This window comes from Lepus europaeus, chromosome 18 (assembly GCF_033115175.1).
Source record: "Lepus europaeus isolate LE1 chromosome 18, mLepTim1.pri, whole genome shotgun sequence".
Lineage (NCBI taxonomy): Eukaryota > Metazoa > Chordata > Mammalia > Lagomorpha > Leporidae > Lepus > Lepus europaeus.
In genome coordinates, this window is record NC_084844.1 from 72,057,233 (window position 1) to 72,201,411 (window position 144,179).

Sequence of the window (144,179 nt, forward strand, 5' to 3'; positions counted from 1 at the left end):
GAACTGGCATTCTGACTTGGGATTCTGGCATTGCAGATAGCAGCTTAGCTCCCTGTCCACACACAGCTCCAATATTCTTCTCACATGCCAATGTTCCTACTCCAAAACCAATTAAAATCTGCCTTGAAGTTTGTGGGCATCACATCTGTTTTACTTTTTATTTTAATCACTGCACAGCACATCATATGATGACTTTATACTTTCCAAAGTTCATTTAATCATTTTATTTAGCTGAAAAGCAGACACTAACAGAGAGAAAGTTAGACATAGATCTTCCATCCACTGGTCTACTTACCTAATGCCAGCCAAACCTGAGGCAGGGTAAGGCCAAGCAAGAAACCCAGGTCAATCCAGGTCTCACCTGTGGGTAGCAGGGACCTAAATATTGTTGTCATCATCTGCTGCTTCTTAGAATGCACATTGACAGAAAGGTGAAGTCAAAAGAAGGTCAGGAACTGAAATTCAGACACATCAACATTGGATCAGGCATCCAAAGTGGCATCTTATCTGGTGGACCAAAGATGTGCCCTTTACACATTTTTCCTTGATTCATTTTATATTTTGTACTACTATACTAATTTTATCCATATGTATCATTATTGATATTGCATTCCCATAAAATTCTAATATTCAGTGAAAATGGTATACTATTCAGAAAAAATCAAATTTTCTAGGTTATACAAAATTTAACAAAATTTGATTTGTCATTTTCTATTTCCAGAAATGTACTTATTCATAATAATATCACTTGTATATTGACTATAGCTTTTAAGATATTTAGCTATAAATACAGGGTTTTACATTTTATAGTACTATTAATATGAGCAATGGATCTGTCAGTGGCATTAGTCTCTGCTCATTGATTCAACTTCTATAGTCACACACCACACCAGCCTTGGTGGAATCTTTTTTAAAAAGTTGTTCATGTATATCAGAACCTCTGAACATGAGCTGCAAACTGGAGCTTTATTTGTATTCAAAATGAAAATATTATTTCTAAAGACTTTTATTACTTGTATCTACACAAAGTCAAATTCTATACTATTAATCCTAACACTGTGTCTTAAAATTCTATTAGGTCCTAGGAAATTTTTTTAAAAAATAAAAGGAAGAAATTTCCTTAAATACATGTCTATCAAATCATCCTATGTTAGCAAGTTTCTTTATGTTGGATTCAATTCACAGGTAACAATATCTTGGTTATAATATACTTTCTAAAATATACTTAAACATAATACCTGAATATTTTCAAGGAAATCAAATCATTACAAAGGAATAGTTAGGTATAAGGTTGAATGTTATATTCAGATCAAGAAGCCTACACAAAAATTTAATTTGGGGGCTGATACTGTGGTGTAGGCTAAGCCTCCATCTGTGGCACCCGCATCCCATATGGGTGACAGTTCATGTCCCAGCTGCTCCTATTCCAATCCAGCTTTCTGCCACGGCCTGAGAAAGCAGTGGAAGATGACCCAAGTGCTTGGACCCCTGCACCCACATAGGAGACGCAGAAGAAGCTCTTGGCTCCTGGCTTTGGATCGGCCCAGCTCCAGTTATTGTGCCATTTGAAGACCTTTCTCTCTGTCTCTCCTTCTGTCTGTGATTCTGTCTCTCAAATAAATAAATAAACCTAAAAAACTAATTCTTCAATTTGATGATGAAATAATATATTTGCACTACAAAAGGAGGTTATTCACTGAGAAAAATATCTTAGCAATGTAAACTAAATTTTCTAGGAACTTGCTTTTCATATAAACTATGAAAGATAAAATACTAAAATGTAATTATATTAATCTGTGTGGTCCCAAATCTTTAGATGACTTTGTGCTTTTATTTTTCTTCTTTTCTAGACAAGTTAGATAGATTGTACTTGATTAATCACCCTCCAGATGTTCTTACAAAAGAGTTCCTCTTGGGAGAAAGCTATAGGCATAAAATTAAAGAATACATGCAATTTCCTTTTTGAAGTTTGAGTTAGGATGCTAAGTTTTATAGTGAAGAATTGGTTTATTATTCTGTAGGAGGATCTTGGATGCCTTGAAATAGCAGTAGTTAATAAGCACAAGCCAGGCCCTCTTGTTTATTTCTTTCTAAAAAATTTGTATTTAAAAAGCAGAGTTACAAAGACTAAGGGATATATACATACATATATTTACATATACATACATATACACAAACGCACATGTGAGCAAAGAGAGAGCAAGAATCTTCCATTTGCAGGTTCATTCCACAAATGGACACAAAGATCAGGACTGTTCTAGGCTGAAGTCAGGAACCCAAAATTCCATTTGGGTCTCCCGTGTGTGGCAGGGGATCAAGTACTTGGGCCATCTTGTACTGCCTTGACAGTTGCATTAGCAGAGAGCTAGATTGGAAGTGGGCCACCTGGAACAGAAACTGGTGCTCATATGGGAGGCTGGCATTGTAAGTGGTGGCTTAACCTGCTGCACTACAATGCTGGACCCAAATCTAGGACCTCTTAAAGCAAATAATTTAAGAAATAGAGCAAGCAAGCTCTATCTTTCCTTTTTCTCTCTCCCTCATCCCACTTGCTGCTAACCTAGCTTTGCTGCTTAAAGTTGGAAAAATGTAACTTGTGACTGTACACTGGAAGTGGTTTTAATTGCACTACCTATAAAATATGATGAAATCTTTTATAATACAGCTGGCCATTGGCCCAGATATTTCTTGACTTCCATGAAATGCACACCATGAAACCAGTAAGTATACCAAACTTCCTCAGTAAGTATCCTCTGTCTTACCTCCAGCATAACCCTGATTCTATGTCAGTTCTCACTGGAACAAGGTTAGGCTGATTCATGGTGGAGAAAATATTATTTTAACTTTAAATTCCACTGATTATTTCCTACATTAATCCAAATCACATTTTTCCGATGTGATGTAACAATTAAAGGCAGGTGTGATTCTAAATGTAAATGAAAGGAATGAATAACACCATAGTTGAACTTGAGTGTTATTACAGGATTTACCTGTTTCAAAATAACTTATCTACTTACACATTTATCTTGATATATGCAACACCAAACAAAAATAATTTTGAATTCTATTTTCCAACATTCTTTCTTCTCCACCTCCAACTAAACTGCTTTCCTGTGTATTCATTTTCTATAATTAAAATAGCAAATATCTACAGACTTGGTGTGTTAGAACAGCATTAATTTACATTCTGATATTCTGTATGTCAGAAGTCTATCAGGCTAAAATGCAGGGCATATTCCATTCTGGAGGCTCCATAAGTCCATTCATTTTTTGCTCACTGGGTCTTTGGCAGAATTCATTCTCTTGTGGTAGGACCAAAGTCCTTGTTTTCTCTCGGCTATAAGTGGAGTCTGTCCCCAGCTTCTAGAGAGCACTGCATTCCATGGATCATGGGCCTCTGTATTCAAAGGAAGCAACAGAGAATTACAGAATCCTGCCACATATCCCAGGCCAATCCTTCTGCGTGCCTGTTCTCTGTTTACAAGTCAAATGTTTGATCAGATCCACATGGGTAATGCAAGATTATTTCTCTATTTCAAGGTTATATCCTCAATCTAATTCACAATTTAAAATTTCCTTTTGGAAAGATAATGATTTAGTCCCAGGTTTTTAGGGTTAGGGAAAGGGGCCATTGCTTGGGTTTTCAGTGCTGTATCCTCAAATACAGGTCTGATTTTCCTCACCGGGGTTTTTGAAACTTTTCACTTTTGTTCTTTTCAGTGCTCTCTGTATTGTAAGGGTCTCTTCCTGCAAAGTGGACAATTTACTAAGTCAATAGGCAGGAGCTGATATTCTTTCCACCAGGAAGCAGTTATTCATTGTCTCACAAATGGCCCCTTCTGTAGGAAATGCATCAACCCTAATTACAGGCAATCTCAGACTACAATGTAACAAGTGGACATTGCACAAACTGTGGTGAAATCATGCAATCAAAATTGCACACAGCAGGATCCTTCAGTAGACATTAATTTGTACAACATATTTCAGTATCTCTGAATTCAGGACTACTCAAACTCCCTAGTTTTCCAGGCCTGAAGTTTCTAAGGCAAGAGAAGAGACACTGGAATTTTTTCTTCCTCTGAATGGTGCAGCAATGTGCAGCTTGGGCATATCGGAAAATGACTTGAAGTATTTGGTAGATGGTGTTGGTGCAATCAAATGAACACTTAGGGTTCAAAGTCTGAGGGGCTTCAAGGTGGAGTCAACAAAATGTGGAGATGAAAATAGGGTGTCCCCAGAGGCAGATTCTCTACCTCTGACATATGCAATGGTTCTGTTTTCAAGATATTTATTTTTTTAAGATTTATTTTTATTTACTTGAAAGAGTTACACAGAGAGAGAATGACAGGCAGAGAGAGAGAGAGAGAGAGAGAGAGAGAGAGAGAGGTCTTCCATCTACTGGTTCATTCCCCAATTGGCCGCTTGGGCCAGTGCTGCGCTGAACCGAAGCAAGGAGCCAGAAGATTTTTCAAGGTCTCCCACAGGGGTGTAGGGGCCCAAAGACTTGGGCCATCTTCCACTGCTTTCCCAGGTCATAGCAGAGAGCTGGATCAGAAGTGGAGCTGCCAGGACATGAACTGGTGCCCATATAGGATGCTGGCACTGCAGGTGGTGGCTTTACCTGTTACATCATCACGCCAGCCCCCAGGGTATTTCTTAAAATCAGACACCCAGTTGCAAGTCACTGACTTTAAGTGCTTTAGAACTACTTTGCAGTTTTGCTCCAGAAATTCAAATTTTCTTCTGACCTTTCAGAAATTCTTTCCTCAATTGCTTATGGCTATGCTGCATGTCATCTGCCCTCTCCTCATTCAGGTAGCTGCCCACCTGCTCTATGCTGTGGGCACAGGCAGAGTCTGCAGCCAGCCAACCAGTGGAAAGGGTGTGTGAGGCACTGGCCACTGAGCTGGTGGGGTCATGAGTGATTTGCTTCCCAACAATGAGAATCTGCATCAGTGGCATGTGCTCCCAATCACCAGCAGCAGTGTGATCCACCAGCCTTGCCCAGAGGAATTCCCAGTCACCTGATTTAGTGATGCCCTGGTCCTCACCACCCCTCTCCACTCATGCCTTGCCCTGGGTTAGGGGCCTGTGCTGCATGAGGGGGTCTACCCAAAAGGCTTAGGGTCAGTTCTGAACAAGAGTGTTGTAGACAACAAGCCCAGTCTGTGGGAGGGAGACAACTAGTTCCTATACTTCGACTCACAGCCAGCTTACAAAAAGGATGTAGGTATAACTTGCTTTCTAATGAAGATAAAATTGGGAAGGCATTTTGCTTAGCAGTTAAGATGTCATTTTAGGGGGACATTGCTGTAGTTTAGTAGGTTAAGCCTCCACCTGCAGCACTGGCACACATATGGGTGTCAGTTCATGTCCTGACTGCTCCTCTTCTGATCCAGCTATTTGCTTAAGACCTGGAAAAGTAGTGGAAGATGACACAAGGGTTTGGGTGCCTGCATCCATATGGGAGACCTGAAAAAAGCTCCTGGCTCCTGGCATTGGATTGGCCCAGTTCTGGCCATTGCTGCCATTTGGAGAATAAACCATAGGATGGAAGACCTCTCTCTCTCTCTTTGCCTCCTAAATAAAGGAATAAAACTTTTTTTAAAAAAGATGCCATTTGGGAACACAGTGTCCCATGTTTGAGTACTTGGGTCTACATCTTGGCTTTGGATGCTTACTCCACCCTCCTGCCAGCACAGACACTGAGAGGCAGTGCTCACTGCTCAGCTAGTAGGATTCCCCACTCATGTGGGAGCCTTGCATTGAGTTCCAGCTCCTAGCTTTAGGCTGACTCAGATCTACACTGTTGGTGTTTGAGAAGAGAACCAACAAATGGGAGCTCTGCTGCTGTCTCTCCCTCTCAAATAATTTTTTGAATGTTTTTCTCATTGTAAAACAAGACAACATTGAAAACAAGAATATTGAAAGTTTCAAGAAAATCTACTATTCTATCACACAATTAACATTATGGGCATTTACTTCTACACATTAAATGATGGTCAGTATAAATTATTGCCCTACACTTTTTATAGACTCTATATTCAAAGCATATCCTCAAACTAATTCAATTAATTTCAAGGATTTATTAAATGCTAGACTACATTAAATTCATGGATGAATTTTATCAAGCAATTGTCTAATGTAAATGATTACCATATGTTTGCTCTCTTGGGAATCATTGTGAATATTTTGGCATCAATATAATTTTGTCTAAATTTTCTTTATGAAAAAATATCTGGATAGATAAATTGAATTGTATTTCATGGTTTTGTTACCTAATGAAAATTGCCTTAATTGAGGTTTATAATTATTTATTAACACTAATGTTATGTGTTTATCAAATACAGTTATATTAAGATACATTTGGGGTTGGCGCTGTGACATAGTGGGTAAAGCTGCAGCCTGGCAGTGCCAGCATCCCAAATGGATGCCGGTTCAAGTCTTGGCTGCTCCATTTCTGAGTCAGCTCTCTGCTATGTGCTGGGAAAGCAGTGGAAGATGGCCCAAGTCCATGGGCCCCGGAACCCACACAGGGGACTCACAAGAAGCTCCTAGCTCCTGGCTTTGGTTCGGCACAGCTCTAGTCATTGCGGCCAGTCAGGGAATGAACCAGCAGATGGAAGATCTCTCTCTCTCTTTCCACCTTTTCTTCTCTCTCTGTGTAACTCTGACATTCAAATAAATAAATAAATCTTTTAAAAAAGATACATTTGTTTGCAAACAATATGTAACAGCAATACAACTGCTTAAATTTTCTCATACAACTAGCTTAATTTGGGGGCCTGAATTATGGCTGATTGGTTCTGTAGTATAATGATATCTTTGAACCCAACTATTTTCTCCTTCTATATGAATTTCAGTGTTGTATGTTACTAGAATTCTTAAAAAAAATCACATAACTTTTTAGGCATCATCTAAACATCACAATCTCCAAAGAGCAAAAATTACTACAAACTATGATCTGTTTGGATAATGCTACAATTTTATTGTAGCTTTAAATGGAGCACACACACACACACACCATACACACATTCACAAATGCACATACACAATCAGCAAGTCTCCAATGCATTTACCAAAGTGCATCAATGTACTAGTTTAAGATTACTGCCAGAGAATAGTCCCTTTCTTTAAATACCAATTTACCCTAGTGATTTAGTTTTGACCAAAAATGATACAGTTTAGTTACTCTTTTGAAAAAGATGCAGGTGCCATCACAAAGCACAAATGAGTGAATAAGTTGCACTATCTAGGGAATTAGATAAGAAATGGCTCACTCATCAAATTAAACAGAATTGAATCTAGTTTGAGTAAGTATGTCAAGCAAAATATGAAGTTTTAAAAAAGGAATAGATATAATTTCAAATAAATTATGAGTTGTATCTAAATGTGGACACTACAACATTAAGCATAAAATCACAGATATTTAAATACCTTTAGTTAGGAAAGTGCAAATACATAATAACAATAATTGCTAACATTTATTTTATGCCAGGTGATATTTCCAGCATTTTTTGTTTCCAGAAAAATGGAGATAGCTCCTGTTATCTTAATTTTAAGGACAATGGAACTGAGGCATGAAGAGGTAAGTAACTGGTTTGCCCAAGGATATATAATCATGAAGTGGCATAGCCTTAGACTTGGCATGATCTGAATGAAAGCCATTTTTTTTTTTTTACAATTCAATGTTTGGTCTATTTCATATACCCACTAAAGGGATTTACTATCAAATGATACTTTCTGATAAACTCTATGGAAATTGCAGATGAGTATTGCTCCAAACCAAATACTTGGGGCCAGCATTATGGCGTTGCAGGTAAAGCCATCATCTTTAAATTTAGCAAAGATATGCTTGTTATATGAGTGTACTTTGTGTAATTCTTCTTGTCAGTGTATACACTTTAGAAATTGATTACAGGGGCCAGAGCTGTGGCACAGCAGGCTAAAGCCCCAGCCTGTGGTGCTGGCATCCCATATGGGTGCTGGTTCAAGTCCTGATTGCTCCACTTCTGATATGGCTCCCTGCTAATGCACCTGGGAAAGCATCAGAGGATGGCTCATGTCCTTGGTCCCCTGAACCCACGTGGGAGACCTGAAAGAAGCTCCTGGCTCCTGGCTTCAGATCATCTCAGCTCTGGTTGTTGAAGCCAATTGGGAAGTGAACCAGTGGATGGAAGACCTTTCTCTCTATCTCTGCCTCTCTATGTAACTCTTTCTTTCAAATAAATAAAAATGAATCTTTAAAAAAAGAAATTTATTACATTAGACAACACATATAAACTTGTATTTTAGAAAGCTTGTCCTTTAGAAAAATTTTAGACCTACAGAGCTAAAAAAAATGTGGTACAAATGTGAACTTTTGAATAAAAAATATTTTTCATGAATGCATAGTGTTACAAAACACAATAATACATCACTGAGAACCAAAAATAAATTGGACTATCTCATTCTGTGATTTGAAATTTAGGGACAAAACATCCTTTACTTTTCTTGCAAAGAATGTAAATAGTGTTGTGATATCAAATTCATTCTAAGTTTAGATACCCCATGGGCAAGTTTGATTTAATGAAAACAAATCTGTTGGATCATTTACCTCATAGATTCTGCTACCTTTAAAATAACATATCTGTAATAATACATTAAGAAGAAAACATATTTATGCTTAAAAATACAAGTTCAACTATTACAAACTGTTCAGCAAAATTTAAAATTGTATGTTTTTAACATTCTAAAATGGAACATTTTCCTTTGCTTTCCAAAAAATGTGATACATTTTAACATCTTGAGAATAAGAACTGAGAGTGTATAAAGTGAAATATATTTTAAGGAAAAAATTTAAAATGTTCATTTTTAAAGCAACAAAAACAGCTTTCACTTCTTGGTTTGCATTTTAAATTTGTATACACACACACACACATTTTTTGCCATCCTGACTGGTTACTGCAAATTACCACATACCAGAATCAATTGCTTCCCAACCATTTACAATTTCTTCACTTCAAAGAAAAATACTTGACTGTGTCTCTTGAGGAAACAAGTAAATATAATACTTTGGCATCATTTTTACAAAACTGAAATCTGTAAGAACACAGAAACCACTGCAGAAATATTCTCTAAGAATGTACTCATGCATATTGTTCTTACAATGGATTCAAGCCCATGTCATATGAGAGCAACTCCTTGCTCAATATTCACAATATTCACATTCTTCTAAATATCCCTTTAACATAATGACCATAGTTGGACAACAATTTATGTATGCTGACTTTCCTAGTCTTCTTGTTTTTTTGGGACAGAGTATCTTTTTTGAATTTAGGCTGACAAGTGATACAACCCCCTCCACAAAGTAAGATGCCTAAACATTAGAGCACTGCTCCTGACACCAGCTCACTTGTTCCTCTATATGGGGTTTATGAATGACTTACATGAATGGAAATATTGGAAAGAGTAAATGAGCTACCAAACCACTCCCCCTCTTTTTCTGTATTTAGGATTCTTCTAGGATGCCTACAAGAGAACATGAGTCCTTGTCTGCCCTCTTTCATACTGTAAATTTAGCAAAAAAAAAACAAAACAAAACAAACAAACAAACAAAAACTGTGCTCTGTAAGTGGCTCGGTAAGGATGCAAGGTAATGTACTAGGGGCAATGGAAGGGAGTCTTTGTTGCTAAGCACCAAGACTAACAACTCTGTGGGCTAGGAAGCTTACATTTTGACTTCCTTCCATGTCTAGCTTGAATTATTCAGAATACAAAGAAAGTAGGAATGTAAGTTATGAACACACTTCACTGTCACAAGTTTTATGATACTCATCAGTTTGTAATCAGGAATGACTTAAAATTTAACCCAAAATACCACAGTAAACTATGGTGGATTCATCAACATCTACACTTATAATTAACATCCACATCTCTAATTTTATCTCTCTATGAATGATCTGACAATAATTATTATCTGGGATAATAATTTTCATAATGCACCAAAAAAGTGAACTTTGAAACCCTTGGGAATTGGATAAGATAAATATGTCTGTATTTGATGAGCCCAGGCTGAGAAAGAACTTGTAGGTGCAATACCAGTCACAATACCTACCAAAAAGTTAAATACCTTGGAACAAATTTAATTAAGAATGTGAAAGATCTCCACAATGAAAATTACAAAACATTAAAGGAAGAAATAGAATAACGCAAAAAAGTGGGAAAATATTTCATGTTTGTGCACAGGAAAATCAATATCAAAATGTTCATACTACCCAAAACGATTTATAGATTCAATGAGATCTCAATCAAAACTCCAAGAACATTCTTCTCAGATCTAGAAAAAAGAATGCTAAAATTTGTATAGGAACACAAGAGACCCCCGCCCCAAATAGCTAAAGTAATGTTAAACAAGAAAAAATTGGAGGTATCAGAATACCAGATTTCAAGACACACTACAGGGCAGTTACCTATGAAACAGCCTGGGACTGGAACCAATGTATACCAATGAAACAAAATATAAACCAAAGAAATTAATCCATGCAGGTACAATCAACATCTTTGACAAACGAGCTAAAATCAATCCCTGGAGAAAGGACAGTCTCTTCAACAAAGAGTGTTGGGAAAATTGGATCTCTATATGATATGCAGACGTATGTAGCAAGACCTGTACTTACACCCCATACAAAAATCAATTCACAACTGATCATGAATCTAAATCTATGACCTGATCCTCTCTCAAGATGGTGGAATAGGCAGGAAGCAAACTTAGTCCGGGGGGAGAGAAAGTTTAATATAAGTGGAGATACTGCAGGGTCAAGGAAGAGTAGGGGATGAAACAGCAGAGGAAACTCTTCCAGAACTAGTGATTCACAGTGGACCTGCGTGGAGAGCGTGGGAGCCCAAGTTTGGGACACCAGCGGCAGACTCAACGCACCAGCGCTGGAACGCGAGGTGAGCCGAACCTCCATAGCCCGAGATACCAGCGGGCAAGCGGAAAGAGGAGGCTAGAGGGAACGAGGCTTGAAACTCCGTGGGGAAAAGTTCACCAGGCTAACTAGAAGAGAGAGAGAAAAAAAAACAAAAAAAGTGACTGATACGGACACAAGTTCCTCTCTCTCCGCTCACCTCTCACAGGCGAGCAAGACAGAGCAGGCGCCATTTTGGACATACGTCATAAGCAGGGCGACCTCAGGTCTGCACCAGCCCTGAGCCTAGCAGAAAAACCTGACTCTGTGGGGAGGGGTGAAATAACAGGAGATTAGCATCTAACTTGGCAACCCAGTGGGAGACTGCAGGAGAATTGGAGCCCACACTGAGGGCAGCAGAGATTCCCTGTGTGGCCCTTGGGAAAGAGCTTCCAATCTCTGGCTCCTGTGGGTATATCATTTGCCTGCTAACTACCTCCAATTACCTGCAGCTGTGCGGAATTACTTCCCTTTTGAATCAAAAAAAAAGAAAGAGAGATTTACCACACCTAACCTGGGAGTGTCATCCTTGACACACCCTCAACCCTGAGGAACCAAACACAGCTCTCAGTCCACACTCATCTCAAGCCTCTAAGGCTCCACTGAAAGCAGACAGTCCACTTAATATAGAGCCATAGTGTAAAAAGAAAAAACATCACAGTAAAGAATCCAAATATCTCCAACATGCCAAACAACAAACGCAAAAACCAAGCTAACAAGAACAAGGAAGAAACTATGGCGCCCCCAAATGAAAAAGACACCCCAACTCAAGATTATGAAGATGATGAGATCGAAGAAATGCAAGAAGCAGATCTCAAAAAATTGATAAGAACATTAAGAAGTTCTCAAAAACAAATTCTTGAACTACAGAAATCCTTCATGGACAAGATAGAAAATCTCTCTCGTGAAAGTGAAATATTAAGGAGGAATCAAAATGAAATGAAACAACTAGTGGAACAAGAAACTCTGATAGTGACGAGAAATCATAATGAAATGAAGAGTTCAATAGATCAAATGACAAACACACTAGAGAGCCTTAAAAACAGAATGGGCAAAGCAGAAGAGAGAATATCAGACTTAGAAGACAGAGAACAGGAAAGGAAACAGGCAAACCAAAGAAAAGAAGAAGAAATTAGAAATCTAAAAAATATTGTCGGGAATCTACAGGATACTATTAAAAAACCCAACATTCGGGTTCTAGGAGTTCCTGAAGGCATGGAGAGGGAGAAAGGATTAGAAGGCATTTTCAGTGAGATACTAGCAGAAAATTTCCCAGGTTTGGAGAAGGACAGAGGCATCTTAGTACAGGAAGCTTATAGAACCCCTAATAAACATGACCAAAAGAGATCCTCACCACGACATGTTGTAATCAAACTCACCACAGTGAAACATAAAGAAAAGATCCTAAAAGGTGCAAGAGAGAAACGTCAGATCACTCTTAGAGGATCTCCAATTAGACTCACAGCAGACTTCTCATCAGAAACCCTACAAGCTAGAAGGGAATGGCGAGACATAGCCCAGGTACTAAGAGAGAAAAACTGCCAGCCCAGAATACTATATCCTGCAAAGCTCTCATTTGTGAATGAAGGTGAAATTAAGACTTTTCATAGCAAACAGAAACTGAAAGAATTTGTTGCCACTCATCCTGCCCTGCAAAAGATGCTTAAAGATGTGTTACACACAGAAACACAGAAACATGGTCACCAATATGAAAGAAGGTAAAGGAAGGAAACCTCACAGCAAAAGATCACAGGAAGCTCAATTTCTCTTTGACATAGAATTAAACTCTGATGCTCTGTTAAAGCAATGTGTTAAAGTAATCTATTATGTTCTCTTGATGTCTGTTAAATTCTAATTGTTCAAAAACAGCTGAATTTTTATTAAGAGCTATGGGTTATTTAAATATGTGCTTTTTTCAAAAATTTGAATAATCACCTTGTAACAATGATCAAATTTGGTCTATGTTATGTCATGATTTTAAGAAATCTTATTTCAATCAGATATTTTGGATTTTGAGCCTTCTTGGCATTCTTGACAGGCATTCAAAAAATCAAAGTTTCAAACAATCTGGTCTCTAAAATTTCCAGTAAATCCTGGACTTTGGTTTTTCCAGCTTGGGCCCAACTGAAAAAATCGAAGGACCTATGTCTCTCATCTTATAGAGACACCAACTAATCAGTCTATTTGGAGTATATTAGAAGTACTGTCAAGATGTGATGTGGTACCAGACTTTAAGTTTCTATAATGGAAAATGCTATTAATACAAATGTTTGAGAATTAAAAAGTCTAATGATCTTGTGTTACTAGACATGATAGTTATCTTAATGAGAAAGCCCCAGAGGCTTAAAGGGTTAAATACTTGTAAAATCCTACAGGTGCTTTCAAAAATACTGTGAAGTAAGCAAGCGCCTCTTGTTGGTTGATGAGTTTATAATTTTAAACATGGCGACTTAAAGTCTTTTGTCATCCACAGTTATATATGATCTGCTGCTCATAAAACTAAAGCGTTGTTGGTTCTGTGTTTAGCTGTCCTCCTATAGGTTCCTATGGACTTTTTCCAGCCACTTCTATTGTATTCAGTACTTTGGGATGGCTCTGTAAACAGATGAAGCCAATAATGTATTAACAGTACCAACTGAGAGAAAGTATGGTTAACTGAGGTTACTAAAAAGAAAAAGCAATTCAAATCAATTGGCAATCTACAAAAAGAGTTAAAGATTTTAAAAGCTATTATTAAAATTGATATATTGGTCTATTATGCTATATTATATGTGTGTACATATTGTATGTCCACATGGGGAAATTTTATTAAGAGTTTTATTTTAAATGGCTTATAGATAAGATTGTCCATAAATTTAAGCTGCTAAAATCAATCAAAGATACATTTTAATTTGTGTGACCTGAATCTGTGTATCATATGTTTTAGACTTGTTGGTAGAAAGAAACTAAAAACATTTTATATGGTTATGCTTAAGTTTACTGGCTAAACAAACTACACCATGTTAGATATTTAAGAGGTGTTTTCAAATACATGATTCTTAAAATTTATAGAAGGCATTGGACCTTCTGGTAAATGTTTTCTTAAGTTGTTATCTAATGGTTGAAACAGTTTGCTAAGTATTCATGTGATATTGCTATTGTCAGCAAGCGATCTAGGACTTGCTCCCTCATTTCTCTATTCTAAGCCCAACTTGTTCTTTCATTTCTCTATTCTCTTCAAGGTAGGAAACTAATTCTATTATGAAGGAATCTGTAGGATGCACAATTTAATCTTTAGACCTTATAAAAGAGATGGCTAACATTTTTCTGCAATAGCATAGCCAAAATAAGAACTCAAATAATAATCTCATAGCTAGATTCACTTCGCCATCAGCGAAGTATACAGTAAGTAGAAAAAACCTCCCTTTCAGACCAAAGGGAAAGAAAGTTTTAAAGTGAGAATATAATTTTCCTCATGGGCATTGTCTACCTTAGAAAAACTACTACAGAACATGCCTGTGACTATAGACTTGTAGTTCAGGCCACCGAAGATTAGAGATGGGAAACGGGCACTCCCTTGACTTGCATCCTCTGGTCTGCTTTAACACAAACCAGGAGGAAAAGAAGGCTCGGCATCAGAAGCAATGGGTGGCAGGCCTATTAATGGCTGATCTGTACAGTGATCTGCCCTCAAGGAGACCCAACAGGCCAGTCCACTGCAGTGGCTTTCAATGTGGTAAGCCTGGGCTTCAGCAGAAGTCAGCTTGTGAAGAGCCCTGGCAGCTCTGCCAAGAGTTGGATCACTGGAAATGGACCTGCCCTGGAGTCGAAGGATGCCCAGGTCAGAGCCACAGATCTTATTGGCTCTAAGCTGAAAAGCCCTTCACTCAGCCCAACTTCCAAAGTGACCACTGCAGCTGAGGGGATGGTCAAGTAGGGTCAGCAACATTGCAGGCAGAACTGTAAATTTCTTGATAGAGATGCCCCCTGCCTTGACCTGGCCAGCTCTCCTCCCAGGCCAGCCAAGTAATGAAAGTCAACAGAGTGCCTTCCCCTAGGAGGTTCACACCTCCCTTAGGATATACCCCATGTGAAGAGATAGATAGGTCTGGGCCTCTTAACTTACAAGGCCTAAAGCCCACCAGATTATTATCAAGCCCCTTCTATCAGGTTCTATTTGCCTCTCAATCAGAAAACTTAATTGTAGCTTAGACAGCACCTTTCTTAGCTCCTCTAATAATGACTCTGTCCTTTGTTCTAGGCCCTGTCTAGTGCACTTGGGCCTCATTCCTTTGTAATCATAACCTCTACTCTACCACCAATGGCTCTACTCCCAACATGTGTGTACTGATGGTCCTCTTCCCCACTTAATGCTGTATAATTGTTCAAACCTGGTAAATGCCACTCTTAGGATCATTGGTTACTATCCTCACTCTGTCTTTTATGACCTTGTCTAAATATGATCAGAGTCGGCAAACTTGGAAGGCTTCCATAGCCTTGGCAACTCATGACGACAGCCTAGGATGGTTACTGGCGCCATAAACTAGAGTGTCAATTTGTTGGGTCAACAACAGGAGCCACTGTGCACTTGCTCTTCATGTGGGATCTCTGTCCTTAATGTGCTGTACATTGTGATTTAATGCTATAACTAGTACTCAAACAGTATGTTTCACTTTGTGTTTCTATGTGGGTGCAAACTGTTGAAATCTTTATACTAAATTGATCTTCTGTATATAAAGAGAATTGAAAATGAATCTTGATGCAAATGGAAGGGGAGAGGGAGCGGGAGGGGGGAGGGTTGCGGGTGGGAGGGAAGTTATGGGGGGGGGGGAAGCCATTGTAATCCATAAGCTGTACACTGGAAATTTATATTCATTAAATAAAAGTTAAAAAAAATAAATCTATGACCTAATTAAACAAATTACTAGAGGAAAACATTGGGAAAACTCTGCAAGACATTGGCATAGGAAAGACTTCTTGGAAAAGACCTCAGAAGCACAGGCAATGAAAGCAGATATAGACAAAGGGATTACATCAAACTAGGAAGCTTTTTTGCTGCAAAGGAAACACTCAGCAGAGTGAAGAGTGGTATAAAATATTTGCAAACTATATAACTGATAAAGGGTTAATATGTGATGATTAAAGATTTCAAGAGACTCAACTGCAACAAAATAATGCAGTTAAGAAATGGGCAAAGGACATGAACAGAATTTTTTTTTTTGACAGGTAGAGTGGATAGTGAGAGAGAGAGAGACAGAGAGAAATATCTTCCTTTTTGCCGTTGGTTCACCCTCCAATGGCCGCTGCGGCCGGTGCATAGTGCTGATCCGAAGCCAGGAGCCAGGTGCTTCTCCTGGTCTCCCATGCGGGTACAGGGCCCAAGCACTTGGGCCATCCTCCACTGCCTTCCCGGGCCATAGCAGAGAGTTGGCCTGGAAGAGGGGCAACTGGGATAGAATCCGGTGCCTCAACTGGGACTAGAACCCGGTGTGCCGGCACTGCAGGCTGAGGATTAGCCTGTTAAGCCATGGCGCCGGCCCATGAACAGAAATTTTTCAAAGGATGCAATCAATACAAATGGCCTATAGACACATGAAAATATGCTAAGGGTAATGAGGGTAATGAGATGACTGGGTAAAATATCATGACCGGGGCATCCCATGTGGGAGCCGGTTCGAATCCCAGCTGCTCTGCTTCCGATCCAGCTCTCTGCTATGCCCTGGGAAAGCAGTGGAAGATGCCCAAGCCCTTGGACCCCTGCACCCGCATGGGGGACAGGGAAGCAGCTCCTGGCTCCTGGTTTCATATCTGTGCAGCTCTGGCCATTGCAGCCAACTGGGGAGTGAAGCAGCAGATGGAAGCCTTCTCTCTCTCGCTCTCTCGCTCTCTATCGCTCTCGCTCTCGCTCTCTCGCTCTCTAACTCTGCCTTTCAAACAATCTTTTTTTTTTAAATGTCATTGCTAACAGCAAGAAACACACAGGAAATATTAAAAAGACGAAAGACAGACTAGAAAACACGTATCTACAAGAGAAATGGACCAAGAGGATTAACCACGCAATATCTTTAAACAACGTTGAAAGGAACATCACAGAAACTTCCCACAAGAGAAATCGTTCCGGATGTGAAGAAACAAAGACCAGAAGTCGATGATCCGCAGTTGGCGGGGACTCACCTGGAGCGGCTTCTGCAGCTCATGGCGAACTCTGGAGGTCCCGAGAGCCCCGAGGAACACGGAGGCCACAGCGACCCCACCGGCCTCAGACCCCAAACCCGGCCTGCACTCCCGTCGCCTGGCAACAACCTCCACACGCCCACTGTGCCAGCGAGCGTGCTGATTGGCTACGGCTTTTGTGACACCCCTCACGCCCATTGGCTTTGCAGCTGTCCAATCAGGGGCCCTGGTGGTGGTGGCAGACAACTTCATCATCTCGCGAGATCCCTGTGTCCTAGTCGCGTCCAGACTACAGCGGGAAGAGCGTCCCTGCGGTGGCTTGGCCTTCTCCTCTCTGAGAAGAGGAAGCCCCGGACCTCGGGAGCGGGAAGTGGTGAGTGTGTGGGGCCAGGTTTCCCAGAAGGGGCCGTGGGCGGATGGATCCTGTCAGAACCAGCTACAGAGGGACCTGGACTTCCCCCACGTGAGCTCTTCCATCAGCGGACCCCACCGCTGAGGGCTGGGGCGGCTCCGGACATGGGCGACAGGCCCCGTCCCTGCTCCAGCGACCTCGGCTCCCTCCAGAGCCTCCCTCCCTCTGTGTGCGCGCAGTCCGCCTCTCCCCAGGTTGTGTGGAGAGGACGGAGGGAGATCGGGGATCGTGGACTGCGCTGTGGCCTTTTGTTGAAGTGAGGCCGGCTCCAGCCTTCAGGCCCTATTTGCCTGTCTTACCAGTTAGCTAAACGTGGGCTGGAACGCGTGCAATGTACTGCACACTGCTTTCCATTAGGTTCTCTAGTTATAGTAAATTCTCATTCTTCTTAGAAATTATGTAACATTTCACTAAGAATCACCTTTATAATCAAGGAAGGCCAAACACCCATATGGGTGCTCCAATCCACTGCACCCACGTGGAAGACACGGAGGAAGCTCCTCATTCCTGGCTTCGGATCGGCATAGCTCCAGCTGTTGCGGTCATCTGGGGCGTGAACCAGCGGATGGAAGACCTCTCTGACTGTATCTCTCTCTCTGTAACTCTTTCAAATAAGTAAAATAAATCTTAAAAAAAATATGTTGTTGATGCTAATTTGGCAACATTTCCCAAACACCAGAATTGTAAGCTCAAATTGCAGTGGAGTGGGTTCAAAGCCTGGGGCACAGTGTGCCCAGCCTGCTCTTTTTCCCTGGCGTCTTGCTAGGAAGGGGCTTGCTGTAGCCCCACACCTCCAGGGCGCATGGCCTTCGGGCCATGTGCTCTGGGCATCCTGGCCTAGATGCTCTTCCACGTGGCTGGTTCCTGGTGCTTGGTATGAACCCCTAATTACCTCTTTCTACTGAATAAAAGCTTAAAATGTACCATGCTGCCTCGTTTATCTGTGCCGGTATTTAGAATTTTTCTCTAAATATTAGGCAAGAACCCTCTTGGGCTTATTAATATTGGGGATTTAGTAATAAGCCCGTGGTAAAATTGTAAGGCACCCCAAATTCTGGTAGTACATGTGGCACCCCGGCTAGCATGTCTATGGAACTTTAAGGGGCCACATTTTAGTGTGAATTTTAGGGGGTCTTGTCCGATATCATATGGCAACCACGAAGGGATATAAAATATGTAATTTTTAAGGGATTTACAATTTTTAAGAAGGGACTAAGAATTTCTAAAACTAGGCAGCATGGTTGTGGTGAACTTACTGTGGCTTCTGACTCTATCTCTCTGCCTGCATCCTCTGTCTCCTCCATCTTGGTTGGTGCTTTCCTGCACGGCTCCAAAGCACCCGCCCTGGTGTGTTGCTTTCACGAACTTTGCTGGGGGAGGGGTGCGTCTTTTTCTCCTGCCCTGGTGCTGGTTGCGGGGCAGGTGGTCAAATGCCAGGCCTTTGGCCCCACGTTGCCCCAGGCTCAGCACCAGATCCAGGCGCCATATGCAGCTTTTCTGCGCTGGGGTCTCAAGGGTGGTTTCTGTGGAGCCCCCAGGGGGGCTTTGCCAGCCCAGTGGGGGCAAGCGCGATTTGCCCCAGCCCTTTAGAACATGGCCGACCCACGTGGCTTTCCCGCGCTGGGACTCCAAATGCAGTGACCTGCGGCAGCTCGGCGGGAATGCGTGTGGTTCGCGCTGGGCTCCTGGGGCTGCGCCCTACGTGGTGGTAGCATCCCAAGAGTGGGGGCTGCCCACCGCAGCTCATGGGAGCATGTGCAGCCCGCTGCAGCTCGCTCGGAGCAGGCACGGGTTCAGACTGGGTTCTCTGGGGTCCTGCCCACAGACGGCGACCCGCCGCAGCTCAGGGGAGCGAGCTCAGCCTGCTGCAGCTCCTTTGGAGCAGGCACGAGTTCAGGCCAGGTTCTCTGGGGCTGAGCCTGCCTGCAGGCCTCAGGCGACCTGCAGCCTGTGGGAGCGCAGGACCCCTGCCGAGCTCCATAAGGCCAATTTGGCCAGCAGCGGCTCGGCAGAGGCGCAAACTAGCTGTTTTGCTGGTAGTTTCAAGAAGGAAAGACGCTGATTGAGTTTCTTTGGCAGTTTTGGCTTTAAGGAATTTTTTTTCTTTCTCTTGTTCTTTGGTGATGTTGTTAGTGAAAGAGAGATTAGTGTGTTTCAAAGACAATTTACCTGCTTTCTAGGGCTAAGTCTTAACTAGTGTCAGTGGCTAAAAAGTTTGAAACTTCTCAGTCCAGGGCGGTAACAAGTAAGCTTTCAAATGCTAATTTCAAGTTGATGAATTGCTTTGGTTGCTTAAAAACGTGTGGTTCAGATGCTAATTTCAAACTGGAGAATTGATTTTGGTTGCTTAGAAACGTGTTGGCGTCAGGGAGGAGGAGTTTTAAACCTGGCTGATGCCCTACTTCCTGACAAAGTTTGGGAGTTCCGCCCCAATATGGCGGCCCACTATAGGAACTTCCGCCCTCACAGGAAGAAGGGCAATAGACTCCACCCCAAGATGGCGGCCCCCATGGCCCACCACGTGCTATATGCCTGGTTAATAGAGCCGTATCTTTTAAGCCATTTTATTATGATTTATAGTGTATTATACATATGATATATATATATATATATATGTATGTGTGTGTGTGCTGTATGCTTGGTTAATAGAGCCATATCTTTTAATCCATTTTATTATAGGATTTATAGTGGATGTATATATATATATATATGATATATATATATTCCGCATAAGTATGGGATGTATATATATGTGTGTGTCTGTGGCATGCCTGGTTAATAAATATTGTATTATATAATATATCTATAACATAGGTATATACATATATATATATGACATGCCCGGTTAATACAAATCATGATTTATACTGTATTGTATATATATTATATATATATATATATGTATATACAGTATGGGTGTGATATGTGTGCTAAGTCGTTTTTATTACATGATTTGTAGTGTATTTTATATGTATATATATGGCATATACATGCTACATGCATAGTTAATATAGTTACTACATGTATTCTATATTATATTTTGATTTATATTGTGTTGTGCATATATATGTGTAGTATGTATATACACATACTATTATAATTTATTGTATATGATATATGTGTATACAGCATAAGTGTAGTGTGTATCGGTAAATATATATTACATACATAGTTAATACAGTTAAATAATATTTATATTATGTTTTATACATATAGTATATGTATGACATATGTGTGGTATATATATATATATATATATACACTACATGCCTGGTTAGGTGTGGAGTGTATATGTATATACACATGCTACAATGGTTGGTTAATATTTATATTTAAATCATTATTGTGATTTATATTGTATATATATATATATATAGTACATATACAGCATAGGTGTAGTGGGTATAGGTATATACACAGGCTACTATGCTTGGTGGATGAAAATATATATTTTAAATCATGTTATGATTTAAATTGTAATAACTATAATATATAATACATATAGTAGAGGTGGAGTATCTAAAAATATGATTTATATTATATTGTGTGTATGTACATAGTATATATATCATGTGTAGTGTGTATACATATACACATGCTACATTCCTGGTTAATAATGATATGTAGTTCAAATTATGTATATATGTATATATATATATATATATATATATAATGTATATACACATGCTACATGCCTGGTCAATAGAGACATATTTCATATAATATTAGTAAGATTTACATTGTATTTTATATATATATAGTATATGCATAGTCTATGTGTGGGTATGTATGTACATAAATATATATACTACATGTAGTTAATAATATAGCTAGTTAATATTGCTATGTATTCTAGATCATATTATGATTTATATTGTGTTTTGCATATATATATAGCATGTGTAGTTTTGCATATATATATATAGCATGTTGCATGCCTGGTTAATAGAGCTATGCATTTCAAATCGTGATTTATATAGCACATGTGTAGGGTGTATCTGTGTATGTACATGCTATAATATAACTGCTGTATATGTATATAACCTACACATAACATGTATGTGTATGTTATATATATATATATCACTATAATTATATAACAACATTAAGTCATGTTATTATTCACTTCTTTTTGTTATTTTCATTCCTGAAGCAAAATTAGCATACTTAGCTCGTTTGTTATTTTCGTCCTCAGACGGTTATGCTCCTCGTTTGTTATTTTCGCTCTGAGGCGGTATTAGCATGGATAGGCGTTTGTTATTTTCGTCCTCAGACGGTTATCTTCCTCGTTTGTTATTTTCGCTCTGAGGCGGTACTAGCATGGATAGGCGTTTTGTTATTTTCGTCCTCAGACGGTTATCTTCCTCGTTTGTTTTTTTCGCTCTGAGGCGGTATTAGCATGGATAGGTGTTTGTTATTTTCGTCCTCAGACGGTTACCCTCCTTCGTTTGTTATTTCGCTCTGAGGCGGTATTAGCATGAATAGGCGTTTGTTATTTTCGTCCTCAGACGGTTATCTTCCTCGTTTGTTTTTTTCGCTCTGAGGCGGTATTAGCATGGATAGGCGTTTGTTATTTTCGTCCTCAGACGGTTATGCTCCTCGTTTGTTATTTTCGCTCTGAGGCGGTATTAGCATGGATAGGCGTTTGTTATTTTCGTCCTCAGACGGTTATCTTCCTCGTTTGTTATTTTCGCTCTGAGGCGGAACTAGCATGGATAGGCGTTTGTTATTTTCGTCCTCAGACGGTTATCTTCCTCGTTTGTTATTTTCGCTCTGAGGTGGTATTAGCATGGATAGGCGTTTGTTATTTTCGTCCTCAGACGGTTATGCTCCTCGTTTGTTATTTTCGCTCTGAGGCGGTATTAGCATGGATAGGCGTTTGTTATTTTCGTCCTCAGACGGTTATCCTCCTTCGTTTTTTTATTTTCGCTCTGAGGCGGTATTAGCATGGATAGGCGTTTGTTATTTTCGTCCTCAGACGGTTACCCTCCTTCGTTTGTTATTTTCGCTCTGAGGCGGTATTAGCATGGTTTGGCGTTTGTTATTTTCGTCCTCAGATGGTTATCTTCCTCGTTTGTTATTTTCGCTCTGAGGTGGTATTAGCATGGATAGGCGTTTGTTATTTTCGTCCTCAGACGGTTACTCTCCTCGTTTGTTATTTTCGCTCTGAGGCGGTATTAGCATGGATAGGCGTTTGTTATTTTCGTCCTCAGACGGTTATCTTCCTCGTTTGTTATTTTCGCTCTGAGGCGGAACTAGCATGGATAGGCGTTTGTTATTTTCGTCCTCAGACAGTTATCTTCCTTGTTTGTTATTTTCGCTCTGAGGTGGTATTAGCATGGATAGGCATTTGTTATTTTCGTCCTCAGACGGTTATGCTCCTCGTTTGTTATTTTCGCTCTGAGGCGGTATTAGCATGGATAGGCGTTTGTTATTTTCGTCCTCAGACGGTTATCCTCCTTCGTTTTTTTATTTTCGCTCTGAGGCGGTATTAGCATGGATAGGCGTTTGTTATTTTCGTCCTCAGACGGTTACTCTCCTCGTTTGTTATTTTCGCTCTGAGGCGGTACTAGCATGGATAGGCGTTTGTTATTTTCGTCCTCAGACGGTTATCTTCCTCGTTTGTTATTTTCGCTCTGAGGTGGTATTAGCATGGATAGGCGTTTGTTATTTTCGTCCTCAGACGTTATCCTCCTTCGTTTTTTTATTTTCGCTCTGAGGCAGTATTAGCATGGTTAGGCGTTTGTTATTTTCGTCCTCAGACGGTTATGCCCCTCGTTTGTTATTTTCGCTCTGAGGCGGTATTAGCATGGATAGGCGTTTGTTATTTTCGTCCTCAGACGGTTATCCTCCTTCGTTTTTTTATTTTCGCTCTGAGGCAGTATTAGCATGGTTAGGCGTTTGTTATTTTCGTCCTCAGACGGTTATCTTCCTTGTTTGTTATTTTCGCTCTGAGGCGGTATTAGCATGGATAGGCGTTTGTTATTTTCGTCCTCAGACGGTTATCCTCCTTCGTTTTTTTATTTTCGTTCTGAGGCGGTATTAGCATGGTTTGGCGTTTGTTATTTTTGCTTCAGGACGCCTTTTTTTAACCTGTTTTTTTCTTTTTTTAATTTTTTTGTTTCTGAGCAAGGATTATAACAGTCTGAAATGACATTCTCAGACTGAGTGGTTTATATATCCTTGGTATGATTTATACACTAGACCCCATAACAGGCATAGCAGCACTAAAATGTCAGATCACTGGTTAAAGTAAATGATCAAAAATAAAAATAGGCCAAAGCTTAGCCCTATTTACCTTTTATCTCCCCAGGTTACAAAGTAGTTTAACTATAGGCAGCTCTACATGTGCTCATTTGGAGACTCCCTAGAAGATCTACACTTAATAATTGGGAGTCCCTTCAACTAAATCTGATTAAGAAATTATAGCTAATACAATATATCCATGTAAAATACTTAAAAATAATTAAGCTCGTAAAGAGCTGTGTCTGTTTTTATTTTCTCAGGTCCTGTAAAGTGGTATAGCTCTGCATGCACTCTTATGGAGTTACTTCGAAGGGTACAGTTTAAAATTTGCTATAAAATTACAAATCCCCTTGGGCTAGATGGTAATGTTAACATCTTAAGTTTTAAGGCAATCATATAGGTGGGATTAAGTGTTAGAGTGATCATGTCAATAGGATTAAGTGTTTATTATTAATAATAATAAATTTAAAAGGAATAAATGCTCCAACATGGGAAGGAGTCCATACAGCAGACTCATAGAATGGCAATCGCCTTAAGTACCACTCAGTGACTTCAAGATCAGCCCTAAAGGCATTCTGGTCTGGCTGGAAAGCCCACAAGAGAATTTCAGGTGTGGAATGCCAGGAGACTTGTGCAGAAGGTCTGTACGTGGAGAACCTCCTTGGGTGAGATCCCAGTGGAGAAGAGTGGCCATTGAAAGATAAACTTTTTTCTGGAGGGAGGAGAAAACTTTCATTTGCTTATGACCTTGTCTGAATACTGATGGAGTTTGCGGAACTCAGAAGGCTTCCATGTCCTAGGCAGCTCATGTCAAGAACCTTGGGTGATCACTGATGTCACACATAAGAATGTTAATTGTTAAATTAACAACAGGAGTCACTGTGTACTAACTTCCCATGTAGGATCTCTGTTCTCAAAAAAACTACAGTATTAACTTTAATGACAAAACTTAATTCCAAAGGTTTACTTTGCTCTATTGTGTGATAGTATGCATCGTAAGTTCTAGTCATGTCTAAGTGTCAGACTCCATTAACTGTGTTTTTAGGTATTTAAGGTTTAGTAAGTGCCTCAAATGTAAAATCTTACATATGTGTTTCTCTGTAAAATTACTATCTAATATGTTTTAACATAGGGTCAGATATTTAAAGGTAGTTGAGGAGATTTCTGAGAATGGCAAAGTTCTATGGACTTCGGATTCCAAGATTTGGATTCCAGGCTTCTGTGTATAGCTTTAAAGATGCCCTGATACAGTACATACTGAAAAGGGTAGCTACAAAAGTTGTTCCAGAGAACTAAGGAGCTTCTAAATAAAAGCTCCAGTATTGGGAATTGCTGATGACAGGATTCTATGGAACTTGGATTCTAGGATTTGGATTCCGAACCTTTGTATACAGCTTTAAAAAGGCCCTGATGCAGACTCTGTACTGAAAAGGGTAGCTACAAGAGTTATGGATTCCAGGATCTGGATTCTAAGCCTTGTGTTTGCTTAAAAGCCTCTGAAACAGACACTGTGCTGGACAGGGGAGCTGCAAAGGTGTTCCAAGGAATCAAGGAGTTTTTAACAAAAACTCCAACATTAGAAATTCCTGAGCAAGCCATTCATATGAAGATCCTCTTCAGATCAGTTTCAGCTTAAATAAAAGGGACCTGACCAGGTGCTAGTGAACATGACTACTTCTGTAAAATTAGAACTAAACTTCTACCTCTTAAGTCTTCACAGGTGTATACAAAAGACATTCCTGACTATTCCTATAAGCCAATCAAAAACCTTAGAACTCGACTTCTGGGAGTAACTGACTATGCAGGGACACAGACCTTGGCAATGATTGAGACTGCTCCAACCCACAGAGCAAATTTGTTAGTTAGGATAGACAGAGACTTACAGACACTGGATAGGCAGGGACTGTACTACACCCCTCATGAACAGGAAGCAATCACAGAAGAAATGAGTTGACGGCAATCAACTCCCCTTAGGACTAAGGGGATGGAGTCTCTGAGGGGGGAATGAAGTAGGCAGGTGAACTCTAGTAGGCCAGACCTACGAGATGGGACCCTGGAAAATCCAGATGCCGAATGGTTTACTGATGGCAGCAGCTATATGAAGGAAGGAGTTAGAAAGGCAGACTATGCCATAGTGGATTTTACTCAGACATTAGAAGCCCAAGCACTACCACACAATACTTCAGCCCAAAAGGCGGAGCTTATTGCATTGACTAAGACTTTACAACTGGGAAAAGGTCAGCAAGTTAATATAAATAGATAGATAGGTAGATTCCAGATATGCTTTCCTTGTGCTACATGCACACACAGCCATCTGGAAAGAGAGGGGCTTACTGACCCCTGTTAAATATGGAAAAGAGATACTGGCTCTACTTCAGGCAGTACTGGAGCTTTTAGAGGTGGCTGTCATCCACTGCAAGGGACATCAGAAGGGAGATAATTATGTTAACCAGGGAAATGCATGAGCAGATAGAACAGCTATGCAGGAAAATTTGGAAAGGGCCCTTATACCTCAATCTGTGGAAGTCATTAAGGAACTGCACTATATGGAGCCGGAGTTGAATGGGCCCAACAGCAAGGCTATACTAAAAATGCAAATGGATGGTGGATGCTAAATCATAATTATGCTACCAATGGTCACTCAATGGAAAATTATAAAGTAGATACACAACTCTACCCACTTGGGAAGAGATACCTTAGTACAATTGGTCTCCCGAGCTTTTGGAGGAAAGGGACTAAATACAGTCATAAAGGAAATGACTCTCTCTTGGCCACTGTGTTTACAGAATAACCCTCCCCATGTAAGGCCACCTCCCCTGTTGACTCCTGTGCAGAGGAAGGGAACAGACAGGTGTAGATTGGCAGGTTGATTTTACCAATATGCTCCCAATTAGTAATTATAGGTACCTCCTAGTCTTTATTGTTACTCTTACAGGATGGATGGAGGCCTTTTCAACCCGAATGGAGAAAGCACACAAGGTGCTTAAAGCCATGTTAAAAGACATCGTGCCATGCTTTGGACTCCCACGGTCACTCCAGAGTTACAATGGAACCCGGCAACTTCTGAAAATAATGATGACCATGCAGGAGACAGTGAGAATGGCGGTGACTGAAGGAGATCCAGCTCGTGAAGTGAACTCATTAGATGAGATAGGCAGAGACTCCCAGACCGAGAACAGGCAGGGTCTGCGCCCCTAATCAGCAGGAAGTAGCTACAGAAGATGGAGACTCAACGCCCATCAACATCCCCTTAAGATTAAGGTCTGGAGTCTCTGAGGGGGGAATGAAGTAGGCAGGCATACAGGTTGGATTTGTGAACTGGAAGACCACGCCCCTGTGTGACCTCATGCTCCTACCTGATGCCTTGGCCACGCCCTTGTGTGGCTTCATTCCCCTACCTGGCCTTACCGGGGTGCCCACCAGCCAATCAGGTTAATTGACCACTCCCCTTTGGAGTGGGTTAAAAGCCTGGGGCACAGTGTGCCCAGCCTGCTCTTTTTCCCTGGCGTCTTGCTAGGAAGGGGCTTGCTGTAGCCCCACACCTCCAGGGCGCATGGCCTTCGGGCCATGTGCTCTGGGCATCCTGGCCTAGATGCTCTTCCACGTGGCTGGTTCCTGGTGCTTGGTATGAACCCCTAATTACCTCTTTCTACTGAATAAAAGCTTAAAATGTACCATGCTGCCTCGTTTATCTGTGCCGGTATTTAGAATTTTTCTCTAAATATTAGGCAAGAACCCTCTTGGGCTTATTAATATTGGGGATTTAGTAATAAGCCCGTGGTAAAATTGTAAGGCACCCCAAATTCTGGTAGTACATGTGGCACCCCGGCTAGCATGTCTATGGAACTTTAAGGGGCCACATTTTAGTGTGAATTTTAGGGGGTCTTGTCCGATATCAAGGGCTCTAGGTATAGACTTATAAAACAAAATCTTGAAATCTGGTGCCTCTTTTTTTAGACAAAAGACTAGGGAAAAAATGATATCAGTTGTATATGGGGAAGATAAGTACTTTTAGGGGAACTAAATGATGGCTTCTGTGCTCCTATGGAAGGTGGGAGTGTCAGAAATATGGCATTGATCACATATTTCCCTTTCTAAAACATCTTCCCTACAGGTCCAGAAACTGCTCAGGTGTGGATGTAGGTGGTTGAGCAACAGGCAGTCCTGCCTTCTTGATTCCCCATAAAGATACAGGTACAGTTCATTTTCATGTTTGCAGTGCTTAAGAGTTTCAGGGCATACAGTGCATGATCTTGATTTTGAATGTTTTCTGTGTTTCTGCTTAATGTCATGTGAAAAGTTTTTGAAGTTCCCTTTTTATTTGGTGTTAACATTTCAGCCACTTAAATCGGGTTTGCTGTTATTTCTACACGAAAGCTTCATTACCAAGTGTAATACATTCAGAACACTTTCCCCAGGCCTTTTGTTTCCTGCTAACATCTTGGGTCCTGTAAAATCTTTTGGGTTCTAGACTCTGGGTGTGTAAATTCTGTTAGCTCTGAACTGTTCTTTGTGAAATGTCAATCATATCTGCTAGGTGCAATGCCAAGGAAATATTCTTAGAGTAGAAAAATGCTCTTCTCATTTGCTATTGTCCTTCTGGATGGGATGGAGGGTGGATGACTGGAGCTGCAGGAACCATTTTGTACCATGAGGGGATATTATGGATAAGGCAACAAGGCAAATGAGCCTCTCCTGGAATGAATATCTTTGAATCCTTAAATGTGAGAGAAGTGTTAAGCTACAGGTGGTTTTATTTTTTTAGACATTATTTATTTAAAAGGCAGAGTTATAGAGAAAGAAAAGTCAGAGAGAGGTATCCTCCATCTGCTGGTTCACTCCTCAAATAGCTGCAGCCACTAGGACTTAGGCTGAAACCGTGAGCTAGCAGCTTCATCCAGGCCTCCCACCTGGGTGCAGGGACCTGAGTACTTGGATTCTGCACTGCTTTCCCAGGTGTATTAGCAGGGAGCTCCAGCAGAAGTGGAGCAGCCAAGACTAGAACTGGCACCCTATGGGATGCCAGTCATAGGCTGTGATTTAACCCACTATACCACAATGCTGGCCCCTAAGCTACACTTTTAAATATTTACTTTGTGTGCCACTCATAGCTGGAATAAACTATAATACACGTGAGTCATTTCATTTCTTTGATACTGACAATAACCCTCTAAACAAGCACTGTGATACTCTCCATGGGCAGGTGAGAAAGTGGAGCCATAGAATCTAAACACCTTTCTCAGGGCCACACAGCTGAGTGGGAAAACTGAGGTTCCTGCACTCCTTTTTAGGCACTACAGTACCTTCCTCAAATGGAAGATGAATCAAACAGAAGAAATCCTGGTGGCTTTGTCCTCAGTTAGGACACCTCATACTAAGACAAAATTGTGAGTCCAACTCTTTAGTGGCCCATTAGGTGACCGTGGATAGTTTAGTTTAAAATCCTTCTCCCAGACATCTTGTAGAGAGTACATGGTGTTTTCACTGGGATGTTTTTAGTTCAGGTCACTAAGAGCCCATCTCCAACCAGCTTGAACAATGAGGAGAGCCAGACACAGTGGTCCTGGGCTTGATAAATTCAATGGCTGAGTGACGTCAGTGAGAACACGGGTTCTTTTCACCTCTGCTCTGTGACTCACAGCACTACCATTATCTGAAGTTGATTCTCTTTGTGGCAAAAGGAATTAGGCTTGGAGCAAGCAATTGAGATTATCCACACTCTTATTTATGGGTAATAGAAAGAGAATGGAATTCCTTGTCTTTCTTTAAAAACTGAGGTGGGGGTGTGCTTGGCCCTGTGGTTAAGACGGCTCTTGAGAAACTTTCATCCCAAATTAAAGTGCCTGGTACAAGTCTTGGCACACTTGCAATTCCAACTTCCTGCTAATGTGCAACCTGGGAGGCACAGGTGATGGCTTATGTAGTTGGGTCCCTGCCAACCATGTGGGGAGACCAAATTGAGTTCTCTGATCCCACCCTCAGTGTGGCGCAGCCCTAAATATTTCAGGCCTTTGGAGAGTGAAATGGCAGATAGAAGATCTCTTTCTGTGTCTCAAATAAATAAACATATAAATATGTAAATAAATAAATAATATCAAAGTAGAGGGTGTTATGGTACAGTGGGTTAAGCTGCCACTTGGAATGCCCACAGCCAATATTGGAGGACCTAAAATCAGGTCCCACCTCTGCTTCCAGTTGAGCTTCTTGCTAATGCACCTGGGAAGCAATGGTGATAACCTAAGTGTGTGAACTCCTGACATCCATGTCGGGGAACAGGACGGAGTTCCTAGCTTCAGCCTGGCCCAGCCCTGGCTTTGCAGACATTTGGGGAGTGAGCCAGTGATTGGAAGTGCTCTTTAATACATAAATCTTTTAAAACTCTAGGTAGGATTTTCTCACCAATCACCTCCTGTCCAACAGCAAAGTTTGGAGGTATCATCAGAGGTATCATCTGAAGTGGGACATTAATAGACAAATGACCATCAAGGCCAGGGGAGTGGGTGCAGACAGCACTGTAATGTTTTAAGAGGAATACTCCCTCTGGACCAACTACTCAGAGATCTTTCCTGCAACCCTCCCTCCCTGCCCCAAGACACTGCTTTCAGAGCTGTCTGTGGCAACAGAGAAGAGGTGATCTGGAGAGTGGTCACTGAGGAGAGAGGAAGGGCGGGGAACCCCAGGGTCCCCTTTCTCCTGGTCTGGAGCCCCTTCTCCTATGTCACAGCTCTGCAGCAGAGCATGCCTGTCACCTCCCTCAGCCTGTGACACAATCTATTAGCATTGCCCATGGTTACGTTAGACTTGGGGACCACAGTGTGCTGTCCACTATGTCAACTTGAACTTCTAGGTTGGGGCTGGCACTGTGGAGTCATGGATAAAGCCACTGCCTGCAGTGCCGGCATCCCATATGGGTGCCAGTTCTAGTCCTGGCTGTTCCACTTGCAATCCAGCTTTCTGCTATGGCCTGGGAAAGCAGTAGAAGATGGTCTAAGTCCTTGGGCCCCTGGACCCGTGTGGGAAGACCCAGAGGAAGCTTCTGACTCCTGGCTTCAGATTGGCACAGCTCCAGCCCTTGTGACCAATTGGGGAGTGAAAGAGCAGATGGAAGGCCTTTCCTTCTCCCTCTCTCCCTCTCCCTCTCCCTGCCTTTCCTTCTCTCTCTGTGTAACTCTTTAAAAGAAATAAATAAATCTTAAAAAAAACTAGTTTTTCCATGAAGGTGACACCTGAGTGTGTCCCTCCCAGGCAGCAAGGTTGGGAAGAGCTTGTCAGCTAGAAAGACCAGGGAGGTGAGACCAGAGAGCTGCTAGCTGGTGAGAGCCTTATGACCTGACCTGTGTTTGGGAGGGGGGTGTAGCCTGTCCCCATTCCCTCCATCTGAGTGGGCACTGTTCCCCCAGCACAGTTCTAGAGGAAGTTGCTGTGTTTAGCTCCTGGCCCAATCACTGCTGTGTGGAAGGATTCACCAATTAAGCCTCTGCAGTGTGTATGGGAAGGGTTATGGGAAGGGCTTTGCTGTCCCCATTAAAGTGCAGTAATGGAGAAACTGTCCCCAGGCACTGCCAGGTGAGCTCCACACCAGCTCTGCCCTCTCCCAGGGATTCAGCCTCCCAAGATGCACCACATCCATAGGCCCCTCCAACTCTTCCTTTCTGTGGGGAGAGGGTGGGTGGCAGATGGCTGCAGGCCCTGCCTGTTGTCTAAGGGGAAGTAATGGCAGAGGACCAAAAGGACCATTCCCAGGAACACCAGGGTTCTGTGCCTGTTCCTATTACTATGCTACTCAGGCAGTTTTCTTCTGGTTCCATTTGTGAACCATGTGTCTGTCATTTAGAGACTGGGAGTCTGTATCAGCTTCATAACACTTTGCCCAGGGCTCACTGGTTCAGGTGCTCTGCATTCTCCCACAGCCTCCATGCTGCCCCAGGGAGTCCTGCCCACATTATTTTGATAAGTACATCTCTAAAGCCATTTAAAGTAATTTGTGTTTAGAAATGAAACGAGGTCATCATTACTGGCTGACTAGATGGCTATTTAAATGACTAACTTTACCTTGACTTAATTACTGATCTCCCAGTTGGAAGTTAATACATAATTATTTTAAGTTTTTTTTTTAAAGATTATTTTATTTGAAAGGCAGAGTTACAGAGAAGCAGAGAGAAAGAGACAGGTCTTCCATCCACTAGCTCACTTCCTAAATGGTCACAATGGTCAGAGCTGGGCTGATCCAAAGCTAGGAGCCAAGAGCTTTTCCCAGGCCTCCCATTTGGGTGCAGTGGCCCATGGTCTTGGACCATCCTCTACTGCCTTCCTAGGCCTCAGCAGAGAGCTGGATTGGAAGCAGAGCAGCTGGGTCTCAAACCATTACCTACATGAGATGGTGGCACTGCTGGCCTTACTTACCCTCTATGTCACAGTACCAGTCCCAATATGTAATTTTTAAACCAACACTATCTATTAAACTCTAAAACACCGCTGCCTGTGTTCTACATAAAACTCCCTTAAGTGGCCTCTCCACACTACTACTTTACCATGGCATCCCTGATACCAGCATTTCTTGCACCTGAATTAGCATTTCTCCTGAATAAGTAACTGTGCACCTGTATTGCAAGAGGTCTTTTAAGTGCACAAGAATGTTTTTTAAAGATTTATTTATTTGAAAGTCACAGTTACAAAGAGATTTCCATTTGCTGATTCAGTCCCCAAATGGCCAAGCTGAAGCCAGGAGCTTCTTCTGAGTTTCCCACATGGTATAGGGGCCCAAGCATTTGGACCATCTTCCACTGCTTTCCCAGGCACATTAACAGGGAGCTGGATCAAAAGTGGAGCCAGGACTCAAACTGCTACCCATATAGGATGCTGGCACTGCAAAAGGTGGCTTAACCCTCAAGAATTTATTTTGAATGACCATCTTTGTGACACAGCAGGGTAAGCTGCCACATGTGAGGCCAACATCCCTTATTTGAGTGCGAGTTGCAGTCCTGGATGTTTTGCTTCCTACTAATGCTCCTGGCAGAAGAGCTCCTACCACCCCTGTGGGAGACTCATATGGACTTCTGGTTCCCATCTTCAGCCTGGGCCAGTCCTGGCTCTTGTGGTCATTTTGGGAGAACCGGAAAATGAAAGATCTATATCTCCCCTTTCCACCCCCCTATAACTGTCTTTCATAAAAATAAACAAAGTTAATTTTCCACCTGTGGCATTGGCATCCCACATGGGTACCAGTTCTAGTCCCAGCTGCCCCTCTTCCATTCCAGTTCTCTGCTATGGCCTGGAAAAGCAATAGAAAACGGCCCAAGTGCTTGGGCCCTAGCACCCACATGAGAAACTGGGAAGAAGCACCTGGCTCCTGGCTTTGGTTCAGCACAGCTCCAGCTGTTGCGGCCATCTGGGGAGTGAAACAGCAGAAGGAAGACCTTTCTCTCTGTCTCTCTCTCACTCTTTGTAACTCTACCTCTTAAATAAATAAAAATTAAAAATAAATGGATTTTCTTTAAAAATTTTTTTTGAAATCCATGTACCATTTTTGTATAATAGACATTTTCCATGAACTTTTTGAAGACCGTTCACATGCATAGATTTCAAAATTTGTTGCATAAAATAAGATTATCTTTTAATTCCATTTTCCACAAACTTTTGAAACTCTCTCATATTTGCTTTTATTTCTATTTTTCTATAAACAGTATATATATTTGATTTTATTTCTTGCAAAACATGGATTGCATTTCCTTCCTCATGCTTTCATTCCAGTTTTAGTTTCCTCTTTTCTGCACTCGTAATCTGTCTTGCAATTTCTTCTCATCTCAGTCTATCCTATGTGAGGTTATCAGATCAGACTCCTTGGAGAACAGTTTTCATCCTGTTACTCTCTTGTACAAAAGTGGTTAAAAAAATATCATCATACTTAAGAATGAGGTATGCCTCCTAAGTAGTGGTTTATCCTGCTGCACCACAGTGCTCATCCCTGACATTTTATTTGCTATTTCCCTGGCATTTTGAATTGTTTTACCTAAATTCATTTGTTGGAGCCAGTGTTGTGATGCATTAGGATAATCTGTTGCCAATGATGTTGGCACACCATATGGGCACTTATTTACAGCTCAGCTGTTCTACTTCCCATCCAGTTCTCTGCAGTGCATCTGAGAAGCAGCAGACAACCCAATTTCTTGAGTCCCTGCCACCATGAGGGAGACTTGGATGGAGTTCCAGATCCGAGCTTTGATCTGACCCAGTCCCAGCCATTGTGACCATTTGGTGAGTGAATCTGCAGATGGGAGATCTCTCCCTCTCCCTCCCTGTCTCTCTTTCTTTATAACTCTGTTTTCCAAATAAATAAACAAATCTTTTTAACATATTTGTTTTTCAACCTTTTTTCTCCCTACCTTCTAGCATACTCCTTTGGTACTGCTGCTCTCTGTGGACTCATCCTCCTCAGCCTCTGACTAGAGCACAGCCACTCTCCAGTGCTGACATCCTCTGACACACATTTCACTCTGCTGTTCTCTCTAAACTGTAGACTCTGCTTGGGCAACCCAACTAACTCTCATGCATAGAACACACACCTGAGGACTCCAGAGCCTTAGACTTCAGGTCTGAACTAACTTTCATTTTCAGATGACTGGTGAAAAAACAAGTCTGGAAGCCAGGGTGTAGCCTTGTGGTTTAGATGCCTGTATCCCACATTGGAGTTTCTGGGTTTGATTCCCAGTTCCAGCCCCTGACTCCAACTCCCTGGAAATGCAAACCCTGAGAGCTAGCAAGTGATGGCTCAGATGATGGGGTTCCCTGCTCCTGGGCCAGCCCTGGTCACTGTGGACATTTGAGCAGTGAACTAGAGGGTGAATACCACTTCTCTGACTACTTGTTTGTCTCTTTGCATCTCCAATTAAAAAACAAAACAAAAAAGGATGTCTATATCTTTCATTAAAATAAATTCCTCAATGGCTAAAAATAGTTTCATTGTTAAAGTTAGCAAAAAATAATGCTTCTTGGTTGTAAATGATATTAGAATAATTTACAACTGTAAATCAGACTTCCATAGTGGATAAGGAAGAGAAAGATGAGAGCAATAATTTTTACTTCTGGCTTTGGTGCTTCTTTGTCATGTAACCTTGGAAAATTCATTTAAACTCCGGGAGCCCAAGTTGAGTGTCTTTAAAATTGCAGGCTCATCTAGTTGAGGCAAGTGGCATAAAGCTGAGACCCTTCCTTGTTTCTGTACCGAAAGAGCTAAGTGACATTAGCAAGTCATTGTACCCATCTGGTTCTTCCTCCACTGTGAAATAAGATTGTCTTTATATTTACAGGATTTATTCTACACAGTACTAGGTTGTGGTAAGGTTTGCATGACTGTCAGGTCTTCTACAACTCTACTGTATTATTAGCAGTTGACACTGAAGATGAAATGCTAAACAACATAGAACTGCTAGGACTGGGGCCCCCACTGTGGCAATGTAGTTAACACCCTGGCCTGAACTGCTAGCATCCCATATGAGTGCCGGTTCAAGACCTGGCTGCTCCACTTCCAATCCAGCTCTCTGCTATGGCCTGGGAAAGCAGTAGAAGATGGTCCAAGTCCTTGGGCCCTGCACCTGCATGGGAGACCAGGAGGAAGCACCCAGCTCCTGGCTTTGGATTGGCATAGCGCCGGCCATAGCAGCCATTTGGTGGGTGAACCAATGGAAGGAAGATCTTTCTCTCTGTCTCTCTCACTGTCTACCTCTGCCTGTCAAAAAAAAAAAAAGAATCAATATAGTTATTAAAATTCTTAATTATAATCACTGAGTATTGGTAATTACTTTTTAAAAAGATTTTATGTTAATTTGGCAGGTAGAGTTAGAGAAAGAGAAAGGTCTTCCTTCCATTGGTTCACTCCCCAAATGGCCACAATGGCTGGAGCTGCACTGATCCAAAGCCAGAAGCCAGGTGCTTCTTCCTGGTCTCCCATGCGGATGCAGGGGCCCAAGCACTTGGGCCATCCTCCACTGCCCTCCTAGGCCACAGCAGAGAGCTGGACCAGAATAGGAGCAACCAGGACTAGAACCTGGCACCCATATGGGATGCCAGCACTGCAGGTAGAGGATTAACCTGTGTATCGCAGTCCCCACCTCAGTAGTGTAATTACTGATAGTATACTCCTAGTATTGTATATTTTAGTTTACACAATACTTAAATTAGATAAAAATATAGGTAGTGATAGTTATTGCTTCTCTTACTTTTACTGGATTGGATCATAGCACATGTCAATAAACCTTATTTTTTTAAAGGTTTATTTTTTAAGGAGTTACAGAGAGACATACATCAAGAGATATTCCATCTGCTGGTTTACTCCCAAGTGCCTGCAAAAAGCTAGAGCTGGGCTGATCCAAAGCCAGGAGCTTCTTTCAGGTCTCCCACATGGATTCAGGAGCCAAGTATTTGGGCCATCTTCTGCTTTCCAAGGCACATTAGCAGGGAGCTAGATTAGAAGCGGAGCAGCTAGGACATGCACCAGTACCCATATGGGATGCCAGCACTGCAGGTGGTGACTTTACCCAATATGCCATGGCACCAGCTTCAGCCTTTTCAATTTAATACTTAGAGATTCTGCACTGTTCAACATCCTGGCTTTGGCTTGGCCCAGCCTCCACTGTCGTGGACATTTTGGGAGTGAACCAGAGGTTGAAAGATCTCTCTTCTTCTGCCTCTCTGCCTTTCAAATAAATGAGTCTTTGAAATATATACATATATGGGTCCCACACTGTAGCACAGTGGGTAAAGCCACTGCCATATAGGCACTGATTCAAGTCCTGGCTGATCCACTTCAATCCAGCTCCCTGCTAATGTGCCTGGGAAAGCATCAGAGGACTGCCCAAGTGCTTGAGCCCCTGCATTCCTGTGGGAGACCTGAAAGAAGCTCCTGGCTCCTGGCTTTGGATCGGCTCAGCTCAGGCCATTGTGATCATTTGGGGAGTGAACCAATAGATGGAAGGTCTGTCTCTACACCCTCTCTGTAACTCTGCCTTTCAAATAAATGTTATAAAAATGAGGGAGAAAAGTGCACTTCTGTTGCTTTCCTCATTACCTAAAGTAACATAATCAAAATCTGTTAGGCAAGTGAAGGCAAATGAATAAGGGAAATTCTGAGATGTATGTTGACCACGAAGAGAACAGTTTCCATGTATGTCTTCTGGAAGCCCATGTGAGTTGGAACCAAAGAAAAGAGGACAAAAAGGGGGAGGCCCATATTCCCCATTTGTCTTCTTCCTTCATTGGTGCAGTGGAGAGTTGAGTAATGTAACATTGGTGTTTGTCTCCATACAGTTCACTTCTATTTAGTTGTTTCTCAATCCTCAAAAAGGGATTTAGGTCAATGTTCTATTCTCATCAAAGACCCTGTTGTTTAATAAAAGATTCTGTTAGTAATTTTTACCCTGGGTAAAATTTTTTACCCTGGGTGGGTCTAAGGATGTGCTGTGACTTAGGTTTAGAAAAGAGCATCTTCCTTGCCACCCTCTTCTCAGCTCTGGGGCTGTCAGTTCTCCCTGCACAGACACAGTAATGCACACTTCTTCTCTACTACAAAGATCTTCCCCTTATGTTGGTCATAATTCTAGTTATCAACATCAAATCAGCTCACACCTGGACTGTAAGTATTCAATGACATTATTTATCAAAATAAATGTATTCAAATATTCAAAGACCACTTCAAAGTTTAACTGCCTTCAAGAGTTTTTGGCACTTGTAATAGACACTGTGGTTTTCTACACACAAGCACTCACTATTTTATATACCATTTAACAATTCAAACATCATTTCAGGTTCAGCAATACACAAGAATAGCATGCATGAAATGGAGTCACAAGAACTTTAGTACTCTTCTACATAGTAAACATGTTACGTTAGTTGGGACTCAAAACCACTATGTGGTAACATGAACTGATTTAATGAAAGATATACAGCTAGGTAGTTAAGGCCACAGAATCCCAGACCTATTGATTTTAAATGAGTTTAGATCAACAGCATTCCATTGCATTATCTTTTATCTCACAGTCCTGCTTTTTCAGCAAGACCCACCCCACTCAGACCACATATTTCCTGCCTGTGTCTGTACAGTGGTGGAAGCTGTTCTGATACAAGCATCTCCTGGACAGTCACCAGCTTCCTGACTCACTACCTAGCTTGGAATCAATAGTTCTGAGGGAACTGAATTGAATGTCAGTCTCTTTGGCAGTCACAGACTTCTGCCTTAGGAAACAGAACATGTCCTCTACTCTGGGGCTCCCTTTTTCTCATCAACCATGGTGTCTGTGGTTTTTTTCTTTTTTCTTTTTTGACAGGCAGAGTGGACAGTGATAGAGACAGAGAGAAAGGTCTTCCGTTTGCCGTTGGTTCACCCTCCAATGGCCGCTGTGGTAGCGCGCTGTGGCCTGCGCACTGCGCTGTTCCAATGGCAGGAGCCAGGTGCTTCTCCTGGTCTCCCATGGGGTGCAGGGCCCAAGCACTTGGGCCATCCTCCACTGCACTCCCTGGCCACAGCAGAGAGCTGGCCTGGAAGAGGGGCAACCGGGACAGGATCGGTGCCCCGACCGGGACTAGAACCTGGTGTGCTGGTGCCGCAAGGCGGAGGATTAGCCTGTTGAGCCACGGCGCCGGCCGATCTATGGTTTTTCACTCAAGCCCTAGTAGAACTCTGATTCCAAAAAACAGGGATAAGTGTTCTACCTGGGGCTGGTGCTGTGGCATAGCAAGTTACACTGATGCCTACAGCACTAGCATCCCATATGGATGCCAGTTTGAGTCCCAGCTACTCCAGTTCTTACCCACTCCCTGCTGGGAAAAGCAGCATAAGATGGCCCAAGTGCTTGGTCCTCTGCCCCTACATGGGAGACCTGGAGGAAGCTCCTGGCTTCAGCCTGACCCAGCCCTGACCACTGTGGCCATTTAGGGAGTGAACTAGCAGATGGAAGACCTCTCTCTGCAACTCTGCCTTTCAAATAAGTAAAACATCATGTTGTACACCCTTTTCCAGGCAGTTGTACAGCTGGGGGTTGTAGCTTCTTGTATATTTTGGATAATAAGAGTTTTGGTTTGAAAGCATGCTCATCTGGAACAAAGATCACTCATTATCCTTCGTTAGAGAAGGGAGCTCTGCTCTTTGAAAGTGAAAATCAGAAGCTGTAACATGTGATGAGCTCCACCTGCCAGGTCTGGGGATACTTAGTTGAAAGCCAGGACACCAGGAAAGGAAGCTTTTCAGATTCCCTGGCCCTTGCTTTAGTCTTATATCTTTACTTCCTGTGTTGCTTCTTGGTGCCAAGGGTGTACACTTTATGCTGAAATGAGGAATTTGGTCTTACCTCTTTGGGGGTTTTTTCTATGAAGACTGTATATGTTTACCGTGGTTTTAAGGATAGCTTCTGGGGTGGGTGGATTTTTCAGAAGTTTTCACAAGCCAGCCAAAAGCCTATATTTTCTTCACAGAATTCAGTTTTTAAAAAAGCCTTCAATACAGCCAGAATATCTGTAGGAAGGGAAAAGTAGAAAAAAAAGCATGTGAAATATGAAGAACCGAATGATCAAATAATCCCTTGTGCTTTTCTAGTACTAGGATTAGCTATTTTCTAGTTTTTACTCAATCCTGGGGTCCTGAGGATTTAGCTCTTTAAAGACAAAGATGCCAGTAGGCAAAATACTTAAGTTGGTGCCATACTACTAAAACATAAATACTTCAGTTTGTTTTTAATGCCAAAATGTATTTGTAGGAGAGGCACAAATTGTCAGGGAACTAAGTCTCTTGCAAACACTGCCTGCAATGAAAAGCATCCTCAGCCTCCACCAAGAGCAGTGCCATTGCAGAGCTGAAGGGTGATTTATCTTCCCCACCTGGGGTGAATATGCTGAGAAATAAAGGGAGATAAACAGGCCTTCTAGGTTAAGTCTCATTCCCCTTGCAGAGCTGCTCATTTGTGTTTGAGGACACAGCCTTTCTGCATTCTTGTGATACTTGCAATAGATTAAATTCAAGACTAATTCACATTTGCAGGCCAGCAGCTCCTGGAATGCTTCTGACCACAGCAGTGCTTCCTTCGGGGAAGGTCTGCAAGAGCAGTTCTGTAGTGAGTTGTGCTCAGAGCAGTTCCCCTCCCAGCTCAGCAGTGAGCTGTTCAGATTGCAAACACAGGAATCTCAACTTACTTGATGAAAGTTTGCTACGGGCTTTTCTTGCCAACTGTGGCCTTCCCAGGAGTGGTGGAGTTTTGAGGTAGCTCAATCGTGTCTTCCAATCTTTTACTCTTAAAAAAAAGTACATTTCACTAAATGACCATCCTTGAGTACACTACTGACCTGAATGCATTTTTACCAAATAAAGTCATCCAATAGCTACAAACAAACCAAAAGCCAATAGCAGGCTTACCAACCTAATATTAAACTCAGCACCAGGCCGGCACCGTGGCTCAATAGGCTAATCCTTCGCCTAGTGGTGCTGGCACACCGGGTTCTAGTCCCGGTCGGGACGCCGGATTCTATCCCAGTTGCCCCTCTTCCAGGCCAGCTCTCTGCTGTGGCCAGGGAGTACAGTGGAGGATGGCCCAAGTGCTTGGGCCCTGCACCCCATGGGAGACCAGGAGAAGCAGCTGGCTCCTGCCATCCGATCAGCACAGTGCGCTGGCCGCGGCGGCCATTGGAGGGTGAACCAATGGCAAAAAGGAAGACCTTTCTCTCTGTCTCTATCACTGTCCACTCTGCCTGTCAAAAAAAAAAAAAAAACTCAGCACCGAATTACTGAGCAGTTTCATGTGTTCCTCATAAAGTAAGTGCTGCTGTGAGGACTAAAGATAGGACTGCCCAAATTTTAATTTTCAATATACTGCACAGCTAATAAAGCAGATGCTGTCTCTGGCCCACAAAAGGGGACAGTTTCCCTGCAAGGTTAACCGCAATCGGGAGACATTTCACACCTGATGGAACCCGCAGCGGGACTACCTTGAGCCAGCTCCTCTGCTTCCCTTTCCACCTTCGGTCCTGGACGGGCCAGAGACCACGCACAGGAGGTGCCACCGGCTCACCCGTGCCCCCCTGTAACCCACAACGCTCCTGGGAGGCAGATGCCACAGAATAGTGATTTGTTCCATGGTTGTCACTGCGTGAGATCAGCCCATCATGAGAAAACGTCCGAAATTGAGCTCAATGGCCAAGAACGTAACACCACCCACGTCACCCGCACACACCGCAACTACCAGGTGCCCGCCAATGACCACCGCCTTTATAGCCGGCCAGGCATGAGGCAAGTCTGGCAGCGCCGGCCCTGTCCCAGGACAGGGAGGATTGGTCCAAGGCCCCTGGCCGGGCGGAGCCTGAGCCGCCCTGCAGCAGATTCTGGAAGCAAGGGAGCTGCTGATAGCTGAGGCCAGGCTCAGAGTGCACTCAGGGAGACGCCACGCCCGGCAGGGGCGCTGGGGCCCTGGACTTTCCCAGGCTGCAGTCCTGGGGCGGAGGCTGGCTTAGCCCTTCTTCCCCAGCCCTGCCCTCAAGTGGAGCAGGGTTCCCATGGGGGCAGCTTCCTTCACGGGAGGGCCTCGATTCAGGGTGCTGGCCTGCAGCCTTCCGGGAGGGAGTAGGAGACAGCGACTTTGTCAGGAGGCGACACCCGAGCTGGGCCTGCTTTTTGGGACAGCTCTGGATGCATGTCCGCGTGTGCCTGGACCTGCGGGGCTGCCTCTTGCCTCCTGGAGGATCTGGGAGCCGGGCGTCCTGGTGGCGGGGGCGGGAGGGCGATGAACTGAGCTCACCCTGGGTGCACCAGGCTCTTTGGAGCCTTTCAGAGTTGATGTCACCTCCTGAGTCACTCCTGGTCCGCTTGGGATTTGCCAGAACCCTGAATTAGGGGTGTGGTGGAGGTGGTAGTGGTTGACTTCAATACACTTTATTTGCGAATTCTTCAAACACAGCTTCTCCCTACTCCTGCAGGCTTTAAGGTGATTGACGAGGACAGAGTGCCTGAGCTGCGAAGAGACTGAATTTTGGAAACTCCGTCCAGAACTCCACAGTGTGTATTTAGGTGCTCTTCCCTCAGGCCTGCAGGTGGACAGCAAGAGCAACAGTAAGATATTAATTGCTGTAGATACTCCCCGTTCTTTTTTTTTTTTTAACTTTTATTTAATGAATATAAATTTCCAGTGTACAGCTTATGGATTACAATGGCTTCCCCCCCCCAATAACTTCCCTCCCACCCGCAACCCTCCCCCCTCCCGCTCCCTCTCCCCTTCCATTTGCATCAAGATTCATTTTCAATTCTCTTTATATACAGAAGATCAATTTAGTATAAAGATTTCAACAGTTTGCACCCACATAGAAACACAAAGTGAAACATACTGTTTGAGTACTAGTTATAGCATTAAATCACAATGTACAGCACATTAAGGACAGAGATCCCACATGAGGAGCAAGTGCACAGTGGCTCCTGTTGTTGACCCAACAAATTGACACTCTAGTTTATGGCGCCAGTAACCATCCTAGGCTGTCGTCATGAGTTGCCAAGGCTATGGAAGCCTTCCAAGTTTGCTGACTCTGATCATATTTAGACAAGGTCATAAAAGACAGAGTGAGGATAGTAACCAATGATCCTAATAGTGGCATTTACCAGGTTTGAAAAATTATACAGCATTAAGTGGGGAAGAGGACCATCAGTACACACAGGTTGGGAGTAGAGCCATTGGTGGTAGAGTAGAGGTTATGATTACAAAGGAATGAGGCCCAAGTGCACTAGACAGGGCCTAGAACAAAGGACAGAGTCATTATTAGAGGAGCTAAGAAAGGTGCTGTCTAAGCTACAATTAAGTTTTCTGATTGAGAGGCAAATAGAACCTGATAGAAGGGGCTTGATAATAATCTGGTGGGCTTTAGGCCTTGTAAATTCAGAGGCCCAGACCTATCTATCTCTTCACATGGGCTATATCCTAAGGGAGGTGTGAACCTCCTAGGGGAAGGCACTCTGTTGACTTTCATTACTTGGCTGGCCTGGGAGGAGAGCTGGCCAGGTAAAGGCAGGTGGCATCTCTAACAAGAAATTGACAGTTCTGCCTGCAATGTTGCTGACCCTACTTGACCATCCCCTCAGCTGCAGTGGTCACTTTGGAAGTTGGGCTGAGTGAAGGGCTTTTCAGCTTAGAGCCAATAAGATCTGTGGCTCTGACCTGGGCATCCTTCGACTCCAGGGCAGGTCCATTTCCAGTGATCCAACTCTTGGCAGAGCTGCCAGGGCTCTTCACAAGCTGACTTCTGCTGAAGCCCAGGCTTACCACATTGAAAGCCACTGCAGTGGACTGGCCTGTTGGGTCTCCTTGAGGGCAGATCACTGTACAGATCAGCCATTAATAGGCCTGCCACCCATTGCTTCTGATGCCGAGCTTTCTTTTCCTCCTGGTTTGTGTTAAAGCAGACCAGAGGATGCAAGTCAAGGGAGTGCCCGTTTCCCATCTCTAATCTTCGGTGGCCTGAACTACAAGTCTATAGTCACAGGCATGTTCTGTAGTAGTTTTTCTAAGGTAGACAATGCCCATGAGGAAAATTATATTCTCACTTTAAAACTTTCTTTCCCTTTGGTCTGAAAGGGAGGTTTTTTCTACTTACTGTATACTTCGCTGATGGTGAAGTGAATCAAGCTATGAGATTATTATTTGAGTTCTTATTTTGGCTATGCTATTGCAGAAAAATGTTAGCCATCTCTTTTATAAGGTCTAAAGATTAAATTGTGCATCCTACAGATTCCTTCATAATAGAATTAGTTTCCTACCTTGAAGAGAATAGAGAAATGAAAGAACAAGTTGGGCTTAGAATAGAGAAATGAGGGAGCAAGTCCTAGATCGCTTGCTGACAATAGCAATATCACATGAATACTTAGCAAACCGTTTCAACCATTAGATAACAACTTAAGAAAACATTTACCAGAAGGTCCAATGCCTTCTATAAATTTTAAGAATCATGTATTTGAAAACACCTCTTAAATATCTAACATGGTGTAGTTTGTTTAGCCAGTAAACTTAAGCACAACCATCTAAAATGTTTTTAGTTTCTTTCTACCAACAAGTCTAAAACATATGATACACAGATTCAGGTCCCACAAATTAAAATGTATCTTTGATTGATTTTAGCAGCTTAAATTTATGGACAATCTTATCTATAAGCCATTTAAAATAAAACTCTTAATAAAATTTCCCATGTGGACATACAATATGTACACACATATAATATAGCATAATAGACCAATATAGCAATTTTAATAATAGCTTTTAAAATCTTTAACTCTTTTTGTAGATTGCCAATTGATTTGAATTGCTTTTTCTTTTTAGTAACCTCAGTTAACCATACTTTCTCTCAGTTGGTACTGTTAATACATTATTGGCTTCATCTGTTTACAGTGCCATCCCAAAGTACTGAATACAATAAAAGTGGCTGGAAAAAGTCCATAGGAACCTATAGGAGGACAGCTAAACACAGAACCAACAACGCTTTAGTTTTATGAGCAGCAGATATTCAAATTTTTGAAAAAAGCACATATTTAAATAACCCATAGCTCTTAATAAAAATTCAGCTGTTTTTGAACAATTAGAATTTAACAGACATCAAGAGAACATAATAGATTACTTTAACACATTGCTTTAACAGAGCATCAGAGTTTAATTCTATGTCAAAGAGAAATTGAGCTTCCTGTGATCTTTTGCTGTGAGGTTTCCTTCCTTTACCTTCTTTCATATTGGTGACCATGTTTCTGTGTTTCTGTGTGTAACACATCTTTAAGCATCTTTTGCAGGGCAGGATGAGTGGCAACAAATTCTTTCAGTTTCTGTTTGCTGTGAAAAGTCTTAATTTCACCTTCATTCACAAATGAGAGCTTTGCAGGATATAGTATTCTGGGCTGGCAGTTTTTCTCTCTTAGTACCTGGGCTATGTCTCGCCATTCCCTTCTAGCTTGTAGGGTTTCTGATGAGAAGTCTGCTGTGAGTCTAATTGGAGATCCTCTAAGAGTGATCCGACGTTTCTCTCTTGCACCTTTTAGGATCTTTTCTTTATGTTTCACTGTGGTGAGTTTGATTACAACATGTCGTGGTGAGGATCTCTTTTGGTCATGTTTATTAGGGGTTCTATAAGCTTCCTGTACTAAGATGCCTCTGTCCTTCTCCAAACCTGGGAAATTTTCTGCTAGTATCTCACTGAAAATGCCTTCTAATCCTTTCTCCCTCTCCATGCCTTCAGGAACTCCTAGAACCCGAATGTTGGGTTTTTTAATAGTATCCTGTAGATTCCTGACAATATTTTTTAGATTTCCAATTTCTTCTTCTTTTCTTTGGTTTGCCTGTTTCCTTTCCTGTTCTCTGTCTTCTAAGTCTGATATTCTCTCTTCTGCTTCGCCCATTCTGTTTTTAAGGCTCTCTAATGTGTTTGTCATTTGATCTATTGAACTCTTCATTTCATTATGATTTCTAGTCACTATCAGAGTTTCTTGTTCCACTAGTTGTTTCATTTCATTTTGATTCCTCCTTAATATTTCACTTTCACGAGAGAGATTTTCTATCTTGTCCATGAAGGATTTCTGTAGTTCAAGAATTTGTTTTTGAGAACTTCTTAATGTTCTTATCAATTTTTTGAGATCCGCTTCTTGCATTTCTTCGATCTCATCATCTTCATAATCTTGAATTGGGGTGTCTTTTTCATTTGGGGGTGCCATAGTTTCTTCCTTGTTCTTGTTAGCTTGGTTTTTGCGTTTGTTGTTTGGCATGTTGGAGATATCTGGTTTCTTCACTGTGGTGTTTTTTCTTGTTACACTATGGCTCTATATTAAGTGGACTGTCTGCTTTCAGTGGAGCCTTAGAGGCTTGAGATGAGTGTGGACTGAGAGCTGTGTTTGGTTCCTCAGGGCTGAGGGTGTGTCAAGGATGACACTCCCAGGTTAGGTGTGGTAAATCTCTCTTTCTCTTTTTGATTTAAAAGGGAAGTAATTCCGCACAGCTGAACGTAATTGGAGGTAGTTAGCAGGCAAATGATATACCCACAGGAGCCAGAGATCAGAAGCTCTTTCCCAAGGACCACACAGGGAATCTCTGCTGCCCTCAGTGTGGGCTCCAATTCTCCTGCAGTCTCCCACTGGGTTGCCAAGTTAGATGCTAATCTCCTGTTATTTCACCCCTCCCCACAGAGTCAGGTTTTTCTGCTAGGCTCAGGGCTGGTGCAGACCTGAGGTCGCCCTGCTTATGACGTATGTCCAAAATGGCGCCTTCTCTGTCTTGCTCGCCTGTGAGAGGTGAGCGGAGAGAGAGAAACTTGTGTCCGTATCAGTCACTTTTTTTGTTTTTTTTTTCTCTCTCTTCTAGTTAGCCTGGTGAACTTTTCCCCACGGAGTTTCAAGCCTTGTTCCCTCTAGCCTCCTCTTTCCGCTTGCCCGCTGGTATCTCGGGCTATGGAGGTTCGGCTCACCTCGCGTTCCAGCGCTGGTGCGTTGAGTCTGCCGCTGGTGTCCCGAACTTGGGCTCCCACGCTCTCCACGCAGGTCCACTGTGAATCACTAGTTCCGGAAGAGTTTCCTCTGCTGTTTCATCCCCTACTCTTCCTTGACACTGCAGTATCTCCACTTATATTAAACTTTCTCTCCCCCCGGACTAAGTGTGCTTCCTGCCTATTCCGCCATCTTGCCGCCTCCACCGATACTCCCCGTTCTTTACAGTAGACCTGCCAAAAGAGAATGGGGGATGTGTGCTTGAACAGTGGAACCAGTCAGCATGCTAGGGTGAGCTGCCCAAGCGCTTGTACCCCTGCACCCACATGGGAGACCCAGAGGAAGCTCCTGATTTCCTGGCTTCAGATCGGCCCAATCTCTGGCCATTGCAGCCATTTAGGGAATGAACCAGCAGATGGAAGACCCCTTTTCTCTCTCTGCCTCTCTCTCTGTAACTCTACCTCTCAAATAAATAAATAAAATCTTTTAAAACATGTAATTGAATGTTAAGTAATGTGAGGATAGGGTAATACAGAGATTCCCAAATTTTAGTTTAATACTTTTGACAAATACTCCCCAGTTACTTAAAGGAAGAGCAACTCCTTGTGTGCCTGCTGCAACCTTGCCACCATTTGAAGGGGAAGAGCTCATTGTCTGCCCTGAGGGGCAGTGCTGCATCCCCCTCAGGTATGTTCACATGACTGTCAGACTGTCACTTCCCTAATGAGAGGATTACAGCTGGCAGAGGGCCCAAGACAATTCTTTATATTTGTTTCCTACAGTCAGATTCTTTATACCTATTTAAGTGCTATAGTAGTTACTATGCATAACCAGAGCAGCCATTCTCCCAGCCTCTTATTTGTGACAAGTTCAATAGTTTGTAGTGATTCCCCCCACCATGGAAATCAGTTTGTATTTATTTCTGTGAAGGATATCAAAACCAGGGTGCACTGTCCTCAAGGGACTTATGGATCTACAAATCTTCAAAATGGGTTTATAAATAATAAAATAGCAAAAAATTTGAGGACAGTTTTTACAGCATCAATCTTCAATTGTTAAACAAAGATATTTTTGTGTAAACAGAACAAAATTATATGGACATTCACAGTTACATTTTTTTTTTGACAGGCAGAGTTAGTGAGAGAGGGAGAGACAGAGAAAGGTCTTCCCTCCATTGGTTCACCCCCAAATGGCTGCTATGGCTGGCACCTGTGCCGATCCGAAGCCAGGAGCCAGGTACTTCCTCCTGGTCTCCCATGCAGGTGCAGGGCCCAAGCACCTGGGCCATCATCCACTGCCTTCCTGGACCACAGCAGAGAGCTGAACTGGAAAAGGAGCAACCGGGATGGAATCGGTGCCCCAACTGGTACTAGAACCCAGTGTGCCAGCACCGCAGGCAGAGGATTAGCCTAGTGAGCCACAGCACTGGCCACATTCACAGTTACATTAACAACAAAGATGTATGGGATTTGCTCACCCTGTCACCATCCGCCTACTTGTTGACCCCCGAGGACTGCTGAGGCTCTCTTCTGTACTGGGAGATAGCATTCCAGAGTCTGCCGCTATGAAAGCAACAAGAGAGGTGTCAGGAACCTTTTGGCAAAAGTGACTTCAAAAAGTTTGTGGAAAAATAAAAAAATGTAGGGGCATCTGTTCATAGTGGGTCAGGCTTGTGCACCTGGGAGGCAGCAGATGATGGCTTAAAGGCTTGGAGTTCCTGGCTGGGCCAGCCCCAGCTGTTATGGACGTCTGGAAAATAAAGCAGTGGATGGAGGATCTCAGTTGCTGTCTTTCAAGTTTTTTTTTTAAGGTGTTAAGTTCAAAAATAACTAAATAAATTGTGAGAGCTACACATAATTCATACTATGTATATTCCATATGTATGGCTTTCAGTTTCTTTGTACCTTTTTTTTTAAGATGGCAGAGAGAGGTAGGGAGATAGATCTTCTATCTGATGGCTCACTCGCCAGGTGCATGCAATAGCTGGGGCAGGGCTGGTCCAGGTAGAAGTCATGAGCCAAGAATGCCCTCTGAGTCTCCCACATGGGTGGCAGGGCCCAAGCACATAAGTCAACATCTGCTGCATTAGCAGAAAGCTGAAGCAGAGCAACCAGGACTGAACTGGAGCTCCCCTATGGGATGTCCACATCGCAAAAAGTGGCTAAACCTGCTGCTTGACAATGCTGGCCCTTACACCTATCTTTGAATTCCATGTTCCACAAACTCTTTGTATAATAGAAATGTTCTCTGCATGTTTGGCGGTGGCTCTTGGGTGCCAGTGGTGGAGGAAGTGGTCTAGAGGAAGGTAGCACAGTGCTGCAGGAGAACAAGGGTGCAGGTACTGCCTGCTGGCATCTCATGCTTTGCCTCCCTTAGAGCAAGGTGTGGATGGCAGGAGGCTGAACCATTTACCTTCCCGCTTCAGACTTTGCCCATCTGTCCCGCAATTCCAGCCACATCTTGGCAAACCTGGCAAAATGCCTGACTGGTGGGGAGGTGGAGAAGCTCATCTGACCAAGCTCCAGCAAAGGGAATTAATTTAGAAAGTTATCAGTGTGCTTTCTACTGCTTTAAGGCATATTCACATGGAAAAAGTAACATTCTATTGTACAAACCATTCTGAGGCTCTTAGCAGAGTAAAGATATCTTAGATCCTCATCAGTGAAATCTTTAGGAATGTCAGAAAGCCTGTAACCTTCTTCAGTGATTTGAAACAAACAAGATCCGTAAGGGCAGAACTGCTCAGCAGCCACACTGCAGGGATAGGTATCTTTCCGATGATATCTTCATCTGCTCCTTGTGGTTGAAGCCAGTGTATGAGCTCTTGATCTGTTTTCTGCCCTTGGGAGGGCCTAGGGTGCTCTATATCATCTGTAAAGATTCAAAATTTGTTGTATATTAATGTCTAATTATAAAATTTCCAAAGTGACAAGCTGGATGTAATAAACTATGCCAGACTGCAAAAAAAAATACAAACATGGTATATTGTCTATAAAGTACAGAGGTAAATCTGTATTATAGAGATACACATCTCTACACATATCTCTATTTCTTTCACCTCTGAAAGTCTACATTAAGCTCTCGATGGAATGATTAATTAGGAATAGATTTCATATACTTAATTTTGTAATCAGTGAACTAGAAATAATTATTGTAGTATTGAGGATTGTACTGACTAAAACAGTATGTTTATTCCATGTTAAATACCATCATCGTATCTTTGGATTCCTTTTGTCCTACTACTTAGATATTCACAGGAGAGGGGAGGTGGGAGGAAAACCCAAGATCCATCAGGGTGGAGGGGGAATATCAGAGGCTGTGGTTCTATTGTACTGCAGCATTTGTTCTGGAAGAACACATTAATGGACCCAGATTTTTCTAAGGTAACTGAGTGCCTATTTTCTCCTGTACACTTGTCTGTAGTATTACATTTTCATTTATGTAAAAGTTTATTTTCTTCAAATAAAATATTAATTTGGATGAAAATGAAGATATTAAGGAATTTTCAGAATGGGTCTGTGGCAGCCCTCCTTGGCTTTGTTTTTAGGCACTTATATCAGAAAAGAAAAGGTAGAAAAGTACATTTTGGGTTCTTTTCCTCTCTACCATGACAGTCTTTGGTTAAGATTTGTCATTTTGTCATATTTGATTCTCTAGACTCCCTGAAAAATCCCCTACTTCATTAGATGGAGTCCTTGTCTCACCATGGCAGTGAAAAGTTTAAAATGTTCCAGCTTTGCATTTAGCTAGGTCATGGACACATGCCATGGCTCTTGCCAGCCAAGTGTATCAGGGACATCATCTCAATCGGACTTACTTGCATGAAGAAAAGGAGCAGCAGATCCTTCCAGTGAAAGTGGAGAGGAGCAGGAGCTGCAGAACACTGCTGGGGGGGGGGGGAGGAGTGTGCCGTGGGATGTCATGTGGTGGCAGTAGAAGATGGCCCAAGTCCTTGGACCCCTGAACCCAAGTGGGAGACCTGAAAGAAGCTCCTAGCTCCTGGCTTTGGATCAGCTCAGCTCCAGCCATTGTGGCCAATTGGGGAGTAAAGCAGCAGATGGAAGATCTTTCTCTCTCTCTCTCTCTGCCTCTCCTCCCTCCATGCCTCTCCTTTCTCTGTGTAACTCTGACTTTCAAATAAATAAATCTTTAAAAAAAAAGAGTTTATGCTTACGGGTAGTGGTCATGGAAAATATATGGGACATTTTGCAGCAAGATTTGGGATGAATTTTCTAACCACTGAATCTCCTAGAAATTAGAATACACTTCTAATGCATAACTTCCTCTTATACTTAATTAGGTTTTTGTTTTGAATTGTTTTTGATGAAACAGCAAGGAATTCTGAGTTATAGACTTCCTATTTCAGAGACAGGAAAACATTAAATGCCTGCATTATAATAAAATAATGCCTATCACCCTTTCTTAAGCAACAAATGATCATAGATTCTCTCTTTGCTAATAATTAATGAGCATGGAGATTCTTTCCACTGTAACCACTCTCCCACCTACACTCCCTCCCCTCTTCCTCCTTCCTCTCCTATTGACATGGAATGCCTTATATAGCTAGGGTGAACATTTAACCCGCTTGGCCCTAGATGTTTATACACTTCAACTCTGTGTCATTATTAATATGCCCTTTTTATGACCAAGCTTATGTCAGAACAACAAATTATATATTCACCTAATACTGACAGTCATCAAATCAATTTTTATTTTCTTCTCTATTAGGCAGTTCTTGAGGGGCAGAAATATTTATTTTGTATATCATTTATTCATTCAACTAAAAGACTGACTGTCAAGATGCTGAGTTTTAGTGTCAAAGCAAATATGTTTCTAGACCCCATGAAGTTTACAGTCTGGCAAGAAAGAGCAATCTACCCAAAGAATATTGTCTTTCATAGTGAATGGTGGTGTGAAGTCAGTGGATAAAGATTTAAGCATTCTTAATCCAGCACCAACTCTAATCCCATGATCTCTAATTGAGAGAAGTAATCAGAGATATAGAACCCCATGTTACCCAGTTATCTCTTTGAATTTCTGCTTAAAAATAAAACATATCAAACAACACACAAATACCTAGCACTGCAAATTTACATACTATCTTGATATTAAAAATAAGAAAAAATTACCATGAAATAATAGAAACTTTGAATCTCCTTTGTTTTCTAGACAAGTTATAATCCTCTGTGGTTCTTTACAGTGTAAATTATTTTTGTAGGTACTCTTTGTATCTCTCACATTTTTTCCCTATGAGAAATCAGATTTTAAAAACTGAGACCCAAGACAAAAAAAAGATTTTTAAAACTAGTATTATATGTTGATTGGCTCTTTAAAAAAGATTTATTTATTTATTTGAAAGTCAGAGTTACACAGAGTAGAAGGGGAGAGAGAGAGAGACATCTTCCATCTTTTGGTTCACTCACCAATTGGTCACAATGGCTGGGGCTGTACTGATCTGATGCCAGCAGCCAGGAGCTTCTTCTGTGTCTCCCACACAGGTGCAGCTGCCCAAGGATTTGGGCCATCTTCCACCACTTTCCCTGGCCATAGTAGAGAGCTGGATTGAAAGCAGAGTAGCCAGGACTCAACCTCCACCCATATGGAATATCAATGCTGGTGGCAGCTTTACCTGCTATGCCACAGCGCTGGCCCCTTGATTGGCCTTTAACTTAGACTTTTTAATGATATTAAAAAATACCATGTTTTTCCAAGCTCTTTCCATTCAGTTTCTCCTTTGTAAACTCCAGATAATACTGTCCCCAGAATTAATTGAAGGTATATAAATGATATAAGGCATTTAACCCCTTAACCTGTCTTCTTGAATATTCAGCTATGTTAACTCTGTGTCCATTCCTCTGTTTGTCTCCGTACTAGATGAATAAAAAGACAGTGTAAAATGATTTGAAAAGAACTATAAGGGGTCAGTGCTGTGGCACTGCTGCCAATTGGGGAGTGAACTAGCCGACGGAAAACCTCTCTCTCTCTCTCGCTGCCTCTCCTCTGTAACTCTGGCTTCCAAATAAATAAATAAATCTTAAAAGAACTGTAAACACAAATAAAAATTGTATTCTCAAAACTGGATGTTAAACCATGCCTTCTACACCTCTCTTAAAAGTTACATTCTACCATAGTCATTTATGATTTCTAGGGCCAAAGCAGTAAATAAGATTTTTCTGGAAGAGACAGAGGTTATGAGGGAGCCAGGATTTGGGGTCAGTAGCAGCAGTGGGTGTCACTCTTTAAGATTTTGATTCAGGAAAGGAAGAACAGCAACTGATCCTTGAGATGTTGGGGTGGGAAGGAAAGGAAGGAGGGACTTAACAAAAGCAAATGCCCTCTGGTTGTGGGCACCCACCCCAGCCTGCACCCCTTGGGGAGGGCCAGCTGGTGTCTGTAGGGATGCTGTGGCCTGGACTCCATTTCCCAGAGTCCCCAGGAGCTCCGATGTAATCTGCCTTCCGAATGCCTGTGGGCATGCGCATGCTAGTGCCCGCCCAAGGGTTGGACCAGAGGGAGTTCATTCCCTGGTCGAGGTCTGCCCTGGGGGCTGTGTTACTCCTCCTGCATTTACTGCATCTCCTGCTCTGCACGTGGGATCCCAGGCAGTTTCCGAGTGCTCACCCAGAGCCTGCCTCCTGCTGCTGCTTCCCTCTTCATCGTCCGCCTGTGGGTCCCACGTGCCAGGGACTCTTTCTGCCCCACTCTCCCCGCTTCGCTCCCTGTGGTTCCAGAAGAAAGGGTACCTACTCCTGGGACTTTCTGCAGCAGGTTTGGGGTACAGGAACGGGCGGGGAGGCGTGTGGGACAAGGGTGGGTGCCAGGGCGGCTGGAGGCCCCCAGTGAGGCTCACTTACTTCTCAGCGATCATGGCAGCTTTCCCGAGGTCAAGGGCTGGGACCCGGGCTGTTCTGTCTCCCACCTCTGCTTCCCAGGCTCCCAGTGCCCAGCCTGTCCCTAATGTGCTTTATTTAGTGGTTACAGGAGAGGGCAGCGTTCTGGGAAACTGCACACGCAGGGCAGCTGAGAGCACAGGGAAGGAAGGCGGGGAAACTCCCCTCTCCAGTTAAATAAGCCGGGTTCCCACTGTGGGTGGTCTCAGAATGCAGTCTAGCAGGGCCTCCTGCTGTTTCCTGGGCTGGTTCCTGCAGGGTGGGGCTGGATGGTCTTCAGCAGAGAGCCTGGGGCAGCAGAGGGGTGGGAAGGAGGATCTGACTAGGATCTGCCCCACTGCTCTCATCCTGCACCTCATCTTCCTGGTGGGGTCCCCACGGACACACCTGCTGGGTGTGGCCCTGAGTGTTCAGCTTTTTCCCAGAGGGAGCAGTGTGCAGCCTGTGTAGCAGCTTTGTGCATTGATCCCTTTCCCATATTTGATTATCAGATTTTTCCAATCTGGAATTTGAAGCTGTTACAGAAACCTGGGGTGGGAAAACTCCCTTCTTTCAAACAGGCACAGAGAGAGTGGAGGGTCCAAGGAGTTTATATTAATGGCCCTAGGCTCAGCTGGAATGATTTCCTGAGAATTGAGCATTAAATTCAAGTTTCTTAGAATATGTATAGGATCACCAGCATCATACCTCAGCTGTTATAGTACTGGTGGGTTTAAATGCAGCCTACATGACTTAGGATCACATTTCCAACTATCGGTGGGTCCAGTATGTTTGTAAAAGAGATGGCAGGGACAGATTTACGAGGACAGATTTATGACTGGAGTTTTCAGAAGCAGAACTTAGGGCATCTTCACTCCCTAGACAAGATATCAGTGGGCAGCTGCTTCACTCATTAATTGTGAGCATCCACTTTTCAAGGTTTATGTTGGATGGGGTTCATTTCTCTTTCTTTGTCTCAGGTTGTGGCCGTATTTCTTCTACAAGGCCATGGAATCATAGCTGATGATTTATTTGGCTGCTTTTCATTTTCTGTCTTCAGCTATTTCTTCTCCAGTTAGCAAGGTTGTCAACTGTTTTTACCTGCCGCTGATCCCTTTGCAAAGTGAAAAGTGAACTAAAATTAATTCAAGTCTACTGTGTTGTCAATAACTGGAGTTTTTTTTTTTTTTTTTTAAGATTTATTTATTGGCCGGCGCCACATCTCAATAGGCTAATCCTCCACCTGTGGTGCCAACACACCTGGTTCTAGTCCCGGTCGGGGTGCCAAATTCTGTCCCGGTTGCCCCTCTCCAGACCAGCTCTCTGCTGTGGCCTGGGCATGCAGTGGAGGATGTCCCAAGTGCTTGGGCCTTGCACCCACATGGGAAAGCAGGAGAAGCACCTGGCTCCTGGTTTCAGATCAGTGCAGTGTGCTGGCTGCAGCATGCTGGCCACGGCAGCCATTGGAAGGTGAACCAATGGCAAAGGAAGACCTTTCTCTCTGTCTCTCTCTCACTGTCCACTCTGCCTGTCAAAAAAAAAAAAAAGATTTATTTATTCATTTGAAACTCAGAGTTACACAGAGAGAGGCAGGCAGAGAGAGAGAGAGAGAGAGAGAGATATCTTCCATCCAATGGTTCACTCCCCAATTGGCAGCAGCAGCTGGAGCTGTGCTGATCTGAAGCCAGTAGCCAGGAGCTTCTTCTGCATTGAAGCTGTTTTTTAAAATAATTATTTGTTTATTTGAAAGGCAGAGTTACAGAGTGGCATAAGCAGAGATAGATGGCCTAAGCTGTTTTGATACAAAACCAGGAGCCAGGAGCTTTGTCCAGGTCTCCTAGGTGGGTGCAGGAGATGAGGGATTTGGGCCATCTTCTACTGTTTTCCCAGGGCACAGCAGAGAGCTGGATGGGAAGTGGAGCAGCCAGGATCCCAACTGGCACCCATATGGAATGCTGACACTGCAGGAACTAGCTTAACCCACTATGCAACAGTGCTGCCCACTAACTGGAGCTCTTTTAATCTGAGTTTGCATAAAGTGGAGAATTACAGCATCATAAATACAGATAAGTAACAGTTTTTCTCTGCCTAGTACTTTACAGTTACCCAGTGATCCACTGAGAATCTTATATTCCACACTGTGTAATTAAGAAGGGCAGTTATTTGTCTTATTTTGGGTTCTGTGTTTAAACCCGTGACATTTTTGACATGGGAGGAAATTAGTTCTACATTTTCATAGAGACTGGTCTGTGGAAGCATCTATAGAAGTTATAACTGTGAGAGTGGTAAGAAAGAAGAGGGGAAGAAATAAGTGCCCCTTGCCCCCCACAGAGATGTCCACATAGTGGAGTAGAAGATGTGCCCTGGAAAACTATGGCTGACTTTCCGTGACAAACTGTGTTTGAGTGCTTCACATGTTCTGATAGAAAGGTATTGCCACCAGGTTACTACTATATTTATTTATTTAGTTAGTTTTTAAAGATTATTTATTTGGAAATCAGAGTTACACAGACAGAGAAGGAGAGGCAGAGAGAGGAAGAAAGAGAGGTCTTCCATTGGGTTCATTCCCTCAATGGCTTCATCATTGTGAACCTTGCTCAGTTCCTGGCCTATACCTTTCCTTTAACCTAGTACTTTGCCATGTAGTAGCCCATGCAAACTGCAGACTGCATAAATGAATGAATACGTTGATGGTTGTGATTTCTTAGAGGAATATCATAAGGGACAGAAGGAATAAAAACAAAAAAAAGTATCCTCAGTTTATAGAAGGTATACTATTTTTGCAAGCGACAGAGAGAGGAAGAAGAAGGAAAGTGGTGAGACTGGAAAGTTGTGGCAAATATAGTAGGCACTGGTCAAATTTAACAGGCCCATTAGAAAACATTAAGGTTTCCTTACTGCCATGTAGACTCTGCCCTCTAGAGGTGAACAGGGTCCTCTAAAGCCACTTGTTGCACAAATGAAAACCCAAGCATTGTGTTCTCCCACATATGGAGTCTGCTATTGGTTTTGATTTACGTTTCCCTAATGGTGAGTGATATTGGGCATGCTCATATATGTCTTGAGCATTTAGATTTCTTCTTCTGAGAAACATCTATTCTGATCATTGCCCATTTCTTTTTTTTTTTTTTTCTCTGACAGGCAGCGTGGACAGTGAGAGAGAGAGACAAAGGTCTTCCTTGTGCCGTTGGTTCACCCTCCAATGGCCACCACGGCCGGTGCACTGTGGCTGGTGCACCACGCTGTTCCAAAGGCAGGAGCCAGGTGTTTCTCCTGGTCTCCCATGGGGTGCAGGGCCCAAGCACTTGGGCAATCCTCCACTGCACTCCTGGGCCATAGCAGAGAGCTGGCCTGGAAGAGGGGCAGCCGGGGCAGAATCTGGTGCCCCAACTGGGACTAGAACCCAGTGTGCCGGCACCGCAAGGCAGAGGATTAGCTTGTTGAGCCACAGCACTGGCCTTGCCCATTTCTTAACTGTACATTTTGCTTCTTGTTTAGAGTTTTTCCAGTTCTATATATGTATGTTCTGGCTATCAATCTTTTGTCATATGTAGAGTTTTCAATGTTTTCTGCCATTCTGTTTGTTAATCTTCACTCTGATGATTACTTTGTTGTGAAGGTGTATCTTAATTTGATACACTCAAATTCATATGTTTTATTTTTGTTACTTGTGCTTTTGGAATCTTACCCAAAACTGTTCTCTAGCTAATGTTTCATAGTTTCCTCTATCTTTACTTAGTTTTTGGTTTTGTATTTAGATTTTTAATTCATCTTGAGTTACTTTTACATAGTGTATGAGGTGTTGGGGTATATTTTCAGGCTTCTACATATGGATAATCACTTTCCTCTAGACCATTTGCTAAAAGGAATCTTCTTTCTCCTGTTTGTTTTAGTTTCTTTGTTAAATATGAGTTGCCTGTAGAAAAGTCAGTTTATTTCAGCTGCCTATTCTTTTCCATTGAACTATGTGTCTGTTTTTCCAACAGTGCTAACTCTGCCTCTATTTTTTTAGTTTTTTTTGAAAGGCCAGACACTTTTTCCAAGTCTTTCATGTGGGTGCTAGCACCCAGGAACATGGGCCATCTTCCACCGATTTCCCAGGTGCATTAGTAGGCAGCTGGATTGGAAGTAGAGTAGCTGGTCTCATAGCAGCAACATATGGGATGCAAGGTCAAGGCTCTAACCCATTGCACCATAGCACCAGCCCCTTCCTTATTTATTTCTGCAGTGATCTTTCATTATTCACTTTTTCTACTGCCCTGCAACTTGATTCATTCTTGTTTTTCTCTGGGTACTGGAGGATGGTAGTAAGTTGCTTCTGGGATATCTTTTTTGTGTTTGTAGATAGTTGGTCATCTATAGTCATAGTTTTAATTTTTATATTTCTCTGCCAATCATGAGAACCTTCTAGATGACTGCATGAAATGTTGGCAGAAATGAGGATGTATTAATTTGCTAAGAAAATACCAGAGAGAATATAATTTAAATCATGGGATTTTACTTCTCAGAGTTGTGGAGCTTGAAAATATAAGATCAAGGTCCTAAAAGGCTCAATTTTTCAGACAGACACATATATCATTTGACCTGCTTAAAAGCACTTTCTTCAGGTAGAGTCATGTTGGTGGTTAGCACTTCAGTGTTTGAGCTTTAGGGAGGCACATTTCAGTCCATAACATCAAAAGGGGCCCTGTGGTCTGCTTCAATGACAGTCATTTCTAGGGAGGACAGAAAGTTTGAAATCAGTGTTAGGATTTCTCACAGTATTACTGTCAGTGCTATCTCCATACAATGTGCATTCATGTACACACAAACAAAAATACCTGTACATATAAATGCATTCTACAGTGGAAATGTCTGTTGGTTGTGTACAGGTAACATCAATATAATAATCCATAAGATGGCCTGTAAGCAGACATTAAAAAGAGGATTAGAAAGAATGACAACAAAATCTGCAGTTACCTATATTTATGTATATATGTATGATATTCAATATTTATAGTTGCTAAAAGATGAATGCTGATGTGTGAGAAATAAAAGCTAAACCTTACCTTACAATATTGCAGCCTATTCTACATGAAAGGTGTCTTCCTAAAACCAATCACTGGGCCCACTCTGTGGCATAGTAGGTTAAGCTTCCACCTGCAGTACCAGCATCCCATATGGGCACTAGTTTGAGTCCCTGCTTCTGCACTTCCAATCCAGCTCTTTGCTAATGGCCTAGGAAAGCAGTGGAATATGATATCAATGCTTGGGCCCCTGCACTCATGTGGGAGACCTGGAGGAAGCTGCTGATTCCTGGCTTCTGGCACCTGGCTTCAGATTGGCCCAGCTCCAGCCCTTCTGGCCATTTGGGGGTGAACCAGTGGATAGAAGACCTCTCTTTCACTTCCTCTCTATATCTGTAACTCTGCCTCACAATAAATAAATACATTTTTAAAAACCTTTCACATTTTACATTTCTTAATTTTTAAAGATTTATTTATTTGAAAGTCAGAGTTACAAAGAGGGAGGAGAGCCAGAGAGAGAGGTCTTCCATCTTATGTTTACTCCCTAATTGGTTGCAACTGCTGGAGCTGTGCTGTTCTGAAGCCAGGAGCCAGGAGCTAGTTCTGGATCTCCCAAATGGGTGCAGGGGCACAAGGACTTGGGCCATCTTCTACTACTTTCCTAGGCCATAGCAGAGAGCAGGATCAAAAGTGGAGTAGCTGGGTATTGAATTGGCCCCCATATGGGATACTGGCACTTCAGGCCATGGTGTTAACCTGCTCCATCACACATCAGTCCAATATTTTAAATTTCTGATACTCTAAAGTAGCACAGGACTACATTACATATAAGAAAGATGCATTCAAATATTATAAATCTAGTGCATTTTAGCAGACATTTTAACAAATACTTCTGCTTTTCTCAGAATTATGTATTAAATTAATGACATAATGAGTCATTGTCAGGTTTTTAGCTCTTTGACAGCCACTTATAATACTTAACAGCTTTTTCAAATTTATTGCTAGTGTATTTTTTTCAACACATGCACTGGATTTTACCAGTTTAGTGAACATGGCGTTGCCTATTCTAGGATTTGCATTTTATGCATTTTCATGGCTCACATAATCAACATCTGCAAAGCCTCTAAAAGACATAAATAATAACATGAATCAGGTTTTTAAAAAAAAAGATTTATTTATTTGAAAGTCAGAGTTGCACAAATAGAGGAGAGGTACAGAGAGACAGAGACAGAGAGGTCTTCCATCTGCTGATTGTGGCCCAGCTGGCCACAATGGCTGGTCTGCGTCGATCCAAAGCCAGGACCCAGGAGCTTCTTCTGGGTCTCCCATGTGTGTGCTGGGCCCCAAGGACTTGAGACATCTTCTACTGCTTTTGCAGGCAATTGCAGAGAGCTGGTTCAGAAATGGAGCAGCCGGGACTTGAACAGGCACCCATATGGGTTGCCAGCACTGTAGTAAGCAGCTTTACCTGCTATGCCACAGCACCAGCCCCACATTGCATCTTTTTAAGATGATATGGATTTAAGTTCATGAGAAATTATTAGCATAGTGGGAACTGATAGATATGGATGATTCAGGATGGGCTTGTTAGGGATGGTAATGTTAATTTTCTTATAAAATAAAAATAAAATATGATCAGACATAAATGAAGACTAAATTTTATTAGTGGTGATCCAGAAAACACTGATCTCAGGTCTTTTTCTTCTAGTGTTAAGTTTATGTTTTAAAACTCATATTAAGTGAACAAATTTCATGTAATTTATATATACAGATTTAAGAGGAAACTGATACATCCTACCCTATCTTCCCTTTGTCTCATACTTCCAACTCCCTCCTTCTTGTTTTATTTTCTTTCAACTTTTACAACTCCATGCTTTGATTTAATTTTAGAATCACAAGCTTTAACCCTCTACAAAATAAAGAATTCAAGTAGTAGCAGAAATATCGATGAGTATATTTTCTATACTCTATCAAAGAGTACAGAAAAGCGCTGTGAACAATAATCAAATCTCAAAATGTCAATTTAACTCATGCTACATTTTGTTGTCTATATATTAATTACCATCAATCAGAGAAAACATACAGTATTTGTCTTGTGGGGACTGGCTTTTTTCACAAAGCATAATTGTTTCCAGTTGCATCCATTAAGTTACAAAAGATAGGATTTCATTCTCAATTATGGCTGAATAGTATTTTAGACTGTATATATAGCTCATATTCTTTTTCCAGTCACCAGTTGATGGACATCTGGGTTGATTCCATGTTAACTTGTGAATTGAGCTGTTATAAACATGAGGGTACAGATAACTCATGCATATGCATATTCTATTTCATTTCATTTGGATAAATTCCCAGGAGTGGAATGGCAGGATCATATGGTATATCTGTTTTCAGATTTCTGAGGAACTTTTATACTGCCTTCCATAATGGCTGTACTAGCTTCATTCCCACCAACAGTGGGTTAGAGTACCTTTTTCTCTACCTCTCCACCAGCCTTTATTTTTTGTTGACTTTTTCAAAAGAATTCTTTATTTGAAAGGTGGAGTTACAGAGAGGGAGAAGCAGAGGCATAGAGACATAGATATTTTATCTGCTAGTTTATTCTCCATATGAACAACAGGTGGTGCTGGTCCAATCTGAAGCCAAAGTTAGAAGCATCTCCCTGGTCACCCAAGTGGGTGCAGGGGCCCAGGTACTTGGGCCATCTTCTGCTGCCTTCCCAAGCACATTAGCAGGGAGCTGGATCAGAAGTGGAGCAGCCTGAACTCAAAATCGCAATCATGTGGGGTTCTAGCACTGCAGGCAGCAGCTTAACCTGCTACACAAAACCTCCATCTCCTGACTTTTGGTTTCTGTATGAGAGCCATTCTAACTGGGTGAGGCAAAAGGTCATTGTGGCTTTTATTTGCAGTTCTCTGATGGCTATTGTTCCTGAGCATGTTTTCATGTGTCTGCTTGCTAATTGAAATCCATCCTTGGAAAAATGCCGATTTATATCCTTTGCCCATTTCTTGACTGGATTGTTTGTTTTGTTGTTGTTGAGTTTTTTGAGCTCTTTCTAGTTCTGGATAGTTTACTTTTTCAGTTGCCTAGTTTGCAAATATTTTCTTCCATTCTGTCAGGTGCTTCATCTTGTTGAATGTTTACTTTGCAGTTCAGAAGGTTCTTAGCTTGATGTAATCCCATTTGAGTATTTATACCTTCATTGATTGTGCTTCTTGGAGCCTTTTCTAAGAAGGCTTTGCCGATGCCAGTATCTTGCAGAGTTTCTCTGATGTTTCCCTCTAGGAATTTGATGGTATCACATCATAGATTTAGATCATTGACCAATTTACACTGTATTTTTGTATAAGTTGTAAGGTAGAGATCTTGTTTCATTTTTCTGCATGAGAAGGTCAAATTTTTCCAGCACCATTTTTGAAGACTGTTCTTTGTCCAGGGATTTATTTTAGATCATTTGTCACAAGTTAGTTGGTTGTAGATTTGTGGATTAATTTTTTGGGGATTCTACTCCACTTCATTCATCCACATGACTTTTTGGTGCCAGTACCAGGCTGTTTTGATTATAACTGTCTTGTAATAGGTCTTGAATTTTGGTATTATGAGGCTTCCAACTTTGTTTTTGTTGTTTAAGATTCCTTTAACTATTTGGGGTCTCTTGCATTTCCATGCAAATTTTAACATTATTTTCTCTAGATCTCAGAAGGATGTTGTTGGTATTTTGATTGGGATCATATTGAATCTGTGATTGCTTTTGGGGGGCTAGTGCTGTGGTATACTAGATTGAGCCTCTGCCACCCACACTGGCATATCACATGGGCATCAGTTTGTATCCTGGGTGCTGCTCTAATGATCCAGCTCTCTGCGAATGGGCAGGGAAGTCAGTGGAAAATGGTTCAAGTACTTTGGCCCCTGCACTCATGTGGGAAACCCTGGAGAAACTCCTGGCTCCTTGCTTCAGATCAGCCCAGCTCCAGGCATTGTGGTCATTTGGACTCAATTATGTATTTCTTTTATGAGGATTTTTGCATCTATATTCATCACAGATATGTTTCTTTCTTTTTTAAAATTTTTTAACTCTACTTACAGGTAGAGTTACAGAAAGTGAAAAAGAAACAGGGAGAAAGATCCTCTCTTCACTGCCTCACTCACCAAATGGCCGCAATGGCCGGATCTGTTCTGACCTGAAGTCAGGAGCCAGATGCCTCTTCCTGGTCTCTCATGCAGGTGTAGGGGCCCAGGCACTTGGGCCATCCTCCACTGCCCTCTCAGGCCGGAGCAGAGAGCTGGACTGGAAGAGGAGCAACTGGGACCAGAACCAGCACCCACATGGGATGCCAGATCTGCAGGTGGAGGATCAACCCAGTATGCCATGGCACCGGCCCTCATCAGGGATATTTTTCTATAGTTTTCTTTTTCCACTGTGTCTTTTTCTAGTTTAAGAATCAAGGTGATGCAGGCTTAATAGAAAGAGTTTGAGAGGATTGTCTCTCTTTCAATTGTTTTGAATAGTTTGAGAAGAAATGGAATTAGTTCTTCTTTAAAAGTCCGGAAGAATTCAATAATGAGGCTGTCTGATCCTGGACTTTTCTTTGTTGGGAGGGTCTTTATTACTCATCCAATTTCTGTCTTGGTTTTTGATTTATTTAGCTTTTCTATGTGTCTTTATGACTAAATTTTGGTATATTGTGTATGTCCAGGAATCTGTTCATTTTTTTCCTCCAGGTTTTCCAATTTATTAGCCATCACAACAGATGCCCACATCCTATATTGCAGTGCTAATCTGAGTTTTGGGTATTCCACTTCCAAATCTGTTTCATGTTAATATCCCCAGGAAGCAATGGATGATGGCTCAAATTCTTTGATTCCTGTCATCTAATTTGGAGAACTGTAACCTAAATGGGGACTTGAGAACCTGGTCTTGCATAGTTGTTGTAGCCATGTAGAAAGTGAACCAGCAGATGGGAGATCTCTATGTTTCTCTTTCCCTCTTTCTTTGTCTCTGTGTCTCTGCCTTTTTTATCATATTAAAATATTTAATTATTTATTTGAAAGAGTTACAGAGAGAGGGAGAGACAGAAATCTTCCATCACCTGATTCATTTTTGAGATGACTTCAATAGCCAGAGTGTGGCCAGGTTGAAGCCAGGAGCTTCTCCTCCAATGTGTGTGGCAGCAGCCCGGCACTTGGCCCATCTTCCACTGTTTTTTCAGTCCATTGGCAGGGAGCTGGATCAGAATTGGAATAGCTGATACTTGAACTGGTGCACATACAGGATTGCCAGTGTAACAGATAGCAGCTTTGTCCACGGCACTACACCACCAGCTCCTCTTTCTGCCTTTTGAATAAATAAATCTTTTGAAAAAGAACTTCGGGTAGTAAAAAGTCATCATGACTGAGCAATGGCAAATTTATTGAAGTGATCTACTTTTTTAAAGATTTATTTATATATTTGAAAGGCAGCGCTAGAAAGAGAGTGGGAGAGATTGATCTTGCTCCTCAAATGACTGCAATGACTGTGGCTAGGCCAGACTGATGTCAGGAGCCAGGGGCTTCTTTCAGTCTCTCACAAGGGTACAGGAGCCCCAATATTTGAGTCATCCTGTGCTGCTTTTCCAGACACATTAGCAGGGAACTGGATCAGTTTGGAGCATTAATGTCTATGATACTCTCCTTGCAGTTAAAGAATTTGGAATCCATTTTGATTATGGGTGGGCCAAGTACAACAGCTTCCAATCGTCCAAGGTTTGGACTAGATGGGTTCTGAGAAATTTTGTTAAAATAGTTATTAATCATAACTCTCAGTTTAAGCTTTTCTTACCAAATTTTCATGTTTGCTGATGTTAACATCTATGGAAAAATTGGGTCTCTGGATTGCAACCAATGAAAGCATCCAGACTAACAGTAAATAAAGTCAATAGTCAGCATAATGGTGTCCAGCTGAACTTAAATAGCTTTTCTTGTTTGGTAGAGGGGTAACCTCCTGCATTATACTGACATACTGACATAGAGAGTAGATATTGGAGCCTGTCCCTTGTGCCAAATGGAGAATGCCACGTTTTGGTTCATTATATATATATATATATATATATATATATATATATATACACACATAGACATATATACATATACACACACACATATATATATATACACACACACATACATACACACAGATTTTATTTATTTATTTGACAGGTGTAGTTACAGATAGTGAGAGAAAGAGACAGAGAGAAAGGTCTTCCATATGCTCGTTTACTCCCCTAATGACTGCAATGGCTAGAGTTGGGCCAATCCAAGCTAGGAGCTTCCAGGTCTCCCACATTTTTGCAGGGACTGAAGCACTTGGACCATCTTCTACTGCTTTCCCAGGCTATTGCAGAGAGCTGCATGGGAAGAGGAGAAATGGGGACTAGAACTGGTGCACATATTGGGTGCTGGCACTGCAGGTAAAGGATTACACCACTGCACCACAGTGCTGGCCACAGTCTATCATTAATTAAGGACACCTCAGTAACCATGCTCAGGTTTTACTGTCCTATATTCATGGCCAAAGTCCTAGCAGACAACATAGTTTGGAGAATCATAAGCACAAGTTGTGTAGGAGACTTCATTTCTCATACAGCACAGTTAATAACAAGGTTCCAAGAGGCGAAATTACTTGCATCATAGTCTTTGACAACTAATGGACATCACAGGTGATCTAGAGAATTTAGGTTTGTGAGCCCCTAGAGTGAAAAAGTCACTGAGAACACAAGGACAGTGCCTAGAGTTTATTTTGATGGATTTTTAGCCCCTTTCATTGGAGGGAGGCCCAAAGAACCTGGACTGATTTGTGTACCTCAGAAGTGTCTTTTCAAGGTGAAGGCAAACTGAGACTGAGGGGCTTTTGGAAAAACTTTGAACAAAACACATTTGCCATACTTGGTTAAGACACAGCATTTATCTATTGAGATGCATCAGATCTGTTAACATTAGCTATAAGGTACAGTGGACATGGTGGATGGCATATAGCAATATGATTTTAGTAATCTATCATGAGGTGCTATTTTTTTACTGGATTTAGCAGGTATAATTGGGCTACCTAATGGGGTATAGCTTGAATAATCACCTTTCTGTTAAATAAATCTGAGGTAGTAAATGTTAGTATAGGAAGCCATTGAGTTTTCTTTTATTGGGCCTTCTTGGTTATTTTAATCTGGGATCTGCAAATTCTCATTTTCTCTAGCCAAGTTGTAACTTAAAAACTTTATTTTATTACGCATCATGTTGGACTAACTTTGCCACTTCTGGGATTTTTTTTAGTACATCTGACAACTGGAAATTTAGACAATAGTATAGTACCAAGTAAAGTACTTATTTTTCTTCTGATACATATTTTGGAATTCTTCTAAAATTCCTATTGAGTACTCTTGTTAAATTTAGTTGCACCCCTGGTTAAGACTTATTGGAGCCACTCTACTGATTACATCTATGAAACTTTGTTAATAAATGCATATAGAACCTGGGAAAGTTGATTTATATCTTATGCTGTAGAGACATAAGACAGAACATCTTTTTTATCTTTTTCAATTATATAATTTAAAAATGAATTTTAGATTTTCAATAGGATCAAATTGTGTACTTTTCAGAAATGTATACATGCAGACAACTATAATTTATGCATTTTACATTTTCCTTCTTTAGATTTTTAAAAAGCTTTACTGAGATTGCTGCTGTGATATAGCAGGTCAAGCCCAGCTCTGGCCATTGCGGCCAGTTGGGAGTGAACCAGTGGGTGGAAGGCATCTCTGTCAATGCTTCTCCCTATCTATAACTCTTATTCTCAGATAAATAAAGAAATCCTGTAAATATTTAAAAATAAAAAATAAGGAAGACTGACCTCCCTCGAGTTGCAGAATAAAGTCACTGAAAGGTAATTACCAGCTCAGAGATGATACAGGAATTTGTACAGCACAATTCAGACATTATATCTAGTAAAAATTGACCAATAGCTGTGGGCCAAAAGTCAGTGCCCAATGACACTACCACTCAAATCATAATTTCATGTCCATTCTCACTTATACAGGAAAAGGAGTAAAAGCAGGAAGTCCATGGCATCCCTGTATCTGTCTCTGGGCCTAATTTGTGGGAGAAACCACAAATTAAGTTCAGATCTCAAAAAAATAAAGTTTTGTTAAATACTTAACTAAATGGAGTGATTCATAGATGAATTTCAGGAACTTTTGGGTAAAGAATTACCAGGTAGTGCAATTTCAATTATTCATGAACATTTTAGAAGGCACTCAACCCAATTTCCAGCCATTTTAATACACTGAATAGATTCAAATAATTTTCCTCACTGCAAAATATGATGCATTGATGGGTGAAAAAAATGTTTTAGTAGGTAAGATCAAGCATCATTTTAAAAGATTAAAAATGGGTTGTTGAGGAACATTAGTTTCTTCGAATATTTTAAGTTAAAAAAATTCTTGGAGTCTTTTCCTGAGTATCTGTAAGAAGTATATATTTAGGGGGCTGGTGCTTTGGTGCAGCAGGTAAAAGCCCTGGCCTGCAGTGCTGGCATCCCATATCGGCCCTGATTCCAATCCCAGCTGCTCCACTTCTGAACCAGCTCTCTGGTATGGCCTGGGAAAGCAGTGGAAGATGGCTCATGTCCATGGGCCCCTGCAGCTGCACAGGAGACCAAGTAGAAGTTTCCATTCCTGGCTTTGGATAGCTCAGCTCTGGTTGTTGCAGCCATTTGGGGGGTGAATTAGCAGGTGGAAGACCTCTCTCTCTTGCTCTACCTCTCTCTGTATCTCTGTCTTTCAAATAGATAAAATAAGTCATAAAAAATATGTGAGGTTTTTAGAACCATATTTTAATTATGAGATTTAAAAATAACAATAAATTTAATGACAATTGCCAAGAATTCTTTCCATATTTGAATTTCTCCACTTATACTATGTTTCTTTCAGATGTAAATATGTCAAACCAAGAATTACTGAGGAATTGGATAATTATGTGGGTATCTCATGTGGTTAGGAAAGTTCTGATATATCCCCTCTGTGTCCCAGGAGGCTGATTTTCCAGCTGATATATGGATCATCTTCATTTCTTCCTAATGCAGGCATGCATTGGTATCTGGGAATCTAGCCTCATCTGCCCATGATGTCAGCAGGTCAGGACCATGGGAAATCTCCTCTGGCCTCCTTCTCAGCATGTGCCATTCCAACCACTCCCACCATCTTCACAGAATTCCTGACCCCTGGGGCTTTCCTCATATGCTCAAGAGCTGTGTGGTTGGTTTCTGTGTCTGTGGGTGTTAGTGTGAGGGTGAAAGGAACCTTGGAGAGCAGGACAGGTGTCTGTCTCTTGGTGGCATAGGTGACAGCCATAGATCTGAGGTGTTAAGTCAGGTATTCAGGTGCACCCTGTAGATCTTGGCTGATCGAGGAAGAGACACCAGTGGCACAGCCTCAGTTCTGGAGCTGGAGAAAGGGTGAATTTTTATTAACATATTTTAGAAAGTTGAAATTTTAAGGAATTTTTTGTCAGAAAATGCTGCACTGAAAGAAGACTGGAGAAAAGGTGAATAAGATTGAGATTTTAAGGATTTTTTTGGTCAGAAATTGGTGCACTGAAAGAAGACCAATGCGTCTCCAGGTGTACAGAGTACAGTTCTAAAAATTCTGTAGAAAGTCTGTCTCATCCAAGACGGCAATGGGATGGAGCTGGGGGTTCAGGCCATTTGGGATGAAATGTGTGTGGGTGAATGTCTATTGCACCTCTGTCACTATTTACCTATCTGTAAGATTAGTGCTACTAGTGAAATGTCCCTGCATTCCCTGAGAAATCCTCGTGAGGTGTGTGCAGGCTGACTTACACTATGTGGCAATTGCAATTTTGGGGTTTCATGGTATATCATCTTCTAGTAAAATTTCTGTTTTCCTGCATTGTGTAGCCTGCCTTGCACTACTCTTTCAAGGTTACAGAACTTTATACAAGACCTAGTTTGCAAAAATGTGGAAGTTTGGATACTCTGTGACAATCCCGTTTGCAGAGAGAGAGATGTCTTCCATTTGCTGATTTACTCTCCAACTGGCCACAATGGCCAGAGCTGCACCAATCCAAAGCCAGGATCCAAGAGCTTCTTCCAGGTCTCCCAAGCAGGTGCAGAGGCCAAAGGACTTGGGCCAACTTTTACTGTTTACACAGGCCATAGCAGAGAACTGGAACTGAAGTAGAACAGCTGGGATTTGAACTTGCACCCATATGGGATACAGGCAGCTGCTTTACCTTTTAAGCCACAGTGCCAGTCCCCAAAATAACTTTCATTAGTGTAAATTTTACTGAACATAGTTTATTTGAACAATAACTAAGTTTTATTGTTTTTTGTTGTTACATTGTCATTTAATAAAATTTTGGCAATGCTTTCATTAAAGCAATGATAACTTCTGGTTAATCTCTGCCACTTAATAGAGGTGGGGGCACTTGCCTATATATTTCCATGTTTAAACGTTTATTCCTCCATGGTGAAGTTGACATTTTCTCTATTTAGATATTCAAGATTCTTTATTCATTTTACCATTCCTTTTTCTACAGTGTAATGTAGAAGGAAAGATGAGAAATTTTCTTTTAAATCCTTGCATTCACGTTTTCTTCCAGGTATGGTTCAGGGCACCTCCTGATATTTTAAAAAGCAAAGAAAATTAATACATCACCTGCAAATTGTGTACTTTTTAAAACATATTTATTTTATACATTTGAAAGACAGAGTCACAGAGAGTGATAGAGAAAGAGAGCAAGAGAGAGACAGAGAGAATCTTTCATCTGCTGGTTCATTCCCCAAAAGGCCACAATGGTCAGAGCTGAGACAATCTAAACCCAAGAGGCAGGAGATTCTTCTGTGTTTCCCACATAGTTGCAGGGGTCCATGCACTTGAGTCATCCTCCAGTACTTTCCAAGTCATATTCGCAGGAGCTGTATCTGAGGTAGAGAAGCTGGGACTCAAACTGGCACTCACATGGGATGCTGGCTCTGCGGGCTGGGGCTTTAACCCACTGGGCGATCACACTGGCCCCTGTAAGTGGTTTTTTTATTCCCCAACTTGCTGTCAGTTTTCTTTTTAGATTAATAATAGTTTATTAATGGAAATGGATAAAGGAAGATGAATTTTATTCTCAGGAAATATATAAAAACAAGATGAATGGTGAATATGTCATGGCTATGAAGCATTGCAGTTATCCAAGATAAGGCAGTTTTGTCGCTCACCTTTCTGTTGCCATAGCAAAATATATATTTGTTATATGATTTCAGTTGAAGCTTCAAGGACAATATTCTAAATTTTGGGGTCATGATGTCCAATAGAGTCTTTAGTGTTATACAGATGATGTAGTGGGCAGTGTTTTAGTGCCACCCTGGAAGTAAACACTTAACATTCTGCAAGGGAAAGAGTTACCTAGGGCTAAAACACAAATCAGTTGCATTTATTTTTAATTGTTAGAGCAATGCAGTCCTTAATAGTTTGAGGACATGAACTTGATCCTGAGCTAGGACGATGTCGGGAAAATAATCTACTGCAGGTTCTTTTATGTTTTAAGATTTTTAAAAAAGATTTATTTTTTATTTATTTGAAAATCAGAGTTACACAGAGAGAGGAGAGGCAGAGAGAAAGAGGGAGAAGAGAGATCTTTCATTCAACAGTTCACTCTCCAATTGGTTGCAATGGCTGGGCTGCACTGATCTAAAGCCAGGAGCCAGGAGCTTCTTCTGGGTCTCCCACATGGGTTCAAGGGCCCAAGGATTTGGGCCTTCTTCTACTGCTTTCCCAGGTCATAGCAGAGAGCTGGATCAGAAGTAGAGCAGCTGGGTCTCAAAACGGTGCTCATATGGGATGCCGGTTTTTTAAGCCAGGGCATTAACCTACTGTGCCACAGTGCCAGCCCCAAGATTTATTTATTAACTTATTTGAAAGGCAGAGTAATAGAGATAGGGAGATATGGGTAGTGAGAAAGAGATATCTTCCATCTACTGGTTCATTCAACAAATGGACACAATGGTTGGCCAGGCCAAAGCCAGGAGTCTGGAACTCTATCTGGGTCTCCCATAACCATGGAAGTGGCCCAAATACTCAGGCCATCTTTCACTGCTCTTTCAGGCACTTTAGCAGGGAACTCAATTGGAAGTGGAGCACCAAGGACTCAAATTGTTTGTTCACCTGAATTGCAGGTGGAGACTTACCTGCTGCACCACAATGCTGGTGCCTACTGCAGGTTCTCAAACAAATCTCTCTGTATTCCCCTCAGTCACAAATGCAGATTATACTGCAGAATTTCTCAGGTTCTGTTCTTGGGTAAATAACTCCACTGCTTTTACTTTAATTTGTTATAATGTTATTTCAGTTCTTTAAATGTTTATGAGTAGAATAATTATAGAAAAAGCCAAAGCTGCTTTCTATTCTTTCTTGAATCTCCTCCCTTATTTTCAAATATTTATGAGCTTGGTAGAGAAAGAAGTTGATGGTGTGAGAGAAAGCTAGAGAGCTCCCATGTACTTCTTCACTGCCTAAATAATCATATCAAGCAGGGATGGGGCACAACTGAAGCCAAGAGTCAGGAATGGAATCTAGGCCTCCTTCTTGGTTGGCATCACCATTGCTTCCCCTGTTCTGCATTAGCCGGGAGCTGGAAACCAGAGCTGGCACTGAAATCCAACTTTGGAAATTTGATGTAGAGAGAATATCTGAGCTGGCATCATAAACACTAAGTTAAAGTCCTACTGTCTCTTTTAAAATATTTTTTTCTCTGCCATAATTGCATTGACTGTGTATAGTATTTTCCTGGAAATTCTTCACTGTTCAATCCCTTCATAACTTCCCTGATGGTTTCTTGTCTTTTTCCCTGAATACTTCTACATTCTTCTGAACATTGCTCATTCCAGAGTGACTTTTGTCCCCCTTTCAGCCTACTGTGCAAATACCCTTGACATAGTCTGGCCTTTGTGAACAGAAATTCCTGTTTCCCTCCAGCTTGGGCATTTTTCACAGCCTTTATACCATAGGTTTGATCCCCTGCTGAATGCTTCTGTGAGGCTGTCCAAATGCTCAACCAATCTAAAATGAAATGGCATTCTTGCTTCTTCTTCCTCCATACCCATGTAGAAGATATACAACTGCCATTGTTTGTTATGTGACAGAGTTGACATGTTGACCAGGAGTGTTTTATCACAGGTGATGATAGCATTTGAAGACCTGGCTGTGTTCTTTACTTGGGAGGAATGGCAGAACATGAACCAAGCTCAGAAAATCCTGTACAGGGATGTGATGCTAGAGACCTACAGCAGCCTGTTCTCCCTGGGTAAGTGTCACACTTCACATGCCCAATGGTAACATTTTCTCGCTATTTGACAAAGAAGTGAGCACTATTCATAAAGTTTAATGAGGGACAGGTATAGAATTTGAGTCCATGAAGAATCTGAATATCTACCACCTGGGAAGGATTTCAAATTGGAACATTTGTTGCATAGCTTCTGGACCAAGCTGTACTTCTTTAATTAACCCAAGATAGTGATTTCACAAAGTCTACATTGTTTCCATTAATAGGGTACTGCATGACCAAACCTGACTTGATCTTCAAGTTGGAGCAAGGAGCAGAGCCCTGGATGGGGGAAGAATGCCTACATCAGAGCCTTCCAGGTCAGTCTGCACATAATGGGCAGGGAGGCCAAAGTAGAAGCAGTGCAGCAGATATTGACTGGTGTTCTTTCCATGATTTTTTCCCAAGTCTTACTCCTGAAGACAGCTGGTCTTGTGATTCAGACACATTCTACAGTATCTATGGAGATCAGTATCTCTGGTAAAGGCAACGGAAATGAAGTTTTATGTGAAAATCAACAACTGATGAAAAACCTCCAGAAACTCAAATTATCACAGAGGAGTGTTTATAGAAAGAAACAAGAGGAGGTAACCAGGGCTGACGTCTGCACAATGAGTTAGAAATCAATTTTCAATAATTGAGCAGACTCTGGATTGCAGAAACAAATTATTTAAACTGGTGGGAATGTATAGCCAAGGTGGTATATTGGGACTTTCTGTAACTGTTGCAGTTCAAAGAAGCTGAGGATGTCAGGTTTCCTTAGAAATATGGGGAAACTGTAAGAGTGCAGATAAAACAGAGAATTTCATTAGAAAAATTTCACAAATGCTGTTTCCCTGGGAAGACAGAACATGAGACAACCACATATTCAAATCTTGTCCCATGAATGTGATCCTTCTTAGAGTATAGACACATTTCACTCTTTACCTTCAAGGAAATGATCTAGTAAAACGTCCCCATATTTATGGTTGAAATATCACAGAAGTACAAAACCCACAATTTTTCTAAAATTTAAAAAGGGGCTCGCGCTGTGGCTCACTTGGATAATCCTCCCCCTGCAGTGCCGGCATCCCATATGGGCCTTGGGTTCTAGTCCCAGTTGCACCTCTTCCAGTCCAGCTGTCTGCTGTGGCCCAGGAGGGCAGTGGAGGATGGCCCAAATGCTTGGGCCCCTGCACCTACAAAGAAGATAAGGAGGAAGCAACTGGCTCCTGGCTTTGGATTGGCATAGTTCCAACCGTATTTGCCATTTGAGGGGTGAGCCAATGGAAGGAAGATCTTTGTCTCTGTCTCTGTCTAACTCTGACAAATAAATAAATAAATAAAAATACATTAAAAAATGGACAGGGAAAAATTGGTTTCTAGATTACAGATGAATATATTTATTAAATATTAGTCCATTCTGTGAAGTCTTACTCATTTTTGTGAAAGTAGAAAGTGAGAGAGAAACAGTGAGAAATATATTTTCTATTAACTCTCTCCCCAAATACTAGCAACAGTTATGACTAATCTGAAGCCAGAAGCCTGGAATTTCACCTACTCATCTCTATCACAGGGTCCCAAGCACATAAACCATTATCTGCTGCTTTCCAGTATCTATTATCCCAGAACTGTATTGGAAGCAGAGTAGTCTCGGCTTAAACTGGCACTGTTTTGAGATACAGGCATCTCAAGCAGTGACTTAAGACATCTTACCACAAAAACCATTCAATCATACTTGAAAAAATTCTGGTAGTAAACAGGATCATGGATGAACATTGGAAAATCTATGGATACAATTTAATATATTAATGTATTATGGAGAAAACCTGTATATTCATAAATATGTATCTTCTAATCATTTTGTTAAAATTTTATGATGGAACGAGCATACGAGCCTGAGCCATTCTCCTTCATTGCCCAAAGGATATAAACTTTGGAATGTATTCCTTGCCCTTGAAACTCAATTGGGTCTCACAGCCTATTGTCTTCATACCCCACCCTGCATTATTTTCCAGGTTCCCAAGGCCCCCCCACCCAGTTCCTGGAATTCCCCTCCACTGCTGCCCTCTACCCCCATGCCCAGCCTTAGCCCTCCTTAAAAAGGTCTAGCCCCTGGGAGTTGGGGCCTTCTGCCACCTGCTCCATCTTGTACACACAGCCAGTTAGTCACCCACCTCTGTGGATTAATTTTCTCTGAATAAATTCTGCCTGGCTGTAAATTGATACAGTGTCTCCTCTATTCTACAACTCTTTTCCTAACATTTTGGTGCCCTGTGTGAGGAGGCACCAATGCAGAACTTTTCCTAACATCTTATCCCTCTTAAATACAAATAACTTCATTCCTTTTACATAAGTATGCTAGGAGAAACAATTATATTTGATTCAGTGACATTTTTTTTTCTCACTTCAGTTGCCATGAAACTGGATGAACTGATTAAGACCAACCAGAAAAGTCTGGAGGAAAATCTGAATCAGGATGTTATGAAAAATAATAAGACATTAACTTCCAAGGGAGTTGAATTCAGAAGAACACTTAATTTAAGTATAAGCCATATTCCAAAACTGAGTATCAAAAAGAGAAACTATTCAGGAATAAAACCTGAAGAATGTAGTATATGTCAGAATGTGTATCCCCATTGTGGGCCTGATCAGCTACAAGCTGGAGAGAAATTTGATGCTACTACGGTACCTGGGAACACTCTCCAGTTCTGTGAGCCTCTTAATGAACAGCACAAAATTCAGACCATGGAGCAGGCACTTGAACAAATTGGACAAGGGAAAGTCTTCAAAAGGAAGAATATATTCCATGAATCTGAGAAGCTTTTTATGGTAGAAACCTGTAATAAGCCAACTGCCACTATTGGCAAGACAACTCAAATACTACAAGATTTCCATAAAAAGTCTAACCTCAGTATACATCAACAAAGTCCCAAAAGAGAGAACGTTTATAAGTATATTGGGCCTGTGGAACCTGTCATTTACCAATCACATGTTAGAATGAATCATAGACCAAATATAGAGAAGAAATCCTATGCATGTAAAACTTGTGGGAAGTCATTCACTAATAAATTCTGCCATCCCCTCCATCACAGCACTCATATAGTGGAAAACCCTCATGTGTGCAATGATTGTGGAGAAACCACTCACCAGAAGTCAGGTGTCATTAGACATCAGAGAATTCACACAGGGTTGAAATCTTATAAATGTAATGACTGTGGGAAGTTCTTTGACCAGAAGAAACACCTCATAAATCATCAGAGAATTCACACAGGGGAGAAGCCTTATGAATGCAATGACTGTGGAAAAACCTTTGGCCAGAAGTCAAACCTCATAAATCATCAGAGAAGTCACAGAGGGGATAAGCCTTATGAATGCAATGACTGTGGAAAAGCCTTTGGCCGGAAGTCACACCTCATAAATCATCAGAGAATTCATACAGGTGATAAGCCTTATGAATGCAGTGACTGCGGAAAAGCCTTTGGCCAGAAGTCATACCTCAGAATGCATCAGAGAATTCACACAGGGGAGAAACCTTATGAATGCAGTGACTGTGGAAAAACCTTTGGCCGGAAGTCAAGCCTCAGAAAGCATCAGAGAATTCACACAGGGGATAAGCCTTATGAGTGCAATGACTGTGGAAAAGCCTTTGGCCAGAAACCGCACCTCATAAATCATCAGAGAATTCACACAGGGGATAAGCCTTATGAATGCAGTGACTGTGGAAAAGCCTTTGGCCACAAGTCACACCTCAGAAAGCATCAGAGAAGTCACACAGGGGATAAGCCTTATGAATGTGGTGACTGCGGAAAAACCTTTGGCCAGAAGTCATACCTCGTAAATCACCAGAGAATTCACACAGGGGAGAAACCTTATGAATGCAATGACTGTGGAAATGCCTTTAGCCAGAAATCAACACTCACAAATCATCAGAGAAGTCACACAGGGGAGAAACCTTATGAATGCAATGACTGTGGAAAAACCTTTGGCCTGAATTCAAACCTCAGAAAGCATCAGAGAATTCACACAGGGGAGAAACCTTATGAATGCAATGACTGTGGAAAAGCCTTTGTCCAGAAGTCAAACCTCAGAACGCATCAGAGAAGTCACACCATGGAGAAAGCTTATAAATGAAATGACTGTGGAAAAGCCTTTGGTCCCATCCTTGCATACCAAGGATAAATCCCACTTGGTCTGGGTGGATGATCTTTCTGATGCATTGTTAGATTAAATTGGCCAGAATTTTGTTGCGGATCTTTGCATGTATGTTCATCAGGGAAATTGGTCTATAATTACTTTCTCTGTTGTAGTTTTTTCAGGTTTAGGAATGAAGGTGATGCTGGCTTCATAGAAAGAATTTGGGAGAATCACCTCTCTCTCAATTGTTTTGAATAACTTCAGAAGAATTGAAGTTAGTTCTTCTTTAAATGTCTGTCAGAATTCAACAGTGAAGCCATCCAATCCTGGGATTTTCTTTGTGGCAAGGGTCTTTATTACTGATATCATTTCCATCTGGTTGTGGGTGTGTTTAGTTTTCCTATATCTGTGTTGCTCAATTTACGTAGGTTTTATGGATGTCAGGATGGTGGAAAGCCTTTTTGCTGTAATTCATAACTCATAAGATATCAGAGAATTCACACAGGGAATTTTCTATATGACCTTTTTGTACAAGTTATATCTCATGAAATATTAGAGAATTCACCAAGGGGAGAAATGCATGAATGTAATAAATGTGAATAAGCCTTTGTGGTGCAAATCAGACCTCATCAAACATAAAAGAATTCTCATGGGGAGAAATTTTATGAATGTAATGACTCAGAGCCTTTTACCATAATTCAGCCCTCACTGTACATCATCAAATTCATATAGGGAAAAACCCCTTTGAAAGTAAAATCCCTTTAATTAGAAGCCATACCTCATAAGACAACAGGGAGTTCACATGGGAGAGAAACATTATGGGTGTAATGAGTGTTGGAAAGCTCCTTATATCAGAATGCACAACATATATATCTAATGAATGAAATACATGTGAGAAAGCCATTTCACATAAGTAATGCCTCATAATCCATCATGGAGTTTGAACAAGGGAGAGACTTTAACAATATAATGAAGGTGGAAGAGCTTTTCCCCAAAGTTCATGTAAGTATTGTGATAAAACCTTTTGCTGGAAATCACATCCTATCTAACAGACTCATGTAATGGAGAAAGCTTATAAATATTATTAGTGTGAAAAGATTGTCAGAAGTCAATGGTACATCAGAGAATTGACACAGGTGGTTTCTTAGGAGTATAATGATTGTGTAAAAACATTTTCTTTATTTCAGGCTTGTATAGATATAGAATTCACAAAAGGTAATATTCTTTGCATGCTGTAAATATGATAAAACCTCTAGCCAGAAATTAGACATCAACAGACTTCAGAGGATTCATAAGGAACAAAATTCCATGCAATGACTTTGGAAAAAGTATTTCTGCTGTAAATCAGTCTTTAATTCCCATGAACAGACTCACAAATGAGAAAACATGCATGCATAGAAAAGTTTTGTACCATAAATTATCTCTAGATGGTAAACTAATAATTCACACAAAAGAAAAATCATGAGTGTAATGAATTGGGAAACCCTTTGCTGTAAGGCAGATTTCCAGGAAGCTTAGCAAGATTACACAAAAGTCTCTGAAAATGTAACATGTCTGAAAGAATTCTTGGCATCACAGAGTGGAGGATAGCTCAAGTGCATGTGTTTTTGTGACCTGTCATCCAAATTGGTATCTCTTTTTCTTTGATGAATCCCTTGTTTATTTATTTAACAGATTTAGGGACAAAGTATTCCTGTCCATTGATTTACTATCATATGCCCACAATTGCCATGGTAAGGTCTATGGCAAAATCTAAAGAAATGCTTCTGATTTTTAAAATTTTATTTAAATAATTTGTGATCAGTGTGTACTAGTCAGACATTATTACAGGGTGTAGTGCAGTATTTGTACACATTTACACAGTAGAAACTGATCAAGCTAAGCAACTACAGTTTTATCAATTTGTTTAAAGATTTATTTATTTGAAAGACAGAGTTACAGAGAGAAGTAGCAGCAGAGAGAGGGAGAGGTCTTCCTCTGCTGGTTCACTCCCCAGATGGCTGCAATGGCCGGAGCTATGCCAATCTGATGCCAGGAACCAGGAGCTTCTTCCAGATCTCCCACTTGGGTTCAGGGACCCAAGGACTTGGGCCATCTTCTACTGCTTTCCCAGGCCATAGCAGAGAGTTGGATTGGAAGAGGAGCAGCCAGGACTAGAACTGGTGCCCACATGGGATGCTGGTGCTTCAGGCCAGGGTGTTAGCCCACTGTGCCACAATGCTGGCCCCCAAGTAACTACAGTTTAATTCTTCTCCATGATTTGAGACTACCAGCTCCTCTCTTCCAGTTCTTTACACAGAACCTAATATGGTTGAATGTAGTCATCTCATTATATTATGGAACACCAGAAGTTCCTTCTGCCTCTTTGTATTTTGTTACCTATTATCCAATCCCCTTCTATCCCTAGCTGCTTCCCTTCTCAGCCTCTAATAATCACAGTTCTGTGTTCAGATCCATTATTTTCTTTCACTTCCACATGTGACAAGGACTATGTGACATTTATGTTCCTGTTTCTGGCTTATTTCAATTAATTTAATAATATTTTGTTCTTTTTTGTATCTAAATGATGTTCCCCTGTCCATTTTTTTCATTGATGGACAGCTAGATTGGTTTCAAATCATGGCTGCAGTGAACTGTGTTATGGGAAAATTGCTGTATCTTTGATATGCTCTTCTCATTTCCTTCTAATAAAATTTCCTTCTTATATATAGCCAAGAGCAAGATAACTGTCAAACAGTACGTCAATTTTTATCTTTATTTTAAATTTTTGTTATTTATTTGAAAGAGTTACAGACAGAGGTAGAGACACAGAGAGGTCCTCCATTAGCTGGTTCACTCTACAGATGACTACAAAGGCTGGAGCTGTGCCATTCTGAAGCCTGGAAACAGGAGCTTCCTCTGGGTCTCCCACGTGGGTGGATGGGCCCAAGGACTTGGGCCATCTTCTTCTGCTATCCCAGGACATAGCAGAGAGCTGGATTGGAAGAAGAGCAGCTGGAACTAGAACTGGCACCCAAATGGGATGCTGGCCCTTCAGGCCAGGGTTTTAACCCACTGCACCACAGTGCTGGCCCAAAGTTTTATCTTTTTTAAGGAGTGACCATACTGTTCTCCATAACAACTGTACTAATTTGTATTTTCACCCACCATATATGAAGGTTTTCTTTTCCCATATGCTCTCTAGCATTTGTTATTTTTTATCATTTTGGCATAAAGATGATATAATATTGTTCATGTTTTTGTGTATTTTGAAATCAGTTATTTTGTTTATTAAATATTTGTTTATTTGAAAGGTGGATTTAGAGAGAGAGAGGGATAGACAGAGATAGCTTTCAACTGCTGGCTCACACCCCAGAGAGTTTCAATAATTGAGCCTGGGGCATGCTGAAGTCAAGAGCTTCATCCAAGTCTCCCACGTGAGTGGCAGGGACCCAAGTCCTTCATCCATCTTCTGCTGGTTTCCCAGGTGCTTTAGCAGTGAGCTAAATTGGAAGTAGAGAATCCTAAACTCAAAGTGAAACTCACATGATATGCTGGCCTCACAGATTGCAGCTTACTCCACTTAGCCACAATGTCAGCCTCTCTATCAATTTAATTCCTCAAAAATAGGTCAGTAATGTTGGCATCTATCTCATTTTGTTTTCTCTCTGTTATTATTCAACTTATTGATGTCTTATTTTTGTTCCCATTATTCCTCTCAATTGCTCTACCTGTGGTCAGTAGCAGCTGCTGTGTTGCTTAAATGCAGTGTATGCTTTAGATTCCTCATTTACTGAGTGCATGTCATTCTCATAGCACTTCCCTGAAGTTCTACTATGTCCCAAATCCTCTTCTAGGCACAGAATTCAGACCACTTTTCTGTTAGGCCTAGATCTTGCCTTTAACATACTACTTGGAATTTAGTAGCTCATGAAATCTGCAGACTGCATAAATGAATGAATATTTTGAGGGCTGTGATTTTGTGGGGAAACTTCATAAGAGACCGAAGGAATAAAATAAATCAAAAGTATCCATAGTATATAAAATGTATACTATTTAACAAGTCACAGAGAAGAGGAAGAAGAAGGAAAGTAGTGAGACTAGAAAGTTTGTGGCAAGACTAACAGGCACTGGTTGAGAACTTAATAAGCCCGTTAGGAAAGCAGTAAGGTTTCTCTATCTCCCTGTAGACTCTGCTCTCCAGAGGTGAACAGGGTCCTCTAAAACTCACTTGTTGCACACACAAAAACCTGAGCGTTGTATTCTCCCACAGATGTTGGAGACTGATATTGTGTTCTGATTTATATTTACATAATGGCCAGTAACATTGGGCATAGTCACATGTTTTGACCATTTACGTTTCTTCTGAGAAATGTCTATTCAGATCCTTGCCTGTTTCTTCACTGTAGTTTTTGGAGTTTTTCCAATATATATATAAGTTCTGGAAATCTGTAAACATTCAGAGTTTAAATTTTTCCTGCCATTCTGTTCACTGTATCTACACTCTGATGTTTACTTTGTTTTGAAGAAGTATCTTAGTTTGATATACTCAAGTGTCTGTTTTTATTTTTGTTACTATTGCTATTGGAATCTTACCCAAAACTATTGTCTGTTGACAATATTTAGAGTTTCCCTATGTTTACTTAGGTTTTGGTCTTATGATTAGATTTTTAGTTCACTGTGAGTTCACTTTCACATAGTGTGGAGTCACATAGTTGGAGTCTATTTTCAGGCTTCTACATATGGATAATCAGGTTCCTCTGCACCACTTGTGAAAGAGATTCTTCTTTCTCCAGTTCATTTTAGTTCCTTTGTTAAATATGAGTTGCCAGTAGAAATTTGGGTTATTTCTGTGCTACCTATTCTTTTCCATTGAACTATGTGTCTGTTATGTCAGTGCTAACACTTCTTCTTTTTGTTTTTTACAGTTTATTTATTTATTTGAAAGGCAGAGTTACAGAGAGGTAGAGGCAGAGAGAGAGAGGTCTTCCACCCACTGGTTTACTCCCCAAATGGCCACAATGGCCGGAGCTGTGTTGATCTGAATCCAAAGTGTTAGGAGCTTCTTCCAGGTCTCTATGCAGGTTCAGGGGCCCAAAGACTTTGGCCATTTTCTACTTTTTTCTCAGGCTATAACAGAGAGGGGTATAAGAAGTGGAGCAGCTGGAAAACATACTGGCATCCGTATGAGATGGTGGCACTGCAGACGGTGACTTTACCTGCTTTATCATAGTGCTGACCCCTGTAATATGTCTTAAAATATGGTATGATGTCTCTAGCTTTTTTTGTTTTATAATATTGCTTTAGATGTTAAGCATCTCTCATGTTTCTATATGAATTTTAGCATCATTTTTTCTAGCTCTGAGAAGAATATCGTTGGTATGTTGATTGGGATTGCATTGAATCTGTAAATTGCTTTTGGTAGTATGGACATTTTGATATTATTCTTCCCATTCACAAACATAAGTTTTCTGTGAGACTGTCAAAAAGCCTTGACAAAAATTGGACTTTATTACACAAAAATTGATCACTTTTTGGGATTATTTAAATCCATATTTTTGCACTAATATTTGATAAATAATGAGACTGAGCATTTTAGTAGGAGAAATTAAAAATATTTATTTTACCAATTTCTTCAAATATTGTTTAGATTTGATATTCAAATATTGTTTAGAGCCATTGTAGTCCCTCTAAATTAGGATCTTTTTGCTTTTTGCCTGTTAAACTTGTCCCTTGATTCAACAACCCTTTTTAATGTAATGTAAACTTAAAATTGTCGGAGGCCACCCAACAAACCACACGGAGACACACACACTCAGTCAATTCATCACCACGTTTATTGCCTCATTGCATTCCAGGCCAAAGTAGGGAGCCCGGCGATGAGGGACTGGACACAGTCTCCCTAAGGAAACCCTTCAGTCTCCAGCTGCGAGCACCAAGAAACACAAGGATATATACCCCAGGCCCCATACAGATAACATTCATTGTGTGCAATCATGCATAGCACAGGAACGAAACAAGTTTACAAGGTAGCAAAGATCAGGGTACAAGCTCTGCTGATAGAGCAAAGAACATCATACACCTTCATCAGAAGTCACATCCTGCCTGCAGGAATGTGTCTTGTGCCTTCAGAACAATAAGCACAGGAAACAGGATTAGATAAGGGACAGCCTCAGCCTGCTGCATCTCATGTCAGGCCAGGGCACTAGCCCCGACATCTCCCCCTTCTTGTTTGTACAAGAATGGCCTGGTGTTTATGTTAACTGGTGTCTACACTGTCCAGAGGGCCGCAGGGGAGGATCCATCCCCTACAAGTCCCTCGCGTTAAACGCTGAATGGTGTGGACTCGTGCCTGTCTTAGGTGCCCTGCAGTGCTTACTCTGCTTACCCATCATCAAGGATACAGGAAGCATGTCCTGTCCTCTGTCTTAGGTCGCTAGAGAAGCCTGCGAGTGCTTACCCGTCATTGACTACCAGTCCACCCTAAGAACAGTGTAGGAGCAAGCGGTCAATGAGGCAGTTAGGAAGAGAGAGACTGAGGCTTCCACGGCATATCACATACCACAGCCCCCTGTTTTAGAGAGTGTCCTTGAAGGTATGTACTGTCCTTTTGATAGTCTCTCTGTTTGCGCACATTGGAACGGTGAGAACGTTTGGTTGTTTTACTTCACATCAGTCTACAGGCAGGTCTAGGCAGGCAGGCAAGCAGAAGACAGAGGCTGTGGGGGCTGGCTCCCCACAGCTCCCCCTTTTATTACTTTAGGAACAGCATCTGTCTTAGGCACCCCTGAGCGGAGTGGCAGCTTACCCGTCTTTGCCAGAGGGTCGACTTGCATGAGCAGTTTCAGCCCTCCGCTGTCTTAGGTTGCATGCCATCCCTCAAGGCACTTATCTGTCTCTGGCTACTGGTCCAAGAAACCAAGCAACACCTGCTGTATTGCAGGGGATGGGGGTTTTGTAACGATGACTTCAAATGGGGACCAAATATCTGTGTCCAGTTGTGTTGAGTTAAGAACCCAAATCTCTTGCCGTAGTTCACGCAGCAAACGAGTGAAATTACTATCCCAGGTATGGTTCAAGGTGGCACCTAAAGAGCAAGACAAATTAGCAAGATGAGTATAGTTATGCCAGGGAAACGGAGTAACGCAAAGCGCGACAGATTGAACCAAGCAGAGGGTTCCCCACATCCCCGTCTAAGATTCAGTTCTTCCTGGAGAACGTCGACCCGTTGGTTTAGTAATAAGATTCCTGAATGGATATGCTGATCCACTGCCACTCGGAGTGTTCTTGTTTGATCATTCTTCTGGAGCATGGGAATAGGTGACCTTTTTTTTTTTCAGGAGTTTCACAAACCAAGACTGACCTTGACTTGTCTATGACTTGTTTATGGGCTGCCTACATCTCCCCCTTTTTTATTTAATTGAGAATGGCCTCTGTCTTAGGTTGCGCTCAGTCATCTCTGTCCTTACCCATCATCGGTAACTCTGGCAGCTTGGCCTAGAGCCCTGTCTTAGGTTGGTACAGGATGCTGAGTGTCTTACCCGTCTCTGAGTATCATTCCAGCCCAACATTAGGTGAGAGATGAAACATACAGCCAAATATTAATTATTTGTGATTACAAATAATGATGAATGTCAGTTCATACAGACTGTAGCGAAGTCAGCATAAAATGCAGAACACATGGAAAACATCCCATACCAAGTAGGAAAAGCAGTAGTGGTCCAGTCAACATTAGTAACCAATGAATCCATTGAAACCCTCCAAATGTTAGGGGGTTAGTAATAAACATATGTTGCATTTCATTTTTAAGCTTATCAACAACAGACTCTATATATGGCACATTGTTAGTAATGTTAAAACAATATTTTCCTGTTACAGATTTACAACTTATATGATCTTTTAACATCAAATAATTGTTAGCTGCATGGTTTAAAAGTACTCCTGAGTGAACTTGATCCAATTCTTCGGCTATATTGGACAGTCCAGTAGCAGTAAGATTAATTGTTTTGGTCACTAAACATGTAAGCCTTCGCAGTCCATGGTGATTTCCAAAGGCCAGTCCAGGAACACTTACTACTGGTACAGCCATGGCCAGGGCAGTGTCCTCTCCTATTAGGATGACGTTGCCATTACAGTCTTTAGGTGAAGCATGCTGCCGATGCACTCTATCCGCCGCTGTAAATACAGATGTCAGCATCGGGGCCACACAGTCCAGGGAGCAATTGTGGAAGTTATCAGAGGCTAATGATGTGAAGGCATATTTGCTACATAAAAAAACCCACCCCTTAGGAGTCCATGTCCCATACCAGTATTGGATTAGGTGTATTTCATTGATTGGTGATAGGATCCCTTTATTTTACCGATTGTAAAACCTTAATAACTTGTGGAGGCTATGCACTCCGTAACTTGTCATTCCAATTTTTACTCAATCCTGAGCAGAGAGCCCATTCCTTTCTTTCCAGCCAGGAACATCACAGGTTACACATGTAACTTTAGTTTCCTTTTAAAGAAAGGCATTGCTTTGTATACTTGTAGATTCTGTTGACTACACCAATTTGTGACAGCAAATTATTTTTTAGCTGTCTGCTGTGCACAGACTTAGTTACTTTTAGTTTAATCTGCAAGAAATATGCTGCAAGCCTTATAGTGCACACTAAAATTATTTAGAGGAAAGATGGTAAAGGAGTATAGATTAACAGAATGTTGCAATAAACATGGCTCCATTGCTTTAATGATACTATAGCAAGACAGTCCACTGATTCCTGTTGGGAGGGCCTGAGGCTGGCCCCACTTCCAGTTTTTTGAACTCTGTTTTTTAATGAATTACCTTTTTTTTATCAGTTTTGGAGTGATAGTTATTGGCCCAATGCCTTCCCCTTTAGCACTGGGGAAAATACCAGGAGGAGCCTTATTTTGATTTTTGACTTTTGGACAATTTGTGTACATGTCCCTGCTGTCCACATTTATAGCACCCTTATTTATTGGGCATAGGCCCCCTTGATAATTTTTGCAATGACATACCATGTAGAGTGGCAGGTCCTGAATGTCTTGTTTTTAAGTGAATTTATTTTGTTAATTTTTTATGAAAGGGACTGCCACAGAATACCTCAGCCACAGTAGCAAATTGATCCATGTTTACATTGTACTTACGTTTAGTAGAATTTATAGTGTTGTGGGCATCACTAGGCAATCTTTACAAAGCACCAGAAAAGAATCCATACTGAGAATCAGACATTATTAGTAATCATTACAGGCATGTTTAACATTTAGCTTGACTGTGTGTTCCCCTGGGATGAAGCAGCAGTAGCAGAGACTTGTTCTGGCTCCCTCTTAAAGCCTCCAAGGACAAGGGTGGCTCATTGTCAAGATTTTAGGCAAGCAGTGTGTCCCGTCCCGGATCTTGGCCAGAGAGCCAAGACACAAAGCATGCCCACCTGTTTATCAGAAACATTCCTTTATCCTCCTCCCTGGGAACTGGCCAGGCTCCCAAGGAGCAGGAGAAGGTCATTTGGCAACAAAGTTACTTGTCCACCAGAGCTGAACCTAGATACAAGCCTCTTCATTTAAAAAATTTGTGCTTACATTTGGCCCTAGGGCTGCATTGAGAGGTAGACATAATTAACACATTATAAGAATACAATACAGGATAGTGAGGACGTGCGCCTTTAGTTTGGGAGAATAAAGTTTCATAAAAGTGGAATTACTGTAGCCTCAGGAAAAGACTCAAGAAAAAAACTGCAGAGGAAACACTTCCAGATCTTGTGGATGGGACACAGAGTACTTACAGGGAGCCCACCGCGTAGAAAACCAACCAAGACGAGCCGAGCGGCGGGAGAGGAGCCAGAGCCACAGATTCTCGCCAGCGCGGGAACCGAGGAGGGTAAGACAAAGACCTCAGAAACCCGAAAAACTGGGGGGGGGGGAACAGAGGCCTCTCCCTTCACTCACCAAGCAAAACAAAGAGCACCGCGATTTTACATATGTAAAGCACAGCCAAACTCAGTAACTTTAGCGAAACTGGAGAACACATTGAGGGCTGCATAAACTCTGTGTGTGGTCCCAGGGGTAGATCAAACGAATACTCACAGAGGCCAGATTTCAACTACCCTCAACTCCACTCCCAACTGAGTCAAAAAAAAAAAAAAGAGAGAGAAAGCGAGCCAGCAAGGAGCAAGAGAGTGAGCAATCTGGGATGCTCTTTACACAGCCTTAAACCTGAAGAGTTTACTTGAAGCATAGCTCTCTGGCCACACCCATCACAGCCCCTAAGGCTCCAACAAAGCAGACAGCTCACTTAGAGGAATAGTATAATGAGAAAAAAAAAACCACAGCAAAAAAAAAAACAAAAAAAAAAACAAACACCATAAATTATCTCCAACATGCCAAACAACAAACATAGAAGCTGAGGTAACAAGAGCAACACTATGACGCCCCCTAGTGAACAAGGCACGCCAATGCAAGATTATGAAGATGAAGAGATAGAGGGAATGCAAGAAGCAGATCTCAAAAAATTGATAAGAACATTAAGAAGTTCTCAAAAACAAATTCTTGAACTACAGAAATCCTTAATGGACAAGATAGAAAATCTCTCCCGTGAAAATGAAATATTAAGTAGGAATCAAAATGAAATGAAACAACTAGTAGAACAGGAAACTGAGATAGTGACAAAAAACCACAATGAAATGAAGAACTCAATAGATCAAATGACAAACACATTAGAGAGCCTTAAAAACAGAATGGGTGAAGCAGAAGAGAGAATATCGGAATTAGAAGACAGAGAACAGGAAAGGAAACAGTCAAATCAAAGAAAAGAAGAAGAAATCAGAAATCTAAAAAATACTGTCAAGAACCTACAGGATACTATTAAAAAAACCAACATTCGGGTTCTAGGAGTTCCTGAAGGCATGGAAAGGGAGAAAGGATTAGAAGGCCTTTTTAGTGAGATACTAGCAGAAAATTTCCCAGGTTTGGAGAAGGACAGAGACATCCTAGTACAGGAAGCTCATAGAACCCCTAATAAACATGACCAAAAGAGATCCTCACCACGACATGTTGTAATCAAACTCACCACAGTGAAACACAAAGAAAAGATCCTAAAATGTGCAAGAGAGAAACGCCAGATTACTCAGAGAATCTCCAATTAGACTTACAGCTGACTTCTCATGAGAAACCCTACAAGCCAGGAGAGAATGGCGAGATATAGCCGAGGTACTAAGAGAGAAAAACTGCCAGCCCAGAATATTATATCCTGCAAAGCTCTCATTTGTGAATGAAGGCGAATTAAAGACCTTTCACAGCAAACAGAAATTGAAAGAATTTGTCGACACTCGTCCAGCCCTGCAAAATATGCTTAAAGATGTGTTACATACAGAAACACAGAAACACGGTCACCAATATGAAAGAAGGTAAAGGAAGGAAACCCTACAGCAAAAGATCACAGGAATCTCAAACCAGATATTAGAAAATATCTTTCGTAAAAAGCAGGGCAAAGTTACTCCTTCTCAATAGTCTCATTGAATGTTAATGGCTTGAACTGTCCAGTTAAAAGACACCGATTGGCTGAGTGGGTTAAGGAACAAAACCCATCTTTTTGCTGTTTGCAAGAAACTCATCTTTCCAACAATGATCCATACAGACTGAAAGTGAAAGGCTGGAAAAAGATATACCATGCCAACAGAAATGAGAAAAGAGCGGGCGTAGCCATCTTAATATCAGACAACATAAACTTTACCACAAAAACTGTCAGGAGAGACAAAGAGGGGCACTATTTAATGATTAAGGGATCCATTCAACAGGAAGATATAACGATTATCAATGTATATGCACCTAATCACAGGGCACCAGCTTATTTAAAAGACTTGTTAAGGGACTTAAAGGGAGACTTAGACCCCAATACAATAGTACTGGGGGACTTCAATACTCCACTCTCAGAGATAGACAGATCAACAGGACAGAAGATCAACAAGGAGACAGTAGATTTAAATGACACTATAGCCCAAATGGATCTAACAGATATCTACAGAACATTTCATCCTACATCTAAGGACTTTACATTCTTCTCAGCAGTGCATGGAACCTTCTCTAGGATTGACCACATACTAGGCCATAAAGCAAGTCTCAGTAAATTCAAAAGAATTAGAATCATACCATGCAACTTCTCAGACCACAAAGGAATGAAATTGGAAATTAGCAACTCGGGAATCCCCAGAGCACGTGCAAACACATGGAGATTGAACAACATGCTCCTGAATGAACAATGGGTCATAGAAGAAATTAAAAGAGAAATCAAAAATTTTCTGGAAGTAAATGAGGATAACAGCACAACATACCAAAACCTGTGGGATACAGCAAAAGCAGTGTTAAGAGGAAAGTTTATATCAATAGGTGCCTACATCAAGAAATTGGAGAGGCACCAAATAGATGAGCTTTCAAGTCATCTCAAGGATCTAGAAAATCTGCAGCAAACCAAACCCAAACCCAAACCCAGTAGAAGAAGGGAAATAATTAAAATCAAAGAAGAAATCAACAGGATTGAATCCAAAAAAACAGTACAAAAAATCAGCCAAATGAGGAGCTGGTTTTTTGAAAAAATAAACAAAATTGACACTCCATTGGCCCAACTAACTAAAAAAAGAAGAGAAAAGACCCAAATCAATAGGATCAGAGATGAAATGGGAAACGTAACAACAGACGCCACAGAAATAAAAAGAATCATCAGAAATTACTACAAGGACTTGTATGCCAGCAAACAGGGAAATCTATCAGAAATGGACAGATTCTTGGACACATACAACCTACCTAAATTGAGCCAGGAAGACATAGAAAACCTAAACAGACCCATAACTGACACAGAAATTGAAACAGTAATAAAGGCCCTCCCAACAAAGAAAAGCCCAGGACCAGATGGATTCACTGCTGAGTTCTACCAGACATTTAGAGAAGAACTAACTCCAATTCTTCTCAAACTATTCAGAACAATCGAAAAAGAGGGAATCCTCCCAAATTCTTTCTATGAAGCCAGCATCACCTTAATTCCTAAGCCGGAAAAAGATGCAGCATTGAAAGAGAATTACAGACCAATATCCCTGATGAACATAGACGCAAAAATCCTCAATAAAATTCTGGCCAATAGAATGCAACAACACATCAGAAAGATCATCCACCCAGACCAAGTGGGATTTATCCCTGGTATGCAAGGATGGTTCAACGTCCGCAAAACAATCAACGTAATACACTACATTAACAGACTGCAGAAGAAAAACCATAGGATTCTCTCAATAGACGCAGAGAAAGCATTTGATAAAATACAACACCCTTTCATGATGAAAACTCTAAGCAAACTGGGTATGGAAGGAACATTCCTCAATACAATCAAAGCAATATATGAAAAACCCACGGCCAACATCCTATTGAATGGAGAAAAGTTGGAAGCATTTCCACTGAGATCTGGTACCAGACAGGGATGCCCACTCTCACCACTGCTATTCAATATAGTTCTGGAAGTTTTGGCCAGAGCTATTAGGCAAGAAAAAGAAATTAAAGGGATATAAATCGGGAAGGAAGAACTCAAACTATCCCTCTTTGCAGGTGATATGATTCTTTATTTAGGGGACCCAAAGAACTCTACTAAGAGACTACTGGAACTCATCGAAGAGTTTGGCAAAGTAGCAGGATATAAAATCAATCCACAAAAATCAAGAGCCTTTGTATACACAGGCAATGCCACGGCTGAGGAAGAACTTCTAAGATCTATCCCATTCACAGTAGCTACAAAAACAATCAAATACCTTGGAATAAACTTAACCAAAGACGTTAAAGATCTCTACGATGAAAATACAAAACCTTAAAGAAAGAAATAGAAGAGGATACCAAAAAATGGGGAAATCTTCCATGCTCATGGATTGGAAGAATCAATATCATCAAAATGTCTATTCTCCCAAGAGCAATTTATACATTCAATGCAATACCAATCAAGATACCGAAGACATTCTTCTCAGATCTGGAAAAAATAATGCTGAAATTCATATGGAAACACAGAACACCTCGAATAGCCAAAGCAATCTTGTACAACAAAAACAAAGCCGGAGGCATCACAATCCCAGATTTCAGGGCATACTACAGGGCAGTTGTCATCAAAACAGCATGGTACTGGTACAGAAACAGATGGATAGACCAAAGGAACAGAATAGAAACACCAGAAATCAATCCAAACATCTACAGCCAACTTATATTTGATCAAAGATCCAAAACTAATCCCTGGAATAAGGACAGTCTATTCAATAAATGGTGCTTGGAAAATTGGATTTCCACGTGCAGAAGCTTGAAGCAAGACCCATACCTTTCACCTTACACAAAAATCCACTCAACGTGGATTAAAGACTTAAATCTATGACCCGAAACCATCAAATTATTAGAGAGCATTGGAGAAACCCTGCAAGATATAGGTACAGGCAAAGACTTCTTGGAAAAGACCCCAGGAGCACAGGCAGTCAAAACCAAAATTAACATTTGGGATTGCATCAAATTGAGAAGTTTCTGTACTTCAAAAGAAACAGGAAAGTGAAGAGGCAACCAACAGAATGGGAAAAAATATTTGCAAACTATACTACAGATAAAGGATTGATAACCAGAATCTACATAGAAATCAAGAAAATCCACAACAACAGAACAAACAACCCACTTAAGTGATGGGCCAAGGTCCTCAATAGTCATTTTTCAAAAGAGGAAATCCAAATGGCCAACAGAAACATGAAAAAATGTTCAAGATCACTAGCAATCAGAGAAATGCAAATCAAAACCACAATGAGGTTTCACCTCACCCCGGTGAGAATGGCTCACATTCAGAAATCTACCAACAATAGATGCTGGAGAGGATGTGGGGAAAAAGGGACACTAACCCACTGTTGGTGGGAATGCAAACTGGTTAGGCCACTATGGAAGTCAATCTGGAGATTCCTCAGAAACCTGAACATAACCCTACCATACAACCCAGCCATCCCACTCCTTGGAATTTACCCAAAGGAAATTAATTTGGCTAATAAAAAAGCCATATGCACATTAATGTTTATTGCAGCCCAATTCACAATAGCTAAGACCTGGAACCAACCCAAATGCCCATCAACAGTAGACTGGATAAAGAAATTATGGGACATGTACTCCATAGAATACTATACAGCAGTAAGGAACAATGAAACCCAGTCATTTGCAACAAGATGGAGGGATCTGGAAAGCATCATGCTGAGTGAATTAAGCCAGCCCCAAATAGACAAATATCATTTGTTTTCCCTGATCGGCGACAATTGAGCACCAAAGGGGAAACCTGTTGAAGTGAAATGGACACTATAATAAACAATGACCTGATCAGCTTTTGTCCTGACTCTAGATGTACAATGTAATACTTTATCCTTTTTAGTATTTGTTGTTGTTGTTCTAGTACTAGTGGTTGAACTCTGTAATTAACACACAATTATTCTTAGGTGTTTAAATTTTAACTGAAAAGTTGATCCCTGTTAAATTTCAGAGTGGGAAAAGAGAGGGAGGAGATGCACAGTTTGGGACATGCACAATCAGTCTTGCCCCAAAGGATGGAGTTAGTAATGTGCCAGGGGATTCCAATACAATCCCATCAAGGTGGCATGTACCAATGCCATCTCACTAGTCCAAGTGATCAAATTCAGTTCACATTCGATGGCTTGGATAGGTCTAAGAAACAAAGGGATCACACAAACAAGACAAGTGTCTGCTAATACTAACTGATAGAATCAAAAAGGGAGAGAAAGATCCAGCATGGGAAGTGGGATACACAGCAGACTCATAGAATGGCAGATGTCCTAAACAACACTCTGGCCTCAGAATCAGCCCTTAAGGCTTTCGGATCTGGCTGAAGAGCCCATGAGAGCATTGTAGGCATGGAAAGCCAAGATACCATGGAAAAGAAAAAAAGAAGAAGACCTAAATGAAAGATCTCTGTGAGTGAGATCCCAGTGGAAAGAACGGGGCCATCAAAGAAGGAGATACCTTTCTCTGAAGGGAGGAGAGAACTTCCACTTTGACTATGACCCTATCGGAATAAGATCAAAGTCAGCGAACTCTAAAGGCTTCCATAGCCCTGGCAACTCATGACTAGAGCCTAGGGAGATTACTGACGCCATGAACAGGAGTGTCAAATTGTTAAGTCAGCAACAGAAGTCACTGTGTACTTACATCCCATGTGGGATCTGTCCTTAATGTGTTGTCTAATGTGCAGTGATGCTATAACTAGTACTGAAACAGTATTTTTACACTTTGTGTTTCTGCGTGGGTACAAACTGATGAGATCCTTACTAATTATATACTGAATCGATCTCCTGTATATAAAGATAATTGGAAATGAAAAAAACAACCTGGTGTTAAATTGGAAATGGCATAGAAAATTAATTGATTTTTAAAAAAATAATATGTAGGATCTCTGCCTTTAATGTGCTGTACACTCTTATTTAATGCTATAACTAGTACTCCAACAGTATTTTTTTTCACTCTGTGTTGCTATATGGGGGCAAACTGTTGAAATCGTTACCTAATTTATACTAAACTGATCTTTTGTATATAAAGAGAATTGAAAATGAATTATGATGTGATTGGAAGGGGAGAGGGAGCGGGAAAGGGGAGGGTTGTGTGTGGGAGGGAAGTTTTGGGAGGGGGAAGCCATTGTAACCCATGAGCTGTACTTTGGAAATTTATATTCATTAAATAAAAGTTAAAAAAAAAGAATACAATACAAATTTTTCATACAAGTATATATCCAGCAATCAAACACAATAATACTCAATGTGTTTTAAGGGTAAATTGAAACATAACTGAGGGAGAATTAGCTTCTTGGGCACCCATGTCAGGGACATAAAAAAAACACAAAAAACAGTACCATTTCAATACAACAACTCAAGTTGCTGCAGACAGCCTGAGAACTGGCTAGACAATCCCATGGCATGGAGATCTGAGGCATTGTTACTTGTTAAACAGACATGTTGAGGCACACACAGTCCAATTAACAAATGCGCTAACATTTTCCATTACTCTGAAATTAGTGATTTGGGTTTTATTAAATATTTGTAACATCTCTTTTAGATAAGACAACAAATTTTTCAGTGGATGGAACACGGTGGGTAACCATTTAGCCATAATGATAGTAGCCTCTTATTATCTGTAATTGTTACATTTTTGTAGGTTTGTGCAATCTTAACTATTTGTGGCATATTTTGATTTACATTTTTTTAAAGCCAACCACACATAATATGCCCAAGCATTCCTATCAATAATAAGGGTAGAGTTAGTACATAATACAAAAATAGAATGGGTAGTCCGGACACTTTGACACTGCTTGCTTTGTTTCTTTAAATGCGCATTTTCCATAGTTATGGCTTAGAGGGGCTCCTGAGAAATTTTTTGTCTTTCAAGTCCTACACGTGCTAATTGCTCCCTCCTTTCTCCTGCAACTGGCGTCCCGGCGCTTTTTAACAAGGCCTTTATTATCCTTTTCACATTTAGATGTGACTATATTCCCCATGGAATTGGAGAGGCTCCCCGGGCAAGCCCTAGTCTGCCATGCCCTACTCATGCTTATCTGCCTCCCTTTTAATACCTACGGCCTAAGGCCTACTACCGCCACAGCCTTCCCTCTTACAGAGGCTTACCTGTGGATGAGATGAATCTGAGTCACGGCACCAGCTGTCGGAGGCCACCCGACAAACCACACGGAGACACGCAGCACTCAGTCAATTCATCACCACGTTTATTGCCTTATCGCATTCCAGGCCAAAGTAGGGAGCCCGGCGATGAGGGACTGGAGGCAGTCTCCCTGGGGAAACCCTTCAGTCTCCAGCTGTGAGCACCAAGAAACCCAGGCCCCATACAGATAACATTCATTGTGTGCAATCATGCATAGCACAGGAACGAAACAAGTTTACAAGGTAGCAAAGATCAGGGTACAAGCTCTGCTGATAGAGCAAAGAACATCATACACCTTCATCAGAAGTCACATCCTGCCTGCAGGAGTGTGTCTTGTGCCTTCAGAACAATAAGCACAGGAAACAGGATTAGATAAGGGACAGCCTCAGCCTGCTGCATCTCATGTCAGGCCAGGGCACTAGCCCCGACAAAAATGTCATTTCATAAGCTAAAAAAATGACAAAGAAGGAAAAAGAAGGGAGGGAGGTTGAGTATATAATTATGTTCTTTGATTTGTTTCTATAAACCATATTGAATCTCTTAAAAGCTAATTAAAATTAAAACTCTAAATTGGACCATTATGACCAATATTTAAAACAAGTGATTAAAACCTGTAGATGTCTTCAATTTTGATTATTTCTTATTTAGAATATCTGAAAGAAATCTGGTTTCTCACTTTAAAGTAAACCAATGTACTCGAATTCAGTATTAAATGACTTTGTTTAAAAGTGTTATTTAATCTATTGCTTTAAGTGGTAATACTATGGCCATTGAAAAACAAAATCCTTATCATTTTTCATAAAACAGAAAGGGCCTTTAAAACATCATCACTAAAAATATTAAGAGACCTAAAATATAACATTCTTAAAACCCAAGTGATACCACTCAAAATTTTCAAATATGCAGGGATAGTTCATGTCAAGTAACTAAATAATTGTTAAGTGTATATATGTAATAGCTTCTATAAATTCTTTTGGCAAGGGTTGGTACTGTGGCATAGTGGGTGAGGCTGCCAACTGCAGTGCTGGTATTCCATAGGGGCATCAGTTCAAGACCTGGCTGCTCCACTTCCTATCCAACTCTCTGCTATGACCTGGGAAAGCACTACAAGATGGTCCAAGTCCTTGGGCCCCTGCACCTGCATAGGAGACCAGGAAGAGGCTCCTGGCTCCTGGCTTCTGGTTGGCACAGCTCCAGCCATGGAGGCCAACTGTGGAGTGAACCAGTGAATAGAAGACCACTCTCTCTGCCTCTCCTTCTCTCTGTAATTCTAACTTTCAAATAATATAAATAAATCTTTAAAAAATTCTTTTGGCAAATAGATGAAGCTATTTGTTATACATTTCAAATAGCAAACATTCTAGAAAAATATATTGAATAACATTTAAGCAACTCATAAGTATACACAGAAATTTCTCAGCATAACAACATAGCAACCACTAAATTTCCAAACTTAATTTTCCACAACTTATAATCTTTAACTCCAGAAGGAGTACTAAATTGACAGAACAGTGGCCTATGTATCAGGATACCTAATTCTAATACAGAATTATCCCTGCTACAACTTACCTATGTGACCTTGATCAATTCACTTTACTTCTCTGGGCCTTGGCATTGAGCATCCTCATGTGATAAAGGAGGTTTGGGTAAGATCAGTTGTACTCAAGATCGACTTCAATGATCTCTGTTTCCAAACAGGCACCTTAAGGGAAAGTAAAGCTTTAGATCAAAGCTTACATTTTTAAATATAAATATGCTTTAAACTCTTTCTACAACTAGTACAAAACAACACATTCAAATGTGTACCATGCCACTTTTCAATATTTGGGACTAATTAATACATCATTTTAGAGCATTGTCTTGAGGCCAGCACTGTGGTGTAGCCAGTAAAGCCACTGTATGCAGTGTGGGCATCCCATATGGAAGCTGGTTCAAGTTCCAGCTGCTCCACTTTCCATCCAGCTCTCTGCTATAGCCTGGGAGAGCAGTAGAAGTTGGCCAAAGTCCTTGGGCCCCTGAATCTGCATGGGAGACCCTGAAGAGGTCCTGGCTCCAGGCTTCAGATTGGCATATCTCTGACCTTTTAGGCCATCTGGGGAGTGAACCAGCACATGGAGGACCTCTCTCTCTCTCTCTCTTCCTCTTGTTCATTATCTGTGTAACTCTGACTTCCAAATAAATAAATAAATCTTTTTAAAAAATCAAAAGAATATTGTCTTGCACACAGTGAACCACTAAGTACAAGACATTGTTAGTAATATTAGATTGAAATATTGAAATAAACTAGGCAATAAGCCTTAAGATGCAAATTAATACCAAGAAATATAATCTCAAATTTCTGTGTTCAACAAGGTAGTCTCTTTTTAACTACTAACTTTATACTGAATAAGATATTTTGATATTTTCTTAAGAGTAAATTTATCGGGGGCCAACACCGTGGCTCACTTGGTTAATTCTCCACCTGTGGTGCTGGTATCCCATATGGGCACTGGGTTTTAGTCCTGGTTGCTCCTTTTTCAGTCCAGCTCTCTGCTATGGCCCAGGAAGGCAGTGGAGGATGGCCCAAGTGCTTGGGCCCTGCACCTGCATGGGAGACCAGGAGAAAGCACCTGATTCCTGGATTCCGATGGGTGCAACTCCAACTGTGGCGGCCATTTGGGGAGTGAACCAATGGAAGGAAGACCTTTCTCTCTGTCTCTCTCACTGTCTATAACTCTGCCTGTCAAATAAAAAAAATTACTAGTTTTTCATAAAATCTGCAGTTTTGAAAAGGTTCTAAAATCCTTCCAATTCTAAATGTCTATGACTCCTAACTCATTAGCATGTATTGCATTCTTTACGTCTCAGTAATCATAATTCACTTTTAAATGATTAACAGATCTGCTGTTATATGTAAATACATGCTTTTCCAAAAATCATACAATAAGCAGGCTACATATCTTACTTCAAGTAAAACTGCCATATCCAGTCCTATAAATTGTAAATAAGACAGTTTCAATTGTTCAGCATTATCAATTATAAATTCCAATAGCATAGCAATAGTCATAAGAATAAAGGGGCCGATGCTGGGGCATAGCAAGTAAAGCCGTGGCTTGCAGTGCTGACATCCCACATGGGTGCCAGTTCAAGTCCTGGCTACTCAAATTACTATCCAGCAGTAGAAGATGGCCCAGGCCCTTGGGCTCCTGCACCTGTGTAGGAGACCAAAAAGAAGCTGCTGGCTCCTGGCTTTGGATAGGCACACAGCCACTGTGGCCAAATGGGGAGTGAACCAGCAGTTGGAAGATGTCTCTCTCTCTCCTTCTCTCTGTATGTAACTCTGACTTTCAAGTGAAATAAATCTTTTTTACAAAAGAATAAATGAAAAGGAAGATGAAGATTACAAAATTGTTTAACTTTTATTTAATAAATATAAATTTCCAAAGTACAGCCTTTGGATTACAGTGGCTTCCCCCCCCCCATAATTTCTCTCCAACCCATAACCCTCCTATTTCTTGCTCCCTCTCCCATCCCAGAATATTACAAAATTGTATGAAGGACATTTGTACAGTAAACAAATATATTGATTTCTAATGTAATATTTGAATACTTGAAGCAGGAAAGCTAAGTACTTCTTTGCCAAAATAACATTATTTGTCCAGTGTAAAACCCATTTTCCATCCCAATACACAAAGGGATTTGTGGCAATAAGGAAAAAAGAAGCCCACACATGCAGAAATTTTAAGCAAAACAAAATAGAGAATGTGTATTTAGTTTCATGTAAATCACATGAGAATTAATAGTATTCCACCAATTTCTAATTAATGAATGAATAAATTTTCAGTTACATAGCAGAAAACTTCTACCTTCTCCCATAAAATTGAAACAGAAACTTTTTAAAAGTAAAAACTGATGAAAGAATTCTGCAATACATGTTAATGTTAAGTAGCCCAGCAGAGTTTATTTGGAAATACAAACACACACACAGAAAATAAATACATTAAAATCTTACTGAATAGTTCGTGATAATACAGGATCCAATATAGTGTGCAAAAGATTCTGGATTTCCCAGTCACTTTGTATAGGAAATGATTTGCTTTGCTATGTAGCATGTAACTTTAGATTCCTGAACACCTCCACTTTGCTTCTTACTTACCCTGAGTCCCAGCAAATACAGGAACACAGCTGCTGAATCATTCATTTTCCAGGTCTGGGAGTATCAAAGAATTAATGAGTATAGAAAGTTGTACAGCAGAGACCAAGAATATCCAAGGGAGGTCAGGAAAATCAATTGAGCAAGTCAAAATACTATGAATGTATACTGAATGTTCTGTTTTTAATATGTTTTACTTGCCTAAAAAGACATGAGGGCTATTGCTCTCTCTCTTAATACAACTAAGGAGAAGATATCACCAATACACAAGAAAAATGAATAGACAGCAGAGCTAATACAAAATCCCAAAAATCCAAAAGAGAAAAACTGGATATGCACTTACACACATCCTGAAGTGGCAATGAAGTAGAACAAATCTAAAATTGGAAAAAATTCTTTTTTAAAGATATATTTATTTATTTGAAAGCAGAGTTACACAGACAGAGGCAGAGAAGAGAGAGGGGTCTTCCATCCACTGGTTCACTCCCCAGTTGGCTGCAATGGCCAGAGTTGCGCTGACCCAAAGCCATGAGCCAGGAGCTTCTTCCAGGTCTCCCACATGGGTGCAGGGGCCCAGGACTTGGGCCATTTTTTCTACTGCTTTCCCAGGCTATAGCAGAGATCTGGAAAGGAAGTGGATCAGCCGTGACTCCAACCAGCATCCATATGAGATGCCAGCACTGCAGGTGGTGGCTCTACCCACTACGCCACAGCGCTGGCCCCAAAAATTCTTGTCAAATTAAGAACATTTAACCTTTGTTTTAGAATGAATTATTGAAATATCTAAACTGGGGGAATGCATAATTTCTTTCTTTAGTAATCAGAAGAGAAAAAGAACACTTAAAGGCTACTGTGACACCACACAGAAGGAATGGAGAATCATGACCTCAATTAGCCTAGGGACAGAATAAAAGGGAGGGAAATAGGAACAACAGAATTAAAATGAATAAGCTTTGACAGCTGAGAGAAGGCATGCAGTTAACTGAAACAATAGAGAAAAGTCTGAGAGGAAAAAACATCGTTAAGACATATTAATGGGGCCAGTGCTGTAGCTTAGTAAAGTCAGCACCTGCAGTTCTGGTATTCCGCATGGTCACTGTTTTGAGTCCCTGCTGCTCTACTTCTGATCCAGATCTCTGCTGATGGCCTGGGGAAAGAGTAGAATATGGCCCAAGTGCTTGGACCCCTTCACCTGGGTGTGAGTGCTTAGAGGAGGCTCCTGGCCCCTGGCTTTGGATCAGCACAGCTCTGCCCACTGTGGCCATTTGGGGAGTGAACCAGCAGATGGAGGAACTCTGCCTCTCCCTCTCTCTGTGCTTCTGCCTCTCTGTAACTCTGCCTTTCAAATAAATAAATCTTTTTTTGAAAAAGACATATTAATGAAATAATTACATAGAAATTCCAGCAAGCAATAGAAAAATGGTATTTAAAACCATAGTTATAGCCATATGAGGACAAGGATAACAACCTTCTACCTTCACACTCTCACCCTTGAAATTCCCATATGTTTGACATAATTCTTATTATTTAAGATTTCACAGCATTTCCTTTTTTGTTTTTAAGATTTATTTATTCGAAAGTCAGAGTTAACAGAGAGAGGAGAGGCATAGAGAGACAGGTCTTCCATCTGATGGTTCGCTCTCCAAATGGCTGCAATGGCTGGAGCTGCACCGATCTGAAGCCAGGAGCCAGGAGCTTCCTCTGGGTCTCCCATATGGATGCAGAGTCTCAAGGTCTTGGGCCATCTTCTACTTCCTTCCCAGGCCACAGATGGGAAGTGGAGCAACCGGGTTTCGAACCGGCACCCATATGGTATGAGGGCGCTTCAAGCCAGGGCGTTAACCCACTGTGCCACAGCGCCAGCCCCCACGACATTTCAGTGCAAATTAATGGTATTTCCAGTGCTGGCGCTGTGGCATCACAGGTAAAGCCATGCAGAAGTGAGACGCATGCACACCAATCTGGGCCATGCCTCCCACCCTGCTCATGCACTCCTGGGCCTGGCACGCGGCAGCTCCCCCTGCGCGCGTCACAGTGCCCGAGTTTCTCTCTCTGCAGGGATTGGCTGCGGCCCCAGAAGACCCGCCCGTCGTTACCAGGCCTCTTGTGGGCCGGGTGAGCCATTGCCGCCCGCTGGGCGTCCAGGTGGAGCTCTGGGTCCATCCCAGGCTGGCAGCTGCTCCCTGGAGCCAGCCGCAGTCAGCTGCTCTGTGGGCGCTGGAATGAGCTCACTCAAAGGCCAGTCCCAGATGCTCCTGGGCTTCCCACAGGCGGGGTGCAGGGCTGGAGGGCCTGGCTGTTGCTGTGCTCACCTTGGGTGCACAGCAGGGTGCGGATTCAGGGTCCGCTCCCGAGTCCTTCAACAGTTGGAAGGGAGAACACAGACGTCCGATCAAGAGTCCATGCTTGCTCCGGCTGAGCACTGATTTCAGCTCGAGGCTCCAGGAACCTGTGTGGCCCAGGTGGCTCAGCCGTTTATTCAGCTGCTCCATCACCGGGTTCACACGTGGTGCAGTTCTGAGAGGACAGCGGACAGGAGCAGCCCGAGTGCCCAGACTTGAGAAGTATAGATGCAGTGAGGAACCTGGAGAGCTTGATGTTGAGGGGTTCCTGTGTCAGATGGGGAGGGGCTGGGGAGAAACCGCTGCTCTAATCCCCGAGATCGCCTCGTGTGTGGGGGCATCTGGGGACTCATGCGGAATATTCGGGATTTTATTCATACTATTTTATCATTCTTGTCTTGGTTTTAATGGTGAAGATTTTCTGGACTCACAAAATGTAAAATTGATGATTTCTTGAAAATGACAATGGCAGCACTCACATGTCAGCGAATCCTGTACATTTATTTGTGTTTTAAGTGATTTTGTTGTGATAGTAGTAGAGATATTTATTTTTTATCCCTAAGTATGAACAAATCCCTATGTTAATTTTTCTGCGTTATGCTATACGTAATTCCAGGGACCACCAGTCATCCCTCAGCTTACTTCAGTAAGTGCAGTTAGGTCAGTTCAAGTTGAGGTGCCTCAGCTGCCTACCTCCGCTTCCCAAACCAAAGGCTTCACTTCCCACACAATTCACTGAAGTCCCACATCCTCCAAGAAGCTTTTTCTGTTGTTATTCTCACTGTTTGAATCAAATGAACCCTCTCTTCCTCAGGTAAGGGCAGCAAATATATTTATACTGTAATTGAAAAAATATTTCAGGTGGTGTGATAGTACAAAGGGAAAACAATAAAAGCTATCCAAGACATATTAACAAGAGGAGTGGGCATTCAGCCTAGCAGTTAAGTGAATGCTTGGGATGTGCACACTTCACATCTGAGTGCCAGAGTGTTTTTTAGGGGTCAAAGTAGGTCCAGGCTGCTCACCACTAGACAGGCCATTCACCAGTAATGAGTCAGTGAAGGGAAACAGGTTTCTTGAAGAAGCCAGCATTCTTGGGATAGAGAGCGTTTGGGATCAAAGAGGTCTGCTCTTACTCCAAGAATGCTGGCTTAAATAAACCTATCTAGTTGCATCAACTCTTTTCTCTGGTGAATTGGCTGTTCAGGGCTGACCTACTTAGGCCTGATTTTGACTGGCAACAAATGGCAGCCAGGAGTGGGCGTCTAGTCCTCACATGTTACTGGGGAGAGGCGTGCACTGCTTGTGTCCACCAGGTTGCTCTTGGTGAGCTGACCCCGAGGCTGGGATTTCAGGGCTACCCTCCTTAGCTGCTGAGTCCATTTTCATGGACGCCTTAGCTCTTGTCCTTACTGTGACATCAGCCCCTGTAAACACTTTGTTGGTACAGGGAAACAGTACTTTTGAAGTCCTGGAGCTCCAAGACTGGGTAGGTTAAACTCAGTGCACACTGGAAATCCTGTTTCTGTGCCATTTGCTTGGGCTCCTGCAAGTCAAACCTCATGTCATTGGTTCTAATTCTGGTTGGTGTGAGACAAGAATCTAAGACTCTAATCCCAATCCCTCTGCAAGGAGGGTTTGGTTTGGGTGAGTACACTGTGTGAGAATTAATCTTTGGTAAAATATTGGCAACTCAATTCCATCCAAAAGCCCTCTAAGCCCTATCCTAGCTGATTAGGGTAACGTCTAGTTGTGGTTCAATGACAGAGAACAAAATTGGAAATACTGCATGGCTTTATTGTATGTATTAGATTCCAAAGAATGAGGTCTAGGGACTCCCCTTGTTCTCTCAAAGCCAGTTGGAGCTTTCCCCAGAAGCCCCTGGTACAGTTGCCAGTGGGGAACAAGAATCATAAGAATAATGCCATTATCTGCTGCCTTCCAGTCACATTAGCAGGGAGCTGGATCAGAAGCAGAGTAGGGACCACCATTATGGTGGCAGGGATGAAGCTAATACCTATCATAGTCACATGCAGTATGGGTGTCAGCTTGAGTCTCAGCTACTCCACTTCCAATTCAGCTCCCTGTTGATATGCTTGGAAAAGCAGCAGAAGATGACCCAAGTCCTTGGGCTCCTGTGCCCACATGGGAGACCTGGAGGAAGCTCCTGGCCTTGGCTTCAGCCTGGCATAGAGCTGGCTGTTTTGGCCATTTGAGGAGTGAACCAGTGAATGAAAGAGTCTTCTCTCTCTCTAACTGATGCTTTCAAATACATGTTTTTTTGGTGTTTTTTTTTTTTTTTTTGAAAGCAGTACATCCAGGACACCATCCAGGCAATTCTTTATGTGATGCTGGCATTGCAAGTGTTGGCTTGACCTGCTGTACCACAGCATCAATCCCCGTTTTATACTTTTGATGCTACTGTGAATGGATTTTCTTAATTTATTTTTCAGTTTGTTTTCAATGTATAGAAATACAAATGACTTTTGTGTGTTGATTTTGTATCCTACAAGTTTACTGAACTTATTTATAAGTTCTAATTTTTTTGATAGAGTCCTTTGAATTTTCTACACACTAAATGGATATACCTGTACAAAGAAACAATTTTACTTTACACATGGAAAGGCTGTATATGGGCTGTACCATGAAATTATAAAACAACCAAGATGCAGAAGGGCAAATAATTGGGCAAGGATACCCAATATTGTAAGATTATCACTTTTGTCTGAATTAGTCTATGAATGGAATATAGTCCCCATTTAAGTCCCAATAATTTACACTTTAATAAAAATGTTTAAATATCCTAATAATACTTCAAAAATTTAAAACACAGCATTCAAAAACATGGGATAATACACCTGCAGAATATTCATGACTATTAAAAGGAAACAGAATAGTGATTCATAATCATCCTGCCTATGTATGAGATCATCTAGAACTACAAAAGCTACAACAGTAAATTGTCACCACAGGAAAGAACAAGCAAATCATGTCATTTGCCGAATACCCTGAGAAGGGTGCCGCAGGAATTGTTTACACTGTGATGTTTTCATGTTAAAGGTGATGGGTTAAGGATGGAGACTAATCCAATTGTGGTCGATAGGAGGAGGGGCCAGTCTTTGGGTCATTGTGGGAGCACACTTTGAGGGTGGTTCTCAAGAGAGGTTTGATCATTTGAGTTCAGGTTCTGCCTAATTGTTGTTGCCTCCACATCAACCATGAGCAACATCCATCTCTGTGAGAGTATGGGACCACCAAAACCTGTTACCTCCAACTATGAGCTGCATCCAACATTTTCTTTCCCAAAGAAGCATCTCAGGTATTGTAGTTAAAGTAATGGAAAGTACAGTAATACATATCCTTAATTATTTGGATTTATTTTTAGAACAGAATTAAACTCTAAAAGGGATAGAATCCCCACAACTACATGAGAGAAACAGATATATAAAAAGGGTTATATGACATATCAGTTAAAATCAATTTTTCAACAAAAGATACTGAAGTAACTGGCTGTTTGAGAGTATTTGGTTGGTTCTTTCAGATTTCCACCCACAAAATTAGATTTCCTCCCATAAAATATTAGGGATTTCCCAAAGGGAAAGTGCCCAACATTTGGAATAGTTAAGGTAATACACATTAAAACAATTCTGCACTTTCCATTCATGATATTAGAAAGACTGGAACACAACAAAATTGTATGTAGTGCAAATGAGAGTATTAAATTGAAAAACTCTGACCAACAATTTGGGAATGTCTTGTGAAGTTGCTAATATGCACAGTTAAGCCCTAACAACTTTACCATTTTACAGATTTTAGAAAACTGCTGTTTTGACATCATAGATCATAGAGTATCCAGATTAAGTGTTATTTCTTGGCGTGTCTGTGAGGTTGTTCCTGGATGAGATTAGACTAAAGCAGCAGAATTCAAAGTACATTGCTCAGAGTGGTTGGGCATGATCCAACCCATGGAGGTTCTGAATAGATAAAATGCAGAGGAAGGAGAAATTCATCCCTTTTGCTTCTTGCCTTCTTGTCTGAGCTGAGAGGTAATTTCCCGCTCCCTTTGGGCTGGGATTAACACCACTGGCCCTCTGGTTCTCAGCCTTTGATTTCAGATTATCAGCTGTCTTGGGTCTCCAGCTTCTGATAGCAGATGTGGGATGTTTCGGATTCCATAGTTGTATGAGTCAATTCCTTATAACAAATATTTCTATATGTATCCTATTCATAGTGTTTCTCCAGAGAACTCTAATACTCCCTCACATATATATGCACTATCAGGCACACAGAAATATATTTTAAAAAAGATTTGTTGGAGCCAGCATTGTGGTGTAGTGGGTAAAGCCACCACCTGCAGTCCCAGCATCCCATATGGGCATTGGTGAAAGTTCTGGCTGCTCTAGCTCTCTGCTACAGCTGGAGTAGCTCTGTTACAAGGGTAGACTCTACGATTTTTTTTTATTCTGAACATCAGTTGCCTTTGGATGGTTTTACTTCTGTAATTCCAGGTCTTGACCCCAGCAGGTGGCTTCCAGTTCTGATCTCTTGGGGTGATCACTTCTCATTTGCCCTGTGTTGGGATACTGCTAGAATATGACAGGTGTTGGGGTGACTCTCACATGCTTGCACTTCACAGATATTTAGTCAGTGGGAAGCTTTTGCCAGACATTCTCCTGTGAGGGGGGAGGCTAGTTATAGTCGAGAGGCCTTTCCAGCACAGAACTTATATTTTGGTGGGTGAGCATTAACATTTACCTTACTGAATACTGGGTAATGTGAATGCATGAATGGTTAATGTGGTTTAAAGTAGGTAGATTTCACAATAGCCCTTGGAAGGTATGTGCTGTTATATTAAGGTGCTCAGTAAGTTCTTTAATATTATTTTGATTTGTGTGTGCTGTTTGTTTCCAGATGTGAATAAAGTTGCATTGCTTAAAGCATAAGGAGTAGGCCATCATTGTATTCATAGTTACCTATTCATGTTCTAAACCAATTAATGGCCCTGTGACATTGGTGGTATTGTGTAAATAAGATTTTTCTAACTACTTAACCTTCAGAACACTTTCAGGTACTTTAAAAAGTTTAAAAGTCAGACCTGGATTGATAAGCATCCCTCTATTGGTTGCTGTCACTAAGATATCTTTGCTTGCTCTTTAGAGAAATCATTTTAATAACATTGGTTTCTCAGAAATCATAATGCTGATTCCTAATTTCTTTTTTTTAAGTTTTTTTTTTTACTTACTTGGGAGGCATAGTTATAGATGACAGCGAGAGGGGTCTTCCATCCACTGGTTCACTCAGAAAATGGCCCCAATTGCCAGAGCCAGGACAATCTGAAGCCAGGAGCCAGGAGCTTCTTCCAGCTCTGCTCCATGGGTGCATGGGCCCAAGCACTTAGGTCATCTGCTGCTTTCCCAGGTCTTCAGCAGGGAGACAGATTGAAAGTGAAGCAGCCAGAACTTAGACTGGCACCCATATGGGATGTCGATGCTTAACCTACTGCACCACAGTGAAGTCCTTGTTACTAATTTTTAAAGTGGTAAGATACACATCAAGATTTAAAAGTGTTCTTGTAGTGCAGTGTCATTACATAGCAGGTTAAACTTCTCCTTGTGATGCCAGCATCCCATATCCGATCACCAAGTTCAGTCTTGGCCACTCTTTTTAGATCTAGCTACCTACTAATGTTTGTGGGAAGGCAGCATTGGAAGTGTCTGAGGCCCTGCCACCCATGTAGGACACACAATGATAGAGTTCTTGGCTCCTGTCTTCATCATGGCCCAACATTGGATGTCACAGGTATTTCAGAAGTAAGCAAGTGAATTGAAGATCTGTCTCTCTGATGCTCTGCATTTGTGATAAATGAAAATAAATATTAAAAAATCATGACAGTCATTCTGTATAAGCCAATATTTGCATTTTTGTTTTTATTTTCCTTTTTAATATTTTTATTATTTTTTTGACAGACAGAGTGGACAGTGAGAAAGAGACAGAGAGAAAGGTCTTTCTTTTTCCATTGGTTCACTCCCCCCAGTGGCCACTGCAGCCAGCGCGCTGCAACTGGCACACTGTGTTGATCCGAAGCATGAGCCAGGTGCTTCTGGTATCCCATGCAGGTGCAGGGCCCAAGTCTTTGGGCCATCCTCCACTGCACTCCCTGGCCACAGCAGAGAGCTGTACTGGAAGAGGAGCAATCAGGACAGAATCCAGTGCCCTGACCGGGACTAGAACCCAGGGTGCCAGCACCACAGGTGGAGGATTAGCCTATTGAGCTGTGGCACCGGTCCTTTTTATTCTTTTTTAGAAATTCTATGCAACCCTGTTCCATTCTTTCTGTGTACCCTTTCCAAATGGATGCTTCCACCTGAAGCACTAGTGCCTTAGCATCACGGTTACCTGGCAGATCCTGCCGACTTTCCTAAAGCAAGACTTGAACTCACCAGGAAGTATCAATGTATTTTAATGGATATCACTAAAGACGAACTCTTCTAACGGTTCAGCACTCCAAATGATTCAAGGATTCAAGATTTTATTTCATTGTGCCCTTGGATTGGTGGTAAATATCACATGTAAAAAAATCCTGAAACCTTCGGATGAGAATGTCCTTAATTATTATAATTTTTCAATTCCATTCCAAAAAAACAGAATGAGGAAACAGTCCCAGAAAAGGAACCAAATCATACAGTTTCTCAATGCATTATCCAAATGTATTATTCTCCAGAGGTCAATGTCAGTTTTCAGTGCAATAATCTTTTCTTTTACATCTAAAAATAAACCTGCAGGAAGCAAGGACTGCATGGAGGAACTGAGGCTATGTGTTCTATCTCTGTTGAAGGCAGACTGTAACCACTTTAGGCCATAAGACTGTATGACCATTACCCCCTGACCTCCTCTTGTTATTGTTGCAAGTCAGGATGAAGCTGCAGTAGAATGGGGCTGATCTGTAACCTCAGCCAACATTGGAGCAGATGCTCATGAGCTGATCAGCAGCCTTGGGGAAAATCTGTTTCCTGGTGTCAGGCTGGGAAACCCTCAACCATGAGAGGAAGCTTTCGGGATGTTAGTAGCTTCCATGTACCACAACTACAAGAAAGATGGGGGTTAGAGAAGCAAATTCCAAATGAATTCAGTTTCTTATCTTTGATTAGACAATAATGATCAAATCAGTGAATTTTTTCTTGGAAAAAGATGGAGATGGATTCAAACTGATCTAAGTTTGCTTGTGTCAGATGTTTTAGACCTTTGCATTCCAGTCATTTCAAATGATTTTGGAAAATTGTTTCACAATTATAAAATAACAATTATATGAGAACAATTATATAAGAACAACTGGTAATGTGAAAATTAAGTTTAGTTAATATAAAAGATGCAGCAGCTATTAATCTTAATTAAAGATTGTTCTTGAATAAATCATAATTCTATCACAGTAGAAATACAATGATTCTTGTTTTTTTATTTTTTAAAAAATAAAAATATCAAAACCCTACAAAGGAGTAAGTATTTAGCCTAGCTTTTAAGATGTCTGCATCTCATATGGGATTCGCTGGGATTGACACCCAGCAAAAGCTCTTCATTCCAGCTTCCTGTGACTCATGCATTTAGGTCTCTGCCATCTAGCTGTGAGACCTTGCTTGAGTTTGTGGCTCCTGGTTTTGGCCCAGCCAGTCATGGCAATTGTGGGGATTTGGTGAGAGAACGAACGGAAAGGAGTTTTTTTTCTCTCTCTCTCTCTTTGATCTCAAATAAATAGAAAGTCTATGTATTGGTGAATTGTTTTGAGGTTAAGTCTACCATTCTGGAGTGCTACATTCAACAAGTTAAATACTAGCCCAAAATTTGGATGAGTCTCACCCTTGATATGCAAAATGTTCTTATACCAGTATGGTGATATAGCACCAGAAACTGAAAGAATCATGGCTAGCCTCCTGTTCCCCACCTCCCCAATCTAGAGATGAGTCTGAGGATGTGAGAAAAGTCAAGAAGGATGAGGACCACTATTGTGGCATAGCAGGTAAACCTGCCACCTGCCACAGCAGCACCTGGCTTGTGGCTTGGGCCTGGCTCAGCCTTGGCCATTTTGGCCATCTTGGGCTTGAACTAGCAGATGGATTTTCTTTCTTTCTGTCGCTCCCTCTTTTTCTAACTCTTTCAAATAAGTAAGTAATTTTTAAAAAGCTCAGAACAACTATTTTTTTTAAAAAAGTCAATAGCTGGGTGCTGTGAAGGATGTTGATGTCATGTACTAGTCCTTGTAATCAAAGTGTTTCTGTGCTGTTGTGACTGATTTAGATAATGAGAATTTTACACATCTTGTGGAAAGTTTCATGCATTTTCCATTGTGTCTGTTGAGTCTCCATTGCAACTTTTTCACAATTAACCAATGAAAGCTGTCCCTCCCTCTTGCCCAGTCAAGAATTTCCCCTTTACAGCATATAGAAACCCTAGAAAATCACCCATAAATGCATAAATGGATCTCTGCTTCATGAAGATTTTTTGTTTTGCTTTCTCTCTCTCTCTCTCTCTCTCTCTCTCACTCTATCTCTCATTCTCTATCATTTTCTCTTTTTTTACAATAACTTAACTTATGGTTTACACATTCTTTGTCCATATTCCTAATTCTTTGTGATCAGAAGACATAAACCCAAGTAATTACAACTATAGACTCCTGAAAGAAAACCCCCTGACAACAGGCAAATATTTTTTTCTGTGGTTGATTTCTTTTTTACTATTTTTACAAAGATTCTCTTTATTATTTGAAATGCAGAGTTACAGAGAGAGGAGAAGGGAGAGAGAGGGAAAGAGAGAGAGAGATCTTCCATTCAGTGGTTCATTCCACAAATGGCCACAAAAGCCCGGGCTGACCAGGGTGAAGCCAGCATCCTGAATCTACTTCTGGTTCTCCCACATGGGTGCAGGGGCACAAGCACTTAAGACATACCCTTCTGCTTTTTCAGGTGCATTAGTAGGGAGCTAGGTCTTAAGTGAAGCAGCCAGGTCTGGAACCAGTGTCCATTTGGCATGCCAGAATTGCAAGTGGGGAGTTACCTAGTACACCAAAATGTTGTCCCCTGTGCTTGCTTTTTCTAAATATTTTGACCCTAAAAGTAGCTTAGGCTTCCTCTGTTAAAAAGCGATCTTTGAATATAGTATGGAGGAAGAGAGATGATAACATGCAAAGATGGTTGCAAAGAAAAATGCCAACATATAAAAAATGTGTTTTTCAATTGCTCACCCCTGGGCCAGGAGTAGAATATATTTCTTTAGGGGACAATGCTGTGGCACAGAAGATTAATATCCTGGTCTAAGCACCGGCATCCCATATGGGCACTGGTTCAAAACCAGGCTGTTCCACTTCTGAGTCAGCACTCTGTTATGGCCTGAAAAAGGAAAGCAGTAGAAGATGGTCCAGGTGCTTGAGCCCCTGCACCTGCATGGGATACCCAGAGGAAGCTCCTGGCTCCTGGCTTCAGATAGGCACAGCTCTGGCTATTGCAGCCAACTGGGGAGTGAACCATCAAAAGGAAGACCTCTCTCTCTCTCTCTCTCTCTCTCTCTCTCTCTGCCTCTCCTCTCTCTGTGTAACTTTGACTTTCAGATAAACAAATAAATCTTAAAAAAAAAAAAGAATGCAGGGCCGGCACTGTGGCTCACTTGGTTAATCCTCCGCCTGCAGTGCCAGCATCCCATATGGGCACCAGGTTCTAGTCCCAGTTGCTCCTCTTCCAATCCAGCTCTCTTCTGTGGCCCAGGAGGGCAGTGGAGGATGGCCCAAGTGCTTGGGCCCCTGTACCTGCATGGGAGACTGGAAGGAAGCACCCAGCTCCTGGCTTCAGATCAGCATAGCTCCAGCTGTACTGGCCATTTTGGGGGGTAAACCAACAGAAGGAAGACCTTTTTCCTGGTTTCTCTCTCTCACTGTCTAACTCTGTCAAATTAAAAAAAGAAAAAATAAACAAATAAAAAAAGAATGTGTTTCTTATAAAACCACTGCTAAACAGTGTCACCCAAAACTTGCTATCAATACAAAAGGAGTCATAATTATTTTGGACAATTATGTGATCTTGAAATACTAATATAGCTGTTATTAAGTAATGATGGTTATAAAAAGTAAAACAACAGTTCAAAGAAGACAGACTATGTATATTGTTCTGATGTGGAAAATTGTATCAAAAATATTTCAATGACTATTTTTTGACTAGTTTCTATTGGCATGTTTGAACTATTCTCCCTCTTTCTAAGCCCTTTGAAATGGAAGGCACTCCATCATTCTTAAACAGTAAACAGTTCAGTGGCAATCTCTGTCGCCTACAAGGCTACCTAAGTTGACCTCTGAATTCTCTTCCAGACAATGGTAATGTCTTGATGATAAAGATGTTTTCTTGAACAGAAGAACACTTCTTTGGCCTAAGCTTATGTGCACAGAAATGAGCTTCCTTAAATGTGAACAATCTTGTTCTGGGTATGGATCTGTAGTACTGGAACAATCTGTAGAGGGAAAGTTTTTGTGTGCCACCATTATCCTTATGTTACTGTGCTGCCTTATCTGTGCTCCCCTTTGTGAGTCAGTACTTTTAGAGGAGCTGGTACTACCTCTACAGCAAAGTTAATTCATCAGAATTTAGAGATCCTGCTTATGCATCCAGGAAAGCAGTGGCAGATGGTCCATGTACTTGGATCCTTGCCGCCCTGTAGGAGACCAGTCCTGGCCATTTTGGGTACTAGGGGAGTAAATCAGAAAATGGAAGATCTGTCTGTTGCTCTGTCTCTGTAATTCAATTTACATACAGGAAATCATCTTGTCATGATTACAAGTAAACATACTCATAAAAATGTTCTAGGAGAGGTTCATCCACTGTAGCTTTTACAAGGTAACATATGAAGTATAAATGGCTGATGTCTTCACTCTCCACCCTCCCCCTACACATTCAGTGCTTAGCACAATGATGTTGATATGGAAGACTCTGAGTTGTGTATCTTGGCTGCTTAATTCTTTTTTTTTAAAGTCTGGAATTTTATTTTTTTAATTTAATGAATATAAATTTCCAAAGTACAGTTTATGGATTACAAAGGCTTCCCCCCTGACAACTTCCCCCCACCCACAACCCTCCTCTTTCCCACTCCCTCTCCTCTTCCATTCTCATCAAGATTCATTTTCAATTCTCTTTATATACAGAAGATCAGTTTAGTATATATAAAGATTTTAACAGTTTGCCCTCACATAGCAACACAAAGTGAAAAAATACTGTTGGAGTACTAGTTATAGCATTAAATAACAGTGTACATCACATTAATGACAGAGATCCTGCAAGATATTTTTTAAAAAAGATTGATTTTTTTTCTATGTAATTTCCAATTTAACACCAAGGTTTTTTTTTTTTTCATTTTCAATTATCTTTATATACAGAAGATCGATTCAGTATATACTAAGTAAAGATTTCATCAGTTTGCACCCACACATAACCACAAAGTGTAAAAATACTGTTTCAGTACTAGCTATATCATTACTTCACCTTGGACAACCTATTAAGGACAGATCCTACATGGGACGTAAGTACACAGTGACTCCTGATGTTGATTTTACAATTTAACACTCTTGTTTATGGCGTCAGTAATCTCCCTAGGCTCTAGCCATGAGTTGCCAAGGCTATGGAAGCCTTTAGGGTTCACCAACTTCGATCCTATTCCGACAGGGCCATAGTCAAAGTGGAAGTTCTCTCCTCCCTTCAGAGAAAGGTACCTCCTTCTTTGATGGCCCTGTTCTTTCCACTGGGATCACACTCGCTGAGATCCTTCATTTAGGTCTTCTTCTTCTTCATCTTTTTTTGTCCCAGAGTGTCTTGGCTTTCCATGCCTAAAATACTCTCATGGGCCCTTCAGCCAGATCCAAATGCCTTAAGGGCTGATTCTGAGGTCAGAGTGCTATTTAGGACATCTGTCATTCTATGAGTCTACTGTGTCTCCCCCTTCCAATGTTGGATCCTTCTCTCCCTTTTTTTTATCAGTTAGTATTAGACATTAATCTTGTTTGTGTGATCTCTTTGATTCTTAGATCTATCAGTGTGATCAGTTGTGAACTGAAATTGATCACCTGAACTGGTGAGATGGCATTGGTACATGCCACCTTGATGGGATTGTATTGGAATCCCCTGGCACTTTTCTAACTCCATCATTTGAGGCAAGTCTGATTGAACATGTCCCCAATTGTACATCTTCTCCCTCTCTTTTTCTCATTCTTATATTTAACCGGGATCACTTTTCAGTTAAGATTTAGACACCTAAGAATAATTGTGTGTTAATTACACAGTTCACAAAAAATACTAAAATGGATAAAGTATTACATTGTACATCAACAGTCAGCACCATAGCTGATCAAGTCACTATTTCTCATAGTGTCCATTACACTTCCACAGGTTTCCCTTTGGTGCTCAGTTAGTTGTCGCCGGTCAGGGAAAACAAATGATATTTGTCTCTTTGGGACTGGCTTAATTCACTCAGCATGATGTTTTCCAGATTCTCCATCTTGTTGCAAATGACTAGGTTTCATTGTTTTTGACTGCTGTATAGTATTCCATAGAGTACATGTCTCATAGTTTTTTTATCCAGTCTACTGGTGATGGGCATTAGGGTTGGTTCCAGGTCTTAGCTATTGTGAATTGAGCTGCAATAAACATTAATGTGCAGATGGCTTTTTTGTTTGCCAAATTAATTTCCTTTGGGTAAATTCCAAGGAGTGGGATGGCTGGGTTGAATGGTAGGGTTATATTCAGGTTTCTGAGGAATCTCCAGAATGACTTCCAGAGTGGCTTAACCAGTTTGCATTCCCACCAACAGTGGGTTAGTGTCCCTTTTTCCCCACATCCTCTCCAGCATCTGTTGTTGGTTGATTTCTGAATGTGGGCCATTCTCACCGGGGTGAGGTGAAACCTCATTGTGGTTTTGATTTGCATTTCTCTGATTGCTAGTGATCTTGAACATTTTTTCATGTGTCTGTTGGCCATTTGGATTTCCTCTTTGGAAAGATGTCTATTGAGGTCCTTGGCCCATCTCTTAGGTGGATTGTTTATTTTGATATTGTGGAGTTTCTTGATTTCTTTGTAGATTCTGGTTATCAACCCTTTATCTGTTGCATAGTTTGCAAATATTTTTTCCCATTCTGTTGGTTTCTCTTCACTTTGCTGACTGTTTCTTTTGAAGTACAGAAACTTCTCAATTTGATGCAATCCCAATAGTTAATTTTGGCTTTGACTGCCTGTGCTCCTGGGGTATTTTCCAAGAAGTCTTTGCCTGCACCTATATCTTGCAGGATTTTTCCAATGCTCTCTAAAAATTTGACAGTGCCTGGTCATAGATTTAAGTTTTTTATCCATGTTGAGTGAATTTTTGTGTAAGGTGAAAGGACAGGATCTTGCTTCATGATTCTGCACATGGAAATCCAGTTTTCCCAGCACCATTTATTGAATAGACTGTCCTTATTCCAGGGCTTGGTTTTGGATCCTAGATCAAATATGAGTTGGCTATAGATGTTTGGGTTGATTTCTGGTATTTCTACTCTGCTCCATTGGTCTATCCACCTGTTTCTGTACCAGTACCATGCTGTTTTGATAACTACTGCCCTGTAGTATGTCCTGAAATCTGGTATTGTGATGCCTCCGGCTTTGTTTTTGTTGTATAAGATTGCTTTGGCTATTCGAGGTCTTCTGTGTCTCCATATGAATTTCAGCATCATTTTTTCCAGATCTGAGAAGAATGCCTTTGGTATCTTGATTGGTATTGCATTGAATGTATAAATTGCTTTTGGGAGAATAGACATTTTGATGATATTGATTCTTCCAATCCATGAGCATGGAAGATTTCTCCATTGTTTGGTATGCTCTTCTATTTCTTTCTGTAAGGTTTTGTAATTTTCATCGTAGAGATCTTTAATGTCCTTGGTTAAGTTTATTCCAAGGTATTTGATTGTTTTTGTAGCTATTGAGAATGGGATTGATCTTAGAAGTTTTTTTTTTCTCAGCCATGGCATTGCCTGTGTATACAAAGGCTGTTGATTTTTACTTATTGATTTTATATCCTGCTACTTTGACAAACTCTTCTATGACTTCCAATAGTCTCTTAGTCAAGTTCTTTGGGTCCCCTGAATAAAGAATCATATCATCTGCAAAGAGGGATAGTTTGAGTTCTTCTTTCCCAATTTGTATCCCTTTAATTTCTTTTTCTTGCCTAATAGCTCAGGCTAAGACTTCCAGAACTATATTGAATAGCAGTGGTGAGAGTGGGCATCCCTGTCTGGTACCAGATCTCAGTGGAAATGCTTCCAATTTATCCCCGTTCAATAGGATACTGGCCATAGGTTTTTCATAAATTGCTTTGATTGTATTGAGGAATGTTCCTTCCATACCCAGTTTGCTTAGGGTTTTCATCATGAAAGGGTGTTGTATTTTATCAAATGCTTTCTCTGTGTCTATTGAGAGAATCATATGGTTTTTCTTCTGCAGTCTGTTAATGTGGTGTATCATGTTGATTGTTTTGTGAATGTTGAACCATCCCTGCATACCAGGGATAAATCCCACTTGGTCTGGGTGGATGATCTTTCTGATGTGTTGTTGCATTCTATTGGCCAGAATTTTATTGAGTATTTTTGCATCTATGTTCATCAGGGATATTGGTCTGTAATTCTCTTTCAATGTTGCATCTTTTTCTGGCTTAGGAATTAAGGTGATGGTGGCTTCATAGAAAGAATTTGGGAGGATTCCCTCTTTTTCGATTGTTCTGAATAGTTTGAAGAGAATTGGGGTTAATTCTTCTTTAAATGTCTGGTAGAATTAAGCCGTGAATCCATCTGGTCCTGGGCTTTTCTTTGTTTGGGGGGGGGGCTTTATTACTGTTTCAATTTCTGTGTCAGTTATGGGTCTGTTTAGGTTTTCTATGTCTTCCTGGTTCAATGTAGGTTGGTTATATGTGTCCAGGAATCTATCCATTTCTGATAGATTTCCCTGTTTGCTGACATACAAGTCCTTGTAGTAATTTCTGATGACTCTTTTTATTTCTGTGGTGTCTGTTGTTACATTTCCTTTTTCATCTCTGATTGTATTGATTTGGGTCTGGTTTGCTGCTGATTTTCTAGATTCTTGAGATGACTGGAAAGCTCATCTATTTGGTGCCTTTTTCAATTTCTTCATGTAGGCACCTATTGATATAAATTTTCCTCTTAACACTGATTTTGCTGTATCCCATAGGTTTTGGTATGATGTGCTGTTATCCTCATTTTCTTCCAGAAAATTTTTGATTTCTCTTTTGATTTCCTCTATGACCCATTGTTCATTTAGGAGCATGTTATTCAGTCTCTATGTGTTTGCACGTGCTCTAGGGATTACCGAGTTGCTAATTTCCAATTTCATTCCTTTGTGGTCTGAGAAGCTGCATGGTATGATTCTAATTCTTTTGAATTTGCTGAGACTTGCTTTATGGCCTAGTATGTGGTCAATCCTAGAGAAGGTTCCATGTACTGCTAAGAAGAATGTAAATTCTTTCTGTGTAGGATAAAAAGTTCTGTAGATATCTGTTAGGTCCATTTGAGCTATAGTATCATTTAAGTCTACTGTCTCCTTGTTGGTCTTCTGTCCTGATGATCTGTCTACCTCTGAGAGTAGAGTATTGAAGTCCCCCAGTACTATTGTATTGGGGTCTAAGTCTCCCTTTAATTCCCTTAACAAGTCTTTTAAATAAACCGGTGCCCTGTAATTAGGTGCATATACATTGATAATCGTTATATCTTCCTGTTGAATGGATCCCTTAATCATAAAATAGTGCCCCTCTTTGTCTCTCCTAACAGTTTTTGTGGTAAAATTTATGTTATCTGATATTAAGATGGCTACGCCCATTCTTTTTTCATTTCTTTTGGCATGGTATATATTTTTCCAGCCTTTCACTTTCAGTCTGTATGCATCTTTGTTAGAAAGATGTGTTTCTTGTAAGCAGCAGATAGATGGGTTTTGTTCCTTAACCCAATCAGCCAATCGGTGTCTTTTAACTGGATTGTTCAGGCCTTTAACATTTAATGTGACTATCGATAAGTAGTAACTTTGTCCTATCATTTTTGTGTTCCCTGTGATCATTTGCTGTGAGGTTTCCTTCCTTTACCTTCTTTCATATTGGTGACCGTGTTTCTGTGTTTCTGCGTGTATCACATCTTTAAGCATCTTTTGCAGGACTGGACGAGTGGCGACAAATTCTTTCAATTTCTGTTTGCTGTGAAAGGTCTTTCTTTCACCTTCATTCACAAATGAGAGCTTTGCAGGATATAATATTCTGGGCTGGTAGTTTTTCTCTCTTAGTACCTGGGCTATGTCTCGCCATTCCCTTCTGGCTTGTTGGGTTTCTGATGAGAAGTCAGCTGTGAGTCTAATTGGAGATCCCCTGAGAGTAATCTGACGTTTCTCTCTTGCACATTTTAAGATCTTTTCTTTATGTTTCACTGTGGTGAGTTTAATTACAATGTGTCGTGGCGAGGATCTCTTTTGGTCATGTTTATTAGGGGTTCTATGAGATCCTGTACTAAGATGTCTCTGTCCTTCTCCAAACCTGGGAAATTTTCTACTAGTATCTCACTAAAAAGGCCTTCTAATCCTTTCTCCCTCTCCATGCCTTCAGGAACTCCTAGGACCTGAATGTTCAGTTTTTTAATAGTATCCTGTAGATTCCCGACAATATTTTTTAGATTTCTAATTTCCTCTTCTTTTCTTTGGTTTGCCTGTTTCCTTTCCTGTTCTCTGTCTTCTAATTCCAATATTCTCTCTTCTGCTTCACCCATTCTGTTTTTAAGGCTTTCTAATGTGTTTGTCATTTGATCTATTGAATTCTTCATTTCATTATGGTTTCTCGTCACTATCACAGTTTCTTGTTCTACTAGTTGTTTCATTTCATTTTGATTCCTCCTTAATATTACATTTTCACAAGAGAGATTTTCTATCTTGTCCATTAAGGATTTCTGTAGTTCAAGAATTTGTTTTTGAGAGCTTCTTAATGATCTTATCAATTTTTTGAGATCTGCTTCTTGCATTTCTTCTATCTCATCATCTTCATAATCTTGAATTGGGGTGTCTTTTTCATTTGGGGGCATTATAGTGTCTTCCTTGCTCTTGTTACCTTGGTTTCTACATTTGTTTGGTATCTTGGAAGTGTGGCCAAAGAGCTCTGTTTGGTTCTTCAGGGTTGCCTAGGCTCAGGAGTTTCTTTTACATATGTAAAGCGGCCCCTGCTCTTTGTCTTGCTGGGCTTTGTAAGGAGAGTGCAGAGAGAGGCTAGTGTCCCTGCTGGTTCCCCCCCCTTTTTTTTTCTCCTCCAGTCAGCCTGGTGTAGTTCCTCCCCCACCCCGCATGAGCTCAGACCACACTCTAACCTTCCCAGACAATGTCTTGGGTTACCTTTCCTTCCAGTGCCAGGGCTCAAATTCTGCAGCCGCCCTTCTGTGGCTGGGCTCGCTCTTTTCCCCACTCTCGCAGCTCCCGTGTCCGCGGCGCGGCTCAGTGCGGGTCGGCATGGCTCGGCGCTGCTAGACGCGGCTTGGTGTGGCTTGGCGTGGCTCGGCGCAGCTCGGCAGGGCAGTGGGCCACCTTGCTCTCCCCGTAGGTCCTCTGTGTCACATCCACTAGATCCGGAAGTTTCCTCTGCAGTTTTTTTTTTCTGAGTCTCTTTCTGAGGGTACAGTAACTCCACTTTTGTTAAACTTTCTTTTCCCAAACTGTTGTGTGTGCCCTCACTCTTCTGCCATCTTGGCTCCGCCCCCCCCCTTGGCTGTTTAATTCTAACTTCTTTTGAAAAATAATTCAACTTTGAATGTCCACCTATATCTGTTATACATTTCTTTCCTGTTTCTAAGAAAAAGAGAGGTGATTAACTAAAATCATTCATGTAGGTAAAAATACCCCCTTTCAGTATCATATTTGACCTTTTATTTTCATGGGTAGAAGCTAATTTGATTGGTTTCAAACTTATCAACATTTGATGCCTCAATAAAGTCACAAGAATGTTGTTTTGATAAAACCAAAAGGAACAGAAATTTTGGGAGATTATCAAAGGTTTAATATAACAGTGTATTGGGTACATTGGATGAAACTGAAATGCCTTTAGTGACATACATACTAGAAACAATAGGTTTGTCTAGAATGGATACTGGAAAAAGCAGAAAGAACCAATCGATTGAGGATGTCTTCAGGTGAGAGAGACATGGGAGACATTTTAAAGAAATTCTATAGAGACAAAATTTGTATAAGAATCAGAACCAAAGGTCCCCAAGTAATCCAGGATCCACCCAGTGATGATTAGAAAAAGGAGGCAAGAAGCTGAGTCAATAAACAGAGCATTCTTAATCCAAGAAGATATTTGCTCTCCAGTTAGAAGTTTCAGATACTAACAAACCCTCTGGGAGAGGGGAGAATGTTCTGGAAGGCAGATATTAAGTGAGCTAAAAAATTGTGTCATCTAGGCCTGCACCGCGGCTCACTAGGCTAATCCTCCACCTTGCGGTGCCAGCACACTGGGTTCTAGTCCCGGTCAGGGCACCGATCCTGTCCCGGTTGCCCCTCTTCCAGGCCAGCTCTCTGCTGTGGCCAGGGAGTGCAGTGGAGGATGGCCCAAGTGTTTGGGCTCTGCACCCCATGGGAGACCAGGATAAGCACCTGGCTCCTGCCATCGGAACAGCGCGGTGCGCCGGCCGCAGCGCGCTACCACGGCGGCCATTGGAGGGTGAACCAACGGCAAAGGAAGACCTTTCTCTCTGTCTCTCTCTCTCACTGTCCACTCTGCCTGTCAAAAATAAAAAAAAATAAAAAAATAAAAAAAAATAAAAAAAAATTGTGTCATCTGATATTAACAATTTTCATTCATGATTCACTATTCCACAAAATAATCAACTCAATCTATAAGTTTTATTGTATGGTTTTGCAACTCTGCTCAATCATCCACAATAAAATGACACTTGTCATTAAGCAAATGAATTGGAGTGAATCTAATTAAATTTATTAGAATATTAAAAAAATTTGGGGCTTACATTTGGTTTCTATAGAAGAACAATATGTACTTTTCAATTTTTTAACTTACCAGTTAAAATACGAAGAAATTGTATAGGATCAAAATGGACATCTTATGATTTGATTGTAGTTTTTAGCTCTTGTTTATACTCCTGTGGAACTGTGATCTTTATACTTTTGACTTCTTCAATATTATGGTTAGTGGTGCCTTAGCCCTACAATTATAGAGTGCACTGAAATTATGTTTTTGTGAAAGTTAAAGGAGAAGAAGTAATGGAGGAGGGAGAATGATGGAGTAAAAAGAGGGAGGGAGGGAAGTATGGTTATCTTCTTAGAATTATACCTATGATGATCACTGATGTCATAAATAAGAGTGTCAGTTGTTAAATCAACAACGGGAATCACTGTGCACTTGCTCCCCATGTAGGACCTCTGTCCTTAATGTGTTGTACTATGAAAATTAATGGTAAAACTAGTCTTCAAAGGGTTCCTTATACTTCGTGTGTCTGTGTGAGTGCAAACTGTTGAAATCTTTACTTAGTATTGAGTTGAACTTCTATATATAATGATCATTTAAAAATGAATTTTTTTTTATTTTTTGACAGGCAGAGTGGACAGTGAGAGAGATAGAGAGAAAGGTCTTCCTTTTTGCCATTGGTTCACCCTCCAATGGCCGCTGCGGTAGGGGCGCTGCTGCCAGCGCACCGCGCTGATCCGGAGGCAGGAGCCAGGTGCTTCTCCTGGTCTCCCATGGGGTGCAGGGCCCAAGCACTTGGGCCATCCTCCACTGCACTCCCTGGCCACAGCAGAGAGCTGGCCTGGAAGAGGGGCAACCGGGACAGGATCAGTGCCCTGACTGGGACTAGAACCCAGTGTGCTGGCGCTGCAAGGCGGAGGATTAGCCTATTGAGCTGCAGCACTGGCAAAAAATGAATCTTAATGAAGAATGGGATGGGAGAGGTAGTAGGAGGTGGGATGGTTTGGGGGTGGGAAAGTGGGTATTGGGGAAAGAACTGCTATAATTCCAAAGTTGTACTTATGAAATTTATATTGACTAAATAAAAGCTTTCTATAAAAAGAATTATACCTATGAAAAACATGAAATATACCCTCTTCATATTAATAATAATTAAAAAGAAATAAAAAATTAAAAATCATTTTAAGGTCTCAATAGGATATATGCCCAGAACTGACAAGTAAAGTTGCAGAGAATGGCTAATACAGCCTTATCAGTTTCATTTGTCATCCTAATCCCTTCCCCTATGGTCACATTACTTCATTTCTACCACTTCTTTTTCTTATATGAAATATATCTTAATGCATTTATTCTTAAACTGAAATAATAGGCTTTTACTCTGTTTTTTAGAAGAGCATAATTGAGGAGTCATGTTGATCTATGTTTTACTTGGAATATTTAGTAATTCTGAAGTATATATGATCTCTTTTGTTTTGACTAAATTGAAACACCAGTAAAAACACAGGGTCTCTGTGATGTTGAGGGGGCATACTTTATGGTGCAACACATGATAGGCTTTTGTAAAGGTTTGAGGAGTGCTGGAGAAGAATGTGAATATTACTGAATGGTTCAAATGCTGTGTATTTTATGTGTATGTACACAGTACTTATGTGAATTTATTTGTTTTTATTTGGTTCTAAGTTGTGCATAAGGCTTATCAGTAGAGATCTGCAATAAAGTTTCCCATTATAGATTTACTTATTTCTTGCAGTAGCTTAGTTCTTTAATTGATTTAAATATTTTTAGGTAACTTGGAGCATAAATTTGAGATCCTATCTTCCTAGTGACTAAAAGTTTTGCCATTATGCGTTATTTTTTCCCAAAAATATTTGTTTTCCTTAAAGTCTGTTTTGTCTGATATAGTGATTGTGAGTTTCTTTTTAAAATATTTTCCTGAAATATATTTTCAATCCTTTACTTCACTATTTTCACAACCATTTTTGTTTTCACTTTGTATTTTAATGGCTTTTTAAAAAAACTGTTCAGTTTTGTCTAATGAACCCATTTGGGTGATTTTGAGAAAATTTTACCTACTTATATTTAGTATGATCATTAATATATTTAGATTTATTCCCACTTAATTAAGAATTTTAGTTTTCTTAGCCTGAGACCATTTTTCCTATTGTTATTTTAGCAATTATTTTGTTACTTAGTGTATGGAATTTTTCTCCTTTCCTTTTTGGGGATGCATATTTGCTGTTTCTATTACTAGTCATTATCATGGAACATTTACCATACAGATTTTTCTAAATAAAGTAAAAGTTTAAATTATTTGTACTTCTTTCCTCAGGACTGTAGGGATTGTTAGAACACTTAAAATGTAATCACTGCTTTTCTGATTTGGAGTTGCTTTTATTCAGAATTTTAGTTCTTTTTTTTTTCAGCCCCTCAAATTAGCCATAAGGTTTATTATTTCAAACAGATGATGATGCAATTTGCAGTTTATTTACTACTCACCATTCATTTTTGCCTCTCATTCTTCTGAAATCATGACCTGCCTCTTAGGAAGATATCTTGGTTTCATTTCACTGTCAATAATGACAGCTCATCTTTCTGGATAAGTGCAGGGCAGTAGTGATTGTGTTCAGTACTTCAAAGATGGTATTCAAGGCTCTTTGTTTTCTCTTTTTCATCTATTAGTGCAGTTATTCATTATTAAATCATCTTTTTCCCATGGAAGTTTTATAATCATATCTGTTTTCCATTAAGAAGTCATACCTTATACCCTGTATGTAGATTTCTTGTCACTCACTCTTCTTGGCACACATTGTACATGCTGTTTCTTGCATTGGGCTAGAGGGATTGGAGAAGCAGAGTCACTATACTTTCATATAAAGTATCTCCTACATGCTCCTAAGACGTGCGGTTTGATAGGTTTTCTCATTCTGTGCTCCATATCTCTTAATTTTTTATTTATTTATTTATTTTATTTTTGACAGGCAGAGTGGACAGTGAGAGAGAGACAAAGAGAAAGGTCTTCCTTTTGCCGTTGGTTCACCCTCCAATGGCCGCCACGGCCAGAGCGCTGCGGCCGGCGCACCGCGCTGATCCGATGGCAGGAGCCAGGTGCTTCTCCTGGTCTCCCATGGGGTGCAGGGCCCAAGCACTTGGGCCATCCTCCACTGCACTCCCTGGCCACAGCAGAGAGCTGGCCTGGAAGAGGGGCAACTGCGACAGAATCCGGAGCCCCAACGGGAACTAGAACCCGGTGTGCCGGCACCGCAAGGCGGAGGATTAGCCTGTCGAGCCACGGCGCCGGCCACATATCTCTTAATTTTAAAAATATTTCAACTTCGAATGGAAGAGGCATCGCCGGGGCGACGACCCCAACTCCTCCAGCGCGGTCCCGCAGCTTCCGGCAGGGCCGGGGGGCTGCGGGCCGGGGACGCCTTGGGTGGCTGGCAGCGCAGAGGGGGCGCTGCTCGCGGTTCGGCCCTGCTTCTGCCCAGACCCTGGCGCCACCCCAGCCGCTGCAACGCCCTTCCGGCCCTGCCTCCGCCTCCAGCCTCGGCGCCGCGCCCCGCGTCGTCCCCGCCGCCCCCAGGCCCTGGGCCCGCACCCGCGCTGCCCGCTGAGCGCCTCAGCCTCGTTCGCCTCGGGGAGCCGCCGGCCACGCCCGCGGGGCTGGTGCTGGGGCGACCGCGTCTGCTTCAACCTGGGCGGCGAGCTGAACTTCTACCCGGGCCGCCGCCGCGGGAGTCAGCGGTCTATCGACCTCAAGAAGCCCACGGACAAGTGGATCTACAAGGGCACGCAGCCCACCTGCCAGGACTTCAGCCAGTTCGCCGCCGCCACGGAGGCCATCTCCCTGCTGGTGGGCTTCCCAGCCGGCCAGGTGCAGTGCCTGGACCTCAAGGACACCAGCTAGCTCTTCAACGGGGTGCGGCTGATCGACAAGACCAAGGTGACATATCTGAAGTGGTGCCCGAGTCGGAGAGCCTGTTCCTGGCCTCGCACGCCAGCGGCCACCTGTACCTGTGCACGTCGGCCATCGTGTGCCTCGGCGCTGGCGGTACAGCCTGCTGAGGCAGGGCGAGGGCTTCGCCGCCTACGCCGCCGAGAGCAAGGCCCCCGCAACCCGCTGGCCAAGTGGGCGGTGGGCGAGGGGCCCCTCAACAAGTTTGCCTTCTCGCCGGACAGCCGGCACCTGGCCTGCGTCAGCCAGGACGGCTGCCAGCGCGTTTTCCACTTGGACTCCGTGCTCCTGCGCGGGCTCATGAAGAGCTACTTGGGCGGGCTGCTGTGTGTGTGCTGGAGCCTGGACGGCCGCTACATGGTGACAGGCGGCGAAGCAGACCTGGTCACCGTGTGGTCCTTCACCGAGGGCTGCGTGGTGGCCAGTGGCCACAGCCACAAGTCCTGGGTCAACGCTGTAGCCTTTAACCCCTACACCACGCGGGTGGAGGAGGCAGCAGCCGGCGGTTGTTGGGGAGGGGGCCGGCGAGGAGGAGGGGGGCGAGGAGGAGGGGGAGGCCGTGGCTGGGCGCACCCAGGCTTTGCCGGACGCATCCCACTCTTCCCACTGCCCAAGGCCGGCTCTGTCACCTACCGCTTCGGCTAGGCCCGCCAGAACACGCACTTCTGCCTCTGGGACCTCACCGAAGACGTGCTGTACCCACACCCACCCCTGGGCCGTACCCGCACCCTCCCTGGCATCCCTGGCACCACGTCGCCTGCCGCTGGCAGCTCACAGGCTGGCGGGCATGGCCCAGGGCCCCTGCCCCACTCACAGTCCCGCTCCAACAGCCTCCCACACCTGGCAGGTGGTGGCAAGGCAGGTGGCCAGGGTAAGGTGGCGGCAGAGCCCGACACGCCATTCAGCATCGGCCGCTTCTCCACGCTCATGCTGCAGGAGTGGCGAGACTGGGGGGCCGAGAAAGAGCACAAGCGCTACCACAGCCTGGGCAACATCAGCCATGGGGGTGGCGGCGGCGGGGGGGGACAAGCCCAGTGGTCCCGCGCCGTGCAGCTGCCTGGACCCTGCCAAGGTGCTAGGCACCACGCTGTGCCCTCGGATCCACGAGGTGCTGCTGGTGGAGCCTTTGGTGTGCAAGAAGTTCGCTCAGGTGCGGCTTACGGTGCTGCTCTTCCTGGAGGACTGCATCATCACCACCTGCCAGGAGGGCCTCCTCTGCACTTGGGCCCGGCCGGACAGGGCAAAGGGGACCCGTTTCCCCTTCTCCTCTCCACCTGCCACTTCCCCATCATCTGTGTCAGAGCTCACCAGAAGCGCCAGCCGCCGGGCCGGAAGCTAGCTGAGATGACATCTCCTCCCAACCAGGCAACTCCCCAAGTGGCACAGTGGTGTGAAGCTGTGGATGCTGGGGTCCCTGCACTGTGCCCCAGCCTCCTGGCCTCAATCCTTCCCACTGACCCCACGGATTCCCACATTAACAAGACTAACCAGGACAAATAAAAAAGTCACCTTCATTTATTCAGCTATCCTCAGATTTCCTATGTCAATGATTCTCTCTTCAACCTAGAAAGATAGAGATCCAATGATCAAAGTGTTTGTGGATTCTTCACTGACTTCTAAAATAATGATATGATAAGGGTGTTCTCATCCCTCTAAATGCCTCTTAACTTTGTTAAAATTTTTCTTTTTTTAAGTTTTATACTTTTATTGAAATGTTCAGTTTTAATGGACCTTTGGCCACCAATGGAAATACACTAGCAGTAAAAAAAAACATTGGCAGTGGAATGTGACAACTGTCCCCTGGGGATTAAAGCAGAACACAGGGTGATAAGGAAGTGAGCAATCCAAGACCTAAGAGCAGTAGTCTGGCCAAAAATCGCCAAAAGGTAGGAGTCTGAGCTCCCTGAACAATGATAGCCCCCAGGTATTGAGAAGTAACTCAAGGGCTTGTGGATGTGGGGCAATCCAAGATACTGGTCCCACAGGAAAATCTCTCTCATGCCTAATCAACTCTACTTTGGTAAAACTAGGCTTACCTGACAGGACAGTCTGAGGGAGGAAACATAAGTGCTAACAGTAAGAGACCAGTGAACACTTAGTACTGCCTTCATGGCACAGAAAGAAAAGCCAGAGCCAAGGACAAGCTGGCCAGACACTTAACCCCACTGTAATGACTGGAGTTCTTGCTCCTGTTTCCAGACTGTGTCACTCAACTTCTCAGATCTGTCAGGTTTTCAACTTCCACTTATCTCCTAAGCCAGGTCCCTGTCTGTGTGGCCTCAACCTAGCTTCCCTCTATTTGGTGACTATGACACAAGACCCTTCTCTCAGTGATGCATCAAGCAAAGGAGAATCTCTGAGAGGGCAGGAAAATAAGAGAGGCCCACTTGTTTCTCCCACTCTAATGAGCTAGAAGAGACTCCTGCAGCACTCCACTCTACAGATGATCTGGGTCATAGCATCTGAGAAGCTATCTTGGTGACAGTCCTTGAAGCCAAGCTGAAGAACTATATAGTGGTGGCGTTCTTCCAGAAGGCCTCAGCCAGCACCTTCAGGTGGGTGCACACCTGAATGAAACCATCAAGCTTAATGGTGGGATTTGCAGGCAACAGGGAGACCAGGTGCTGAGTGAACTGGGGGTTCAGGGTGTAGCCCATTTGAGACAAATCTGTGCAGCTTGATGGAGCCTGAGTGTTCTGGTGATACTGTGGAAAGACATTGTTCCAGTGCTGAATGAATTTCCCAAAGGTTGAGAAATCAGAGACATTGATGTGGCCTGACTTGGTCTTGTCAAACATGTTTATCATCATGAGGCATATCTTGTCATTGAACAAGGAACAATTGACCAGAGCCTGCTTTAGCTCCTTGGTGGGAATATAACTGGTATGATCTGAGTCCAAAACTGGAACATGAGTAGGCATCAGGATACACACCGGAAGAGGTGCCAGCCTGTCCATAAGGCCTAGGCTGATGAATACCATAGGCATTTAGGTGTGGTGGATGAATGGAGCTTCTGGTGCTGCATCATTTTATGGTCCTCCTGGAGTAGGAGCCTCCGCAGGGTGGAGTGTCCATAGCCCCTCCACCATCTTTAGTACATAAGGACATTCCACTTTTAGTAGAATTTTTTGGATTTTGTATTTATAGAACCATCATTTTTTTAAAAAAGGGATAATCTGACATCCTCCTATTCAATATGTAGCCCTCTGATTTATTTATTGCCTAATGGCTCTGGCTAAAACTTCCAGGACAATACTGAATAGCAATGGTGAATGAAGGCATCTTGTTGGTTCTGGATATTAGGGAGAATGCTTCCCACTTTTCTCAGTTCAGTAAAATGTAGGCCATAGGTTTGCCATAAAATGCCTTAGTTATGTTGAGGAATGTTCTTTCTGTACCCAATTTGCTTAATTTTTCAACATGAAATTATGTTGTATTTAATTGAATGCTTTTCTCTATTGAGATAATCTCATGGTTTTTGTTTTTCAGTTTGTTTATGTGATGAATCACATTTATTGATTTGTGAATGCTAAACCCTCCCTGCATATCAGAGGAAAATCCTACATGGTCCAGGTGAATGATCTTTCTGATGTGTTGTTGGATTTGATTAGCTAATATTTTGTTGAAGATTTTGGCATCTATGTTCATTAGGGATATTGGTCTATGGTAAACTTTCTGTTGTATCTCTTTCATGTTTAGGAATTAAGGTAATGCAGGCTTCACAGAAAGAGCTTGGGAGGATTCTCTCCCTTTTAATTGTTTCCCTCCCTTTTAACTGTTAGAATAGCTTGAGAAAAATTGGAGGCCGGCACCGTGGCTCACTAGGCTAGTCCTCCGCCTAGCGGCACCGCAACACCAGGTTCTAGTCACAGTCAGGGCACCAGATTCTGCCCCGCTTGCCCCTCTTCCAGGCCAGCTCTCTGCTGTGGCCAGGGAGTGCAGTGGAGGATGGCCCAAGTGCTTGGGCCCTGCACCCCATGGGAGACCAGGAGAAGCACCTGGCTCCTGCCATCAGATCGGCGCAGGGCGCCAGCCGCAGTGCACCAGCCGCGGCGGCCATTGGAGGGTGAACCAATGGCAAAGGAAGACCTTTCTCTCTGTCTCTTTCTCACTGTCCACTCTGCCTGTCAAAAAAAAATGGAATTAATTATTTTTAAATGTCTTATAGGAATGCTTATTGAGCCATGTCATTTTACACATCCATAGTAACCTTGAATGCAAATGACCTCAACTGTAAAGTTGAAAGATAGACTAGGTGAATGGATTAGAAAACAAAACCCATTTACTTACTCCCTAAAAGAAACATATCTCACCAGCAAAGAACCCGCACACTGAAAGTAAAGGATGGAAAAAGATATTTCATGCTAATGGATAGTAAAAAAAGACAGGTGGTGCCATGCTCATATCAAACAAAATATATTTTAACACAAAAACTCTTAGAAGAGATGGAGAAGGGCACTATGTAAAATGATTAAGGGATCAATTCAAATAAAGATGTGACTATAATAAATGTAAATAGTTTTATATATAATTATAATTATATAAAATATATAAATATAATATGTAATTTATATATACATATAATATAAATTTACATTTTATTATAAAATTATTTATTATACATGTATTAATGTATTTATAACAATAAATAAATGTATTTATAACAAGAAATGTATAAACAAATAATAAAAAGTGCTTCTACCTAAAGAAATGTTAATAGATCTAAGGGAGACATATTCTCCAATACAACAGTAACAGGGGACTTCAACATCCCACTTTCAACAATGGACAGATCAACTAGACAGAAAAATCAACAATGAAACAAGAGAGCTATTTGACACTCTTAACAAAATGGACCTAACTGATATCTACTGAATTTTCGTCTCACAGTTTAGAATACACATTCTTCTCAAGAGTGCATAGAACTTTTTCTAGGATAGACCATAGGCTAGGCCACAAAGCAAGTTTCTGAACATTCAAAAAATGGAAATCATATCAGGCATCTTCTCTAACAACAATGGAATGAAGCTGGAAATTAACAACTCAATAATCTGTAGATGACATGCAAACACATTGAGACTGAACAACATACTTCTGAATGAACACTGAGTCATAAAAGATCAGAATAGAAATAAATTCTGGAAATGAATGAGGACATCAATACATCATATCAAAATTTGTGGGATACAACAAAAGGAGTGTTAAGAGGGAAGTTTATAGCAATTGGTGTCTACCTAAAGAAATTGGAAAGTCATCAAATAAATGAACTATCAATTCATCTAGAGGACCTAGATAAACAAACCAAGCCCAAAATAAGTAGCAGAAAAGAAATAATTGAAATTAGAGAATAAACCAAATTTAAACAAAAATAATACAAACAATTATTGAAATGAAGAACTGGATTTTTGAATAAAAATAACAAAGTTGATACACCGTTGGCCCAAGTAACCAATAAAAAATAGGGAGAAGATACAAATCAATAAAATCAGAAATGAAAAAGGAAATGTAACAACAGATACCACAGAAACCAAAAGAATCATCAGGAATTACTATACGGAGCTGTATGCCATCAAATTGGGAAACCTAGAAGAAATGGATAGATTCCTGAACACAGTCTACCAAAATTGAATCATGAAGCCATAGAATACCTAGACAGACTGATAACCAATATGGAGATTGAATCTTATTTTGCTTAACATAATGTCCTCCCAGACACATCCTCATTGTTGAAAATGTCATTTTATCTTTTTTCATGGATGAATAATATTACACTATGTATATGTACCACAATTGTCTTTATTTATTAACCAGTTGATGAATGTGTAGATGGTTTCAATTTCATGGCTATTGTGAGTGTTCTGCAATAAATGGGAATTTAGATGTCTTTTGAACATAGTGTTTTTATTTACTTTGGAGATCTATTTATCCATCCATTCATTAGTGGTATTACTAGATCATATGACAGTTCTACTTTCAATTTTTGAGTAACCCCATATTGTTTTCCATATAGTAACTTGTGTTTGGAGTAACAATGTGTAAGGACTCCCTTTTCTCTATATTCTTAGTAGCATTTGTTTTTGTCTGTCTTTTTTATAACAGCCAACCTAACTGCAATGGTGTAACATCTCACTGTGTTTTGATTTGCATTTATCTGATGATTAGTGATGCCAAAGTTGCTCTCATACACATACTGGACATTTGTCTTTTATGAAAAATGTTTATCTAGGTCTATGGATCTTTTTAAATCATCACCATTATTATCTTCCCTTATATAGTCTGGATCCCCACCCCTTATCAAATATACAGTTTATAAATACAGTCTGCCATTCGGTGGGTCACCTCATCATTCAGGCATTGTTTCTTTGTTGTACAGAAGCTTCCTAATTTAATGAAATCCCATTTATACATGGTTTTCTTTTGCTTCCTGTATTTTTGGATCTTATCCAAAAAATCTTGCCCATTCCATTGTTCTTAAGCATTTGCATTCTTTTCTTGAGGAATTTCAGAGTTTCAGGTTGCACAGTCAATTATTTAATACATTCTGAGTCAATTTTGTATATTGAGAGATGGAGGTCTAGTTTCATTTTTCTGCAGTGGATCTTCAGTTTTTCTAGTGCCATTTAATGAGACCATGCTTTCTCCAATTCATGCTCTTAGCACCTTTGTCAAAGGTCAACTAGCTGTCTATAGATGTATGAGTTTACCTCTAGGGCTTTTGTTCTGTTCTGTTTGTGTATATGGATGTGTCTGTTTTTATGCCCATATTATGTTGATTTGATCACTATAGCTTGGTAGTATGCTCTGAAGCCAAATAGTATATCACTGTACTTACCCCTATTTATTATGTTATCATGCTTCTTGTGATGGCCCATTTTTCTCTCTTAATCCAACACTGAACTGCAAGTTAAGTGTTCTCTTTTATTGTCATGGTAAATGTGGAGGCAGTTTCCTGGAGATACATTGAGAAAACATCATGTGTGTCAATGCAGTGTGTGTGGCAGGGTCTCCCTAGAGATTGAAATTAGGGTCTGCACACATTTTATGTAAACTCTGTCAGATAAAGATCCTCAAAGAAAGGCAGTAGTCATAGAGTGTGATCTGAACATAACTAACTTTTCCTCCCAGAAAATAAGCTGTTATGTTTTTCAATCACTGAGAGTTTGAGGTGATTATTCCTGTTATTCCTGAATATTCCTGTTAGCCAGGGGACGGTAATTATTCTTCCTACTGGACAAGTGAGGCTACACTGTTAGGTTGAATTACTCCTTCAAGGCTTGTATGCACCATGACAATGACTAGATATTCTTACACATGATGTTCTCATTAAACCTAAATTTCAAGCTATATATTTTGTACCTCCTCATTGGGGTTGGTATTGCTACTTCAAAGGAGATGCCCTGAGGATATAGAGGATATTGATAAGGCATTGGTAAGAAGATAGCACCTACACAGACAAGTGTTGGTGATCTATGTATTAAGTATTGATAAGTTGTGAATAATAATCCTCACCTAGGATTTAACTATCTGAATTTTACTTGGAATTGTTCAACCAATAGAGATGTATTAACCCAAATATTATCCTATTAAGAAAAAATTAATTTGGGCAAAATAGTAAAAGATCATTTTTATATCAAAAAGGATATTGTGTAAGTGTCATACTTAATGTGTTAATAAATATTTGGATAATGATATCAATGTTCTTGATTTTTTGTCCTTATTGACTGTGCATTTGGTCTTTTGGAGTTTTCAGATGTTTTTGTTCTACATTCTTCATGATTCCGATTTTCAACATGATAAACATATAGGAGATTTAGTGGCCCCATATAAGCTCAGGATTACTCCAAATAAATAAAATTTCTATACATTTCAGAGAAATAAATTAATGCTGATTTCCACCTAGTTTATCTTTGTTTACCCTATACAGAAATTCTGTTGTGCTGCTTCTAAGTGTTCTTAAACTTGAATTCCACAGATGCAGTCCTTTCAAATTTTAAAAGATATTTTCATACTCTTTCCATTCTATTTTCCATGGGTGTCCTTTTTTTGGTAGATATTTGTGCAACTTGCTTTTTATTTATTTTTTATATTTTTTAACTTTTATTTAATGAATATAAATTTTATAATGGCTTCCCCCCATAACTTCCCTCTCACCCACAACCCTCCCCTTTCCTGCTCCCTCTCCCCTTCCATTCACATCAAGATTCATTTTCAATTCCCTTTATATACAGAAGATCAGTTTAGTATATATTAAATAAAGATTTCAACAGTTTGCACCCACACAGAAACACAAAGTGAAAAATACTGTTGGAGTACTAGTTATAGCAGTAAATCACAATGTACAGCACATTAAGGACAGAGATCCTACATGAGGAGTAAGTGCACAGTGACTCCTGTTGTTGACTTAACAAATTGACAATCTTGTTTATGGCATCAGTAATCACCCTAGGCTCTTGTCATGAGTTGCCAAGGCTATGGAAGCCGTTTGAGTTTGCTGACTCTGATCTTATTTAGACAAGGTGATAGTCAAAGTGGAAGTTCTCTCCTCCCTTCAGAGAAAGGTACCTCATTCTTTGATGGCCCGTTCTTGGTTAATTCTCCACCTGTGGTGCTGGCATCCCATATGGGTGCTGGTTCAATCCTGGTTGCTCCTCTTCCAGTCCAGCTCTCTGCTGTGGCCTTGGAAGGCAGTGGAGGATGGCCCAAGTGCTTGGGCCACTGCACCCACATGGGAGACCAGAAGGAATCACCTGGCTCCTGGCTTTGGATTGGTGCAGCACTGGCCATGGCAGCCATTTGGGGAGTGAATCAATGGAAGGAAGGCCTTTCTTTCTGTCTCTTTCTCTCTCACTGTCTACAACTCTACCTGTCAAATAAAAAAAGTCACACAAGACCCATATATTTGCTGTCTCCAAGAAAAACAACTCACCAACAAAGATTCAAACTGAAAGGGAAAGGATGGGTAAAGATATTATGCTCTAACAGAAAGCAATAGAGCAGGATTAGCCATCAAAACATCAGACAAAATTGACTTTAACACAAAAATGGTTAAAAGAGACAACCAACTGCAGTGCATAGTGATTAAAGGGTCAATTCAGCAGAAAGATGTGACTGGAGTAAATATATCATGCACTCAGTGCCAGGGTGCCAACGTAAATATTAATGGACCTAAAGGGAGATGTGGACTCAAACACAATAATAATGTGGGACTGCAGCACCCTACTTGCATCAATAGAGAAAAATTAGGCAAAAATATCAACACATAAATAGAGCTACTCTACTCTGTGGACCAAATGGACATAAATGATATCTACAAAACCTTTCATCCTATAATTATGGAATACAGATTCTCTTCATCTGTGCATTTAACTTAGTCTAGGCAAAAACATACCCTATCCTATAAACCAAATCTCAGAAAATTACAAGAAAATTTAAATCATACCATGTATCATTTCTGACCACAACAGAATAAAGCTGGGAAGTAACTAAAGAATCTATAGATAATGTGCAACATGGATAGACTGAATAACACACTCCTGAATGAACAATGATTGATAGAAGAAATAAAAAATCTGTAAACAAATTAAGATGACAACATAATATATCAAACATTATGGGATATAGCAGAAATAGTGTTAAGATAGAAGTTTATTGCAATTAGTGTCTACATCAAGATACTGAAGAAACATAAAATAAATGAGCTCTCAGTGCATCTCAAGGACCAAGGAAAACAGCAAAATAAACTCCAAATGAGTAATAGGAAACAAGTAATTAAAATTACAGAACAAACAAAATTGAAACCAAATAAATGTAAATGGTTAGTGAAATGAACAGCTTGTAATTTGAAAAAGTAAACAAAATTCATGAATTATTGGCATACTAGTAAAAAAAAAAGATGAAGAAGTCCCAAATATATAAAATTGGAGTTTAAAAAGGAGATGTAACAATAGATACCACAGAATTAAAAAGAATCACCAAGAATGAATACAAACAGCTATATGCCAACAAATAAGAAAATATAGAATAGATAGATTTCTGAATACATATAATCTACCAAAATTAAGGTACAACAACATTGAAAACCTAAACAGACAAATAAACAAGATGCAGATTGAATCAGTAATAAAAGACCTCCCAACAAAAAAGTAGGACCAGATGGCTTAACTACTGAATCTTAAAAGACTTTGAAGAATTAATTCTCATTGTGCTGATACTATTTAAAAAAAGAGAGGGAATCCTTCATATCTCCTTCTATGAGGCCAGCATCAACTTACTTTCATAATCAGAAAAAGGCACAACAAAGAAAGATAACTATATACCAATATCACTGATGAACGTAGAAGCATAAATTCTCAACAAAATACTAGCTAATTTAATCTGATAGCACATCATGAAGATCATTCATCTGGACCAAGTGGGGTGGCTAAACATTCTCATATCAATAAATGTGATATATCACATTTACAAAGAATGAAAACCATATGATTATCTCAATAGATACAGAGAAAGTAGTTGATAAAATACAACATCCTGGGGCCAGCACAATGGTGTAGCAGGTTAAACCTCAACCTGTGTTGCCAACATTCCATATGGGTGCCAGTTTGATCCCAGCTGATCCACATCTGACCCAGCTATCTGCTAATACACCTGGGAAAACAAAAGAAGATGGCCCAAGTGTTTGGGCCCCTGCACTCACATGGGAGATCCAAAAGAAACTCCTGTCTCCTAACTTTCTATTGGCTCAGCTCTGACCAAAGCAGCCATTTTGGGAGTTTAATGGTAGATGGAAGAACTCTCTCTCTCTCCCCCTCTCTCTGTTTGTGAATATGCCTATCAAATAAAATATATTTTTAAAAAATCCTGTCATGATGAAATCATTAAGCAAATTGGGTAGGGAAAAATATTCTTCAAAACAATCAAGACAATAATAGCAAACTCACAGCCAGCGTCATACTGAATGTGGAGATGTTGAAAGCATTTACACTGGGAGAGGCGGCAAGATGGCGGAATAGGCAGGAAGCACACTTAGTCCGGGGGGAGAGAAAGTTTAATATAAGTGGAGATACTGCAGGGTCAAGGAAGAGTAGGGGATGAAACAGCAGAGGAAACTCTTCCGGAACTAGTGATTCACAGTGGACCTGCGTGGAGAGCGTGGGAGCCCAAGTTCGGGACACCAGCGGCAGACTCAACGCACCAGCGCTGGAACGCGAGGTGAGCCGAACCTCCATAGCCCGAGATACCAGCAGGCAAGCGGAAAGAGGAGGCTAGAGGGAACGAGGCTTGAAACTCCGTGGGGAAAAGTTCACCAGGCTAACTAGAAGAGAGGGAAAAAAATAAAAAAAGTGACTGATACGGACACAAGTTTCTCTCTCTCCGCTCACGTCTCACAGGCGAGCAAGACAGAGCAGGCGCCATTTTGGACATACGTCATAAGCAGGGCGACCTCAGGTCTGCACCAGCCCTGAGCCTAGCAGAAAAACCTGACTCTGTGGGGAGGGGTGAAATAACAGGAGATTAGCATCTAACTTGGCAACCCAGTGGGAGACTGCAGGAGAATTGGAGCCCACACTGAGGGCAGCAGAGATTCCCTGTGTGGTCCGTGGGAAAGAGCTTCTGATCTCTGGCTCCTGAGGGTATATCATTTGCCTGCTAACTACCTCCAATTACGTTCAGCTGTGCGGAATTACTTCCCTTTTAAATCAAAAAAAGAGAGATTTACCACACCTAACCTGGGAGTGTCATCCTTGACACACCCTCAGCCCTGAGGAACCAAACACAGCTCTCAGTCCACACTCATCTCAAGCCTCTAAGGCTCCACTGAAAGCAGACAGTCCACTTAATATAGAGCCATAGTGTAACAAGAAAAAACACCACAGTGAAGAAACCAAATATCTCCAACATGCCAAACAACAAACGCAAAAACCAAGCTAACAAGAACAAGGAAGAAACTATGACACCCCCAAATGAAAAAGACACCCCAATTCAAGATTATGAAGATGATGAGATCGAAGAAATGCAAGAAGCAGATCTCAAAAAATTGATAAGAACATTAAGAAGTTCTCAAAAACAAATTCTTGAACTACAGAAATCCTTCATGGACAAGATAGAAAATCTCTCTCGTGAAAGTGAAATATTAAGGAGGAATCAAAATGAAATGAAACAACTAGTGGAACAAGAAACTCTGATAGTGACGAGAAATCATAATGAAATGAAGAGTTCAATAGATCAAATGACAAACACATTAGAGAGCCTTAAAAACAGAATGGGCGAAGCAGAAGAGAGAATATCAGACTTAGAAGACAGAGAACAGGAAAGGAAACAGGCAAACCAAAGAAAAGAAGAAGAAATTAGAAATCTAAAAAATATTGTCGGGAATTTACAGGATACTATTAAAAAAACCAACATTCGGGTTCTAGGAGTTCCTGAAGGCATGGAGAGGGAGAAAGGATTAGAAGGCATTTTCAGTGAGATACTAGCAGAAAATTTCCCAGGTTTGGAGAAGGACAGAGGCATCTTAGTACAGGAAGCTTATAGAACCCCTAATAAACATGACCAAAAGAGATCCTCACCACGACACATTGTAATCAAACTCACCACAGTGAAACATAAAGAAAAGATCCTAAAAGGTGCAAGAGAGAAACGTCAGATCACTCTTAGAGGATCTCCAATTAGACTCACAGCAGACTTCTCATCAGAAACCCTACAAGCTAGAAGGGAATGGCGAGACATAGCCCAGGTACTAAGAGAGAAAAACTGCCAGCCCAGAATACTATATCCTGCAAAGCTCTCATTTGTGAATGAAGGTGAAATTAAGACTTTTCACAGCAAACAGAAACTGAAAGAATTTGTTGCCACTCATCCTGCCCTGCAAAAGATGCTTAAAGATGTGTTACACACAGAAACACAGAAACATGGTCACCAATATGAAAGAAGGTAAAGGAAGGAAACCTCACAGCAAAAGATCACAGGAAGCTCAATTTCTCTTTGACATAGAATTAAACTCTGATGCTCTGTTAAAGCAATGTGTTAAAGTAATCTATTATGTTCTCTTGATGTCTGTTAAATTCTAATTGTTCAAAAACAGCTGAATTTTTATTAAGAGCTATGGGTTATTTAAATATGTGCTTTTTTCAAAAATTTGAATATCTGCTGCTCATAAAACTAAAGCGTTGTTGGTTCTGTGTTTAGCTGTCCTCCTATAGGTTCCCATGGACTTTTTCCAGCCACTTTTATTGTATTCAGTACTTTGGGATGGCTCTGTAAACAGATGAAGCCAATAATGTATTAACAGTACCAACTGAGAGAAAGTATGGTTAACTGAGGTTACTAAAAAGAAAAAGCAATTCAAATCAATTGGCAATCTACAAAAAGAGTTAAAGATTTTAAAAGCTATTATTAAAATTGATATATTGGTCTATTATGCTATATTATATGTGTGTACATATTGTATGTCCACATGGGGAAATTTTATTAAGAGTTTTATTTTAAATGGCTTATAGATAAGATTGTCCATAAATTTAAGCTGCTAAAATCAATCAAAGATACATTTTAATTTGTGGGACCTGAATCTGTGTATCATATGTTTTAGACTTGTTGGTAGAAAGAAACTAAAAACATTTTAGATGGTTGTGCTTAAGTTTACTGGTTAAACAAACTACACCATGTTAGATATTTAAGAGGTGTTTTCAAATACATGATTCTTAAAATTTATAGAAGGCATTGGACCTTCTGGTAAATGTTTTCTTAAGTTCTTATCTAATGGTTGAAACGGTTTGCTAAGTATTCATGTGATATTGCTATTGTCAGCAAGCGATCTAGGACTTGCTCCCTCATTTCTCTATTCTAAGCCCAACTTGTTCTTTCATTTCTCTATTCTCTTCAAGGTAGGAAACTAATTCTATTATGAAGGAATCTGTAGGATGCACAATTTAATCTTTAGACCTTATAAAAGAGATGGCTAACATTTTTCTGCAATAGCATAGCCAAAATAAGAACTTAAATAATAATCTCATAGCTAGATTCACTTCGCCATCAGCGAAGTATACAGTAAGTAGAAAAAACCTCCCTTTCAGACCAAAGGGAAAGAAAGTTTTAAAGTGAGAATATAATTTTCCTCATGGGCATTGTCTACCTTAGAAAAACTACTACAGAACATGCCTGTGACTATAGACTTGTAGTTCAGGCCACCGAAGATTGGAGATGGGAAACGGGCACTCCCTTGACTTGCATCCTCTGGTCTGCTTTAACACAAACCAGGAGTAAAAGAAAGCTCGGCATCAGAAACAATGGATGGCAGGCCTATTAATGGCTGATCTGTACAGTGATCTGCCCTCAAGGAGACCCAACAGGCCAGTCCACTGCAGTGGCTTTCAATGTGGTAAGCCTGGGCTTCAGCAGAAGTCAGCTTGTGAAGAGCCCTGGCAGCTCTGCCAAGAGTTGGATCACTGGAAATGGACCTGCCCTGGAGTCGAAGGATGCCCAGGTCAGAGCCACAGATCTTATTGGCTCTAAGCTGAAAAGCCCTTCACTCAGCCCAACTTCCAAAGTGACCACTGCAGCTGAGGGGATGGTCAAGTAGGGTCAGCAACATTGCAGGCAGAACTGTAAATTTCTTGTTAGAGATGCCACCTGCCTTTACCTGGCCAGCTCTCCTCCCAGGCCAGCCAAGTAATGAAAGTCAACAGAGTGCCTTCCCCTAGGAGGTTCACACCTCCCTTAGGATATAGCCCATGTGAAGAGATAGATAGGTCTGGGCCTCTGAATTTACAAGGCCTAAAGCCCACCAGATTATTATCAAGCCCCTTCTATCAGGTTCTATTTGCCTCTCAATCAGAAAACTTAATTGTAGCTTAGACAGCACCTTTCTTAGCTCCTCTAATAATGACTCTGTCCTTTGTTCTAGGCCCTGTCTAGTGCACTTGGGCCTCATTCCTTTGTAATCATAACCTCTACTCTACCACCAATGGCTCTACTCCCAACATGTGTGTACTGATGGTCCTCTTCCCCACTTAATGCTGTATAATTGTTCAAACCTGGTAAATGCCACTCTTAGGATCATTGGTTACTATCCTCACCCTGTCTTTTATGACCTTGTCTAAATATGATCAGAGTCGGTGAACTTGGAAGGCTTCCATAGCCTTGGCAACTCATGACGACAGCCTAGGATGGTTACTGGCGCCATAAACTAGAGTGTCAATTTGTTGGGTCAACAACAGGAGCCACTGTGCACTTGCTCCTCATGTGGGATCTCTGTCCTTAATGTGCTGTACATTGTGATTTAATGCTATAACTAGTACTCAAACAGTATGTTTCACTTTGTGTTTCTATGTGGGTGCAAACTGTTGAAATCTTTATACTAAATTGATCTTCTGTATATAAAGAGAATTGAAAATGAATCTTGATGCAAATGGAAGGGGAGAGGGAGCGGGAGAGGGGAGGGTTGCGGGTGGGAGGGAAGTTATGGGGGGGGGAAGCCATTGTAATCCATAAGCTGTACGCTGGAAATTTATATTCATTAAATAAAAGTTAAAAAAAAAGAAAGCATTTACACTAAGATGCAGAACCAAAGATACTTTCACCACTGCCATTCAAAATACTCTCAGAAATGTTAGCCATAGCCATTAGGAAAAAAAAATCAAAGGGATACAAACTGAAAAGTGGGAAGTCAAATTATCACTGTTTGCACACAGCATGTATCTATGTATAGGGGAACCAAAACACTCCACTAAGAGACTATTGGAACCCATTAGAGTTTGGTGAAGTTGAAGGATATAAAATTAACACAGAAAAACCAATAGCTTTTCTATACAGACACAATGCCATGATTGAGAAAGAACTTGTTTTTTTTTTTTTTTGTTTTGTTTTTTAAGATTTATTTATTTATTTGAAAGTCAGAGTTACACAGAGAGAGGAGAGGCAGAGAGAGAGAGAGCGGTCTTCTGTATGATGGTTCACTCCCCTGATGGCCACAACAGCTGGAGCTGTGCCAATCCAAAGCCAGGAACCAGGACCTTCCTCTGGGTCTCCCACATGGGTGTGGGGACCCAAGGACCTGGGCCATCTTCTACTGCTTTCCCAGGCCATAGCAGAGAGCTAGATTGGAAGTGGAGCAGCCAAGTCTCGAACCAGCACCCATATGGGATGCCAGCGCTTCAGGCCAAGGTGTTAACCCACTGCACCACAGCACTGGCCCCGAGAAAGAACTTGTAAGATCAGTCCCAATCACAATAGCCACAATACGCTTAAAACAACTTGAAATAAATTTAACTATGCAGGTGAAAGGTGTCTATGAAAAAAATTATGAAGCATGAAAGAAAGAAAAAAGTAGAATAAAAAAATGGAAAAATCTTCCATATTCTTGGATTGGAAAAACTAATATCAGCACATATATACAATGAACTAATCTTTCACAAATGAGCTAAAATAAATTCTCAGAGAATGGGCAGTGTCTTCAATGAATGAAGCTGGGAAAATTAGGTCTATACATACAAAAATATGACACAAGATCCCTACCTTACACTTTAAACAATAATCAACCCCAAATGGATCAAAGATCTAAATCTATGACATGATAAAATCAAATCATGAGAGGTAAATAAATGTTGGTGAAACTCTGCAAGACATCAGCATAGTCAAAGATTTCTTGGAAAAGAACCCAGACACACAGGCAATAAAAGCAAAAAGTAGACAAGTGGGATTACATTAAGCCAAGAAGTTTCTTAACTGCAAAGGAAACACTTAAATAAGTGAAGAGGCAATCAACAGAATGAGAAAAATTATTTGTGAACTATATGTGAATGAAGGAATATTATTGAGAATTTATTAAGAGCTCAAGAAATTCAGCAATAAAGTAAACAATTCAGTTAAAAATGGGCATAGGACATGAACAGGAATTTTTCAAAGGATGGAATTCAGGTGGCCAACAATGAAAAAATGCTGGGGTCAACAGCCATCTGGGAAATGCAAATAAAAACCACAATGAGGGCCTGGCACTATGGCACAGGGGATTAAAGCCATGGCCTGAAGCGTCAGCATCCCATGTGGACGCCAGTCGAGAACCGGCTGCTCCACTTCCAATCCAGCTCTCTGCTATGACCTGGGAAAGCAGTGAAAGATAGTCCAAGTCCTTGGGCCCCTGCACCCACATGGGAGACCAGGAAGAAGCTCCTGGCTCCTGGCTTCAGATCGGTGTAGCTCTGGCTGTTGCAGCCAGTTGGGGAATTAACCATCAAACGGAGGATCTCTCTCTCTCTCTCTCTCTCTCTCTCTCTCTCTCTCTCTCCCTCTCTCCCTCTCTCCCTCTCTCCCTCTCTCTCCCTCTCTCTTTCTCTCTCTCTCTCTCTCCCCCCCTCTTTCTTACTCTCTCTTTCTCCCTCTCCCTCTGCCTCTCCTCTCTGTGTAACTCTGACTTGCAAATAAATAAACAAAATCTTTAAAAAACACCCACAATGAGAGGTTGGTGCTGTGGTGTAACATGTAAAGCCACTGTATGCACTGTTAGCATCCCTGTGGATGCCAGTTTGGGTCCTGGATAATCCACTTCTGATCCAGATCTCTGCTAATGCAACTGGAAAAGCAATAGAAAATCACCAAAGTCCTGGACTTCTCCACCATGTGGGAGGTCCAGATGAAGCTCCTAGCCCCTGCCCTTGGCCTGGCAAAGCCCTGATGATTGCAGCTATTTGGGGAGTGAACCACTGGATGGAAGATTCTCTCTCTGCCTCTGCCTCTCCTTTTTGTAATCCTTTCAATTAAATAAATAAATCTTAAAAAATAACCACAATAGGATGGCATCTCATCCCAGTTATAACAGCTATAAACCAATATTTAAAAAATAAATTTTGGCTAGGATGTGTGGCAAAGGGTACTCTAATACACTGTCAATGGGAATGTAAACCTGTACAACCAATATTTAAAAAGACAGTCTGGAGATTTCTCAGAAATCTGACAATTTATCTACTACATGACCCAGACATCCCACTCCTGGGAATTTCACTAAAGGAAATGAAATCAGCATATGAAAATGTTATATTTATCTCCATGTCTATTGCAGCTCAGTTCAAAATAGCTAAAATGTTGAATTGACACAGATGTCAGTAGTCTGTTGACTGGATAAAGGAAATACACACACACAGTATGGAATACTACTCAGTCATAAAAATAATGAAATCATGTCTCTTGCAATAAAATGAATGGAACTGCACCAGCACCGCAGCTCACTAGGCTAATCCTCCGCCTTGCGGCGCCGGAACACTGGGTTCTAGTCCCGGTCGGGGCACCGATCCTGTCCCGGTAGCTCCTCTTCCAGGCCAGCTCTCTGCTGTGGCCTGGGAGTGCAGTGGAGGATGGCCCAAGTGCTTGGGCCCTGCACCCCATGGGAGACCAGGATAAGCACTGGCTCCTGCCATCAGATCAGCATGGTGCGCCGGCCACAGCACGCCTACCATGGCGGCCATTGGAGGGTGAACCAACGGCAAAAAGGAAGACCTTTCTCTCTATCTCTCTCTCTCACTGTCCACTCTGCCTGTCAAAAAATTAAAAAAAAATGAATGGAACTGGAAACCATTATATTTAGTGAAATAAATCAGTCTCCAAATAGACAGATATCCTGTATTTTCGCTGATGTATGGTAACTAATACACAGAGTACAAAAATGTAATATAAATGAATGAAATTGGCATTTTGAGATCTGATTTTTTGTATAGTCCTTGTCTATACTCTTAAGAAACAGTGGTATTTCCGACTGAGTATTTGTTGAATTCTTTACTTAGTAGAGGGTTAAGCTTGGGATTATAGCATAAACTGAAAGTATGTTGTTGTGAAATTTGAAAGAAAAAATAAGAAAGGAGGAATAAGGGAGGTTGGAAATATGGGTAGGAGAGAGGGCAGAGTGGGAAGTATCACTCAGCTCCTAAATCTGTATATATGAAATACATAAATTTGCTCACCTTATAGAAGTAAAATATTTTTAAAAATAAAAATAAATTGAATGGAAATAGAGAACAATTGAATTTTCAATAGTATCAAAAGGAATAAAGTACTTAGGAATAAAATTAACCAAGGAAATAAAATATCTAAACACTGAAACTTACAAATAAATGATCATGAAACAAATGGAAATAGGGGCCAGCGCTGTGGTACAGCACGTTAAAGCCCTGGCCTGCAGCACTGGCATCCCATATGGGTGCTGATTCTGGTCCCATCTGCTCCACTTCCAACCCAGCTCTCTGCTGTGGCCTGGGAAGGCAGTGGAAGATGACTCAAGTCCTTGGGCCTCTACACCCATCAGGGAGACCTGGAAGAAGCTTCTGGCTCCTGGCTTCAGATGGGCACAGCTCTGGCCATTGCGGCCATATAGAGAGTGAACCAGTGCACGGAAGATCTCACTCTCTGTCTCTAACTCTCTCTGTAACTTTCAAATAAAAAAAAACTTTTTAAAAAGCAAATGAATAGGCCGGCACCATGGCTCACTAGGCTAATCCTCCACCTGTGGCACTGGCACACCAGGTTCTAGTCCCGGTTGGGGTGCCGGATTCTGTCCCGGTTGCTCCTCTTCCAGTCCAGCTCTCTGCTGTGGCCCAGGAATGCATTGGAAGATGGCCCAAGTTCTTGGGCCCTGCACCTGCATGGGAGACCAGAAGGAGGCACCTGGCTCCTGGCTTTGGATTGGCACAGTGCCAGCCATGGTGGCCACTTGGGGGGTGAACCAATGGAAAAGGTAGACCTTTCTCTCTGTCTCTCTTTAACTGTCTAACTCTGCCTGTCCATTAAAAAAAGAATGGAAATATGTCCTGAGTTCATATATTGTTACATATATATGTATGTATGTAAGCATATATACATATATATATGAAGTTCAGAAGATTGTAAGTGACCTATAGATTCAAATGTTTCCTTATAACACCATAATAGTTACCTTTTTAAAAGTGTAGAGAAAATTCATATGGAATCTCAAAGTATCCAAATACTCAAAATATTCTTGAAAATAAGATCAAAACTGGAGGATTCACATTTCCTTAGTTCAGAAGGAAAAGTAACCAAGAAGTGTCATATTAGTATGAAAACAAATCCATAGACCAAAGGAGTGGAACAGACAGGTTAGGAGTGGGCACTTGGCCTCTCAGTCGAGATTCTGGTTACGATGCAGACAACCCATTTGACAGTGCTTGGCTTGAATTCTCTGCTCTGGCTCCTGACCCCAGCTTTCTGTCAATACAGAGTATGGGAGGCAGTGGTGATGGGACAAGTAGCTGGGGTCCCTGAAACCCACAAGGAGGCAAGGACTGTGTTTGCACCTCTGGCTTCTGGCTCCAATTCCAGTTGCAGGCCAGACCTGGTCATTGCAGACATTTGGCGAGTGAACCAGTAGATAGCAGCTCACTCACTCGATTTTTTTCTCTCCTCTCAAGTTAAAAAATAGTAATATTAAGGTTAAATATATAATAAAATAAGCTATGCTAATAAAAAATATCAAGATTTGATAATTTCACTGATATAGAAAAACTGACTAAATTCAACTTGTGATTAAAACCCTAAACTAACTATTACTGATGAGAATCTCCACCACAGGAAGGGCACCTATGGAAAATCTACAGTAAATTCCTATAAAATGTGAACGAGGCATTGATAATACTTTTTTTATTAAACTTTTATTTAATGAATATAAATTTCCAAAGTATAGCTTATGGGTTACAATGGCTTCCCCCCTCCCATAACTTCCCTCCCGCCCACAACCCTCCCCCTTCCCGCTCCCTCTCCCCTTCCATTCATGTAAAGATTCATTTTCAATTCTCTTTATATACAGAAGATCAGTTTAGTATATATTAGGTAAAGATTTCAACATTTTGCCCATATAGCAACATCAAGTGAAAAAACTACCATTGGATTACTAATTATAGCATTAAATAGCAATGTACAGCACATTAAAGACAGAGATCCTACATAATTTTTTTTTCAAATTAATTAATTTTCTATGCCATTTCCATTTTAACACCAGGTTGTTTTTTTTTTCATTTCCAATTCTCTTTATGTACAGAAGATCAATTCAGTATATAATTATTAAAGACCTCATCAGTTTGTGCCCACACAGAAACACATAGTATAAAAATACTGTTTCAGTACTAGTTATAGCATCACTTGGCTTTAGATGACACATTAGGGACAGATCCCACATGGGGTGTAAGTACACAGTGACTCCCGTTGCTGATTTAACAATTTGACACTCCTGTTCATGGTGTCAGTAATCCCCCTAGGCTCTAGTCATGAGTTGCCAGGGCTATGGAAGCCTTTAGGGTTCGCTGACTTTGATCTTATTCCGATAGGGTCATAGTCAAAGTGGAGGTTCTCTCCTCCCTTCGGAGAAGGGTACCTCCTTCTTTGATGGCCCCGTTCTTTCCACTGGGATCTCACTCACAGAGATCATTCATTTAGGTCTTTTTTTTTCCATGATATCTTGGCTTTCCATGCCTGCTATACTCTCATGGGCTCTT

At 41.3% G+C, this 144,179-nt stretch overlaps 1 protein-coding gene and 2 pseudogenes across 2 annotated transcripts; 2 read left to right on the top strand and 1 right to left on the bottom strand.

The window, feature by feature from the left end:
• Positions 1-17,386: 17,386 nt before the first annotated feature.
• On the top strand, positions 17,387-76,530 carry LOC133746593 (zinc finger protein 883-like). 2 transcript variants are annotated; one of them, XM_062174764.1, is made up of 6 exons: positions 17,393-17,475; positions 27,875-27,954; positions 33,885-34,014; positions 71,321-71,447; positions 71,693-71,785; positions 73,858-76,530. In XM_062174764.1, exons 4-6 carry the CDS (start codon positions 71,324-71,326, stop codon positions 75,576-75,578), a joined length of 1,938 nt encoding a protein of 645 aa, XP_062030748.1. In that variant the 5' UTR covers positions 17,393-17,475; positions 27,875-27,954; positions 33,885-34,014; positions 71,321-71,323; the 3' UTR covers positions 75,579-76,530. The 2 variants fall into 2 exon arrangements, 1 of the variants encoding a protein (XP_062030748.1); XR_009864242.1 differs by lacking the exons at positions 27,875-27,954; positions 33,885-34,014; positions 71,321-71,447; positions 71,693-71,785; positions 73,858-76,530 and adding an exon at positions 17,949-18,088 and having other exon boundaries at positions 17,387-17,475.
• On the bottom strand, positions 38,421-48,690 carry LOC133747000 (regulator of G-protein signaling 2-like; annotated as a pseudogene).
• A 26,425-nt stretch (positions 76,531-102,955) lies between the features above and the next one.
• LOC133747001 (dystrophia myotonica WD repeat-containing protein-like) lies at positions 102,956-124,197 on the top strand (annotated as a pseudogene).
• Positions 124,198-144,179: the final 19,982 nt, after the last annotated feature.

Coding starts and splice junctions, on each gene's coding strand:
- LOC133746593 (XM_062174764.1), top strand. CDS start 71,324: ATGATAGCATTTGAAGACCTGGCTGTGTTCTTTACTTGGGAGGAATGG. Junction 71,448..71,692: donor CAGCAGCCTGTTCTCCCTGG/GTAAGTGTCACA, acceptor TTCCATTAATAG/GGTACTGCATGACCAAACCT. Junction 71,786..73,857: donor CCTACATCAGAGCCTTCCAG/GTCAGTCTGCAC, acceptor TTCTCACTTCAG/TTGCCATGAAACTGGATGAA.